Genomic DNA, 144,179 nt, shown 5'->3' on the forward strand with positions numbered 1-144,179 from the left:
GAGGCTGAGGCAGGAGAATTGCTTGAACCTGGAAGGCAGAGGTTGCAGTGAGCTGAGATCGCACCATTGCACTCCAGCCTGGGTGACAGAGCGAGACGTGGTCTCAGAAAAAATAATAATAATTGTTCCGAAACAATTGGATATCCATAGGCAAAAAGCAGAATCTTGACTCAAAACTCACAACTTATAAAAAAACAAAAATACCCTCAAAATAGATCAAAGCCTTAGATGTAGAACATAAAACTATAGAACTTTTAGGGAAAATTGAAAAATCTTCAGAATCTAGGGCTAGGCCAAGTTCTTAGACCAGACACCAAAAGCATAATCCCAAAAAGGCAAAGCTGATGAACTGGATGGTGCTCTCTTAACTATGGTCTTCAAAATTCAGCCTTCTGGGCAACAGATAGGACCTTCTCTAGGGAAATAGACCAGTCCGAGAGAAAAGACCTTAAGGGAATCATATGGCAGCACAAAAGGTGCCTCCTGTACTGTGTGCGGTGTCAAATCCTCACTCATTCCAGACCAAGTGACGTCAGCCAACTCTGCCCAGGCTTCTACCAGCTTCCTGAAGGACCCTCTCCTTTCCTCCTCCAGGGCTTGTATGCGATGCCTGCCAGGAACATTGCATTCCACAGGTGCAATTCAGGAGCATGGGAAAGTTAGCATCCAAAAGCAGGTTGTGAGACGCTTTTCATGGGCTCCTTGGAAGGTCCTGCGGGATTTCAGTGGTTCGGCTGACTTAATGATGCCTCCCCATGCAGGCTCTCCCTTCTTACTCCTTTGTCCTTCATTTCTCCTCCCCGAGATCACATTCACAAATAAACTAACTGCACGTAAGCTTTGTCTCAGGCTCAGCTCTCTGAAGATCCCACGTGAAAAGAGAAGTCCTTCTAAAAATGGCCCACCTGAGAAGTTAAAAAAAAAAAAAAAGCTCCAAAGCCCCACCCCACCACATGTGCACACTCTTGCAACTCCCAATCACCTGTTTAATGGCTGACTCACATACAAACAGACAGCTAGAGGGTCCTCTTAAAAATCACACAGGAGGCAGAGGTTGCAGTGAGCTGAGATGGCACCACTGCACTCCAGCCTGGGCGACAGAGACTCCATCTCAAAAAAAATAAAAATAAAAATAAAATAAAATCACAGCAGGGCTGTTCCTGCTTTATCTTCCATAGGAGAAGCCATCAAACTCATTTCTTAGAGAGTTTCTGACATGATTTTCAAAGCCAGTCTTATTTTTATTAAAGCCCAATTAGTTACATATACAATAGCATATTAATTTTACTGCAGCATAATCTTAACATGGATAAAATGACCTCTCTTGTCCTTTTCTATCAGCTTCTGGTATAGAATAAAAATCACCAGAGACCATCCAGCATTGCTGTTGCTTTGCTAAGACATGTGAAGCTTTCACCTAGTCAGTGAGGCCATACTTTCACTGACGTTGCCTCAGCCATCTAGCCAGAGACTGAAAAAGTAAACCTGGTTGAAAAATCCCATGTGAATGTGGGCTACTAAAATGGAAATGTAATTTTAGTAGAATTACCTCTACTCAGATTTTGTCTGCCACGTGGCTTTCAGTAAGGAAGATAGCATCATCAAAGACAAAGCTTGATCACAGTTCTGGGGGTGATAGAGAAAGCTATCTGTGGAAGAACGGTCAAATAGAGGGAGATGGAAAGTATTTGACCCCTCTTGTGACTTTAAAAAATGTAAGATTAAATACAATTTCTAATAGCTTCTGATGGGGCGATAGAAAAAGCCATCATTTGGTGTCTTAAAAAATCTGTAGATTTTTGAAACAGAAAAACTATTCTTTTCAAAATAGGACATTGGCAAAACGGGGCAGGGTGGGGGTGGGGAGCTGTTTCAGTTGCACTCGACTGAGTAAAGGTGACAGGATGTGTTTGCTCACTAGTTTCTCTCCATGTCTTCATTCCCAGGGTATTGACAATTCAGAGATGAATGTATACTGAACGCACCCTGTACCAGTCTAATTTCTTTTGACAGCCTGCATTACAAATTATAAAAAATTTTTAAATTAAGTATCTTTGAAAATGGAAAACTGAACTAACGTTCCAATTTGGAGGAAGGGGGACTCAATGTAGAAATTAAAATCATGGTAAACTAATTTGCCAAGGGTGGGGGAGTGTTAGAAATGGTCTTCTGACTTTAACCATAACAACAACAAGGACTATCAATTAGGCAAAGAGTGCTCTGAGCCTATGTGCTGGCTCCACTACAATTTTTTTTTTTTTTTACTGTCTGGCAGCATGTTTTACAAACTAAACCCAGCGAGACTACAATTCTACCAGAAGGTGCCTCAGATGGTTTTGCTAATAATTTTGATAAGCTAAAATGGAGAAAAACATCATTTCAATTATTCACTTTTCAAAAACCATCAATTTTAAGTTACAGTATTAAATGTCTCTTTCTTCCTCTCTTCATCGCCATCAACCAAATGAAACCAAACCCTGGAAAAACCCTCACCAAAAGTTAAAGGGGGTAGGTAGTGACATTTATGAATATGTTAGCATGCTAAAAATCCTGTCATTAATTTCTTGCCATTCAGAACTTGTGTCCAGTTTACGTGTAACTTTGTTCGAGGAGAGTAAGTTCCTTTAGAGAACTCAGGGGAAGCCAGCATTGCTACTGCCGCGAAGATGTAAGTGCAAACCACCATATATCGGCTTTTGTTTTAATAGCCTTTTAACCAACTTTGTTAATGGACTGAATGTAATTTAGATATGGAACTTGGCTAAAACGTAGCTTCAATTGGCTATTAAAATTTAAGAGCCAACTAAGACAGCTAATTACAAAAAAGCTCCAGTGATAATGCTAAGCAGAATTAGTAATAGCAAATGACAGTCTGTCTAGTCTTATTCCCATAGGGAAAGAAACTCTTAACTGAGAAGTCAACCAATGTGCAGCAAACCTAATTGCATTCCTGGTATTATGGCATACGAATCTGGCAGCTCCCTGGGACAAAACAGGGAATAAAATCTGCCGAACTCGAGGCAGAAAGCGACTGACCCTCTTTTACATGCCAGTTAGAGAAGATTCCAGGAAATGTTATTTCTATTCAGAGTTGATGAGTAAATGCTTTTACTAAGGAACATTTCTGTAAAACCCTAGTGAGGACTGAGCAGTAAGGAAACAGACCTTCCAAAAAACACAGTTTCAAAGAAATAGATCCGTCACCTATGCAGAATTAGACTTTTCCTTTAGATATTTAGGTCTTTAAAAACGCAACAATAAATATGCGACTGCTAAAAAGTTGAGTTTAGAGGAGAAAAATGTTCTGCTTTTTGCTTCATTACAGCTACCTTCATTATGGCATCAGCTGAAGTGCAGACTGGCTCTCCTGTGAAGATTTATCATGTGTGGTGGCCACTTTGAATTGGAGGTACTGTAGTCTTTAACATTCCCTAGTCAAGTGTCTCCCTGCTGTGCCTGTAAATGTCAGTCCAGTTTTTTCACGGCTGTGCGCACAGATTAGAAACAGCAGGAGAGCTTGGGAGTATGACTACAATACCAGTAAGGACACTTGTCTTCGTGGTACTGCTCAAGTGATTCTTGGAATGCAGGACCCTGCTGTTTTCTAATATTTACACACAACTGGAGTCATCAAGAGCAGTAAATGCAGTCTAAAGGAAGCTTGCTTCTTTGTGTTAGGGACTTTACATTCAAATAGGGATATCAACAACATCAAAAAAAATTTTTTTTTAACTTTCATATTTCCCCTCAATTTTGTTGCTACAAGACCAACCAGGTATTATCATGACTGTTCACTTAGCTTGACCCTCCCTTCCAAACACTTTCTGTGTGCATCACACAGTTCATTGGGAACAGCAGGTGTTTTAGATTCTTGACCTCAAATTGTGTTTTTGCAGGCTGTGGTTTCTCTGACCTCTACAGGAACAGACAGGGCCTTGGAAACCATTCTGATGTCATTTCAACCACCTTTGCTTTCTGAACACTTTGCAGGACATACCAAAGACTTATTTTGGAGCTGCAGCACCTGGAATACAGACGGCTTCTCTTTCAAAAGTCTAGTTAGAAACAAAAAAGGAAAAAACCCCATTGCAACTGTATGCATATCTTAAGAAATGTCTAAATAACCCTACTTAAAATTATGAATGCTAGGACACACTGTATTAAAAAAAAAATGGCAAAAACTGCAACTACTTTTGCACCAACCTAATACTTTGCCATAACTGTTTAATTATCTGTCAAGGATTTCTGGACTAGAAACTTGGGGTGGGGAGGTACACAGGGACTAAATCATACACTTCTGCAATTACAATGTCAAGCAGATTGGAATGTACCTATTACTTCTTCAGTTAAACTGACTCACATGTTTGCACCAAAATGTTCTATAATAGTTAATTAAATAAATGAAGACGTGAGAACAAAGTTAGGATGTCTGTGTTGGGGCGGGGGAAGGAGTAGGGAAGAACTAAAATATCCACATCAAAGGTCTTCCTAAGAAACTTGAAGGCACATTTCTCAACCTAGATAAGTTCAAGAAATGTGCTCTTTTCTCTCTTCACCAGGCAATCTAATAGAATCACTTCCCAATTGTAACTTTCCCTGCAATATACTGTCTAGAACTTTCCAGTCTTCAGGTTTAGCAGACCCTTCGGTGGCTCTACTTTAACTTTTAAGTACTAACATATATTGGTCTCTTATGGGGAAAGTCTACAAAAATGTGTAGGGACCCTTCTCACATCTGAGAATTTTACCAAGGACCACCACCATGAACTTCTGAACTATGATTTTTGTGTCAAGGCCAGAGAGAATATTGAATACAGCAATTTTTCCATTTTTAAAGACACTGTTGTCCAGGTATTATACCGTGTTCATTTTAAATAACTGTGATGGGTTTTCACTGGTTTCTATAGGATATCAGAAGCAGAAAACCAACACACAGGAAAGTGGAAACAGCATTCAGACGACTGTTCCATCCTCTCCCCAAACTCTGGATTCACTCCTCCCTGCTGCATCCCAGGCACAAAGATTACATTATCATCTCCACTCACATGGCTGCCATCTCAGAACAACATTCTAACATTGGACTTCACTTAGTGTAAGAACACGGTTTTTTGAAGATCATCTGCAGTGGTTTACAAACGAAACTGAATTTTCTCAATGCAGACGTTTTGCAGAGAACTTCATGACAAGCCAAACTACAAAAATCCAAGAATGCTATTCGTAAGTTGCAAAATGCTATGCCATCATAAACTCACCATTGCATGTACAAACGCATCCTCAATACAGTGGAAATGGTAAGCATTTTATTTGTGTAAGACACAAGTGATAAAGAGTCGTCTAAGGCCGGGCGCAGTGGCTCAAGCCTGTAATCCCAGCACTTTGGGAGGCCGAGATGGGTGGATCACGAGGTCAGGAGATCGAGACCATCCTGGCTAACACGGTGAAACCCCATCTCTACTAAAAAATACAAAAAACTAGCCGGGCGAGGTGGCGGGCGCCTGTAGTCCCAGCTACTGGGGAGTCTGAGGCAGGAGAATGGCGTAAACCCGGGAGGTGGAGCTTGCAGTGAGCTGAGATCCGCCCACTGCACTCCAGCCTGGGGGACAGAGCGAGACTCTGTCTCAAAAAAAACAAAAAAAGAGTTGTCTAAACTATCTGGTCAGCAGTAGACTGCATACAATTACTAATATAGTGTATAAGGCTATCTGCATGTCAAGACCCTTTTATAATATTAATCCTTTAATGTGACTTGTACTTTATCCGTAGAACTTAATAAGTTAGAAAATTACAGAATAACCTGTGGAACTTTTTTAAAAAACTAAAAAATTTTATCCATGCAACTGTTATAACTAAAAAATTAAGCAGGCAAGAAATAGAACTAAGAATAACACAGCCAAAGGATAAGAGTTAGATTTCTGTAGTGGTGGTGGGATCATAAGTGAATTTTGATTTCTGTTAACGTGGTTTGGGCACTAAATTAGAATTAATAAGTAAAATGGCATTAATTAAGTCAGTGTGGTGCTGGCATAAGAACAGACAGATCAATGAAATCGAACATAGTCTAGAAACAAGAGCATGTAATCAAGCAAGCATCCCAAACCAGGGTGGAGGAAAGGTGGGGGAGATCATTTATTTAATAAATGGTACTGAAGTTACTGGCTAGTTGCTTAGGAAAAAAATCTTTGTGATCCTCACCTCATGGCATACATTTACCAAAATAAATCCCATATGGATTGAAAATTTAGAAGCATTAAAACAAAAAAGCCTAGAAAAAGTCATGGTAAATATTTCTAATTGCTGGATGAAAAACACTTTAAAACAGTGACAGAAATTACAATGAAAGATCAATAGATTAAAGCGATAAAAGCTAAACTTCATAAAAATTCAAAACATATCATACACAAAAAATAAACAGGAAAACGTCAGCAACAAAAACGGCAAAGAGTTAAGGTCATTACTGTGTAAACAGTACTTACCAACACACCAAAAAGAAAAGAGTGATTAGTTTACAAATAAAGGTTTGGGTGCACTAACGATTAAAAAAAAAAAAAACCTAATCAAATTATAAAATAAAATTTAATGTGTTAGTCTGGGTGGCTTAAATAGCAAACATTTATTTCCCACAGTTCTGGAGGCTGGTTTGCAGATGGTCACATCACAGAGACAGACATCATCTCTCCCCTGTCTCTTACAAAGGCATTAATCCCATTCATGAAGGCTTCACCCTCATGACCTAATCACCTCCCAAAGGTCCACCTCCAAGGACCATCATCTTAGGGGTTAAACACAGGAACAATGCGGGCCACACCAACTTTCAGTCTATAACCCTCAAGGATGACAAAAATGCAGGTTGGGCACTCACATCTACTGGGCAAAGTGTTAACTGATAGATTTTTGCAAAGCAATTTGATAAGTATCCACAACTTTTCATTTCATAGTCTTTGACCCAGTGGCTCCCTTTTGAAAATCTAAAAATATTCACATGTCAACGAAGATTACTGCCCAATTTTGTTCAAGAACATTGTTTATAATATCCCAATACTGAAAACAACTTAATGCCCAATAATACAAAAATGGTCATGAAAGTATCATAAATTCATTTTAAAAAGTTAAGAAAACATGTTATATTCATGAAGTAGTTATAATAATGTAAAAAGTATTTAATATTAGCTTTAAAAAGAAGAATGTAAAGCTGTATATGAAGTGTAACTGTTTAAAAATAAGCATAGAAATGACTGAAGAAAATGTGTCAAAACATTAATAGTGGTTGCCTGTGGGTAGTAGTATTATGGCTGGTTTGTCTGTTGACACTTTTCTGTATGTTCTAAATTATATAAAATGGCCATGTATTATTAATACACCCTTATAATCCAAAGAATATAGAGCATATTAAAACAGAATTTTAAAGAATTAACAAAAATATAATGTTCAACTGTGGACATATATATCTCCCCAAACAAATACAAATACATAGTTTATATTTCCACCACTACTTTATTGCTATGCAACTTGGGTCTTTATATGCATACTTAATGTAGTAATTCAAAGCAATAATCAGGGTTTTATAACTGGCTTATTAGTGTTTGATTTGTCTTAGATCCCTATTGAAGAACACCTAGAAGCTATTTAACTTCAGGGCTTAGTTACCAAAGACTTATCAGTTGCTTTCTAGAAAATGTAGAGCGCATATACATTTCTAGAAAATGTAGAGCACATTCATTCTCTTGTGTGAAGGACAAGAGCCTGGCAGTGGTGTTTATCCTCAACAGATTAGAAAACCTCAGCTCAATGAGGACCTAAGGAAAATGGCAGAGAAGGCAAGAGAAAATGGAATCAAGAACATGTTAAAATATGGAAGCTGGATTGTGAAAGGAGAACCAAAAATGGCAAATCCACTCCATTCAGGGATTGGAAAGAAAATAAAAACAATGCAAGATAAAAATACTAAATATAGAACTGAAAAGGACAAGAAAAAAAATTACTCTGAATGATGAGGTTGCTTAATCATTTCTTAAAAGGGGAGTAAAAAAAAACAGTACGAGATAGGGAATAAAACAGAACGAGGGATGCAGCAAACGAATCAAACTGGATTCTATGGCCAGTAGTTTTTCATTAATTTCTGTAGCCTTGCCAATACAGTAACATTCAAGAAAATGCCAGTACTTACTTAAAACAATATGGGAGGAAATATCTGTTTTCTTAATATTTAACCAAGTTTTCCATGTTTTTATATTGTGAAAAATAAGGAGGCTAAGGCATACACAGAAAAACGCATCACACACAGTTTACTCTATTTTATGCACTAATGTGTTTAAAACAGAACTTGAGAGTTGATTTAGGTGTTACAAATAAACTTGGGGGCATTAACTAAATAAGTACTAAAACCTAACATTCTACAGAAAGCAGGAGGAGCCTCTGCCCAAAGTCAAATTTTCTAATCTGTAAAGGTATGTTGCTCTAGAACTTCAGGAGGCATTAAAAGGTTAATCTTCAAAGGAAAGTCTGTAGATGTTTTGCATTTTTCAGTATCTAACCATTGCAGTGATAAATGCTTCACATGATCACTAAATATCCACATAAAAAAGCCAAAAGTTATAGTCTTTGTACCGGTTCATAGGTTCTCAAACTTGGTATAACCTTGACAATTTCTGGTATGTCCATATCCCACCTGTACATTTACTTCTTTCCTCAAATTGACTTGCTTTTAAAAATTGAAATACCTACTTTAGGTTTGTCCTAAGTAGTAGACAAATCACCAGTTTAATGTGATAACTGTATTTTGAATACATATTAAAATACTTAAATATTTAAGTGAAACTATGTCCATATACCTTCTAAACACACTGTGCATGTTATTAAATGGTAAGGCACACCATCCATCAGAAAATAGAGTCCAATCCCGATTTCTCTGACCAAGAAAACTTTGAGGAATGAATCACGAAATTGTTCATAAATGTGTTAAAATTACAAGCTTTTGTTCCCAAGGCAACTAAAAAAATTCCAGATCTTAAACTTTCTGATTACTGAAACTGAAGTGCTTGGTTTACTGTATAAATATCACATACTATGAAAGTGAAACTTTTAAGAAAAATAAACTGAATGAATAGGCTCTATCTATTAATATCTAGTTCATAGGTCTTCCGTAGACAAAGCTAGTCTTTACACAATCTTTAATTACACCACCACTTCATCATTTGTCACTTGTTTTCTTGTCATACAGCTTGCACAGACATAATTCTTATGTAATCTTTCATTTATGTAGATTTTCTCTCTCATGGATACACTTCCTCCACTTTTTATTTCATATTCCTTTTCCATCTTTGTACCTCCTGTCTCATACAGCAGGTGCTTAATAAAAGATTTTGGAACAGAACAAAATCAATACAAACCAAACCAAACCTTACAGCCACAACATACTGTGCGTTTGTATCAAACAAAAGAGATTTTTATTTTAAGCTTTGCATTTCCTAAAAAGTGAGGACTCTGTCAAACATTTTTATCCACTCTGAGAAATGTACAGTGATTAGAAAAGTGCATGTCATAATAATTTTCATATATATGTACTCCAAAATATCACAAACACATGGCTTTGGAATAACTTAAGGAGTATAATCTGAAGATTTTGAAATTTCATAAATTAGCCTTTAATGAAATTGTACAAAATATTTATTTTTATAAAAAAAGTTTGTTTTCTGAACACATGGGTATTTAATTATTACTTCCACCTCGCAAGACTCTCATGAAAATAAAACACTTCAAATAGAAAAGGAGAAAAAAGTCAAAAGAAAACAAAGAGAAGGAAAGCTGGTTCACAGCATCTGAATTACTTCTGGACTCTCTTTCTGGTTCTTGAACCTTGAATATAAAAAGAAACTGAAATCATTAATCAATAATTGACAAAAGCAAAAGAAAAGAAATATAAATATCTCTAAAGATAGTACATTTTAAAATCGAATTGACTCTGGTGATTTGCAAAGATAAAATTGACATACAAAGGTATGACTGCTAAAACTCTGAAAATCTTAGAAAATTGGGTCATTTTTTAATATGTCAAAAAATATGCTGACAAAACCTACCTTCTAATCCTAAGCCATATAAAAATGCTTTGACTGATAAAACGTATCTAATTTTTACTAATACTGAAATATTTCTCTCCAAAATTAAATTTATTGTAAAATTTAAAACATTATCTCCAAATATAAACCTTAGCAATATAGATAAGCATTCATTCCTTAGGGGGAAGCGATGAGGTCATGCATGTCATGAAAAGCAAAGGAATGAGTTGCTTTTTAAAGCCTATTACCTACAGCCTTTAGGCAGGAGAGCACTGGGATATACTGAAATGGAAAGTATTTCCTGCTAGGAATTATACAGGTCCCAAATGAGTAGCCTCCTAGAAAATGATCATATGTGATACTGGTCTTAGTCCCTTATGACAGCTCCTGTCTAACTATTCTTGGTTTGGAATAAATCAGTGACTCTCTGCTGGGGGCATGGGAATTCTGCCTCACCAACGAGACATTTCACCCCACCTACTACTCCTACTTCACCTCTGGGCGCAGCAGTCAGCCTGATTATGGCTGCCTAGGGCTGGCAAAAGAAGCAGGGCCATTTCTTTCCCACTGCCGCATGCTATGCTTTGCCAGGAAAGAGCAAGGGCACCAGAGTGAGGGACAGCATGGCGCTCATAATTAATCAATGACTGCACCAAGAAAACACAAAAGATCAATACTTCTTTTCTGAAAAGTACAAAATATTCTTTGAATGTGAAACAAAATTCTACCATACGTATCTAAAGGTTTTCTCATCATGGGTTTATTTAGGTACTTAACATGAAGGTCAGTTTCAAAACTAGCATTTTTAATGTTTCCAAGTTATAGTTTCTGTTCAATCACGATACAGTTCAATGAAAGCAAGCTCACATGAATATCCTTTTTTCTGCCACTCATAATACATACCCTATATACTGTACTGTGACTGATTGTAAAATTTGAGTTTTTTCTTAAATTTCTGTAACATGGCCATCTATTAAAAATATCCCACAGTAGATTTTTAGATTTTTATTTCAAGAAATTTTATTTTTATTATTTTTTGAGAGGGAGTCTCGCTTTGTTGCCAGGCTAGAGTGCAGTGACACGATCTTGGCTCACTGCAACCTCTGCCTCCTGGGTTCGAGTGATTCTCCTGCCTCAGCCTCCAGAGTAGATGAGATTACAGCCGGCTAATTTTTGTATTTTGTTGGTCAGGCTGGTGTCGAACTCCTGACCTCAAATGATGCACCTGCCTCGGCCTCCCAAACTGCTAGGATTACAGGCATGAGTCACTGCGCCTGGCCTATTTCAAGAAATTTGAAATTAATTCTGCACAGAAAACTGAAAATGTTGTGATAGTGAGATTGGCATAAAGGGTATTATAAAATCAAGGTCAATAATCAATACTGTATCTCCCTTTCAATACATTTTAAATCTTTAACCACACTACAAAGAACACTAAACTAACAACTATAAAGCTATATTCAAATAGCATTCTTCTCATTAATGTCTTAATTTGCCATTTTACTCTGAAATTAAATATCATTGCTGCTTATCTCCTTCAATCCAAAGCTTCTCACTGCAACTAAAAGGGCTACTACTGCCTGGAATTTATTATATAATCAGTCCTACGCACCTTATTGACTTTGCTGCATAAATCAATTCAATATTTTCCCTATAATCAATTCTAATTGTTACAAAAAAAAAATCTATCTTCTTATCTCTTTAATTTAAAATATAACCATTTTCATAATATACACTACTGGCAAAGGGTCCAATCATAAGACTAATGTATGTAATTTGATATTTGGAAAATAGCATACGAGTTTGGGATGCTTTTCTATGATTTTATAACGTAGTAGGAAAAAAGTAGGACATTTCTTTGTAGGGTTCCCTTAAAAATATCTACTTTTTGACTAGTCATGCTTTCTCCAAAGATTCCTCAGGAATGGTCCAAAATCCAATGTTCTTAAAAATCATACCAACAAAAGTAGCCTCCATTTTATGAAAAGGAGGGGGGAAGTACACCAGCCATAAATATCATGACTATATTAGCTAATTTTTAGCACAATTCTGAAATACTGGCATAATTTTGAAATGCCAGAATATGCATGATTTTTAAAGGCTTATTTTGTGAGGGGAAAAATTACTTGCATCAAATAATCAAATTTTCTCAACTGGTAAAAATTATGCCTTGCATAAAAGTAAAAGGATTAGAGGCCTCTGTTCTTCTTGAAAACCATCCCATCACCTCCTCTCTTTATTTGAGAAAACCTACACAATACACATTTTGAAAGCTTTCAGAATGTGTTCTTACACAATAGACCCCCAACTATTCAAAATGAGTTTAGGTGTATCAAGAAAATTATACACGTTTTTAAAATGGTCTAAATAGATATTAAAGGAGAGTTGCTCCCATTTTGCTAGGCACAGCATTCTGAAAGATCACACAGTGAGAAAAATCTCTTACCATATTGTAAATCATAAATTGTGTTTGAAAATAAAATTGTTAATGAAGAAACTGACATTTCTAAAGCTGCTGTTAGAGGTAACCATTCTTGAAACGTTTATGACACAAAATCTTAAAGCCCTAAAACACAGTATTCACTGAATTGCACTATGTATCTTAAAAATCAAAAAAACAAATGTAATAATGTGTCTTTTCCTTCAAGTTACTTTTACACTGATAAATTTAAAAATATACATTTACACAAACTCTCGGCTTTTTCTTTTTGCTGGAAGAAAAAGCTTTTTCTTTTTGCTGGAAGCAATAACATTTTACCATCAGATAATATTTCTCTCACTTATGATTATTTTGATAGTAAAATACCTTAACTTGCCTTGTACTTCAGGGGGAAAAAGTGAACTGTAATGGGGGAAATAAACAGCATTTTAAGAAAAGCAATTCTGAGTTTATATGAATATGGGTGAATCTGATTATTCTTTATCTTCTTAAAAAGTTATGTCAAAAAAACTGAATTGTTCTCCTTAAATTATTTATGACTTTACTATACTCTTTTGTCATTAATAAAATAACAAAAATACTAATATATTTTCTCATGGGAAAAACCATCAGTAGAAGACCTTACACTAAAAATTTAGGTTAAAAAAATTTCATAATTATACTAGAATTTAAAGACATGTATCTATCAAAACAAAAACCCTTGATGCTCATTAAGCAAAGTTCAGGTAACAAATGATGTCCAGGCAGTCAAGAGAGGGATGAGTCTTCCCGATGCACAGCTGAGACTCTGCCTTAGACTTAATGAGTGTCAATCTCACTAGAACAATGCGGGATCTTTCTGAAACTAAAATTGCCAGTTTTAAAATTTAAGGGATTGTTTTTTAAGAATACTGCTGTATCTTTATAAATACTCCTTAATTTTGTTCCCACTCACTGTCATAGCTGCTGCTGCTAGCCTCTGGCTGAGACATGCTTCGATGTATTGCTCCTTGGGACTCCTCACTTCCTAGTAACAAAATGAACAAGACAGGGGAAAAGCGAAAAAAGACAGTAGCGAATGCAAGACAGCAGCGGAAAAAAGAGAGGGACTACTTCAAAACCTTTCACCTTCAGTGTGAAGTTATATAGTCCCTCTTCAGGTATCTCAAGTATTCTTTGGGTTAAAGCAGATTAAACCAAAGGATGTTCTAACCATAATATGTAATGAAGAACATAGTAATAAAATCAGGACAAAAATGATTCTCTTTCAAAGTTGAATACTTTGCTTTCCACAAACATGCACTGATGCCACTAGCAAAAGGAAGGTAAAATAAATTGGTGGCATTACTCAATATGGTACCTATGCTTTAAAAAATTTTTTTTAACCAAAAATAAGCCTTTTTTGTTAGAAACCAAGGAATATTTCAGGACAAACAAAATAATTAAAATTTTTTTTTTAAAAAGGCAGAGAGGAAAAATCTTTTTAAAAAAATGTATTGGGGGCCATACTGAATAGCTCTCTTTATTGAGTCAAGCACATCATCATATCACATGAATCCTGGAACATACTGGCTGGCAGTTTATTAAACATATCAGACCAAAGTCCAACCTAGTTCTGCCATTTGCAGATGCTGCCTTTGCTCATGTCATTTCTGGAACTATTGGAAGTGCCTTCAGTGCCAGTTTATAAGCCATCTCAGAAATGACTTCGTATCTTTTTTTTTTTTTTTTGCTTCAAGAACTGTGAAAAGTGAACAGCCATAAAGTTTTAATTCTTTTCCTTTTAACTTGTTCAGAAAAAAAGAAGAGGTTGACAAACTTTGTAAGAAACAATTAGGCAGCTCAGTTACAACAGACCCACGTCTGACCCCTGACACTCACTATCATACCCAGAGTTATGTGGGATCGGTGTGAGGAAGTGGAAAGATATTGGCCTGACAGTTAAGAGTTCCAGTCTCTATCACCCTTTCACAACAGCTCAGTCATTTATTTTATTTATTTTAGAGATGGGGTTTCTATGTTGCCCAGACTGGACTCAAACTCCTGGGCTCAAGTGATCCTCCTGCCTCAGCCTCCTGAGTAGCTGAGACTACAGGCACACGTCAGTCACCACGCCTGTCAGCTCTGCCATTTAATCATTCAGTGTCTCGGGCTCCAAATCTGCAAAATGAAGGCAGCTTCCCAGTCTCAACTTTGTAATTATTGTGGAGAGAAAATAATCTAACGTATGTACAAAAGACACTGCAATACATACTATACAAAAATCTTGTGGCATTTTATTATAAAATCAAAAGGTCATGACCCAAATAGTTGACCCCTCATCTAATGGGAGGAAATGAAATTTGTGTTTACGTATGGAAGCAGCTAGGCAAAACTGTTCAACTTACGGGTCTGTATGGCCTCTTCTGTCTGTGTGTTCGACCATTCCATATCTTCAACACCAGATTGCTTGCTTTCTTCAATTTCTTTCTTTCGCTTCTTACATATAAAAATTAAAGAGAGAGAGAGAGAGAGAAATATGTCCGACAGTCAAGTAAACTACAAACTCATCACGTATTTGTGTGTGTGTGTCTGTGTGTAACTGTATATAGGTGTGGGTGTGTCAAAACACACAGGAAAAATATTCTCAACTTCAGGATAGTGGTTACCTAAAGGAATGGATGAAGGATGGAAGAAAGGGGGAGTACAAGAACTTTCAACTAGACAGTTAACCCAGACGGTAGGTATATTTGTTATATCCACCTCTAACTTTTCATGCTTTATATATTTCATTATTGAAAGCTACGGTTTAACCATCAGGATTGATCATACAGAAACTCTTTTAAAACAAAATGTTTTACAAACTCACGATCACCACTCAGGCCAATGATACTCTCCACATAGTACAATGCGGGTGGGATGGAGAGAGGATAATCTATTTGATACATGGAAAAAATGTATGTCTTGTCCCATATATTACATCAGTGTTTGTACCATATAACACTGGTGGTAAAATTCTATTTATGAATCAATAATGGAAAACTTGTAATAAATGTTTCTCTTTCAGCATACTTTTTATTAAAAGTTTAAGAGGGCCATAAACCTTACTGTAAATGAATACTCTTAAAAGTACAAAGCTCTCCTAAAATCTCAAAAACCATCTGGATTTCCCACATTCTCTTGGGCCTGTCCTATTTTTCTAGTGAAGTGTTATTTAGGAGTCAGTGCTTATATTCTGTCACTATCCATTCTTCCCAAATGTTCCTTCAATTTAATTTTATTACTTTCTACCACTACAACATTTTTTAACAGGTCCAGTCCTGCGTTAAGTTTCTAAATTCTCTAACATCTCTATACATAGGTAAAATTATAGAGGGACATTAGTAATAAATATGAAACTTTGAATTTTGTATTTAACTTTATCTTGTGTACTTTCAAATTTAAACTGGTTAAAATCCAAATTTTAATCCAAAGCTTCTTTTGGTTGCCTAAAATAAGTCTGTATCATTTAGAAAACCATCTGATATGCCCCAAATCTCACAGGTTCACAATGCAACAGAATGTCCTCATTTATATTTTCTAACAATTAACAATAAGTTAAACTTCATCTGAGAATGTTCCTTGCTGCAGGCCATTTTGTGTACAGCTAGAAAAGAGGATATTGCCTGCTGACAGCACATTGTTCCTTTTCCTAATGGCAACCATGGGTTCTGTTCCAAAGAGAACTACATGGGAAAGCTGAACTCTATTCAAGCCACATTATCTTAAAACCTCCAAATGGTCAGAACTGTTATTATCTATGTATTACAATTAATCCCACTGTTTCAAAACATTCTTAAGGTGGCTGCGGAAAATTAGAACTCAGAGATACCCACCATGTTCCTAAAGAAAATGCTTCACATATACAAAAGTAACAACTTGACTGAACCTTGAGAAACTTTCAAAGGCATTCATTTAGCAGATTTGTATATGGAGGTACTGCCTCTCAAAAATAGCTGTAAGAGTGGCTGTAACTTCATATAACTGATGAGAAAAGGGGAGAATACCTTACATCTTTCTTTTCCAAAGTGTTGCTTCATGATTACCATCTAAACCCTGCTGGGCTGAACAGATTGGTTCGATAATTACATACAATAACTGCAGTGGGCAGGTAACCCTCAGCTGGCACAGGGCAGCTCCCCTGTGAGAACTTCCATATGCAAACTGCACTGATGGAGTGCATTAGGTACATCTTTCCTGCCTGTGCACAGGCCTGATTAACGCCAGCCAAGACTCCAAGGTTAGCATGTCAGCAGATTTGTGATGCATTAGGCAGGAATAAACACAGACACTTTTGTTCGTTCAGACCAAAATTAAGGAGGAATATTTCAGTACTATATTGCTTTCCATACAGCAGAGAATACATTTTCCAGTTTTTGGAGAGCAGATTTTTAAATGCTCATTATAAAGGGAGCTAGCTATCCAATACATTTTACCCAAGAACCTAAGTGCATTCATCTAGTTTTCAAGCTTATTTAATAAAAGGGGGCTTTCTTAATCTCCATGAAGGTAAATTACATAGGAAGGAAAATCAGACAGTATTCAACCAACAAAAACAACACCTGTGCTTTAAGCAGTATGCATTAGGTAAAGCACTCTACTGCATTAATCCACACTTCAGCCAGGTAACTCCTGCCCAACTTTTCTAACAACGTACATAGTCTGGATACAAAGGGCCAGTGGTCTACAGATGAATTTAAAAACAAAAATAAAACCCTTCAAGTTTAGTAGTATCTAAGTATGTTATCAATTTTATAAGGCAATGAGTAAAATTCTAAGCAATCTGCTGCCAGCTTCTTCCTTCTGAATATTTCCAAATGCTTCATTTTGTTATTTGTCAACATCCTTAAGGCTTCAGATAGTGCATATTTTGGTTCCTTTTGAAGAGAAAAATGGCTTCACAAAGTGACTATGCTAATCTCTGATTTTTGTCACATTCTGTATGAGGTCTCACAGGTGCCTCTGTGTTTAATATGAAACCAAAATATTGTATGATATACTAACTTATAAAATAAACTTGAGTATTCTTTTAATTCAGCACAGCTAAAATATCTTCAGAAATTAGATTTCAAAGGGCACTAGAATATATATTACATATTATATTTTTGAAGTGTTTAGATATGCTAAAGTTTAGTTAATTAGCAGCTTCTCACTTCCAATTTACAAACAGGAAGACAAATAGGCTAGATGCATTTGAACCGATACTTTACTAATAGTCTAAACACCGACTGGAGACCTGCTATTGACTTAAAGTTGTTTTAATAGAAAAGAGAAAAAAAATCTTCAGAAGCAAAAACCAAAGACCTATTCTTTGCTTCCCAAGTCAAGCATCAAAAGGTCACCTCTAGATGCTTTCAACCGCTTCTAAGAAAAGCCAATCAGATTCATGGCTATCTCCAAGAGATGAGTACTCAGGCAGTGTTATTTGGGTTTTGCCCATCCCTTATGACAGAAGTCTACATGTTTACTTTAGAAACTTAAAATATACAGCCTAAAAGTTTTAAAATGCTTCATACAGCACATATGTCATAGAACAAAGAACTTTAAACACTGCATGAATCAGTCCATGTGACTGCACTAGTCAGTTAATCTTATTTTATTTATTTGATTAAATTATTACATTCCCTAACTTAAGTGGCTGAAAACAGAATATTAGTAGTAACTAAAAAGATATACACATCTTCTATGAAGGTAAAGCAAACATGTTACTATACCACAATATTTATGAAACTAATAGAGTTAGTTAAAATCTACTACATAAACAGAAAAAACTGACGCTAGGGATGGAAAACAGCCAGAGAATGTGCTCGGTATTTCTCAGCTGATGGTGATGAAAAGACTAGAACTCAGAGTTCTTTATTCTTATTGCCATTTCCTTTCCACAGCACTAAGCTGTCTCCCTATGTGAGCTTTCAGTAGGAAGCAGCAGTTTCTAGTTGCTGTGTTCTTAATGTATTTTTTCTAGAGTTATATTATAGTACACAAATTTGTGTATTTCATGTAAACTATTTCCATAACCTCCTCTATTTCTCTCCTACTATGTATGCTCCCTGAGGGCAGGGACTATGGTTTTCCTCATTTTTCTAACCCTTAATGAGCTTGGCATAGTGTTTTGCACATATACAGATGTGCACCTGTAGAGGAACTATTAAACTATTCTTGTAATAAAGAGATAATTTCATATCTTCCTCTAAGTCTCTCAAAAACTGTAATATTTGAATGGACATTAATTACAGATATGTTTCAAGAAAATGCAGAAAAAGGTCAAACATAATTACAGGGAGAAGAAATAAAAAGACGGAGAGTTAGGAAATGAACAAATGACTTGAAAAGAGACAGACAAATTTGAGGGATAATCTAAAAATATCCTGCTAGAGGCCTGGCGCAGTAGCTCATGCCTACAATCCCAGCACTTTGGGAGGCCTAGGTGGGCAGATCACTTGAGGTCAGGAGTTTGAGACCAGGTTGGCCATATGGTGAAACCCCATCTCTACTAAAAATACAAAAATTAGCCAGGTGTGGTGGCAGGCACCAGTCCCAGCTGAGGCAGAAGAATTGCTTGAACCCAGGAGGTGGAGGTTGCAGTGAGCCAAGATCACACCAATGCACTCCAGCCTGGGTGACAGAGCGAGACTCCATCTCAAAAAAATAAAATAAAATAAAAATAAAAATTTGCTAGAATTTATTAAAGTGATTTACTATTTTCAATGAGTTTCAGAGATGAAGACTGTAATAAAAATAATGACTATTGCAATTTCCTTCCACAACAGCATTGACCTCCATCTGAAAAGAGGTGAAGATCACCACCACATACTTACTAAGCATCTACTGTGTGCCTGGCACTGTCATTTTCAAGCTGAAAAATAGACACTATAAAATAGTTAAAGCAAAAGAGAACCACCATCTTTTATAAAAACATTAAATACACACATGTTTAATTTCTGCAACTATTTGTTTTGATGTAAACACTGTAAGAAATCCTTTTAGGGTTCCATAAATGAGTGTTCTTACGTAAGTGTCCAGTGTAATCCCACTAACATGGAAATTCATTCTATGAAGTATCAATCCATATGTAAATGTAACACACACATTACCTCACAGTCCACCCTGGATTTTGTTGTTGTTGTCTATTTGTTTAAATTTAGATCTCTTCTGTCAACATTTTTAGTCATCTACTCTGGAGATAGGAAGTACAACTCAAGCAATTTTGCTAATTATTATTAACAGGTCTGAAGGAACGAGGTTAGCAAAATAGTATGATTAAATATATGGCACACGAAGTTTGGAATATCTATGTTCTTCACTAGTTCAAGCTATCCCACCCTTACTTACAAAACCATGAAAAATTAAGGATTTACTGTAACTATCCAAATATAGTTACAAAAATTGCAGGTAATTTATATGAATGTGCCAGAAAATACTGATACAATGGTAGACTTCGTCAGAATAAATGGGGGAAAAAACTATCTGGTTGGCTATCAGGGCTCCAGGCGCAACACATTTTTTTCAGCAAAAGCACTGCTTTCATCAAGTCAGCATAATGTGTCTATTCACTTATTTTAGAGCACATGGATGTCCCTTCAGCTTGGCTTACTACGGAACTAGGGAAAGCTGCCTTCAAGCTCTACTGTCATCCTTTCTCCTAGAAAAAACACTCAGCTAATGCGCAGACAAGCTGTGGAACAAGCTAACCCTTGATTACATGATCTACAGGAGTACTACATGCTTCAGAACTTTCATCAAAATGTCGCACAATAACAGCAAGCACAACCTAGAAAAATCTCCCAATGACGCTTTTGAAAACAGTAAATTCAACTTCCAACTTGTTGGCAGCAATGGCTTTTAATTGGCAGAATGGATTCTAACATCATTCATATTACAAGGAGATCATGAAACTTTAATATGATCAAATATATAGTCACTTAACAAGATGAAAGCTGTTTCCAGAGATTCAATGAACTACGGTCTAGAAGACTAGTATGTCAGTGTATTCTATTCTGGATTAAAGTCAACGTGACACCACTTCACTCATGTTTTCCTTTGACGGTTCCATGACATGCACCATTAAGGTCGAAAACTTTTGGCAAAGTTAAGATGTTTCAAAAGTACAATTTATGGGTAAAGGCAAATAAGTGGCCAGGTCATGCTTTGTCTTTAACATTTTATGCCTAAAATCACTAGGATGCCTTGAACTTTCTGTATAAATGCATAATAATAATGATTTTGTGGCCCTGAACAAGTCACCTAGCCTCTTCTGAGTTTTAGTTCCATCATTTATGAACAAATGAATTTCACAGGCATGCTGCAAAAGTTATAAAAAATAATTTAAAGGTCCTGAAAGAATATAGAAACTACATAAATGCTCAGTGATAACCTAAAGTTTAAAGGGTCAATATCCTATTACCTGTACTGAGCACAATCAAGTCTTCTGAGGAATTCTCAATAATTAAAAACGTAAGATTTTAAAAACCATTTAATATAATACTATAAACTAAGGAGGCTAATCTTTATAAATACGTCAATGAAAACCAAAACCTATATATATATACTGGTGGGGAGTTAACTAATCTCAAGGCAACACACGAACAAGTGTATTACAGAACAAACTGGGCTACATTAGAGTTACTATTAAAAACATACTACCTGATCTTCCCTCAATAAACTTATGTCCCAAAACACCTAATTCCTAAACACACAGGCAGAAAATAGCAGACACAGAATTCTCTGGTGGTCAGGAATCCTCTGCTTTATGTCAACTACCTATTATCCTTTAGTATCAATTATTTAGCTTAAGAAAAAAAAAAGGTTAACTACAAACTGATTAATTTGACTTATATGTTCTTAATAAAAGTTATAGAGCTACATTTTACTTATTTTAAAAATTTGTTTATATTCTGCCTTAACAAGATGGAGTTACATTTTAGTCTTCATTTCACAGTAATTAACATCTTGTCTTTCACTGCAAAATCAACTTTTACCAATTCATAATCATTTACTATTCCAAACAATCTATTTTAACACACATACTCAGTAAGTGAAATATAACCGAGTCTTCATTCACATGTGCCTAATAACCTGTTTTAATAAACTGAACTTTTAAAGATATAAGATCTTAGTTTATTAGAAGGTTCAAATGAAAACAGATTCAAATGAAAATGTTCCATGTTATTTTCTTATCATCAATAAACTAGAAAGATGGGAAAAGTTAAATAGTGGATGAAATAACAGCATTAACAATAATATTGCAGTTAACATTTACTGGTCACTTGCTATGTGCCTGCCACTGTTCTAAGCACTTTATATCTTTTAATTCTCACAACAATCTTATAAGCAAGGCAGATAACATTCTTATTTCAACAGAAAGAACTTTTTAAAAAACTTCATCCATTATTAAAAAGAAATGCACAGAGGCCGGGCATGGTGGTTCATGCCTGTAATCCCAGCACTTAGGGAGGCTGAGGCAGACGGATCACCTGAGGTCAGGAGTTTGAGATCAGTCTGACCAACACGGAGAAACCCTGTCTCTACTAAAAATACAAAATTAGCCAGGGGTTGTGGTGCATGCCTGTAATCCCAGCTACTTGGGAGGCTGAGGCTGGAGAATCGCTTGAACCCGGAGGTTGCAGTGAGTCAAGATCGTCCCATTGCACTCCAGCCTGGGCAACAAGAGCAAAACTCTGTCTCTCAAAAACAAACAAACAAAACAAAACAAAACAAAAAAACATGCACAGAAATGTTTAACATTTCCAAAGAACTGGTCATTATATCAGAAAAATAAATCTAATAGTATCCTTTGAGATCTCAATTTTGAGTACTTCTTATAAGCATGTCCTTTCATTACTTCAAGAAATTCTTCTGGGCACCATTCAAGACATTTATATGATACCAAATTTCCTTCTGTATCACTTATAGTAAGGTACTTACATATACAGAGATCAAAAAATAGTAAGTGTGCATCACTGCCCACATGCAAAAGTTGGTCATGGGGTTGACAGATGCTACAATGCAAAGTCTAAAATGCCCGATATTTGCTATGCCTATTTGCAAAAGGGCTGTTTTCTGCATAGAGGCTATTCAGACACGCAAATTTTAATATGCAGTGGTTCTTAACTATGTCTGCAAAATGAAATCACGTAAGAAATTTTTTAAAAATCCTGACGGTCCCACCCTTATAGCTTTTGATTTACTTGGTCTAGGGTACAGCCCAGATAGTGGGATACTTAAAAGCTCCCAGGTGAATCTATTATAATATGCAACTAAGGATGCCACCCACAGCCTCACAAGCACCTCCATTAAAATGATCTGAGGTACTTGTGTGTTAACGGACCCTCCCAGACCAGAAAAAGAAACTGGAGAAGCAGGGAGTCCTGGCACCCAAAAAACAAGCTATCTGGTCACAAATTTCACTCATTTCTGAAATCACTGGAAGTAGATGTCTGTAATGAAAATTCTATTAAACTAACAGGAAAACAGGTATTACAACTTGGACTGAGGTATACACTATTAAAATCAGTCAAACAACAACAACAAAAATGACTGGATAATAAACATTGAAAAAAATCTAAGCGATATCACAGAACCAAAACAGAAAGAAATTAAACTCAAAAAGAACAATCCCTCTGCCAAAACAGTTGATATAAAAAAGTCTCATAATTACTATTCTCAAAGGATTTAAGAGGCTATCTTACCGATAAAACAAGAATATGCTGGCATATTAAAAAAAGAACTAGTACCCTTAAAATATGACCAAAAAACAAAACAGATGTAACAAATGAGCAACCAGAAGCCCACAGATCTATACAGAACAGTGTTAAGGACAGAAAATGAACATGTATTGAAGAGTTAGGAGACATGGAGAAAAGAAGCCAGGTTCCAGAGTTCCCAGATTCATGTGGTAGGAGTTCCGGAGGGACAGAAAAGGAAATCCTCACGTACACAGAAAATAAATTTTTCAAGTGTTTAATACAGGCATTAAGCCTTTAGATGAAAAAGGTCCACCAAATACCAAGAAAGAAAACTAAACAAAGTATAAAGAACAAACCAGAACACACACACACTTGTGCACAGATACCTGCAGAATGCCAGGACAAAGAGAAAGGCAAGAAGCTTCAAAGCAAGAGTGGAAAAAATAGAAATCTAGTAAAAAACAAACATCAGGAAAATCAGATGTTAGAAGGCAAAAAAGCAATGTCTTCGATTAAAAACTATATAGCCACATTAGTTTTCAACTAGGGAAAGACAGATATTTTTGGACTTCTCAAGGTTTACAAGTTTATCATTCAGAAGCTTTCTTTAAAAAAAAATTTAGCATATACTCTGAAACAAAGCCAAGAGAAAGGACATGGATAACAAACAAACAAAAAACACAAAATATGTTAGACTCATGATGAACTCTAAATAACAACACATACTATATAAATGACACAAAAAACTAGAACTAAAAATTCCAGATGATTGTAGTGTGAGAGATGGTTTGTGGAGGGCTCAGAGGGTAAAACTAAAAACAAGCTCTGTTTACTCTTGTGAGAAAAGGATATAAATTCTAATTAACTCTAAATGTTCACACACATAAACAAAATGTGTTAAAAAATGAGTGGAGACATTTTGGAGGTTAAGATTTCACAACTTCCCTCCACCTAAAATCTGAAGTAATGAACCCAAAATAACAATTAAGAAGTATTTCAGCAGCAAACAGAAGTAGCATAGCTTCGCAGCATAGCCTTTGAAAAGTGACGACCGTGAAGTCTGTCAGACACTTCAAGAATGTGAGCAAACATCATTCCGAAATTTTTCACCAGTAGTCCTCAATTTAGAAGATGTAAGTCAGGCAGCTTGGGGGAGAAAAGACTTCAGCCCGTTGAAAAGAGGAAACCCTCCCTACTCCCACAGTGACTCCCCAAAAGCAGGACCTGTAATTTTGTTTCTTCCCTGGCTGGGAAGAAACCAGGAGAAAGAGGGCAGAATAATAAAAATCACTAATTATCTTCAACAGTAAACAGGGAACTACCACAACCAGTGAGAAAAGAGAACATAAATAAGAAACATAAAGACCTAAAGCTATGGAGAAGAGATCGCCAACATAGTCTTTCTTTCACTGTGGATTCACTAAGAACATCCCAAATTAATAAACTCACATTTCTGCTTCTTCTGGGTAGGCAGAGAATGGAAGCAAATACTGGAAAATGACTGATAAATTTGGCCTATGGCTCACCAGACCCCACCCCCAAATATGTATTCATAGGCGAAGACAATGAATTGACAATATATCAAGCCCTAAAATCCAAACTATAAAGAGTAACATTCTCAAAGATGGGAAAGTCAAAGATTCACAAATACAATAATCTAGTAAATTCAAATAAAGCTATCCTTATCCAATATGAATAAGACAGAATAAGCATGCCAACAAAGAGTATCAGGAGACAAGAAAAGAAACTGAAAAAGAAGCTCATAACATGCAAAAGACAGCTGAAGACTCCACCTCTGAAAAAAAACAGTCCTCCCCCAAGGAAGAAAATTTTATAAAAAGGCATCAGAGGCTTAAAAAAAGGCTTAAAAAATAGATTAAAAAATACTTACTTTTTTAAAAAAGTAGAGGAAATGATTTTTTAAAAGACAAAAAGATAGCAAGGAAACCGCACAGCTAAACAAAACAATCATTATAGAACGTATATATATTAGGAATAGTAAAAAACAGAGCAGACATTGCTGACAACCAGATGACATAAAGGAAGGACTTTGTATAATCACAGATAATCCAATAAAAAAAACAGAGTAAGAATTAAGCAGTTAGAAGAAAATAGACATGGATGTTGTGTATTATCTCTACAGACACAGAAAACTACAAACACGACTGAGATAAATGGAAGAACATCTAAGTAACTATAGGGGCCTACTATGTCTATGGAAGAGAAGATGTCAGTTCCTTCCGAATTGCTCTATAGAGTAAACGCAATTTTAGTCAAAATCCTGGAAGTATTTTTAAGGAAACTAATAAGCCAATTCTAAAATTTATATGTAAATTCAAGGAGCCATGAATAGCAAAGACAATGCTAAAGAAATAGAAGTTGGAGAATATATGCTATCAGATAGCATTATGAAGCCAATAGTTCAAACAGTGTGGCATTGGCACAAAGATGGACAAGCAGGCCAATGGTACAGAATAGGGCCTCTAGAAAAAAACTCAAAACACCTATGGTTACCACTGCAATGCTGTAAGGACAGGATCATCTTTCCAACAAATGGTTTACATCAACTAGACATCCAAAAGAAGGAAAACAAATACTGACTCACACCATGCACAAAATCAATTTCTGTTAAACTGCAGACTTAAATGTGATGGATAAGATAAAATTTCTTGAAAATAATGTATCTTCATGATCCTAAGTAGACAAAATATTCCTTAATAGAATATAAAAAGCACTAACCAAAAACAAAAAGACTGATAAACTGAGCTTCATTAAAATGAAGAGATTCCATTCATCAAAAGATACCATATTAAGAGTAAAAAGATTAAACCACCAACTGGAAGATAATATGTGTAACACATACATTGCACACATACAAAGTATTCAACTCTGGCAAATCAAAAGAAAGCTGACAACGTCAACTTTTTTTTTTTTTCTTTTTTTTAAATAGGCAAAAGATTTGAAATGTACTTCACCAAAAACAGGATTATCAAGGCTGGCAGGCATACAAAAATGTTTCAAATCAGTATATTTCAAAGAGATTAAGTTAAAACCATAAACAAATCAGTGCACATCCACCAAAATAGGTGAAATTAAATATGATGCAACAGCTAGTATCAGTGAGCAACTGGAACTCCCCTATGCTACTGATAGGAATTAAACTGAGAGAGCAGCTTTGGAAAACCGACTGGCCCTATCTATAAACCCTCAACGTAAGTAAGCCTTATGCTGCAGCAACCCCAGTATGTACAGACCCAATCTGAAATAAATGTATATATTTCCCCCAAAAATTAAAATAACATTCTTAACAGCATTATCACAACTGCCATAAACTGGAACAATCTGAATGTCCGTCAATAAATTATGGTATAGTCATATGGGATACTACATAGCAAAGAAAAACAACAAATTTTTGTTACATGCAACAGCATGGAAATTCAGAGATACAACTAAATGAAATAAATAAAAGAGTATGTAATATATGATACCATTACTATAATTTCCCCAAATATGGCAAAACTAATTCTGGCAATGATCCATATCTTGATCTGGGTGATGTTTAAGTGAATATTGTGTAAAAGTGTACTTATTCATGCACTTTCTATACATATATAACAGCTTCACTTAACAATTTAGGGCGAAAAAGTCCACTTGACAAAATTCAGCCAAATGAGAAGTTGAAAATAAAGAACTCAGTAACAGATCTAAAGAAAAAAACTGTTAGCAAATGCTGACTCTACTTAACTACAGTACTATGATCAAACCATTAGAAAACAGGAATGTACCAACTTCAACAATCTAAATTTATATAATTACAATACCGTTTATCTTTATTACTGTATCAGGCTAAAACAGCTAGATAGATTTTCACCAAATTTAGAGAGTACGTTCAGGGCAACCTGACTGAAACTACAGACTACATGATATAAAGGCTGTATGAGGTCAATCCCCTCGGAAAGAAAGGAAGAAAGCTGTCCACCAGAGCAGCTGCAGGCTACTGATTTGCAATGGAAGGGCTTTGCTCTTATTCAACTCTTTGTACCCTGTTCCAGGCTAAGTGCCAGCAAGGGTTTATTTAACAATGGTTAAATAAGAGAAACTCTAGAAAGACCAATTAGCATAATGCAGCCAGAAAAATAAAAATTAAAAATTAAAAAATTAGGAGGTAAAATAGAGAAGGAAGAAAGGTATGTGAGTATCATTCATAGGGAGCAACAATATAGGCTGTCTGAAAATGAAAAAATAAAATACAAATTGCAAGGCCATGATCTAGACCTTACTCATCGACTTTCCAGGGATGAGATTCCAGTCAACAACCCTTTTTGCTGACTTAGGCAGGCAACTTAAAACTCTAAAATAGTTAATGGAGGTGTTAATGTTCTTTTAACGTGCTGAGCTCTTTCCAGTAAATTAAGCTGTTCTTAACCCAGATGGAACAGGAAGGAATTCTTTAAGGATGGGATGACATGTCATTGATCTTCGTAGCCCTAGAGACCTAGCCTAGATCAGGTACATAAATTAGACCTTTTACATAATTGTTGAATGTTAATTTATGAGTATACACTAAATCCAGTAACTGTTGCACTGTACTGCCAGATTCTAAAAACTGAAAATGTTTAGTTCTAATCAACAATAAAAATATTTGACTTTGTACTTTTTAAGGGCAGATATATACTTAATCTCTCTGTTCTCCTTCAGGATTATGTCATCTCAAAATTCTACGCTTTAAATAAAGCTCCTTGATTATTAAGCAGAAAACATTTCCAAGTGGGTAAATTCATGTTTCACTCTAGTTTTCAAATATACTGCACCATAATCAAGCATGGCTGCAAAAAAAAAAAGACAAGAAACCTTGCTTCATTCCACTGCTCATCAATTCCTGTAGGTTTTTACCAAAAAGAGTATCTCTTAGGAACCTAAAGACAAACATATATTAAATTAATTAAATCTACCCCTTTCCAAAAGAGAACTGAGTCTGATACCTACACAGAAAATCCACTTTCATCATAGAATCTGAAATTATATACATGTATCTACATACACTTTTTTTTCTTTGATAAGTTTTGTCTTAATTGCATCTGCTCCAGTTTTGTGGTCAACAAGTATGCTGAACGCTGTATCCATATTTGAAATGAAGAGGGTAAAATGGAAGCCTGAGTGGAATTTTTTAGTAAGGTATTGTAGTAAACTTACTTTTTGCATACATGCATAAACAAGCAGAGTGTTTCTTATTGCTCAGGATAGATTTCTCTGCGTTAATATTTATAGCGAGCTTGTATAGTGTTTTTCTCTAAAATTTTGTTTTGTTGATTGAGAAGTAAAGATCTCTGCTGTTAAAAATTATGACAAAGGAAAAGAGAGGAAACAAATGTACTAATTATAAAAATTAACAAAGTAGTAGAATTAGGCATTATGTTTAGTTTTGAGCCTCCTGACATCCAGAGCAAAAAAAGACATCTGGGTTATAGATCTTGCTGCAAAACAGAGGCAGCAAGCTAGTATCTCAAAGAAGAAAGCTTTTCATTGTAGGGAGCCCCCAACTTCTCATCCAGCAGAGCTCTGCTTTTATCTGTTTTCAATGAGAGCATTTACAATTTATATGAAGAAAATGTTCTGCAGTTTAAAAGAAAAGCAAAGCTTGAAAAAAACTGGTCTGGTCCAATCCTTTCACTTTACAAAAAAAAAAAAGAGCCAACAAAATTAATAACTCACTTCAGTTAAAACATGGCTATCGAGCAGCTCATGATCTTACCTAACTTTATCTTAACTTTTATTAATTTCCTTTTATACAAACAATAATCCTGTGTCAGCAAGGAGTGTACAAAAAGCAGTAAACTAATGAAGTAAACCTCCTAATACTTCAACTTGTTCAACTTAGTATTCATTTTTTTCCCCTAAATGAAGCTTTATACATGTCAGGGATGATCCAACAGGAAATTTCCAGCCTTCTGAACTATCCAAGGACACCACAGAATTATAAGGTCACAGATGTTAGCTCTGCAGCAGACTGACCTACTCAGCTGTAAAGTCAGCCAACCTGCAGAAACTAAATTTTCTCCAGCATGTAGGTCCAAACAACAGGGATTTGCAAAGGAAGTGAGGGGCGGGGGCAAGGGGACAGGGGTTGGGAGGGGGGAGGTGGTTGCTCTGGACAAGTTCTCACATAACAGCAGAGATCTTTACTTCTCAATCAACAAAACAAAATTTTAGAGAAAAACACTATACAAGCTCGCTATAAATATTAACGCAGAGAAATCTATCCTGAGCAATAAGAAACACTCTGCTTGTTTATGCATGTATGCAAAAAGTAAGTTTACTACAATACCTTACTAAAAAATTCCACTCAGGCTTCCATCTTACCCTCTTCATTTCAAACATGGATATAGCGTTCAGCATACTTGTTGACCACAAAACTGGAGCAGATGCAATTAAGACAAAACTTATCAAAGAAAAAAAAGTGTATGTAGATGCATGTATATAATTTCAGATTCTATGATGAAATTACAGAGACCTGCTATTTGGCACAGAAAGTCAAATTTTTGGTACAATTTCAAAATTCCTATCTCCTTTGTTAATTGAAAAGATAAAAACTTTTAAACATGCTGCTTCTGATTTTAAAGAGAGAAAATTCTGTTTTAACCCTTTTTCTCAGTTTGGAATATGAGATTTCCAAAGAAATCTATTAGAATTTGTAAAGTTAATGACAGTAAAAATGGTTAATAATGTAAAAAAAAATTTTCTTCTAAAAGTTTTCCTTCCTCATATAAAAATAGCTAACACATTGTATTAAATAATTTCAGATTATAAGGGAAATCAGTAAGTTTATCAATAAGTTAATTATCAAAAATAACCAATAGCAAATCAGCAAGTTAATGCATACCTGTAAAATCTAAAGTGATGCCAGAAGTTCTTTACATGCTTGTATAATACTTCTATCATAAAGTTCATTATTTAACATTTCTCTCCAATTAATGCCCTTATATGCTGATATAAGCTTTATATAATGATATTTCTTCACAGAGCAAAATAATGTTCAAATGGTAAAATGCACCACACCAACAAACAAGGAAATTTTCAAATGGTAATTTTTCAAATACCCGTTTTCAACTGGTAAAACTATGACCATATCCACAAATAAGAAACAACCGAGACAATATGAACCCTAAGGGGTGACTTGGGAAAAAAGAACATATAAATTATGAATTCAGTGCACCATCAAAATTTCTCTGTCAGGTATCAGTATTCCAAGTTAAAATCATTTCAGAAATTTAGTAACTTGCTACCAAACATAATATATAAATAACTATTTTTCTACAGCCCTCTACACATTGTTCTGTATTATAAAAAGTTTGTCTTAATTGCCATGCAATCTGTTCTTTTTCTTCATTGAACTACTGCTATACTTTCTTATAGTATTTGTTGCAATTATAAACACAAGACCAAAGAATAATTTGATAACAAAATTCACCTTTGTTACTGTTTTTGCTTTCAAACCTCCATTCTCCACAACACTGAGGTCCAATTTTCCATCATCCTTACTTCCTATAGCTTTTAGTCCTTGCAAAAGAATATCACGTAAATTTTGATAAAGAGGTTTTTCAGTGTAGTCTAGTAATTTCACTGTTTCCATGTATTTGGCAATTTCACCTAAAAGAATAACACAATCATTTTATAACTTTCAATCACAAATCTAATATATTTCTCTCTTACCTCTAAAAAAACAATTCATGGTTATAGTAAAGTTAGAATGCAAACACACATCTTGTTAAGATACCTATTTTTTTCAATCACTTCAATAAAAAGTATGCTTTTGAACTCAGGAATTGTCACATAACTGAAATTAAAAAAGTATTTTGAGATATAATATAAAACACACTTTTGTAATTTTAAGAAACAAGACAGAACTTAAAATTTAAATATTCATAAAAATAACTATTTTAGTATTAAAGTTATAAAAAAAACAAAGGGATCTAAAGATTATGAAAGTAAAATGTCCTTAAATACAATGAATATCATAGCCAATTTGTTTTTGCCATCAAAGCCATTAGCTCTATAGCAGATAGAGAAATAAAACACACCAAAAAGAGGTCAAAGAAAGAAAAAAGAAATAAGGTCTGGCTTTCCTATAAAAGAGAAAAATCAGCTTCCAAATGATAAAGGTTTACCGTACACTTAGACAGAACCACACCATAAAAAAGAAATCCTACTAGTCAAGATCAACACTTCTCAACATCAAAAATCCATTTTTGAGCTAATGACACACACAGACCTTTCCCCCGACCTCCAGACTTGTATATCTACCATTCATATATTAGTCCTTGGATGTGTAAATATCACCATTAATTCCAACAAACTCACATCTAAACTCTTGACCTATCCCTAAAACTTGAGGTTTTCTCTGTCTCAGTTACTGAGAATTTCATCCTTCTAGCTCCTCAAGCCAAAATCTGAGTTAGTCATCCTTGAATCATTTCCTCTCACACCAGTCCTTCAAGACATCTTATCAGTTCTACACACACACACACACACACACACACACGCACGCACGTGCACACACACATTCATTAACTCAAATATTTATTAAGCACTTCCTATGTGCCAGGCACTATTCCTAAATACTTGGAATATACTGAGAAAAAAACAGACAACAGTACCTAACTTCCAATTTCTTCATCTGATAAAGGAGATGTACAAAAAAAACTAAAACAATTATCACTATGATAAAACATTGAAAATGCTCCCCCTGGGAGAGAACAATGTCCATTTTTGCCATGTCCCTTCAGTATAATAGAATAGTTATGTGTACTTTTAGCTAGTACAATAAGAAAATAAATAGAAGGCATAAAGAGTGGAACAGAAGATGTAAACCAGACTTTAGTCACAAACAACATAATACTACATGCGGAAAATCCTACAGAATCTACAAATAACTACTAGAACTAGTAGATAAATGTAGCAAGGTCATAAGATGCAAGGCAAATATATAAAAATCTATCCTATTTCTATATACTAGCAAAAAGCAATTGGAATATAAACTATTTAGAAAATACTTAAAATAGCATCAAATACTTTGCAACAAGTACAATGAAAGATGAGCAAGATTTTCCTAAAGAAGACTATAAAACACAGTTGAGAGAAATTGAGACAGACCAAATTTAATAAAAGATATACCATACAAGTGGACTGGAAGACTCAACAGTATAAAGATGTCCGTGCTCCCCAAATTGGTCTACAGAGTCAAATTCAATCCCAAGGTTCCAGCAAACTTGGGGGTGGGTGAGTGTGTGTGTAACTGACAAGGTGATTCTAAAATTGACATAGAAATGCAAAGGGCAAAGAATAGCAAAGTAGCAAAGTCTAGTTAAAGAAAAGCAATGCTAAAGAATTTCAACTACCAGACACCAAGCTTAAAATACAGCTACAGTAACTAAGACAGCATGGTCCAAGAATAGGCAAAAAGAACAATTGAAAAAAGAGTCCAGAAACAGATGCACAGATCCACAAATCCACACTTGATTGATGACAAACATGACAACAAAGGAAAAGAATGGTCTTTTCAAGGAAGGCTGCTGGGTCGACTAGATATAAATATGGGGATAGGAAAGATACATGACCCCTCCTGAAATAATACCCAAAAACCAACTGCACGTAGACTATACATCTGTATGTATAATTGGCAAGCTGCAACTGCCAAAAACTAGAGATGAACTAAGAGCAGAATAAAAAATGGTATGTAACTACAGTAGAATACCTTATAGAAATGATAATGAAGAAACTACTGTTAAACATACAATACTAGGGCCAAGGGCAGTGGCTCATGCCTACAATTCCAATACTGGGAGGCTGAGGTAGGAGGACTGCTTGAGCCCAGGAATTCAAGACTAGCCTGGGCAACATAGTGAGATCACATCTCTACAAAAAAAATTTTTGTAATTAGCCAGGTGTGGTGGCGTGTGCCTGTAGTCCCAGCTACTTCAGAGACTGAGGTGGGAAGCTCTATTAAGCTCAGGAGGTCAAGGCTGCAGTGAGCTGTGACTGTGCCACTGCGCTCTAGCCTGGGCAACAGAGTGAGACCCCATCTCAAAAAAACAAAACAACAAAAATAACAAAAAAACCATGCGACAGGCCGGGCGCGGTGGCTCAAGCCTGTAATCCCAGCACTTTGGGAGGCCGAGACGGGCGGATCACGAGGTCAGGGTATCGAGACCATCCTGGCTAACACGGTGAAACCCTGTCTCTACTAAAAAATACAAAAAACTAGCTGGGCGAGGTGGCGGGCGCCTGTAGTCCCAGCTACTCAGGAGGCTGAGGCAGGAGAATGGCGTAAACCCGGGAGGCGGAGCTTGCAGTGAGCTGAGATCCGGCCACTGTACTCCAGCCTGGGCGACAGAGCGAGACTCCGTCTCAAAAAAAAAAAAAAATACATGCGATAATGGGGATGAATTTCACAAATACATTACTGAATGAAAGAAAAGGACACTAACAGAAGTAAACAATAATTTCATGAGGACAGGGATTTTTACCTATTTCATTCACTGTATTATTCCATTTCTATAAATTTTAAACACAAATATTTGGTACTGGAAATTAAGGTAAGTGACTCATTCAGCCACGAGGGAGAGGCTACTGATCGCTATGAGGTCCAAGGCATAATTCTGAGAAATCCACACTGTATTTATTGATATGGGGAGTAGGTTGCAATTTTAAATAGCATAAGGTCAGGGTAGATAGACCTTCCTGAAAAGGAGACAACTGAGCAAAGGCTTAGAAAGACTTCTGAATATATGCAAACTGGCCAATTCTCACTCTTTGGCTGCTACTTCTCTTGCATGGGTTATTGTAGTGGTCTCTTAACCTGCTTTCTGCCTAGGCCCATCCTTGCCCCTTCGGCAGTCCATCCCTACGCCAGAAGCAGGAGACCTTTCTCCTCAGGATAAACAGTTCATATCACTCTTCTAATCCAAACCTCACACTCTTCCTTGAAGTAAAAGCCAAAGCCCTCATGATTACCTATAAAGACACAGTCCTCGCATCTCCTGGGCACTAGTGTCCCTTCTGCCTAGAACTCTCTTCCCCAGACTTCTACACAGCTCACTCCCTCCCTCATCTCCTTCCTACAACTGCTCAAATACCACCTCCTAAGTGAGGCTGTCCCTGGACAGCCTACTTAAAATTAGTCCTCCTCACTACTTTACTACCCACCCCATCTCCACCCCCTAATTCTGTACCCTGTTTTCTTCTAGTTCCACAGTACTAACCAGGGGAACATACAAATTTTGCTCATATGTTTACTATCTAACTCCTTCAACTAGAATGTTAGCTTCATGAGGGCAGGGATATTTGTTTTGTTCACTGATGTACCTCCAGTCCCTGGCGCACAATAAAGCCTCAATACTTACTAGCTTAATGGATGAATGAAATTTGCTTTCTTTGCTAAAAGCACTGAATAATAATTGAATAAGGCTCAAGTATTCATTTAACAAACCATCTAATATCCTTTTTTTTTTTTTTTGAGACAGAGTCTCGCTCTGTCACCCAGGCTGGAGTGCAACGGTGCGATCTCAGTTCACTGCAACCTCTGCCTCCTGGGTTCAAGCGATTCTCCTGCCTCAGCCTCCTGAGCAGCTGGGACTACAGGTGCATGCCACCACGCCTGGCTAATTTTTGTATTTTTAGCAGAGATGAGGTTTCATCTGTTAGCCAGGATGGTCTCGATCTCCTGGCCTCATGATCCACCCGCCTAAGCATCCCAAAGTGCTGGGATTACAGGAGTGAGCCACCATGCCTGGCCACCACCTAACATCTTACATTAAGGGCTATTCCATGGATACCATGCCTTTTTATCCCCAGAAAACAAAATCCCTATTAACACTGAAGAAATGTTTTCCTACCTGGTTTGTTTTTCTCAGGAAAACATTTGTCCATCAAACTTGCAATATTTTCTCTATATCTGTTAAAAATTAAAGGATGAGTCACTGTTTGAAGCTTGATGTCATGTTATTAACATGAAATAAAAATACATAGCACATTAAGCAATATGTGCTACATCCTAAATATGCTTACAGACATTTTTCTAAATTAAACAAAAGACCAAGGAACCTTACTAGTTAACAAGTACTTTCTTATTTCTATATCAGTATCAGTTGAAACTATAGTTCCTGTCAAGAAACTGTGACTAAAAACGTTTGGCTTATTATGATTTTGCTAGAAATAACTTAAGTTTTCCTTTACCTAATTTTGGAATCTCTAACATATTTAGGATCTTTCAAATTATCCTCCCAAGGAAGATGGCCAGTAAGCCATTGGATCATGCAATAACCAAGTATTTCCAAATCACCACGTCTTGATGGGGCTACAAATGCAAGAGAAGAACATTAGGTAGACTGAAATAATTTTTAATATATAATTTAAAGTATATATAAAGTAATAAGGTAAAACAAGTCAACTCCACAGTGTTTTTCACCATAACATTCTGACTGCATTTCACCTAGGTATTGGACAGTATAAAAGAAATAGCTTACCTCCCAATTTACTTTCAATTAATAATTTCCACTTTAAAACCCAAACTGGTAAATGTTAGGGTTTCAAGCGGAGACTGTTACTCTAGAAATAAAACAATGATAGACTCAATACTGCCTTTGGAAAACTTGAAGATATTCTTAAAATTTTTATATGCTATTAAGAGGCCCAGAGAACTGGGTGTTTGAGTTCTTCCACAGCTTTGAGCACAGAAGAAATGACTGCTGAGGAAATAAACTAACTTAACAGGTAGTAAAATAAAAGTGAGCTGTTATAAAGTTGTAGATACATAAGAAACTTGAGAAAAAATACAAAAACAAACAAACATTCCAATTAAACTAAATAAAACCAAAAAGAAATCCTCATTGCAGTTGAATGAACCACTACCACCTTCTTGGTTATCTTTGAAGGCTGCAAGGAAAAGGCAGGAGAGAACACAAATGGCCCTGGAATACCACTGCAGGAGTCTCGCTCTGCCTTCTTTCCTCATGCCCCTGTGCCTCTTCAATTCTTATTTATGTATCTATTTATTTATTTATGCAGAATTAAGAACTATGTAGGAATCTGGGTGAAAACATTAGCAGTCTATTTCTCACTCAAGTACTACTGACATACCCACGCCATTGTGTGCATCAATGCTCGTGAATTCAATAGTGCCATCATGACATCTTTTGGGGTCTTCTTTGTATTCTTTATGAACTCCTTCTGGGCAGTACCGATAAGCAAGGCCATAATCTACCAAGTACACCTATAAATTTCCAAGGACCGATACAGACTAAAGTCAAAATCACTGCACATATACCCCTTTAAAGCATAGAAACAAAATACTGTCATCTGAAGGTGGGTTCATCTACAAGGTCATTCCATAACACTCCAAACAATTTAGATCCAAAATGCAAACAACAGCAAATACTTAATTCTGAAAGGCTTTTTATTTTTAATAAAAATGTTAAATGACCACACAGCTATAATCACTTGACTTTATATACTTTTTTAAGATAAGTATATGTTATACTTGTAATTAATCTCGCCTCTTCAATTTGAACGATAATTATACATTTTATACTTTATCTTACAGACTCTAAAATTGAGCACAGAGCAAACCATCAATACTTGTTGCGATACAACTGCTACTTCCCACACAGAAAAGCACACCCAGTAGAAGACTGCTAATGATGTTGACACAGGATATGTTAGTTACCTTCTATTCCTCTGTTTCTTCACTTGTAAAATAATCAAATCTCAACTTACTTTATAAAAATATTTCATACATCATAATAATGATCTAAAGAACTGTTAGATCGGGCTCTTATCTATATTTAAATACTATATTCTAAAGCCAAGTCTTCATGATTAAAAGTAAATTTTAATATTATATACATACTTATTCATGGGCATATACATGTGGGTCTGATTAGCATACAAAGCTAATAAACTTGGCTTTCTTCTATTCCATAGCCACACATTACATCTCTAATTCTGAGTAAATGTCACAAATGCATGCATCTGGGCACAAGAGGAAACTGAAGCAAAAATATGTAGCTAGATCTAGCACATACATCTAACACTGGAAAAATAATCCCATCCAAAGCATATGTCTGAAGGATAACAGAGCTGCAAAAATATTTCCATATAAACAAAGGCAGCATGTTTTAGTCACCTGCAAAGTGATATAAGTTGTATTTTATTATACTGTACAAGTCCAGCCTATTTCAATTAATGGAACCCTTATTGTTCAGGTTGTTAGCTGCGTTTTCTTTGTTCTTCGCCTAGAAACATCTAAAAAGAAATGGCTAGAAACAGCAGAGATGAATTTGATGACTGTCTTTTTAAGATTTCTCCATTAGCACACGGTACTAATAGTATAGTAACTTTCTTCTTTTATACTTATATAGATTCCCTTATATCCACCATAACTGACATTGGAGGAAGGGAAGCAAACATGAGACGACAGAAAAAGCAAAGGGACCCAAAGGAAAAAGGAAAAACTAAGCAAAGGTAGTTAAAGGTATATTTGAGAGAAAGAATGAAGTACAGAGTACTGACAAATAATTATAATAATCAAAGCACCCAAACACACTTAAAATGTTTAAATCTTCCTTTTTATTTAAGATCAAGAAAGAAGTGAGAACATACATTTAAGTATGAATGTCAACTAAACCTTACTTTCACCGAAATCAAAGAAACAGCTATACAGGAAAATAGTATAGATCCCTCTACTTCAACTAAACTCACCTAAATAAAGGTATAATAACATTAGTTTTTCTCCTTTCATTAGAAAGTAAAAATTACAAGGGAATGTAATAAGCTAAAAAAAAATGCACATTTGAATTCCAAACACTAAGGGTATACAAATTTAGACAGCTAAGATATTTCTGTAAACCAATTGATTTGAATAATCAACATGTTAAAGACCAAATTTTCCAAGTAATAGAACACTTACATTTGATGGATTTCTTGAACAAAGGAATAAAAAAAGTGACAAAGCAGACAGGCAAATATAATTCATTGGTGTACTATATAATTTTAAGCTTCCACCCCCAAATAGCTATTTGAAATTCATTTTGTATCACAAGCACTTCTTCTGAATCTTATTTAGGGCAAAATAGCCAACTTGATAAAGTGCCAACAAATCACATCAAAAACGTAGAATGTTAACTAGATCAAAGTGTCAAGAAGAAATATTATTACCAAATCTACTTCAAAAAGTAAAACTTCTACATAGGTTCAAAAGTTCAAAGCAACCATATTTATTTTCAAACAACACGTTTTAAATAGTAGAAATTAAAGTTATAAAACTACCTGGTCAGGATTCTTGTAGTTCAGAAGAAGATTTGAGGCCTTGATATCTCCATGCACATACTCATGCTCGTGAATATATTCCAGAATATCCAGCTATGAAAGTACATACAGAATAAGTTAATGCAGTACCTAACACCAGCCAGCAGAGGACCAAGCTTCAACATAAACTAGCCTTTACTGTACTAAAAACAATTTTTTAAAAACAAGAAGAATATAGCTCACATACAATTCTTAAGCTTAGCTGCAAGACAGTTTTCCGAGAAAACCTTTTGGCATTTGCTTCATATATTTTCTGAAGGTCACTCCCAAAGCGATCCATTATCATAAACCTATAACTGAAGACAAATACGAAAAGCCAATGAACAAAATACAATTCAAGAAAACCAACTTTGCAATGAGTACTCTCAAAGTAATCTTTTCAAGACAATGTTTAGTAAATACTTTTTTTAAAAAAAGAAATACAAACATTTGCAACAATTTCTCCCAACTAGAAATCTCAAGAGTTCAGAGTGCTTTCAGGTCCTGCTTTTTACCTGGAGGGCCTCTTCCCGGTCTCAGCTAGTTTTAGGAGATTATTCAATTTAAGATAATGCTCACAGAGAGAACCCAACAGGTTTATTCACAGTAAAAATAAAACAAGCTAAATAAAATTGACAGCATTGATTTTTCTCATAGTTAAAATTAATTAATGTTTCTGGATATCAGCTTCCTTCCTGTGACTGTTTCTCTGTATTTTTAAGGTATATTCAGCAGTAATAACATTCTGCTAAAATCAAGATTCTCGTCAGATGCTTTAACACGAGCCAGATTCAATACCACTGTTTAAACGGCACAGAAGGATTGTACATTAAACACTCAATGGCCAAGATTTGGGGAAAAACAAATATCCTGGAAAAACGTGAAGATAATTAGTTTTGCCATAAAGCAGCGATGTCACCTTGGCTGAGTCACATTACTTCCTTGGGCCTCAATTTCCACAGAAGTAAAACGACAGAGTAGGGACTCACCCTTTCTAAGGTCACTTTCAGCACCCAAAGCTCAGATTCAATAATCATGTTGTATTTCAGTATGTACAGAAAAGCATCACCTATTTGCAATAACATTGCTCAGCTTCTGCTCTGAGGACCACTTTTACCTTCAACAGTTTTCCAGATTCTAATTTGTCTGGTGAAATCATTCAGTAAATCAATAAAAACCAAAACCACACTCAGAATGTATCAGGACATCTCCAACGAGGAAGATTATGAATCATCAACACCCTAGCATCTAGCATTTACTGAACACCTGGTATAAGCACAGCACTACTGTAAGTACCTAAAATGTTATTAATGCCTTTAAACTTCACATCACTCTACAAGGTAGGTAATTCCTACTATCCCCATTTTACAGCAGAAGAAAACTGATAATTTGTCCTCTAGTATGTGGCAAAATCATGCTTTTAACCACTGCACTACATATACTGAAATAAATGTCAGTAGGATACAAAAACCCCATTTATATGTTGTAGGCTTCTATGATAACAATATGACAAGTTCAATAGGGAAGGAAGAGTTGACTAACACTAAAAGACAAGATGTTGAACAAGTAACTCAGAATTCTATTCATTTTTGAACTGGAAGAAAATTAGAAAACCATCTTGTCTGAACAACTTTTAATAAATAAAATAACTAAGGTCTTCAGAGGTAAAGTGATTTGTCCAAGATTATAAAATTAGTCAGTGGTGGTCGGGCGCAGTAGTTCACGCCTGTATTCCTAGCACTCTGGGAGGCCAAGGCTGGTGGATCACCTGAGGTCAGCAATTCAAGACCAGCCTGGCCAACATGGTGAAACCCCGTCTCTACTAAAAATACAAAAAGTAGCCGGGCACGGTGGCAGGTGCCTGTAATCCCAGCAACTCAGGAGGCTAAGGCAAGAGAATTGCTTGAACCTGGGAGGCAGAGATTGCAGTGAGCCAAGACTGAGCCACTGTACTCCAGCTGGGCAACAAGAGTGAAACTCCACCTTGGGAAAAAAAAAAAGTGACAAAATGTATTCATTCATGTAGGATTTCCTAGCACCTTGGCTTGTAAGATAATAAAGTGAAAATGGTAACTTTGACTTCCTGGTTTCCTTTGTATAACAGGTTTTGAAAGGTTGAGAGATGAAACCAGAACACATATACATGTTGGCTTTTACTAAATAGGTGATGTGTGTAATGATTATAATATAGGATGAGCATCTCAAATCTGAAAATCTGCAATCAGAACTGCTCCAAAATTAGAAAGTTTTTTTTAGTGCCAACATGATGCTCAAAGGAAATGCTCATTGGAGCATTTTGGATTTCCCATTTTCGGATTTGGGATGCTCAACCAGTAGGTATTAATGCAAATATTCCAAAATCCTTAAGAAATCCCAAATCTAAAATACTTCTGGTGCCAACATTTCAGATAAGGGATACTTAAGGCCTGTAATACACAGGTAACAAAAATACAACCTCTGTAACAGCCTGAAAGATGACTAAAACACAACTGCTTAATTCAACATGGGGTCTGTTAATAAATTCTATTACATCAAGCCGGTAATCCCAGCACTTTGGGAGGCCGAGACGGGCGGATCACGAGGTCAGGACATTGAGACCATCCTGGCTAACACGGTGAAACCCCGTATCTACTAAAAAAATACAAAAAACTAGCCAGGCGAGGTGGCGGGCGCCTGTAGTCCCAGCTACTCGGGAGGCTGAGGCAGGAGAATGGCGTAAACCCGAGAGGAGGAGCTTGCAGTGAGCTGAGATCCGGCCACTGCACTCCAGCCTGGGTGACAGAGCAAGACTCCATCTCAAAAAAAAAAAAAAAATTCTATTACATAGGTCTTTGTTTTTATTCACAAATTACCCTACCATCATTCTTATTAAGCCCTTAATCTTGTCACCATACTGAAATCATAAACATCAACTGAAACATGATTCCACAAATTTCATAGAAACCATTACCACATTCTTCTGGAAAGACAGCGCTACCATTGAGTAGTAAAATGGAAGTTATTTCTAAGTAACTCCTCTAAAGTAAAACCTTTGATGTATACTTTTCTGGAGACTTGGATAAAAATGTGCAAGTAAAAGAAAAATATGTATCAGTATAAATAATTTAATAATGGTAGCAGCTAACATTGTTCTAAGCCCTACATACATATTAATTCAAAGGAGTTACAAGAAAAACTAAGGATGTCTGGTACGGGAGGGGGCTGGAAGAATAATCTACTTTCTATTTCTTTACTTTCTAAGACTTATGATGATTCTTTTTAAGAGCTTCAACCTAAAAAGCAAATCAATGCCTGATATATGACTGATGCCACCTTTTAAAGGAGACATTTCTAGCAACCTCATTTTATAGAAGAAACAGGCTAGGAGGTAAAGTCATCACTAATAAATGGTGAGTTAAGACTTAGACTGTGTTCTCATTTGTCACCACATTCTAAGGCACTTCTGATCCACACCAGAGAAGTTCTTTCCAGCAGTACCCTCGTCAGTCAGCTTACAGTGTCAACCTTGGACCCAATTAGCCCCCGGTCACCTCACAGGAGTTATACAAACAAAAGCCCTGTGTAACTGTTTCCAAACTTTATCATAAAATGGGTGATAAGAATGTATATGGTAAAATGTGATACGACAGTGTGGGTTACTTTTAAAAAGACCATCATTCTTAAGCAAAATATCACCACTGACAAACAAAAATCATAGACAAACAAATGAAACCAATTATGATAATCACGGTGATGATGACTGCAAGAAATATTTCCTGGGCACTTACTATGTGCCCCTTACAATTTACATGTTTTCATTTCATCTTCACAGTAATTCATAAAGTACTATTATCCTCATCTCACAGACAGGGAAACGAGAGAGACAGAAAGTTAACTAGCGCACGACCACACCGGATGCAGTCAAGTACAATCAATCTAGTGCTAGATAGATTTGTTTGGTGTTTAGGTTTTGCTGCAATATACTGTACTTGGTTTTTTTTTTCAGACGTTTATATTGAAATTACGGAAAGAGGAAAAGGCTGTTATTCCAAGCGTAAAAATGCTCTAGCCCCAGGCACACTTTTCTTCCAATCATCTCTATGAAATGTAGTTTCCATAATGTACTGTTCCTTAGGAATATAACTATTGTATACTGGAGCACAAGTCAAACAGATTTGCTTCCCAGCAAGTCATCACTAAGGGTTTTTCTTGTCTTACTCCCCTTTAGACAGCCTTTAATTCACCATGTAAACCATTTCCCAAATGCCACCTTCACTACCGTGTTACCTCATCCCTTGCTCAAGAGCAAGTGATAGCTTCTGACTACCTACTAGACATTGGTTCCAAACTGTCTCTTCCTCTATGGGTCTTCATTATCTGCCACCGACTTTTTCTCCAAGTTTACTTCCTTCTCTCTTACATGCATGCCCTCTTCCTCTGCTAGAGGAAGACAGCCATTGAGTTACAGTAGAACAGAAGTCTATCCTTGTGCTCACATTAATCTCCCGCTTAAGATGCTATTCCGCCTCCTCAATGATTTTCTAAACCAGTAGGTTTTAACATTTAAGCAATTAAAGACCCCTTTGAGAGCAAAAGCTAACATCTATGTTCTACATATACTCTTGTAGCATTATACTTAATCATCATTAAGTGGTTAGCTGTTACTCCATTTCACAGATGAGGAAATTAAAGCAAAAAATTGCCCAAAGTCACACACATTTTAAAGGGCAAAACAAGGTTTTAAAACTAGGCAGTCTAGCTCTAGAATCCTTGCTCTTAACTAATCCTTGCTCTATAGTATTTCTCAAGAAAATATTATAAAAACTGTAACATATTTTGCTATCCCAGAAAAACCATATAAAATAAAACGTTCAGCGTGACTTCAGGAATCCCACACTCCCTAAGAGAGGCATGGTTCCCAAGTAAACAACACTGGCTGCCTACCCAACTACTACCCCTCCTCTCAATCCTTTCTAACAGAGCACCAATTTGGTTCCGGCATTCCATCCTTTTCCACATGCATCACTGTGATCACTTGGTCCTTGCCAGTGAATGGTTTAAGAATAAGTATTGATAAAATTCTGACCAAGAAAACATGAGAGGACGTCTGCCACAGGGCTCCTGGGAAAGCTTTCTTTGCCAGGAAAGTGAAACTCACAACACACGATAGATACCATTTTCTGCCCTTGGGTACTGTGCCTGCATGTGAAGCCTAGAAATGGAGCAGCCACCTGGCGACCACACAATGGAGAACTAACAGAGAACAAAACTAAGATGAGGAGGGCAAAGGTGCAAGATAAGGAACCTGGGCCCTTGATGACTGCCTGAGTCAAAGTTTTCCTTTACTTGCAGCTGAAATCATCCTAAGCAATGTATCCCCAGTTCCAAACTAAATCTACCCTTCACGTCTCAGCTACCAAAGCCTTACTGCATGAAGTTCCATTGATTCATTCAAATACGTATCAAGTGCTGCTTATGCACCAAAGTATTAGAGGTTTTCTCCAAATAAACTATCCCAAAGAATTTGTTCTCTCCATTCTCTGAACTCCTAAGACACACACGTCAGTATCATACAATTCTGCACTTAATTGTTCTCTAATTGTTTCATACATATTTGCTTTCACTCACCAGCTACACTAAATCCCTCATAAAGGGTGAGTCTGATCTGGTATGGGCAGATTACGTATCCAACACGAAATACCAAATGGAATCCTGAAGGGGTTCCCTTTTGCATAAAGAACATAGTTTGTTTATTTTTAAGGGCAAAGGAAAAAAATGCAGGGTCTGTTTGGCTTTGTTCCTCCTTGTCAGTTGGGTTCCAGTCAGTTGATACTGCTCTGTAGAAGTCCCCTTACTAGAGAGGCACCCCTATTTTAATAGGGCATTATAGCCTGCTGCTATGGAAAGCAGAGGACAGAGATACCATCTTATTCCTCTCTGTCACATACACTCCACATAGTCCAGAGGGAGGCCTAGCAGTATTGTAAGTGATCAGCAAACAATTACTGACTAAACCAACTAAATAGCGAATGTTGCAAAAGGGAAGGAGAAAGACAAATCACACATATTTTTACCTTTTTCCATTTTTGTCATGTAGACCAGACCCCCAATACTTAGGAACACCCAGGTACTTCAGCTTATGGGTACGAATCCATTTCTGAACTACAAATTCAAACAGATCTTTGTGATTTCAATTGTTACACATAAATAATAATTTTTAAAAAAACCATTAAGAGCAAAATGTATTTAAACATGCAATAAGAATTCACCTGTATTCATAAAAAGAAAATGAAAAATACAGTAATGAAAAGCATTTTACAATGAAAACATTTTTATTAACCTACAAAACTGTTATCCTGCCCTTAAAATTGTCTTTAAAATGAAAAATCTACAAAAAGCATTTTTTTTTAAATCACAACTACAGTACAGTCATTCCTTTGTTCTAGGGGCTTGGTTCCAGGAACCGCCACCCCTCAAGATACCAAAATCCAGATGCTCAAGTCCCTCATATAAAATGGTGTAATAGCTGCATATAACCTCCACACGTCTTCCTATACACTTTATCTCATCTCTAGGTTACTTATAATACGTAATACAACAAAAATGCTGTATCAATAGTTGTTATACTGTACTAGTTTTTTATTTGTATTATTTTTTACTATTGTTATTTTTTATTGTAGTGTTTTGTTTTGGTTTTTTCTCGAATATTTCTGATCCCTGGTTGGTTGAGTCTGAGGATGTGGAATCTGAGAATACAGGGGTGGACTATCCTGAAGTTGCAGTTTATCTCTCTAATTACATAATGTTTACTTGCTTCTATAGGAAGACCTATTTTTCATACCAATCTAAGAGGTTTTTCTTCCTCAATATAAAAGTCCTCAACCAGGAAATCAAGATCTAGGAGAGATGGAAAAAGGACAGAAGGGACTAAAGTAACTAGGAGAGGTTCTGGCTCTCTACCTTGATATCCTGTTCTAGTTCATCAATAATTCTCAATGTTTAACAACATTTCCTAAACCATAGGCCATTTATTATTAACTTTATTCTATATATCAATACAGATAAAATCTTGCTGCAACAAACCCATTAAAAGACCAGAATTCTTTCATACAAATCTCATGTAAGTGGAATTTGTAAAGCAAAAAAATAACAAAGAGTCATAAAAAATAAGAGATAATGCTCTAGGTCTTGGCTTAAAAAAAAAACTGGTCATTTTAAAAGTGTAAACGTATGTGTACTGTATTTCTTACTTTGCTCCGGTTTTGCAGCTCGTTGGTAGAACTTTAATTCAGTAAAAAGAGGTCCATTGTCACTGGGTTCCTTAAAATATAAGAGTTAATTAGTACTAGCAGTAGTTAAAATTACTGAGATATTTTCAATGAACCTTCAAAGAAGACCAACAAATCTATTTTTCTGTCCAATGTAATTTTGATACTTAAGTTTATAACTATGTTAAGTCAAACTCCTTAGAAATATTCAGAGAAATATTCGTCTGTATTTCTTATATTGCTCAAGTTCCATTTCTATAAGTGATAAATTATACAAAATCAGATATAGAGCTCAGCCTGCAGAAGTTTAAGAAAAATGTTAGAAAACCCCATCGTCTCAGCCCAAAATCTCCTTAAGCTGATAAGCAACTTCAGCAAAGTCTCAGGATACAAAATTAATGTGCAAAAATCACAAGCATTCTTATACACCAGTAACAGACAAGCAGAGAGCCAAATCAGGAATGAACTTCCATTCACAATTGCTTCAAAGAGAATAAAATACCTAGGAATCCAGCTTACAAGGGATGTAAAGGACCTCTTCAAGGAGAACTACAAACCACTGCTCAGTGAAATCAAAGAGGACACAAACAAATGGAAGAACATACCATGCTCATGGATAGGAAGAATCAATATCGTGAAAATGGCCATACTGCCCAAGGTGATTTATAGATTCAATGCCATCCCCATCAAGCTACCAATGACTTTCTTCACAGAATTGGAAAAAACTGCTTTAAAGTTCATATGGAACCAAAAAAGAGCCCGCATTGCCAAGACAATCCTAAGTCAAAAGGACAAAGCTGGAGGCGTCACGCTACCTGACTTCAAACTATACTACAAGGCTACAGTAACCAAAACAGCATGGTACTGGTACCACAACAGAGATATAGACCAATGGAACAGAACAGAGTCCTCAGAAATAATACCACACATCTACAGCCATCTGATCTTTGACAAACCTGAGAGAAACAAGAAATGGGGAAAGGATTCCCTATTTAATAAATGGTGCTGGGAAAATTGGCTAGCCATAAGTAGAAAGCTGAAACTGGATCCTTTCCTTACCCCTTATACGAAAATTAATTCAAGATGGATTAGAGACTTAAATGTTAGACCTAATACCATAAGAACCCTAGAAGAAAATCTAGGTAGTACCATTCAGGACATAGGCATGGGCAAGGACTTCATGTCTAAAACACCAAAAGCAACGGCAGCAAAAGCAAAAATTGACACATGGGATCTAATTAAACTAAAGAGCTTTTGCACAGCTAAAGAAACTACCATCAGAGTGAACAGGCAACCTACAGAATGGGAAAACATTTTTGCAACCTACTCATCTGACAAAGGGCTAATATCCAGAATCTACAAAGAACTCAAACAAATATACAAGAAAAAAACAAACAACCCCATCAAAAAGTGGGCAAAGGATATGAACAGACATTTCTCAAAAGAAGACATCCATACAGCCAACAGACACATGAAAAAATGCTCATCATCACTCGCCATCAGAGAAATGCAAATCAAAACTACAATGAGATACCATCTCACACCAGTTAGAATGGCAATCATTAAGAAGTCAGGAAACAACAGGTGTTGGAGAGGATGTGGAGAAATAGGAACACTTTTACACTGTTGGTGGGATTGTAAACTAGTTCAACCATTATGGAAAACAGTATGGCGATTCCTCAAGGATCTAGAACTAGATGTACCATATGACCCAGCCATCCCACTTCTGGGTATATACCCAAAGGATTACAAATTACTCTACTACAAAGACACATGCACACGTATGTTTATTGCGGCACTATTCACAATAGCAAAGACTTGGAATCAACCCAAATGTCCATCCGTGACAGACTGGATTAAGAAAATGTGGCACATATACACCATGGAATACTATGCAGCCATAAAAAAGGATGAGTTTGCATCCTTTGTAGGGACATGGATGCAGCTGGAAACCATCATTCTTAGCAAACTATCACAAGAAGAGAAAACCAAACACCGCATGTTCTCACTCATAGGTGGGAACTGAACAATGAGATCACTTGGACTCGGGAAGGGGAACATCACACACTGGGGCCTATCATGGGGAGGGGGGAGGAGGGAGGGATTGCATTGGGGAGTTATACATGATATAAACGTCATGCACATGTACCCTAGAACTTAAAGTATAATAAAAAATAAAAAATAAAAATAAATAAAAAAAAAATTAAAAAAGAGAGAAAAAAAATAAAAAAAAAAAATAAAAAAAAAAAAAAAAAAAAAAGAAAAATGTTTAAACTAATTTTCATCTTTATTAAGCTTTCCCTTAAGCAAAGATGAGCAACCATCTTAACTGTATCACCAAGGGGCTACAAGATATTTCTCAGATTTAATAAAACTTCAATACCTGATTTAACCAATTAATGCCAAAATCCCATTCCTTTCCTGTTTTCACTTTATCTACTTTATATCTACTTTATCAGGACTGGCAAAAACAGACCTTACCACAAAGAAGAGTGCATATTCTGCATCTCCTTAACAAGCATGCACTGTCCACTAACCTGCATCCTTCCTTTCTGGCACGGATTTCTACGTTTGTCAAACCAAAGAGCCATTATTCAACTTATTTCCCACATGATTTAAAGTCAAGAAAAACATGGGGCTCATTAACAATTGTTTTCTACCAACATTATGGACTACATTCATTTTATAGTTTTAGAGATATTAACAATTAAAATTATTACTAAAGAAACATACATTCACAAAAAGGTATTTGCACAAACAAGAAATGACAGCCTGTTAGCAGTTTTGTCTTGTTAAGTAAATATATAAGAATGGAAAAGATCTTATAATTCTGTGGACTTTTTAAATAGTGAATTTCATCTGATTAAAATTAGTATTTATTTAATGTTTGGTATTTTGTGTTAGTCATTATTTATTGGGAATCAGAAAAAAGTATTTAAAGCAGTGAAAACTTCAAATGAGGAAACTAACATTTTAAAACTAATTTTGGGGTTGCTTTTCTTTTTAGGAGGTATGAGAAAAAAATTATTTTGGGCAGAATATCTTGCGTAGCTGGAGTTCAAAGTTAAATAGAGCATTGGGGGAAGTGAGTAATGAGGCCTACTATCTTAAATGAGAGATAATTTATAGTTTTGGGTTACTAGAGATGACTTTTGCAAGCACTTAAAATATGTTCACCTTTTCTTCACTGAAGACATCCTCAACTGTAGAAAACCACTCCATACTCTCTGCTTTAATTATCTCAGATTTCTTATAATTCAGAAAATAGGAATCCCCAGTTAAAGTACTTAGAGGAAGGCTGGGCGTGGCGGCTCATGCCTGTCATCCCAGCAGTTTGGGAGGCCAAGGCGGGTGAATTACTTGAGGTCAGGAGTTCAAGACAAGCCTCGCCAACATGCTGAAATCCCATCTCTACTAAAAATACAAAAATTAGCTGGCTGTGGTGGCAGGCACCTGTAATCCCAGCTACTTAGGAGGCTGAGGGAGGAGAATCACTTGAACCCAATAGGTGGAGGTTGCAGTAAGCTGAGATTGTGCCACTGCACTCCACCCTAGGAGACAACACAAGACTTCGTCTCAAAAAGAAAGTACTTAGAGGAAAACTGATTTAACAGCATTTAACAGCAAATGGGCAACACACGTTAACACTTGGATCACAACCTGAAAATAAGCTTGCCTTATTTGTTACAGGTAAGTATACTTTTCACCCTAACCTTGGAAGACAGTAGTATCATGGCTTGGCACGCATCAACTCCTTAAGAAGTAGGAACTAACCAACATACTGAAAGTATGAGTGCTGATTCCTTAATTTATGGACTCAGCACCCAAGTTTCTCTATAACCTGTGGCTCCTTTCCTAGCAGCAACAATAGCTTGACACTTGCAAGCATCTGCAAGAGAAACTTGCAATGTTTCCAGCCAATGGCTAAGAATAGGTCTTCGGTAGGAATCACAGAATCAGTGTAAGAAACAGAAATTCAAAAAGAGGAATTCTGGTAAAGTTCCTCTCCAAAGCTTACCTTTGGAATAGCTCATTTATATAATTCAGGTTTGAAAGAGGTTTTCCTAAGACAAATCAGTATAAAATTCTGATTTATTCAGTTTCAGCCTATGTCATATCAACTTTAACTTTCAAGTTTTCCTTCAGGCAATAATTTATTAAACTTATAATAATGAGAATCAACCATATAAATCAGGCTATTATAATGAAAGCCCACTACAAGAAGGCTCTCCGGGCTCATTTCATACTTCTTCTAATCCAATAAACTTCCATTATCACAAAATAAAGGAGCTACTTCCTTGGCATTGCACTCTAGCCAAAGCTAGCTATTCCTGTTGAAGAAAATACCTTAACTCATAACTAAAATTTTATTAACATATTTCAAATCTAAAATACTCTGCCAACTCTATAATAGCCAAGATTTAGAAAAGAAATTGGGACTGACATTTTAACTAGAATATCACTAAACGTTTCTTTAAGACTTCTAAGTGTCAAAATGAAGATGACAACAGAAAAAAAATTAAAATGTGATACATTTCAATGGCACCAGCTAAAAGCAACTGGCTGCCATTTAAAAATGAAGCTGTACAAAATTTCTCCTTCCTACCAAAAAATTATGATATATGAATTAAAAATTCAGGTCACTTCTCATAACATCAGTGAGGAAAATGAAACATCAGTCTGCAAACTTCTTTCCAAGCACCTGTGAAATATAGATTCGGATCAGTTCACATCAGAAAAGGACCACAATACAATGACCTGTTAGGATACCATCCAAAAGCCTGACCTCTGCCTTTAGTTCTGCTACTGAAATGACTAACGGTAAGTGCAATTCAAAGAACTACTAATTTCATATTAAGCCTGTCAGCAAGAGAACACAAAAGAAAATTTCTTTCTCCTTGCATTATCCAACTTATTATCAATTTAACTTTTCTCTCTGCACAGTTACTTTCAGAAATAAAATACAGTGTTTCTCCTGTAGGTCAAGAATTAAGGCCCCCAAACAAAACCAGAGACCATCATTTGGTACATGGGAGAACATTTTTAATATGTGCCTAACATCTACCTTGAATGGGTGTGTCTTAACTTCACTCCAATGCCAAATAAGAAATTTGTGGGTTAACTATCTGGAGCTGTTTCATAAGGCAGATACATGTATTATCAGCAATAACCAATTTCTTGACAAAGTGTCCACATTAAGTTAGAAACCCTTACCAGCAGCACAGGGTACCTGCAAACCCCTACTGAAAACAAGGATAAAAATGTGCCTGCACACATGATTCCATTTAAAATAATTAAGGTGCTCTGTGTGCCAGATTCTACCAGTGGCTCTCAACCTTGATGCACAAAAGAATCACCTGGGAAGCTTTACTAAAAATACCAATAACCAGGCCCTGCACCCAGATTCTGATTATACTCTACAACCAGGATTGAGAATCACTGTTTGATATGCTAGTCCATTATTAAGTAAAATTTCACATTAGAAAATCAATTTGCCTTTATTTCTTAAGTAACATTTGCAAGTTTTTTTTCTAATGATAAAATACATGCTCATTTTAGAAAATATGGAAATTCTGATATATTTTCTTCATAAAATAGCCATTTTATAAAACAACCTTCATACTACATATAGAACTTTGTATCCTGCTTTTTTAGAAATAACTATAAAACTTCCCCAAACAGTAGTACATGTTCTTTGAAAACATGATCTTTAATAGCCCATAATGTTTTAAATGACAAATGTTCATAAACAGTTCTGATTTTAATACCAGGAAGAACTGATACTCATTTTACATGCTTGTTATTTGGTGAAACATTTCAACTATTAATATTATAAAGTTGTGAGAAGGCAAATTATGAGTGGGCCTACTCTCTATGGCAAAGATAAGACAGGAAAGTGAATGACATCAGGAAGTTGAGAGTAAATGAAGAGAGTAGTAAAAAGGCAATGGGCAATTAATGGCTAAAAAGTATTCAAAAGAATAAATAAAACAAGCATCTAAAGACTGCACAGGGAAAACAAACTTCATTGATAGGGTCCTTATCAGATAATTTAAAATTTAGTTAGAGAGACAGAATAAACACATTCAAAAAAACTAAAAACAATTAGTGGCATAAGAAGAATAAAATTCTAAAATAAATGTTAATACAATGAGTGCTGTAGGTGTTTATTCAGGAGAGAGTGCTAGGGGAAAAGAAGCAAATAGAAGTTACAAATTTCCCCCTTCAAAGGAAAGGAGAAAGTCAATATTATTTTTTGTTTTATTTTTGGGTTTTTTTTTTTTTTTTTTGAGATAAGAGTCTCACTCTGTTGCCCAGGCTAGAGTGCAGCGGCGCCATCTCAGCTCACTGCAACCTCCACCTCCCAGTTTCCAGTGATTCTCCTGCCTCAGCCTCCCGAGTAGTTGGGATTACAGGCATGCACCACCACGTCCGGCTAATTTTTGTTATTTTTAGTAGAGATGGGGTTTCACCGTGTTGGCCAGGCTGGTCTTGAACTCCGGACCTCAAGTGATTCACCCGCCTCAGCCTCTCAAAGTGTTGGGTTTATAAGCGTGAGCCACTGCGCCTGGTCAGTAATATTGTTTTGTGTATTACATTCTTCTAGGATAACTACAATATCGAAAAAGTTACTCAAATATTAAATGCAAAAGAAAAATCAGGCCGGGCGCGGTGGCTCAAGCCTGTAATCCCAGCACTTTGGGAGGCCGAGGCGGGCGGATCACGAGGTCAGGAGATCGAGACCCTCCTGGCTAACACGGTGAAACCCCGTCTCTACTAAAAAATACAAAAAACTAGCCGGGCGCAGTGGCGGGCGCCTGTAGTCCCAGCTACTCGGAGGCTGAGGCGGGAGAATGGCGGGAACCCGGGAGGCGGAGCTTGCAGTGAGCCCAGATCGCGCCACTGCACTCCAGCCTGGGCGACACAGCGAGACTCCGTCTCAAAAAAAAAAAAAAGAAAAATCAACTGAGTATTTATCACTGTCCTAATTACAAAGAGAAGAAATAATAAAGGATAATGGAAATAGAATTAAATTAGGAGACAGGAGATACACAGTCCTAAGCTAGGTACTTGGTCTTAAACTTAAAAATATAATTTATTACCTTAAGTATACAGAAAATACCTGTTCCTGGCCATGTTTTTTCTTAACCGTGTAAGTTAAAAAGGCAGTAAAAGTCAAGTTACACTGACTAACAACAGAAATACTTCTAATTACTCACAATAAAGAACAACAGAAATATTTCTAAGTACAATAAGAAAGCACATCATTCTAAGATAAAATACAACTTAAGTTCAGAGGCCATGTGCCATAGCTCACGCCTGTAACCCCAGCACTTTAGGAGGCTGAGAGGGAAGGATCACTTGAGCTTGAGTTTGACACCAGCCTGGGCAACAAAGCAAGACCTCATCTCCACTAACAAATCAAAAAGATTAGCCAGGCATGGTGGTGAATGCTGGTAGTCCCAGCTACTAGACAGGCTGAGGCAAGAGGATCACTTGAAACCAGGAGACCAAGGCTGCAATGAGCTATAATTGCACCAATGCACTTCAGCGCAGGCAACAGGGTGAGACCCTTTTTCAAAAAACAAAAAAAAAAAAGGTTCAGGCTATACAGAACAAAAAAGACATGATTATACACCATTCCACCTACAAGATATGACACTGGCACACTTTCCTTCCAAGACACAGAAACGACTATGCCAACTAACTGCAAGGGGTCAGAGGGAACCACATCATTTGAACCTCAACATTATGAGACGTCATAAGGAGACTTGCTTTCTTCTCACAACAGAACTCTTAATGAACCTAAGAAGAAACTCATCTTACCCATAGATTTTAATATTTTAATTTGTATTATCAAAAACAAATGCACACAATATTCTGCAATTAAATACAAATCACCCAATTTAACAGTAAGAACTTAGTTCCTCTGATTTAGCAGCAGGCTGAATATTCCAAAAAGAATGTTATTTCATAAATGAAAAAGAAGAAAAATCCACAATGAAAGGCCATCATGAAAAGGGGCAGGAGAAATAAAGCACTGACACAACTTGAAAGGCATCACTTTGCTTCCGCTTCCCTGCACGAGGGAATAACTGGGACCCACTCCTTCCGCTGCAAACAAAGATAAAAACGGACTTAAAAAAAAGAAAATTTCTGTTTTCAGAAATTAGATAATGGGCAGGACAGGAGGACTGTGACCCCTAAAAAACAGAAAACAAAGTGAGTCCACGGCAGCTCTGGTTTCTTCCCCTAGAGGCCCTAGGAGTAAAAAGGAGGAGACTTAAGAGACCTACAGGGCAAAAAGAGGAAGACCAAACAGAGTGCCAGGTAGGGAACTCTGCTACCAAAATCAACAATGAGATTGGAAACTTCAAATTAAGAAACAGTGGGGAAAAAAATGAAAGACCAATATCCTTCATGAACAAAGACAGAAGAATCCTTAACGAAGTATTCATAAATCAGTTCTAGTAGTATGTAAAAAGTGTAATACACCATGACTAAGTGGGGTGTATGTTAAGAATACAAAGTTTGGTTAATACTCACATATCAATCAATGTAATTGCCACATTAACAGAATAAAGGAGAAAAATCCTGTGATTCATCTCAGATGTAGAAAAAGCATTCAAAAAATGAATAGGCAAACTACAGTAGAAAATGTTTAAAACACCTATCTGAAAAAGGAACTGCATCCAGAAAAAAACTCTCTTACTACTCAATTATAAAAAGCGAAACAACCCAGTTATTTTTAAAAGATAAAAATCAGAGGAAAGGGGCAAAAACGATGGAAAAGGCACTCCACAAAGGAAAATACATGAATGGCCAATAAGCACAACAAAAAACTGCCCAAAATCATTAGACATCAAGTAAATGCAAACTGAAACTATAACTCACATCTACACGCCAACTGTAATGGCTAAAAAACAAATACATACACCTGACAATGCCAAATGTTGAAGAGGCAACAAACAGAACTGTCATATATTATTGGCCAATGTGTAAAAGAGCACAACCATTTTGGAAATCTGCCTAGTACTTTCTTATAAGTTTAAATAGACATCGTCCCTATTAACCAGCAACTCTAAGTATTTATCCAAGAAAAATAAAAACATGTGTCCATAAAAACACTTGTACAAGAATGTTTATAGAAGCTTTACTCATAATACCAAAAACTGGAAACAACCCCAATGTCTATCAAGACAGTAATAAAATGAAACAAATGATTGATACACCAGCAATATGGATGAACCATTAAAACATTATGCTGAGCATAACAAGTTACAAAACAATATATACTGTTTAATACCATTTACATACTCTTCTGGAACAGGAATAACTCATTCACGGCAAAAAAAGAAAAAAAAAAGAAAAACTCAAGACAAGTGGTTGCCTCCAACGGTGCAAGGGAGTAGGGTTTTGACTGATAAAGAACATAAGGAATCTTTTTAGTGTGATGGAAATGTTCTACATTTTAAGAGGTGAGGGATACACAGGTATATGTGCTTGTCAAAAGTCTTCAAATTGTTCATTTTATATCTACGTACTTCCCTGTAAAAATTATGCCTCAATTTTTTAAAAAAAGTTTAAAAATCTCTAAAAAGGTCCAAAAAAGCTGACTCCTAACTCCTAAGAGATAAAATATAAAAGTGAGTAAAATGAAACAAAATGAAAACCTTCAGAGTAATCCTAATTCCTGAGTTCTGGCTGATACGGTTTGGCTGTGTCCCCACCTAAATCTCATCTTGGACTGTAGCTCCCATAATCTCCATGAGGTTGTGGGAGGGACCTGGTGGGAGGTAATTAAATCGTGGGGGTGTCCCCTTCATATGTACATCTATCCCATTAGTTCTGTCCCCCTAGAGAACCCTAATACATGTATCCTGTAGGAGAAAAAGTAAGGGAAGAGTTATATGTTAATTTGCCCAGATAATACATCCTATTGGTTCTTCTATTTAACCGAAACGTATTCTTCATATGTATCAAATAACTTTGAAGAAGGGGAGTAACAAATGTCGGTAAGCAAAAAGGTACATAACTGACTTAAAAAATAGTTAAAAATGTCTTCTAGTTTGCCAACACATAAATTGATCTGGCTGTTAGAAGTATGCTTATGTCAGACAGGATGTCGCCAATCTTTACTCATTACAAACTAATTTCAACATTATTATAGCAAAAAAGGCCCAACAATCACAATTAAATAAATAATTTAATTTACAAAAATGGAAGGAGAAGAAAACTGGGAATAAACAGAAAAAACTGACCAAGTGGAAGTCCAGAAGCAAATGTAAACTAAAATACAATAAAATTATATTAAATTAGTATAGTCTTATAGGATATAAATATAAAAAGTATCTGTAAAAGTAGCTGAAATTTCTTAAATGAGCTGAATATTTTTATTCCACATCTGCATGCCTCTATGCTTTCATTCATTTACCCCCAAATACCAGAACCACTTTATTTCAAGAGAGGAAATTTTCACACTCAAGTGATTTAAAACTATAAAGCTACTTTTGTGTCTTATTACATATTTTTAAAATTATTAAAAATTTGGTATCTTATGGTTTAATTCTAGTTCATCAAAAAAGGCATTTTACAAAACAAATACGACACCAAATCAACAGAAAAGAAACAAATTAGCTAAAATATTTCTTACCACTTTTACAACACAAGGTGCATCACTGCCAACTGACCCTGAAGAATTCATATCAGCTGTTTAAAAAAGTAAAATATTTAACATTAGAACAAGTAATGTTATAAATATATTAATATTTAGGTTTGTGTATCTGTAACCCTTGATAGAATACACTTCAGTTCCCATATATGTTTCTCAGAATATTACAGTACATTTCATATATTTTAAGACTTTTTTTCATGTTTTAACATATCTGAATTTAGAATACATCTTACAATTTCTGGTTTCTTCCACATGATTATCAATTACGTATGGGAAACTGAGTTAAATAAAGATTGCTTTAATTCAAAAGTACTAATGGCCTTTGATATGCTAACGATATTGTGAATTCCTCAGAGGATAAGTGATAGATTTCTTAAATTTAATAAACTATGAAATTCTTTTAAGAGGAGCATCTGAAGAGTAAAAAATGAGGAAGCTAAAGTTCTAAAAAGCACTAGTTTAGGAAAAACTTATCTGGACCAATAGTTCAGGATGTTGGCACTAGAACTTTCAACTGCCATCAGAATAATTTTAATGTGGCTGTCATTTTATTTCAAGCAAATAAAGAAGTACAGTTGCCCCAGAATACTGAGTTAGAAAAATAAGGTTGCCCATATTCACAAACAAATATTTACCAAGTACATACTAAATGTCAGTTTCTAGGAAATAGAGATTTAGCAATGAACAGGAAAAAAATCCTCACTTACAAAAAAAAAAGAAAATCCTTACTCTTACAAAGCCATCATTTCAGTGGTAGGATGCAGACCAGAAATAAAATATGAAGTACATCTGACAGTGTGAAGTGCTGTAGAGGATAAATTAAGCAGGAAAGAAAGGTAAGCAGTGTGGCCACAAGTAACACTGACCTGGTGTTACCTGAGCAGTGGCCTGAGAGCAGGGAGGGAATAAGCCATGTACGTATCTGAGTGAAGAGCACCCCAGGGAAAGCAGCACCAAGACCCTGATGTGGGCCGGGCATAGTGGCTCACACCTGTAATCCCAGCACTTTGGGAGGCCAAGGTAGGTGGATTACCAAGGGTAAAGGGTTCAAGAGCAGCCTGGCCAACATGGCAAAACCCTGTCTCTACTAAAAATACAAAAATTAGCTGGGCATGGTGGTGGCACGCACCTGTAATCCCAGCTACTTGGGAGGGTAAGGTGGGAGAATCACTTGAACCTGAAAGGCAGAGGTTACAGTGAGCCAAGATCATGCCACTGCACTCCAGTCTGGGCAAAAGAGTGAGACTCCATCTCTAAATAAACAAATAAATAAATAAGACCCTGATACAGGAGTATGTTTGACATGTTTGGAAAACAAGCAGACCAAAGTAGCTGGGGAAAACTAAGTGAGGCAGAAGAAGAGAGATCAGAAAGCAAAAGCAGCAGGGAACAAACACGATGGGTTTAACAGGTAACATATAGGTTTTGGCTGTCACTATGAATGGGATGGGGAGCCACTGGTAGAGCATCAGCAAAATCAGACTGTGGTCACAAAGACTTCTTTGGGCTGCTTTGTGGAGAATGGAGTATAGGGGCAAGGGGCAGAAGCAGGTAGATCAGTGAAGAGGCTAAACCAATAGTCCAAGTACATGGATTATACCTCAGGAAGGCTACTAAAAATTTTTCAAAGGTTTGATACAAAAACAATGTAAAATAAAATATATTTTAAAAATTTTAACGCATCATATATAAAGATCAAGAGTCAAAGGGCAGTAAGACGGCTGAAGCACAGACTTTGAGGAGATAAAAGGGATGAAGACAAATGTTGCATATGAATGAAGGGTCTTGTAGGTCACTCTTTAAAAGTCTGGCACCTTATTTGAAGGGCACTGGGGAGCCATCAGAGAGGTTTAAACAGGATGATCATATTATCTGATCAGTGTACTTGGTCATAAAAGCCATACGGATAACAATGGTGTGCAAGGCAGCAAGACTGGGACAGAGAACATTCGGCGCTACAGTCACAGTCCAGACAAGACATGCTAATGACCTGACCAGGACGGTGGCTGCAAAGGTGGAGAGAAATGAATGGATCTGAGAAGTCACCCAGGTAAAGCAATAAGACTAGAAAAGGCACTAGGATATTAGTGAAGGAATGCTCAAGAATGCCTTCCCAGTTTCTGGCTTCAAGGCTGTCATCATTCATTGAGAAAATCCTCGTGACAGGATCAGGAGATAAAAGATGGTGATACAAGTTTTAGAAATGCCTGCGGAACATCTAAGTAGAGATTCCTCACAGGCCAGTGGCTACGGACCTGGACTCAGGAAATCATGTCCTAGGCTACAGAAAAAACATAGGGAAATCAACAGTAAAGAGACAGGAGGAGAAGCTTGACATCACTCACACAGAATATATAGAATAAAAACTGAACAGAAGAAGAAAAGCTGGAACACACAGAAGTGCCTATAAAGATGACGAAGCACAGCCAGAAAAGCAGAAAGAAAACTAGGGGAAAGGTATGTTATCATGAACGATAATGGAAGCAACTGTTAATGAGAAACAAAGATAAACAGTATCAAATGCTATAGAAAAAAATGCAAAGAAAATTCAAAAGCAATCTTTTTAATTCATTAACAGAAACTGCTGATGATCTTGAATCTGGCTGTTTCAGTGTATCACAGAGAGACAGACTGGAGGCGACAATACTCAAGCACGTGTCTCTTTTTACAGATTAGTCATCCCAACCTTATAAAAGTTAAGTTTTATTACAGAGGTCAAATCATTACCTATTAAAAATACTATTAGATGGCATCTTTTGATGATAAATACAGATAAAACAGAGACACACACAAGGCAAGTTTTAAATTTGCAAAAGGTTACAAAAGTAAATTAATATAAAATGAAGAATCTATTTTTTTAGAGACAGGTTTCTATTATTACATGATGGCATAAGTCCACATATCCTGTAGCAAAGACAGCTTATAAAATCTACCATCTCCCCTAAATCACAAGATCAAAAATAAATACCTGGCTAATATAGCCACTAATCTTTCATGATTTATAAGGATTTTTGCCATAAATCAGAGATACAGCCTAGTTCACTGGAATGGGTTTGGCTCTCAACAAAACCAGAGAATCAACACATATTTCACAAAAAGGGTGCCACTGACCGACAGGAATCATATGTATAAAATATGATAAAGCACTACATTTCAAGCTATGTTTCATAAAGATAGCTACAGAAACTGCAACTGACCCACGGCAGCCCACTGGTCCTGGAGCAGGTGAAGTGTTTACTCCTCTTGAGTAAGGGCAGTGGTCTTTCACCTACGTCAGTGGTTCTCACACTTGAGCATGCATCAGAATCACCCTGATCAAACACTGCTGGGCCCTCCCCCTGCAGTTTCTGATTGGTAGTCTGAGGTAAGACTCAAAAATCTGCAGGTCTAACAAGTTTCCAGGTGACACTAATCTGTCATATTATTAGTATTCTGAGTAAGATATTGCTAAAAATAAAATTTTATAAACCTCCATGGCAGAAATTAATTAATCTGAGATTAGAAGTAGAGTGAGAATATAGAATGGAAAAATTAGAAAAATCAGAAGCAAATATGAATTGCATTGTATCGCTACTAACATTTATTGGTGAAACGGCTTTAGAAGCAATCAGGTAAAATATTTTTTAAGTCCATAATTTAGTTAATATAACAGAATTTCAGGATTCCACAAGGGGTCCCCAAAAATTTCAGAATAAGTATGTTAGTTATCTGCACATTTAATCAGGCCTAATATGCAGTTTCTAGGTAATTCTCCTAGTTCCAGTATGATGGCTAAGAGGGTTGCACAGAAAGAAACAAGAAACCCACACTTGCAAAAGATCTGCAAACCTCCAAATTAGACAAACACAGAGGGAACAAATCCCACATAGGTGGAGGTGGGAGGGGAAAGATATGTACATGGGTTTCTTTGGGTCTCAAAAGAGATTAAGATTACATAAAGTATCTTAAAAATCTAAAGTCCTAGTGCTCACTAACGATAGTATTACAGCTATTTTACCCTCTTTTTCTGTTGTGACTGCATTAGCAATTTCCACTCCTAGTTCAGAGATGCATTTTTGCTTAATCAGAAACTATTAAGTTGACTGCAGATTATTAGGAACATCCTGTAATAGCTCATAATTGAGAAACCATTTTCATAAGAAAGCATATACATCTTTGGATTGACCATTAGAAGCAGTCTCACACACTTACCAAGATATATACAGCCAAAGCCTCCTTGGCCAATGGGTAATCCTACTTTCCATTCCTTTTTTGCCATGTCAGTTATTATCTCCCCAACTGCAAATTGTTCTGCAAGATGTCTCTTTGCAGGGCCCTGTCTTCCAGCTTGAGCTGCTTTTACACGAGGCATTTTCACTATAACATAAAACAAGGACACGATCAGAATTATAATCTTAGAAGTGTTCAAAACATTTTTCCCTAAGGAAAACTTCTATATGGAGATGCTGTTCAAATTCCTACTTACTCCAAAACTTAAAGAATATCTGTTAATTCTGACTTATAATGGCTCAAATCCTATTTGATTATCTCTTAACTTTGGAGAAGAGACAATAAAATCATACATGCAATTATTTTCAAGGAAATAATTAGGTTTAAGTTCCAATAGCATAATGATCAACTACAACTAAAAATGCTATTTAACAACAAAGAATTGCTCTATGAAGTTGAGAGGGAAAGGTGCATCCAACATTTTATAGGAACAAAATGAAGAGTTTATTAAGGTCAATACCGATATGACAGAACACAGTACAGAGATTGAAAACATAAGGCAACTGAGCACAAGGGGAAAGGGCAAAGGTTCCTGAAACATGCTAGTTCCCATCCATCCTCATGACTCTGTGAAGATTACATCATCATCCCCATTTCGAGGAAATTAAGGCTCAGCAAGCTGGTAAGTGGTGGAATAACAGAAATTTGCACTGATGACTACCTGGCTCCAAGACCTCACCAACATGCTCCATAATTATGGAAGTCACTGTAACAAAGGAGCACAACTTTCAAGACTGACAGGAGAAACTGTGGCTTAGTCATCTGGGCAAAGCTGGTGACACCCAGCATTCCTAAGTTTCCTTTCTCATTAACTGTTCTTTAGGAGATGGATCTTGACTCACTTTGCTCAGTAACACGTAAGTTTATCATAACATTCAGAGAAAGCAGTGTTTTATTGTGAAAAGAGCACTGACTGAAATCAAAAGGCCTGGATTGCAGGTAAGACACCGGCTGGTTGGGTAATCTTGATCAAGTCACTTCACGCTGGGCTTCAAGTGCCCTCAGGTGTAACTCACTTCGTTGATTGAAGGAACTCAATTTGTACTAGTATGCATGTGTACCTGTGCGTGTTGTGTGATTTCAAACTCTCGGTTCTACAAATATTAATCAAAAAAGATTTAAGACAAGTATTTGTTAGGTTCCATAGTTCCTAAAAACATACTGGAGATACAGAAAAGAAAGAAGGTTAATAAGAATCATTAAGACAGTATGCAATACTTGAAATGGCTATTCACATGAAAGAAGTCTGTAGCTCAGTTTTGAGCCTAGATATGCTACATACATACACACTACATTCAACTGGAATTTTTCAGCAACTCACCCAGTATCTCTTCAAATATACAAACTCCTTATCTGCAAATGTTCCTTATTAATTTACTGGGGATTTTTAAATTGAATTTTTCCTATAGAATACTAATGCATCTTTGCTGTCTAAATCTTCTCTAAGTTAACAAAAACATCTTCAAAATAAATAAATGTATCTCTGTTATTTCTTCGTATCAATTAGTTCTCTCAATGAATGTTTTCAGTCATGGTAAAATCTTGCAAAATGGAATTTCAGTGCCAACCAAGCTAGCCTAGACTCAAACACAAAAAAAGGTTATTTTTACACCTATGGTAGTAAACCAAATAAGAGAAACAACTAAAACACATAGTACTTCCAAATATTAAAACAGATGCCCTTCTGAATTTTAACCAACTTTATCAAATCATCAGAGTAATCTCTTATTTGACTGGTTCCTTATAGCAATCAAAATAGTTTAAAATGAGTGGACATGTTTTTTATCTTTATATATCTCAAAATAGTGACTGCACAATCTTTTGTGTTTTTCTGAAATTCCTTTCCAGAAGTGACAAAAATATCATATTTTAAATGAAATATTCTGGCTCAGCATCTACTCAATGTAAATTGTGGTCAATAAAAAGTGATTTTCCTCCAAATAAAGCTGTTTGCTTTTATTTTTAGTTTTATTTCTGTGGCCAACTAATTGAAACTAATTGTAATAATTAATTAAGGCTTGGAATGACTTTCTTTCCTAAAAATAGTCCCACAGAACAGCGTCATCACTGTCAGTCTCTTCAATACGCTTCTAAATCACAGCTCCTGAAGGTTAATGCTGCACATGGTGGAGGCAGCAGCACAGCTGTTTCATCTCCCTGAATTCCCCCATAAACCTGGACAGGACAACTGGAGAGCGAAACTCAAAACCCATGGATAACCTCTCCAACCAACCAGAGGAACAGCATCCCCTTATCTCTACAAATCCCAAAATTTGAGCAGGTGAAGACAGACCATGACAAACAGCAACAAGTTGTGTGTGGTATCAGCAACTGTAAAGAAGGAAGCAGAAGAAAGTGTGGTGCCTCTGATAAATCTGAGAATCCCAAAATTATCTATCAGGAGCCACTTGTTTTGGAAGCACACAAGACCCTGTGAGAAAAGCAACTGAAACAAGAAGGGCTCTGCCACTCCCACAGCCAGGAAGTGCAAGTGGTCCTTGGTGAGGTCTCAAGAGGCTGAAGCCTGTTGCCTCTACAAACTCTCAAAACTAACCAGTCAAGGCCCCTTCTAGGTCAAAGCCTCAGGCTAAGGAGAAACTGCTAGGGATGAAGCCAAAGTGAGCATCACAAGGATAATACAAAGAAAGGAAAAAGAAAGCTCAAATGAAAGTGGATCTATAAGTTAGCCTCAGTATTTTGGAATACTACACAAAAACAAGTGAAGAGTGGGATCTAGAGAATGACATACACTCTCCCTGAACCATACCATCTAAAACTAATTGCAAATAAGGGAAAACTGGCTGCATACAAAACTGAGCAACAAAAAGGGATCAAAGCCTAGTCCCACACTAAGTTCGTAATTTTAAAGAGAAAAAAAATCCCTTTAGAAAAGTACATAAGAAAACATGCCTCCCAAAAGGTGGATAGCTATAAATTAGTATTTCAAAACAAGCTAAAAAACGCTTGAATACAGACTAACATCAATCAGAATTAGAAAAATTCAGAAATCAGATGACAGAACAACTGAAAATGAAAGAGAAAAATCAGTTCAGAAATAAAAACTAAATTAGAAGGAACATAAGAGTAAATAAAACTTTTTAACGACAAGAGAAATAGTGAAAAGGAAAGAAACAAAAAATCAAAAAGGACAAAAATAATTTAAGAAAACATACACAAAAAACCAACATACATACAACAAAGAAAATCAAAGCAAGGGAACAGAATATTAAAAATCCTTTAATTCAAGAAAACTTTCCTGAATTTAATTTAAAAAAAATAAAACTACACTTTGAAAGGTCATATCACATACATTTGAAAAATCGACCCAGAATTACCATCACCAAGATACAATTTAGTTAACAGTAAATGAAAATATTTTTTGAGCATCCGCAGATACTTTATAAGGAAAATAAAATCAAATTGTCATCACTTTAACAGCAACATTTTATGCCAGGGGGGAAAAAAATAACATATTTAAGACTCAAGGAAAGAAAACATGAACCAAAGATTTTATACCCAGCTAAATTTCGAGTATAAAGACTGCTAAGTGTTATCAATATAGAAAACAGCAATAAGAATCTACTAGAGAAGAAGTCCAGTAGAAGGGGTCGCCACTCCCACAGCAATATCCAAAATGACTAAAGAAATGTCAATAACAGTGAGCAGAAAATATATACTTGTAGAACTGAAACTCAACAAGGGTTATAAAAGAGAGAAGAGTATATAATGGGCAAATGTACTGACACTGTAGATATAGTACAACTATCAAAAAATGGGATAACATATGCAAAAAAGGCAACTTTCCAGAACTCACATTGTGATACTTGGTTTTGTTAACTAAGACTGTTGTGTGCATACATGTGGAATGATGCAAATGAGTAAGTATGTGATATCATTATTCTATCATTCCCTTGTGTCCCTAAAAATCAGGATTCAGATATGGAAGAAAAGGAGACAAAAGACAGGAGAGGTAAAGTTCAAAATGCTGTACTTGGAAATATTTTTAGTTCAGAAAGTATCTTTAAAATAATCACATACACAGAAACACATCTTTGTATTTCCTAGCCCCATTCACTAAAAAGCTTAGAAACAATAATCAACCCAGCAGCAAAGAGCATCCCTAGCACACAAATTGTATTCTTGAAATACCACTTCCCATGAAAAGAAACCAGGTCCCTTAACAAAATGATTATTGCTCCTATAATTAATAATCAACAAGGGATCAAAACTGGAAATTTTCTCATACTCAATGAGCCTGCCCAGTGCATTCCCACCTCCCTCTCAAAAAATATTAAAAGAAAACACTCCTAAGTAAAATCTGTATTTCATTTCCTGTAAACTATTAGTAACCTCTGCCCATTTTTCTTTCCAATTATTAGTCTTGCTTTTTATTTCCAGGCACATCTTATATGTTGCATATTAAATAGAGTACCTCTGTGTCTTGCAAAGAGTCTTCCCAATATATATATTAGTAACTATTTATTTTGGGGCACTGTTTATTTTTTGCTTTGGATTTCATGTTACCCTTAGAAAGGCCTCCTCCAGTCAAATTATATTTTTTTAATATCCCATGTTTTCTTTGGGTTATTTTATGGTTCATATTTTGCTGGTTAACATTTTGATTTGTTTACACCTATTTTGGTATAAGATATGAGGGAGAAGTCCAGCTTTTTCCAAATGGGATATCCAGCTTTGTTTTCTCTTTCTTTTCCTCAGTCAATATACACTAAAGAAATCCAGTGTTTAAAGAACTTAAATATAACACATCATACCAACCCAACTAAACCAAGTACAAAAAAATTCATATAAAGTTGTTCACACGTACATTCTAGATTACCAGTTTCTTTGCAAAAAAGAAAAATAGAAAAAAAATCAGATTTATGAACTAGCATTTGAAACTAACTTTGTGCTTAGGTTAAAACTTCCCTCACATCTAAATCTCCGCATAAACGTTAAGAAGTCACTGAAATATATTCAGTTGCTCCGCACGAGGCCACTATGACAGAAATACTTCTTCAAAATGTATCTAAATGAAACTCCCTCCTGTGGCTTCTAATGGAAAAAGATGTGAAGGATTCCCTCTTGCTCTTGCTGGCCCCTATAATCTCAGGTGGCCTCAGGCAACCAATGGCCCTGTCAGTCCTTGGGGGCTGCTTCAGTCAGGTATAAGCAGGGCCAATGGTAGTGTATTAATAAATATTTGTTCAATACTTAATCTTTTAACATCTTGAGAAACACAAAAGACTTAAATACAGCTGGTATACCACATACTCATATAGAGCTATTTAACACAACCTTCCTAGAAAAAAAAAATTGTACTTGGTGGCAGTTATAATTTTTTTAGTGTGCTGCTGAATTCTATTGATATTTTATTTAGGAACGACTGATATTCAGATGAGATTGGGCGCATTCAGGGTGGTATAGCTGTAGACAAGACTGATCTTCGTAAGACTGGTCTGTAGTTTACTTTTTCTGCTATATTTATCTGTTTTAGTATCAATAATTATGCTCACTTCATATCAAGATTTTGGAAGCTTTTCTTCCTTTACCACAATCTAAGGAGTTTAACCAGCATTTGATCTATTCCTTAAGGTTTTGAAGACTTCAACTGCGAAAGTCTGACACTACAGTGTTGGTAAGGAGGTGGAATAAGCAGAATTCTACACTGTATACTGTTTCAATCATTTTGAAAATTCGTTTGGCAGTACCTGCTAACTGACCCAGCAATTCAACTTCTATGTATGTACATGTCCACCCAAAGACAGGTACAAGAATGACAGTAACAGCTTTATTCACAACAGCCACAAACTGGAAACCTGTATGTCCATCAACAGAAAATGAATATAGTAAGACGGATGAACATACCAAACACTGTGTTAAGAAAAAGCAGCACCAGACAGAAGAGTACATACTATATTCCATTTATATGAATTTCAATAATAAAACAAATCAATAGTGATACAAGTCAAACAGCAGATATCACTTTGGGGACTAAGAGTAGGAAGAAATGGCTAGAGGTGGAAGGTTCCTAGGGATCTGGTAGCATTCTATATCCCAATCTTGTTGTTTTAAACAAGTGGTTCATGTTATAGAAAGTAATAAAGAAGTATACTTATTATTTCATCCTGTTTATTTATGTAAAATTAACACAGTAAGTAAGGTACACAAATCACAAGTGTGTTATAATAGTGTCCATTCAGGAGCTAGAAAACACACAATCAATTAAAACAAGAAAATGTAACATAAAAAATTATTAATCTGTAAAAAGTTGTCAAGTGCTAACAGATGTAAAAGAAAACTTGAAGGAATATGGAACTAGCAAATGCAGGGAGCAGTTACTGTCTCCAAGGTTAAGGGAGAGTGCCCAAGAAAGGGAAACTTCACGGGACACACCGTGGCAGTGACCCACTGGGTAGTAGGGTAGTTCTCTGCAGGGCCAGTGGGCTAGAGCTGATCCACAGGAATCTGCTGCCCACGAGATACTGGTAGGAGCAACAAGCTGCCTACCAGGGTGCTAATGAAGCTTACAGGAGAGTAAGCAGAGCTGACAGCCACACCTTAAGAGAGTAAGAAAAACAAACAAATGAACAAAAAAACAAGCACACAGCAACGAGAAGCCCTTCCTCTGCTAAGTGTTGCAACATCCCTTCCTCACCTTCTACTGACAAAATTTAACTGTCCAGGAAAAGAAAAAATATTTATAAGATCTAGCTCAAGTATATAAACAGAGAAAAAAAGGGGTGAATTTGGAGGTGAGAGGCAATAAATTACTAACTTGCACAAGTGTAAAATGATAAAATTTTACAAATGTACATACACTTATGCGACCACCAGACAGAGAACATTTTCATCACACCATAAAGTTCCCTAGTGCCCCTGCCTGCCAACACCTATTCCTGTTCTCCTAGACAAAGGCTTATTAACGTGCCTCTCAGGGTGTGCCACTTTCTTTCGAGAATACAATTCTGCCAGCTTTTCTGACATCTGTGTCTCAGGTCCCCTTTCAGCATCCTCCCATACCCTATTTGACCTTCACTGCATTTGGCAGCTCCTTATTTTCTGGTTCAGGGCTACAGAAGCTTCTCAGTTTCTGAGAATATGAAATCACTGTGTTTCAATCTCCTTGTTGCTTTCGGGCAATTTCTTAAAAGAAGAGGAATTACTTAAAACCGGAAGTCCCTGCTCAAAGAAATAACATAATCACAAGTATTTGCTTCAGTAAGTAAGTGAGTTTTCTGAAGAACTTAAAATACTAATTCGAATTAATCAATTGCTTTAGTACATTATAGGTTTCTTCTAATAATGAAATCAATGCTTGCATTAAGGTTTCTATTAATGAATACACTGAAAGGCACAAACTTTAACAAAATTAAATCTTTCCACATAATTTCAGCCCCTCTGACTCTATGCAAATCTACTTTTATAGTAGCCAATGCGACAGAGAGGTTTCAAACGAAAAAAAAAAGTTTAGCATTACATAATCTGACCACTTCTTTTCCTCTGATATTAAATGAAATGCAGATGCAACTGAAAAGCACATCAAGATGCAAATCAATACTGCCCTTTGCTGAAATCACTCATTGGTATATTCCATATTAGCATATTCACCAAAATTTAATTGTAAACAGAGTAATTATGGTACTAAAGTTATTAAATACACAAAGCAAGCTTGGAACTATACATATTCAAATAGAATTTCAGTGGCAGATCAACTTTTATATCTGCAACAATACCCTAATTAATAGTCAGCTCTGATGATAAAATGGTCCTCTGTTTTTCAGATAACATTCCAAAAAAAGTTCTGCTATGAATATTAAAACAAAGTTTTGTGAATAGATTTTTTAAAATTTCAATAGCTATATTTATCACAATATGGTACTGTATTTAGACAACTGGCATTCTTCAAGTCTGGATTCAAATTTGGAATTTTTTTTTTAACCTTCTGCTGAAGAGAGGAAAAAGGCTTGAATGAATCACAACAATGACACTTACACTTAATGAGCTCTATGAATTTATCATACCCAAACTGGAAAATTACAATGCTGAATAAAGCTCGTTATACACTGAATGACTACTCATAAATTTTCCCTAAAATAGTTATGCATGTAAACTCCTTTAAGGGGTCATATGTTTTTATGAAATTTTCTTTAAAGTCATAAACTTCTTTGATATGTTTTATATTGTATAGAGACACTCTGATTCAAGGGTAATTCTGGACAAACTGGACCCCACCATTCCATTAATATGGAACCAACATATTTTTATCTCCATTCTTCCCAGCACAAAGCCTTTTCTCTCATATAACCTCTCCTTACACATTGATTGACATTTTCCCCATACCTAAAGACCTATCTCTTCTGAAGTCAAATATGACCTCTGAAGTTTCAGTACTGTTTGTACCTCTTATTGAATGTGATAAATAACTGTTCCCTATAAGCTTATAAGCTCCTGGTATACGAGAAATGTCTTAGTCACAATACACTGTAGTTAGTAGGAATTCACTAAATTCATAAAATTAAACAGCAAAAAAGTTAAGTTAGTATTTTTTCCCCTACTACCGGATGTCTAACTTTATGCTTAATATATATCACCCAACTGCAAAGGACAATGTCATTCCTCAAAAGTCCAGCAACCACCCTCTACAATGACTATATCGAACTCTATTCTTCCTCAAAACTCTAATTCCCCTTCCTCAGCCATAATTATCAACAGATGACCTACTCCAGTTTAGACAGAAAACAGAAACTTCCGATGGGAATTCCCTATCTTTCTAAGAGTCACTCCTACAAACCACCTGCACCCACTTCAAGCCAATCCTAGCTTCCTTATCTCCTATCACATTGAAAGAAATTATCCTCCTCCCATCAAACATCAAGTCCTTCACCTTTGCTTTGGATCCCATCCCCTAAAATCTTGTCAAGACTTACGCTATTCATTAATCCTTCTCTCATATATTTAATGTCTCCGTCAACTAGATCCTTCCCATCAGCTTTTAAAAATGCTTATGGCTCTGTCATTTTAAAAAATTAATGTTTTTAATCCCCCTCTGCTATCATCCTTTCTTTTCCCTTTCAATGCCAAATGTTTCAATAATCGTCTGTATGTGCCAATACCTCCCTTCTCCCACTCATCCAACTCACTCCATCTGAGATCCGCCTTCATGATTCCTCTCTGACCCTTGCTAAGGTCACCAGTGACCTCCACGTTATGAAATCTAGCTGACACTGAATCATCTCATTTGCCTGCCCAGAAGTACTTAACACTGTTCATTCTTTCTTTCTTGAAACATTCTCTTCCCTTTGCTTTCAAAATACAGTAGTATCCTGGATTCCAGCCTACCATTTAGGCTACTCACAGTCCTAGGCAATTTGAGGAATACATTAAATTCTTCTTTCAAGATGAAATGAGCTTTTTTGTTCAGGCAGCTTGTTCCACTTTATCATACACAGTTTTCCAGGGTTTTATCATGTTAAAAAAGCAGACCACCTACATTTCCACGGCTTACACCAAAATACAAATTTTATTATGTGAAAATAAATTATATATTTAAAAATGTGCTACTAAATAAAATTAAGATCTCTGGAAATTCAGGACATTTATTTGAAAAAATAATTGACGTTTATTCCTTCAAGTTAACAGATCTCTAGGAAAATGTCTGTAGTCTCAAAGAGGTATCTGTACACCCATGTGCACAGCAGCACTATTCACAATAATAGCAAGAGGTGGAAGCAACCTGAGTGTCCATTAACAGATGAAGGAATTAATGTGGCATGTATATACAATGGAACATTATTCAGCCTTGAAAAACATAAGTAAATTCTGACACACACTACACCACAGATGAATCTTGAGGACAGTTATGCTAAGTGAAATAAGCCAGTCACAAAAAGAGAAATACTGTATGATTCCATTTATACGAGGTAGCTAAAGTAGTGCAATTCATAAAAACAGAAGGTAGAATGGGTGCCAGAGGCTGGAGGGAGGGAGAAATGAGAGTTGTTGTTTAGTGGTATATAGAGTTTCAAATTTGCAAAATTAAGTTCTGGAGATCTGCTTCACAACAATATGAATACACTTAACACTACTGAACTGTATAAACTTACTTGAAAATGGTTAAGATGGGAAATCTTCTGTTTCTTATCACAATTTTTTAAAGAACAGTTTCTAGATGCAGCAGATAAAAAAGGCAGAAATTAAGTTGAATCAAGATAATACCAACATGTTCCTGGTGACCACAGACACACACAATTGGAAAAGCATTACAATTGGTATTTTTTCCAGAGGTTATTCTTATAGATGCTAATTACATAAATCTACTAGTTATCACAGCAATAAATGTTAACTGTGGATCATGTAAATTCATGAAGAAGGGTAATGACATAGTCTGTTCATTCACTCACTCTACAAATAGTCACTGATAATCTACAATGTGCCAATACCTCACTTGCTATACCTCAAGGAACAAAACAAAAGTCCTCCTCTTTTGACACATTATTTCAGGAAGAGACAGATAAAAAGAACAAATAATGCATGTTACCTAATATTTCAGAAAATGCAGTCATGTTTTAAAAACATAAAGCAGGTAAAGGGAGATAGAGGATAGCGAGTAGAAGGTGGAAGGGGAAAGCTTGCAGTGTTAGAGTGGTCATGTTCAGCCTCCTCTGAAAGGACTTTGCTCATCGGAACAAGGACTTGAGTTAAGGGAGAGGACCATGTGAGTATCTGGGCAGAGAGTATAAGCAGAGGGATAAGTTGTGCAAAGACCCTAAGGTAGGAGCATACCTGGCAACCAAAGAGTAAGAATGCCAGTGTGGCTGGTGTGGCGTAAGCAAGGGGGAAGCAGGAGATCAAGTCCCAAAGATTAGTACAGGAGCAAGAGATCAAGTAGGGTCCTGAAGGCCACTATCAGGACTCTGAATTTCACCACAGGGTAAATGTATTTCTCCAACGTTTGGAACTTGCTGTATATTTGCATTGTAATTCACAACACTTCAATCAAATTAAAAATCATACGCTGAACACCTGAGTCAAGAAAAATTCTCCTGCTGACTTAATTTTCACCAAAGATTTTACATTTTTTATATTTTTTGCTAATATACTTTTGCTAAGTCCATTCTTAAAATACATTCCATCTATAAACTATATAAGTTTGATACAAGCCCAAAATGTTAAATGCTTCTATAGTGCCTCTGTCACAAGTCACCTCAAGATAGGAATGGTTTTGCAATGAATCAAATTCTGTTTCTAAAAAGTAGAGAATAGGACTAGACTCTACTCTCCCTTTAATGTAAATATCAGTAATTGAGTAGTGCTATTAGAGTGAATGGTTTGCAACTTTTTGACAAGAAATATAAAAACTTTTACCATGCTACATCCTTCTTAAAGTTTAAAATAAAAACAATACTGAGTCCCATTGGAATTCTACATTATTACAACATATACTGCCTGCTTAATTTGTTTACTCAACAAATATTTATTGACAGCATACTCTGTGCAGGAACTGTTCTACAAGACAAGAATAAAGAGTGAACAAAGCAGACAAAAACCCCTGCCTTCATGGAGCTTATATTTTATTCAGTAGAGAAAAATGATTTTTAAAAAATTAAAACATGTCATATGTCCAATGGTATAAGGGCTAAGGACAAAAAAAAAAAGCAGGGACAGGGAGTTGGGGGTGGAAGGGAATGAAATTTAAAAAGATGGTCTGGTAAAGCCTCACAAGAAAGTGACATTTAAGCAAAAACTTGTTAAAAAAAAAAAAAAAAGTGAGAGAATCTAGCCACACACATGCTCTAGAGGAAGAGCATCCCACATGGAGGGAGGAGCGACTACAAAGGTGTTAAGGCAAGAACATGCCCAGCTTGTTCTAGAAACAGCAAGGGGACTGGTGCAGCTAAGGAAGAATTAGCCAGGGGAGAGCAATGGCTGGGGTCAGATGTAAAGGAGCACAGAGGTAAAGAACATGTCCAACACTCAGGCTACTGTAAGGACTTCGACTTTAACTCTGAGTGGGGAAATCTTGGAAGGTCTTGAGCAGAGGAGTCACATATTCTGACTTGCACTTTGAATGGATCACTCCGGTTGATGTATCAAGAATAGATGGTAAGGGGGCAAGGCAGAAACAGCTACCAGTTACTACAATTGTATTGCTATTGGAAAAAGCAATAATTGCATTTATCTTTACTGAATAATAAGAATGTCAATGTGTTTTAGAAGACAGCAATGACTTTTTAGCCACTAAACAGAGGGGTACAGAATAACCTAAGGGTTCTGGTACTTTGTTTTGTTTTTTTTTTTAACTTTACACAAGCTGCCCTCCCCCTCAAAAAAACACGTCTGCAGTGCCAAGTAGAAACAATTGGTATTAGTGACAGATGGTCTAGGAAGCATGCTAATCATCTCTTACTCTAGACTTTCTAAGCTTTCTCTTTATAGCAATTTAGTTCGCTACGAAATTAAACACTTGAACTCCTTTTTTCCAAAGACATTTGTAAAATACTTCCAAAATATGTGCCAGGAACTGTGCTAGGGGCTGGAAATTCAAAGATGAATGAAACGCAACCTTCAGTCTCAAAAAGCTGCATTCACCTATATGCAGAAACAGCATCACACAGTCATGATGTATCAGCTTCAAACAAGGATCAATAAAAAACTTCCCAGAGAAAGAATGTTTCTGAAGCCTTTAATAAAAGTATTTATTAAAGATAGTGAACAGTTGTAGACATCTACAAAATCAAACCCTCTCAGGTTCATGGTAGGGAAAAAAGTCTCTTCCAACGATGCAAGTGTTTAAGATATCAAGAGCTATGAAACTCCCGTTACCTCTTTTGCAATGAATGCCAGGAAGTTCAGAACAAAATTATAAAGCCAAATGCATAACGATCCATCATCTAAGGCAGTAACATCTATCTGAACTATACATTAAAATTATTAGGTTAGTGCAAAAAATAATTGTGGTTTTTGCATTGTTGGAATTTGCTGTTTGATATTGGAATACATTCTTAAACAAACATGGTTATGTTATATATCCTTTTAATGGGCATTTCTCGCTTTATGTTTTTTGGCTAATGACTTATTGCTTGCTGTTTGTTTTGTTTATTTTAGACTATGGAAATGATGTTAGACAAAAAGCAAATTTAAGCGATTTTCTTATTCGAGTCCAAAATGGGTTGTAAAGCAGCTGAGACAACTCACAACACCAACACCGCATTTGGCCCAGGAACTGGTAACGAACATACAGTGCAGTGTGGTTCAAGAAGTTTTTCAAAGGAAATGAGAGGCATGAAGATGAGGAGTGTAGTGGCTGGCCATTGGCAGTTGACAATGATCAACTGAGAGCAATCATCGATGCTGATCCTCTTATAACTACATGACAAGTTGCCGAAGAACTCAACGTTGACCATTCCACAGTCATTCAGCATTTGAAGCAAATTGGAAAGGTGAAAAAGCTCCAAAAGTGGATGCCTCATGAGCTGAGCAAAAATCAAAAAAAAAAAATCATCATTTTGAAGTGTCATCCTGTCTTATTCTACAAACAATGAACCATTTCTTGATCAGAGAGTGATGAAGAGTGAATTTTATACAACAATCAGTGACAACAAGCTTAGTGGATGGACTGAGAAGACGCTCCAAAGCACTTCCCAAAGCCAAACTTGCACCAAAAAAAGGTCATGGTCACTGTTTGATGGTCTGCTGCCAGTCTAATCTGGTACAGTTTTGTGAATGCTGGTGAAACCATTACATCGGAGAAGTATGCTCAGCAAATCAATGAGATGCACCAAACACTGCAACACCTGCAGCCAGCATTTGTCAATAGAAAGGGCCCAATTCTTCTCCAGGACAACACCTGACTGCACGTCACACAACCAACACTCCAAAAGTTGAATGAATTGGGCTACAAAGTTTTGTCTCATCCGCTATATTCACCTGACCTCTCACCAGCCAACTACCACTTCTTCAAGCATATCAACAACTTTTTGCAGGGAAAACACTTGCACAACCAGCAGGATGCAGAAAATGCTTTCCAAGAGTTCATCAAATCCCAAAACACGGATTTTTACACTACAGGAATAAACTAACTTATTTCTCACTGGCAAAATGTGTTGATTGTAATGGTTCCTATTTTTGATAAATAAAGATGTGTTTCAGCCTAGTTATAATGATTTAAAATTCATAGTCCAAAACTGCAATTATTTCTGCACCAACCTAATTATCAGTGGAACTTTGGAACCATAAAGGCCCTACTCCGCAACAGCCCCAGCATCTTTATATTTTCATGCTACACGGGGTACTGTGATGCACAGACTGACCCACTGACCTAGATATTCTGCTGCATCTTACCTTCTTCATTAAGTCATTCATTTTCACTTTAATTGCTCTATTACATACAAGTCTATTATATTTGAGGATTTTCATAGAAGACCTTTCCAGTTCATTTTAGAAGTTGGGTAAAAAATAAATTCATGAGTGACTCAGGAGGAGCCAAAAACACCGCTTTTTCCCCATCCCATCATATCCCTAAGACAAAATGACTCATTTATATTTCAAACTTATTTGGAATTAAGAAGTAATTATATATTTTGGTATAACTGGCCTCCTGCCAAACTACAGTAAGTCAGAGTAAAATCAAACGAAAGATAATCGGTCAACAAAGAACTCCATCACCTCCTTTGCTAAATTACATCAGGAACAATTTGAAAGCAATACATCTAAAGACAATCCTCTTATAAATGAGCCAGCTAATCAGAAGTTGATTAATGCATTTGATTAGTGCTAAGAAATCATGTGAAAAATAAAATACAGAATCTTGAGTTTATAAAGCCGCTTCCCAGTGACACAGAGGGTCCTCACACATTTTCTTCATTTTGATCCCACAAATCCTATGATTGAGACAGAACTGTAAGGATATTCATTAGATATTAAAATTCACTTATGACCAAAACCACTAAACATAAAAAACCTAAGGAAACTGTCCCTGGGTTCCTGTTAGGAACACCCAATCAGTCCCCAGGTTTCACTCAGAGGAGAATTATGCATATCAATAAAAGTATAAAAAAAATTCATGGCTATATGTTGCCTTTATAACATTAAAAAAAATAAGTGTCAAAATATGACACAACAAACCATGAGAATATAGAAGTGAACCTCCAGAGATAATGATCCCATAAATTCATAGATTTATCCCTGAAAAACGTTAAGCTAAACTCAAACTGTGATACAATCTTTAGCAGCAATTGTCACACTAGTCATGTTTTCACACCGAAGCTGGAAAGAACTAGGTGAAGACTCACGTTTCTAACTCTGAAAAAGAAAGTGGCTATCTTCAGAGAAGAAAAAATTTCTTCCTAGTCAGAAATTTTTTTACTTGTATTAGAAAAGTGATTAATGTTAGGTTATAAAACGTTTTGGTATAGTGAGTAAAATGTTTAAAATACAGTATCAAATGCACTTTCTCAACTTTTATTCCTTAAAGAAAGAAAAACACTAACTGCAGAGTTAGTTTTCAACTGAGAATGCACAGTGTGGTTCACTTGCAAACACAAGCCCAAGATACCTCACTGCTACCACTTTCCCCTACCAGGGAAGGATTCCATGAAGCCTTAGCTGTATTTCTGTTTCTGACTTTTGAGACAGTAGGTAGAAGGATCCATTCCTGGGTCTCAACAGGTCTCCCAGAACCAAAAGTGATGAAGACACTACAGTAACATCCATTCCTACAGAGATTAGAAAACAGAATCACTGTTCTGCCTATCCAACAGCCAGACCTAGGAGAGGAGCAAGCCAAAAGATGTCAACTTCAAAGAGGGGTGACACCTGGCTTCTTGACCCTATGGCCTATGAGAAGAGCTCAAAGGAATGCTTCTTTATATAAAGCAAACACTGAAACTTTTCTAAAATTAGAAACTGTGAACTATATAGCTAATACTTTTACATAACACTTAGCATATTTTCAAAATTTGGTAAATAGATTTCTCATTCATTCTATTTAGGGAACAAAATTAATGAGCAAACTTTTACAATTAATTCTCTGGATGTTCACTATATAAATAATCTATCAATAGATCTGATAGAACAGCTACTGAACAACATTTTTCCCTATATAGTCTTGGGGCAGGGCTCTATGGAAGAATATTTCCAAATACTCTAAGAGGAAATTAAGGTGACTAAATAAAGTATAACAGAAATGTACTGTGGTCATTTAAAAAATTCATGAAAACATGAAAGAACTTTTCAGAAACTCAGAGGCAAGAAGATTTTTCTAAACAACACACAAAACACTCAAGCCATAAAAAAAAACCGATCAATTTAACAAAATAAAAATAGAAATACTCCATAGGCTAAAAAAATACCAAACACAAGTTCAAAAGACAAATTAAAATTATATGCAAAACATATGATTAAAGGCAAATCTTCTTAGTCTTTAAAGAACCCTTTTAATTATAAGACTGAAGCCCAACAGAAAAATGGAAGAAAAGGAAGAGGCACACTCACAGAAAAAGAAATAAATATGACTTTAAAGAAAAAAACTTCTCCTTAGAAGAATTTTCAAATACATACAAAGTAGAGAAGCGATATAATGAGTACCCACCGAAACATCAGCAATTTTCAACAACTATCAACAACGCATGGCCAATTTGTTTGTTTCTACTAACCCCTTTCAAGATTATTTTAAAGCAAGCCTCAGACAACACATCATTTCATATGTAAATACTTTTAACAGGTACTTTTTAAAAATAAAGCCACCATACATTATTGCTACACCTAACAAAATTAACAGTAATTCCTTAATGTCATCTAATAAGAAGTGTTCAAATTTATCCAGCAGTCTCAAAGGATGTCTTCTTACAGGTGACTTTGACTCAGGACCCAAATGCTAATCAATGCATCTGGCTGATGTGTCTTTGAGTCTCTTTGAGTGCCACTGTCCTCTTTTTTGTCCTTCCTCTTGTCATCTGTCCTGTAAAATTTCCCATTTTGAATTTTGCTGATTGTGACCCTATACTGTCACTTAATCTGTTCCCTTGTATTTTTTGTTACTGATATTGTTGCTCAAATTACTCTAACTATTATCAATGCCCTTCAGCCAAGACCACCAGGAATATACCTATAATTAAACAAGACAGGCGTATTACTCATTGCAGTGAGTGAGAACACACACCACAGGGCACCATGGGGCATCTCAGTTAGAAGATGTTAAAATCTATTACACACTTTGGCCCTCAGTTTGGTAATTTGGGGGAGAGTCTTCCCCCAAATTCCCCTCTACATCCAATGTAGAGAAAGGAGGGGTTTCTCTACATTGGATGCTGTGAGGAAGTAGGGTAATTCTGTGGTTATGTATCTCAATAAATCTTACCTAAGGGAGGGGAGCTGAGAATGAAGATAAAACTGTAATGGGTAAAGAAGCAGCAGTCATTCATTTTGGCTAAGTATTTTACAGGTGGCACAGTGGCCTTGGTTTTTGTCTATGCTTTGCCTCATTTTACCATGATCTCGGAGAAACTTTGTTGAAAGTATTCTGTGAGACTGCTCATGTTTAGTAGGACAACATGGCCTAGCCGTGAGGCTCCTGAACGTCAGGGGCTGCTCATTTTTTTCTTTCCCACTGGACAATGGGCGCCCCTTCAATTTGGCCACTGTTTGTTTCCTGATACAACCCTACTAGTCGTGGAGCTTTTCCTTGCTTTCCTAGTACAAAATGTTCCAGGTTCCTTCTGTACATTTTCCTGTCCCAAGCCTACAATCAGCCACTTCTACAAGGGGCCCTATTATTCCCTTTTAGTTGAAAATGGTATTCAGAGACCAAAATCTGGGCTCTAAGATATTATTTCTAGGTTTTTTGAGTGGACAGAACAACAAGATTTTTTTTTCTTTCTTTTCAGACAGGGTCTCACTCTGTCACCCAGGCTGAATGCAATAGCAGAATCTCACTGCAGCCTCGGCCCTAAGTGATCCTCCCACCTCAACCTTCCAAGCAGCTGGGACTACAGACCAGTGCCACCATGCCCACTAACTTATTTTATTCTGTTCTTTTTTTTAGTACAGCGAGGTCTGGCTATGTTGCCCAGGTTGGTCTCAAACTCCTGAGCTCAAGTGATCCTCCCACCTCAGCCTCCCAAAGTGTTGGGATTATAGGCACGAACCACGGCACCCGGCTTTTTTTCTCACTTGTTAAAAACCTTAGTTCCTAACAATGTCAACCTAAATATTTAACTGATATATTTTCCTCTTTTTTTTAAATGTATGAAACATTTACATTTCCAAAGCCCAAACAATATAAGGTATTTTCAGAGAATCCTAGATTCTATCCCTCCCTCTTTATTATTTTTCCCCTCAAATAACTGGTTTCATTCGTTTTGGGGTTATCCTTCCTGTTTTCTCCTTTTAAATAACAAATAAAATATATTTATCTGCATCCCTCATTTCTTAGATGAGAGACAGAATATTATACAGCTTGTTCTTCACCATGATTTCTTTCACTAACAATATATCCTGGAAATCAATAACAAATAGACTCAGCTTCATTAATAAAATGCAAATTAAAATTACAATGAGACTTAATCTACAATTAAAATGACATTTTTTAGTTATCACATTAGCCAAATTCAAAAAATAAGAAAATGCACTGGGTTGGTAAGAGTATGAGGAAAAAGGCATAACAATTTGGCATTATCAAAATTTTAAATGCATACTCCCTTTTGCTCACAAAGTGCACTTTCAGTAATTTATCATGTAGGTATACTCACATACTGTCAAATACACATGGACAGTTACTGCAGCTTTATATACAATAAAAGACTAGAAAGATCCTTAATTACCATTAAGAGGGGACTTTTAGGTTGGACCGCAATTACTTTTGCACCAACATAATATTAAATGAAGCATGGCATATCCACAGAATAGAATATTATGCAGTTTTAAAAATAAGGTAGATCTACATACACTGGCATGGAATATTCACCAAGACATATCATTAAGTGAGAAATACAAGGAAAGAACCTTGTATTAGAACATTCCTATTTATATAAAAGGACCATTATATATATGCTGCATATATGCTTGAATATGTATGACCACACCCCTGGGAGCTGTGCAACAATGTATCCCCAAGCGTGTACATACAGCACATTACTAGGAGGCTATATAATCAATTAGCAGCAGGGGATGCCTTAAGGGTGTGAAGCTTAATTTTCATTCTTGGCTCTTTTATACTGTTTAAATGTATTGTTGTGTGCACGTATTAATTTTTCAATTGAGGTATTTTTTAAGAATTCTTCATGAATAACAAAAAGAACTTTAGTAAATAAAATGCCAATTAATTCTTTCCAATATTAGTCTGGAATTTACCAGTGCTTCTAAAGCATCAGAATCAACACGGTCAGCCCTATCAACTGCCACAAGTTAAAACACTGCAATTGACTACATAGAAAAATAACTCTCAATACCTCAATCTGCAGACAGGATCATACCTTCATGTTTTAAAGATAAAGATGAGGTCAGTCTTTAAACAGCAATAGTCTCTAGTCTTTAACGTACTACAGTCTCTAAAAGACAAGTAACTGAAAATGAATATTGACATCAAGTTCTTACATTAATATGATCACTTATTTTTGCTCAATTAATCCTAAATGAGTAATCCATACCACGAAGAATCAATTAACCATTAACTAGAATTTATAGCTCTTATGTATAAATGAACTAATATATTACAATTAATGCCATCAATATTCAAGCATCTATGTGGCAAGCTATATGCTGGGTAATTTAAACACATCATCTCTAATTCTTACGATAACCATAAAACAAAGGTGTAATGATACTGACTGTATCATTATATAAGGAAACCAAGGATAAGGGAAATTAAATAATTTGTCCATGGCCTTACAACCAGAAAGTTGCAAGGAAAGTGTAATTTTTGTAAAAATGCCTTTTGCTAATTAAAAGAGAGCACATACTGCAGAATAAATCATGTGCAAAACAAGAAGCCTTAAGGTGGAAAAACATTTGCTTTAGTGACTAATAACATAGCCATAAATATAAATGCCATAAAAATAGTATAAAAGATCAAACCGAAACATACTTACATCTTACTATAAATACATATCCCATGGCCTAACTCTGTCAAGTGAAAAGAAATATGACTTCCAAAAATCCAAAGGACAAAAGTAATGAAATAAATCACTGATGTAAATAAAACATCTTCAGAAAAGTTTTTAGTTTTTTTAATACACTAACACAAATTCAGCTGAAAAAAACTTGATGTATAAGCCACTGAAGAACATATGAAAAAAGCTAAAAAAAAATACATATATAATAATGGTGCACTTAATGAGACTATCTTCTAGATTCTAGTCCAAAACCTTGAAGATTCTAAAGTCTGTTTCTTCTGTAATCTCAGGGTTTGAATGATGGCATTTGTGTTATCATTTCTTACTAATTGACCCAAACAAAATCAACTACTCAAGAATCTAATTCTGCCTATATGCAAAAGAAAGTAAGGCAAAAATCCCATCAGCACCGAGCAGTGTTAAGAGCACTGGACTGACTATACATCCTTGTACACAACTCACAGCAATTGTGATACTGTATAACCATTAGTTGTGTATATGTCAATCTCTTGTGACACAGTTTGTGAGGATCTCCAAATCAGGGACCCTGTCTTACCATGGTATCCCTTCATTCTGACGTATCTGCCACATGATGTGAAACCAACTGATAGTTCTTAAGAATGGGCTGAATTAAAGTCATGGTCCAGGTCTACCTGTTGGGAACTTAAGACCTTGAGACCCAACTTCTCCAGGTTTTTTTTTTCATTACCTGTAAAATGAAAGGCTTGGATTAAAGTCAAAGCCAGGCATTTTACCCCCTTGTTTGTAGGGAAAGGAGCAGAGTTCAGTTTATTAATATAACCAGTATGAACCACAAACGATCTATTCCAATAACCAGTAGATGTACATTTTTCAGTCTAAGGTAATCCACATGTATGTATGCTGCTAATGGAACCTGTTGCCAAGAAAATGTAAAAGGGCTTGAAAACCCTCTTAACCATCCTGCTTAATACAGAAGGAAGAGTTTCTGAACAAAATGGAAGAAAAAGAAAAAACATTTTGAGTTAAAAATAAATCAGAGTGAACATTAAAAGGTTAATGAACTCAAAAAGACAACTAAGCCAATTTAAAAATGGGTAAAGGATTTGGTCAGACATTTCTCCAAAACAGATAAACAAATGGCCAACAAGCAAACAAAAAGATGTGCAACACCATTAGCTGTTAGGGAAATGAAAGTCAAGACCACAACGAGATACCACTTCCTACCCACTAGGATGTATATAAACAAAAAGACAGTAACAAGTTTTGGTAGGATCTAGAGAGATCTGAATCCTTACATATTGTTAGTAAGAACATAAAACAGTATAGCCACTTTGGGGAAGTTTGGTAGTCCCTAAAAAACTTAAAAGAACTACCTAGGCAAACTCAAGAGAAATGAAAACACATATCCACACAACTTGTACATAAATGTCCATAGCAGCACTATTCATAACAGTCAAAGAGTAAAAGCAACCCCAAAGTCTTTCAACTGATGAATGGATAAATCAAATATGGTACATCTACACAATGGAATATTATTCAGCAATAAAAAGAAATAAAGTATTAACACATGTACAACAGGGATGAACCCTGAATATATGTTAAGAAACCAGTCACAAAAGACTATATATTGTATGATTCCAGTTGTGTAAAATTTCCAGAATTGATAAATTTACAGACAAAACGATTTGTGGTTTCTTAGGGATCGGATAGGGAATGGAGAATGACTGTTAATGAGTAGGGGGTTTCTTTTAGCACTGATGAAAGCATTCTAAAATTAGATTATGGTGATGGTTACAGTCCTGTGCATACACTAAAAACTACTGAATTATACCTTTTAATGAATGAATTGTATGGTACATAAATTATATCTCACTAAAGCTGTTTGATTTTAAAAAGGGGGGTTAATGAGAGGAACAATGTGATAATAAGGATAACAAAGAATAGCTACAATTGATTATAGCATTCTGTGGAAACCAAACTAGATCTTTTCAAAGAAGGGTTAAAAGCACCTCAAAGCAGGCCACTAAGAACACAAAGAAACCAGCAAATGATAGATTTTCTGTTCTGTCATGCAGGGTTGTTCCTGACTCACTCTTCTTAGAGACACAAACATATTACATAAACCTGATATAGTAATTTGGAATGTATGCCACTTTCCAAGATGGAAGACAGAATTTGCCGAGACTACAACTCACTGATCTTGAATGACTTCTGCTAATTCATGAAACTCTATGCTGTGTATGTGATTATTAAAAGTTCAAGTACGAAACTGAAGGGACAAGTAAGATGAATAGTATGTGCAGATGACTTTCAAAAATGGAATTTGCTCCTTTCTGTAGGAGATAGCTAATTTTTTTTTAAATGGAATTGGTGTCCTGTACCATGACTTACTAAAGAAAGCATGATGAGCTCCTGGCAAGGGACAGAGTATACTATACTAGTAAGATCAGAGGCTGGACGCGGTGGCTTACGCCTGTAATCTCAGCACTTTGGGAGGCCAAGGTGGGTGGATCACTTGAGGTCAGGAGTTCAAGACCAGCCTGGCCAACATGGTGAGACCCCGTCTCTACTAAAAATACAAAAAATTAGCTGGGCTTGGTGGCATGCGCCTGTAATCCCAGCTACTTGGGAGGCTGAGGTGGGAGAACGGCTTGAACCCAGGAGGCAGAGGTTGCAGTGAGCTGAGATAACGCCACTGCACTCCAGCCCAGGCAACAGAGTGAGACTCCATCTCAAAAAAAATTAAAAAAAATAAAAATCAGAAGAACAGGTGATCTTGGACTTGCCTACGTGATCAACAAAACTATCTTTCATCAGCAGCTAAGTTCTAGATGGCATATTCGAACTGGGGACAACATAAAGCTGGGAGATGTTATGAATATTTTAGATAACAGAATCCAGATATAAAAAGATTCTAACAAGCCTCAATACAACTACAAAAGCAGGTAGAGATCTAGCAAACCACAGTCAGAATGAAAATCAGAAAACATTCCATTTAAATCCTTCATTTCACAAATGAAGCTGAGTCAAGAGGGATTTAAGAATATGCCCAAGTGCAGAAGGCTCATTAAAGATAACCTAAGGTGGAGAATACTGGAATCCTAACTCCCAGGCTTGTGCCCACCAGACCCAATGCCACCTGCTACTACTTGTATAGATTACCATATGAAAAAAGAAAAAGAAGCCTTGATCCCTACCTCACAACACACAAACAAATTCCTGGGGACTTTGACCTAAATCTGAAAGGCAAAATACTAAAGCTTCCAGAAGATAACATAAGAAAACAGCTTCATCGCCCTGGAGTAGCAAAAACTTCTTAAACACAAAAAAACACTACCCATAAAGGAAAAGATGGATACATTGGAATTGATTAAAATTCAGAATTCCAGTTCATCAAAAACACATTACGAGTGAAATGACAAGCCGTAAGACAGGAAGATATTTTTATAATTCACATATTCGACAAAGGATTCAAATCCAGATACCTTATAAACTCCACATTTCAATAAGAAAAAAGACAATCCAATCTGTTTAAAATGGACAAAAGACTTGAAGAGGAACTTTATAACAGAGGGTATCCAAATGGCCAACAAGCATATAAAGAAGTACTCAAATTATCAGTCATTAGAGAAATGCCCATGAAAACCACACTGAGATCTTCTATACAGCCACTAGTGATTAATTTTTTGTAGTATTTAACTGACAATATCAAGGGAAGCAAGGCTGCAGAGTAACTCGAACTTTCATATGTTGGTAAAAGTATAAATAGGTACAACAAGGATGAAAAACAGTTTGGCAGTGTCTATTAAAATCAGACACGTGGCCAGCTGCAGTGGTTTACACCTGTAACCCCAGCACTTAGGGAGGCCAAAGTAAGTGGATCACTTGAGGTCAGGAGTTGGAGACCAGTCTGGGCAACATGGAGAAACCCCATCTCTACTAAAAGTACAAAAATGAGCCAGGCCTGGTGGCAGGCACCTGTAATCCCAGCTATTCATGAGACAGAGGCAGGAGAATCACTTGAACCTGGGAGGCAGAGGCTGCAGTGAGCCAAGATCACACCACTGCACTCCAGCCTGGGTGACAACGTGAGACTTCGTTTCAGAAAAAGAAAAAGAAATATAGCTAGATGCATATACATTTTGACCAGGAATTCTACTCCTACATATATACCCAACCAAAATGAATATATAAGTATGCCAAAGGATACATACATATACATATGTATATGATTATAGCAACGTTGTTCATAATTGCCTCAAAACAGAAACTATTCAAATACCTAAAATAGAATGAATAAATGAATTTTGCTATGTAATTTGTGGTAGTTTTAAAAAATGACCACAAATTCTTTGACACACCTCTCATAAAGATATGAGGTCTATGTCCCCTCCTCTTCAACCCAGGCAGGCTGTGTCTTTGTCAAGCAAGAGAATATGGTGGAGGTGAGATTATATGACTTCTGAAGATAAGCCACTCTCAGGAAGCTTCCTCTGGACACGCAGCCAACATGCTGTGAAAATCCAAAACCTCCTGACCCCACATGTAGGTTTGGTCAATAGTGTCAGATGATCCTAGCCTTCTAGACTTTCCAGTCAAGGTACCATACACGTGAGTGGAGAAGCCTCTAAATGATTCTAGACCCCAACCATTGTAGGGCAGTGATAAGCCATAACCACCAAATTCCCAATCCACAGAATCCATGAGCATAATAAAATGGCTGTTAAAATACCACTAAGTTTGGAGTGGTGTGTTATGCAATAACCAATCATCAAAACTAGTGTATTATGTAGGGATAGATAACCACAACTATAGAGCTATTTTTAAATATAACAAACTACATGCAACAACATGAATGAATCTCAGATACAACATTGAGTAAAAGAAGTCAGGCAAAAAAAAAAAAAAAAAAAAGTCCAGAGGGCATTATTCCATTTACACATGAGTTCAAAACCAGGTAAAACTATAGTTACGTAAGTCAGAATCGTGGTTACCTTGGGTGGGAGTAACTACTGTCTGCAAGATATCCTCACATAATCTGGGCTTCTGGGGTGCTAGAAAATGAATACCTTGATCTGGGTAGTGGTGATTACAGGGTGTTCACTTTGTAAAACTTTAAAAATAATTGAGCTTGGCCGGGCGCGGTGGCTCAAGCCTGTAATCCCAGCACTTTGGGAGGCCGAGACGGGCGGATCACGAGGTCAGGAGATCGAGACCATCCTGGCTAACACGGTGAAACCCCATCTCTACTAAAAACTACAAAAAACTAGCCGGGTGACGTGGCGGCGCCTGTAGTCCCAGCTACCCGGGAGGCTGAGGCAGGAGAATGGCGTGAACCCGGGAGATGGAGCTTGCAGTGAGCTGAGATCCGGCCACAGCACTCCAGCCTGGGTGACAGAGCGAGACTGTCTCAAAAATAATAATAATAATAATAATAATTGAGCTTGATGCTTGTGCACCTTTTTGTTACACTTCAAAAAATTTATTTTAATCAGTGGAACTTGGTAACCCAAAGAGGCAAGGGTATGAGGGAGAAATAAAGGATGACTTCCAAGTCTCGAGGAATGACTGACCAGGCAGTTACACAAACTGAACAATTAAACAAAAATGGGGCAGAAAGCAGGGACCATGTCTTATTCATTTTTTATTCAAGTATCTACCACAGTATCTAACACAGAGTCACTCCAGCATTACAAGACACTCCTATTATTTTCAGCCTAACTTTTTGACCACCATTTCTTGGTCTCCTTTCTTACTTCCTTTCTGCCCAGCTGCCTCTTAATATTGGTATTACCCAGGCTTCCATACTCAATCTCTTTTCAATCACACACACACACACACAGAGAGAGAGAGGAGAGAGAGAGATGGATGGAGGGGGAGAGAGAGGGCGGGGGGGAGAGAGAGGGCGGGAGGGAGGGAAAGGGGGGGGAAGGAGGGGGGGAGAGAGAGAGAGAGAGAGAGAATGACTTCTTCCTCTTGTATTTCCAGTCTCGGTGCATAGCATCATCACATACATGTTCTTTTAGGCTAGAAGCTTCCAATTAAACCAAGAATTAGGATTGCAAAATATCTTTAAAAGTTGCAGTTAGCTAAATTCAATAAAAAGAAAATTAACGAGACAAACACACGCTCCCATGGTTGGACCCCAAAACTAATGCATACAAACAGGATGAAAAGACATAGCTTAGATAGATGCAGGGATTTTATTCAACTTTATGTTCTATGTATGATGTGGTCACAAAATGATATAGCCAATACTAATAATATAGTATGTAGAAGAAGGAAGGTGATATCTTCCCTTAACTCACAGAAGAAAAGTGTTATATCTAGAACAAGAGATACAACTCTATTTCTCACGTATCAAGCCATGTCTGGAGCACAGAATTCAATTCAAAGCACTACAGTTTAAAATGAAATTTCTTTAAAAAGAGGAAAGCCACCAATGTGGTAAACTGACATGAAACCATGCCATGTAAGGAATAGCTAATGAACTGGAGATGTTTCAAACCAAAAAGACTGAGAATACTTGATGACTATTTTCACATATTTGAAAGGATGTTACGTGGAAGAGGGATTCAGCCTGTTCTACATTTCTCCAAAAGGCAGAAGTGAGTAGAAGAAACAAGTAGACTTCCACTCAGTGTAAGAAAGAACCCTCTAACGGTCAAAACTTTAATAAAAATAGGATATGCTGTCTCTAGAGCAATGGTTCTCAACCAGAGATGATTTTGTCTCTGTAGCCAGATGCTACTAAACATCCCACAGTGCAGAGCACAAACAACGACCCATGTAAAATGTCAACAGTCCCACGGTTGAGAAATTCTGCCCTAGAGGTAGTGAGTTCTCTGTCATTGGAGGCATTTCATTATAGACCAGACCATGTGATGATGTCACAAGAATGGTGGGCCAGGAATGGTGGCTTGTCATTCTAGCTACTCAGGAGGAGGATCATTTGCGCCCAGGAAAACAAGGTGGCAGTGAGCTATGATCACACCACTGCACTTCAGCCTGGTTGACAGAGCGAGAAGGAAAGAAGGAAGGAAGGAAGGAAGGAAGGAAGGAAGGGAGGGAGAGAGGGAGGGAGGGAGGGAGGGAAGGAGAATGATGGGAAGTGAGAGTGAATTGAAAAAGTTTTGTTTCAGATACCTCTCCAGAGAAAAATATCTTCAGATATATCAAAGTGAAAATGATGATGATGACAAACATTTATTGAACACTTACTGTGGGCCAGACATTACACCAAATTGCTCATGTATACATTTTGCAGTTAATTCTCTCAACAACTCTAAGATAGGTATTACTTTACCTTGATTTGATGCTAAATTGAATTGCTCTAATGTCACACAGCAGTCAATATTTGAACTAGATCTACCTGATCCAATTTTATATGTCACTGTCCAAAGCATAAACATCAAATGACTTTCAAAGCTTTCAAACCTGGAAAAGAAATGAGCAAGCACATATTCCACAAGTATCAGGACAATGTCTGAACAGGTTTGTACTCACTGTAAACCTAGCTGGCTAGGAGAAAGAGGAAAGGATTATTTGAAGTAGTCCTGTGATGAAGAAGAGAACAATTATCCTGATTGTCCCCAATTGCCTACTTCTGTAAGAGCCAAGAAGCTCTTATATACCCATGGAAGCTGGGATTAATGATGACATCCCTTTATCCATAGGCGTGAAAGCTCAGGATGGACAGACGTTTGAACATCCCCGACTGGGAATCCTGCCCTTAACAAATACACTAGATGCAGATACATGGTTTCTTGGCTGCCTATACTCACGCCCATCTGTCAGGATGGCAGTTTGCCTGCTCACATGTTGGTCAAACTGTCACTAGGGCATAGGTGCCAAGCAATGATAGTTTTAAATGGGCAGCTTGCACAGCACTATAAGAGCTTGCTCTTCTGCAGAAAAAAAAAAATCTCTGTGATAATACTGAAGGGCTGCAATCACAAGTGAAATATTCTTGGTCAATCTCAACATTTCAGTGGAAAAAAGATCTAGACAAGTAGAAAAGAATCAGACTAAGGAAGTTAAATCAAACAGAAAAGGTACTTTAAAAACATTTGAGTTGTTGCATGAAAGCTTTTAACACTGCCCTTCGTTCATTAACACGTGTCAATGGTAACCTCTTACACTGTAAAATCCTTGGCCCAACAAGTCAGCAATGATTTTTTTCTTAATGGGATGATACATTTTTCCATGTTCTAAATAGGAACAGAAATGCATTGATTTCTAGTAGTTCGACACTATACAGGTTCTATTTGTTGACTGATTATTTTTAAAATGACTTAAGTCCAATCTACAGCCATGATAATCTTTTAAATGCACAAAAGAAAGCAGAAACCAAATGAGATCCCCACAGATAAATAGTGGGGGAGGGGAAGGGTATAATTTGCCGGGAGAAAGAAACCAAGAACTGAAGCAGGCACTAACAAAATGGAAAGTGAGTACTTTCACTCATGAATTTAACAGGACTCAAGGGCAAACACACAGATCTGTTATCTTTCACATCCCCCCGACTATAAGCAAAATGCTCCTATACTACATCTAGGTTTCTAGTGTATCCTTTGATATCTCACATGAAATACATAATGTCCTTACTATCTGGAAATTCTTCCCTAAGACCAAAACCTTAAAGCTGCAATTTGAGCCATTTGTTCTTATACAGTCCTCAGGATTTTGAAGAACAGCTGGTCATCATCATTTTCTGTATAGTTCTTCACATACAAGTATCAGGACATACTGATCTAATAACTCCTGAGTCTCCTCTTTGCCATGATAAATAAATCTGATCCCATTAACTTTTCCTCATTGGACCGATTTATGAACTCTTTATGTTTTTATCATTTCAGTTGCTCAACTCTTGGACTCTTTTCAGGCCTGGTAAGAAATGTCACCCACATCAACAATAAGCCAATGGAAACTACTCTTTTTCCCACATGTATAACTTAATAACAGTAGCATAAATATGAAACAGTTTGGAAGTCCTGCAGACTTCTCCATATCCATCACTGAGGACAGTAGCAAACTTTGAAATCTACCACTGCCTTCTAGAAAATACTAGGAATTTATAACATTCTGAAATAACACTTTTTTAGCTTTCTGGCAGATATTTGTAATACAAAGTAGTAAGTCAAGGGTCATGATTATATTCCATTCTTCCTAACAACTTACCACTGCCAAAAATCGTCCTAAAACAACTTCTCTTTAATACCATTTCTATCATACCATTTTCCTGCTTAAGAATATACAGCACCCTCCTAATGGCCAATGAAACTGACTACAAATGCTTCAATCTAGCCAGAAGTTTATATACTCTTTCTTTTTCATGAACCAATGATTCTTCCTTTACTTCTCTACTTCCCTTCACTTGCATAACTCCCCAAAACGGCCAGTTCTTACTTATTTTCTCTAGAATAGATCTTTGCCCATGTTATTCTCTAAAATGTTCGCCCACTTTTTCCAGACTCCAGCCATGTTATACCTTCAATAAACCTGTATTTATTCATACTTAATTGCTCATTCATTTCTTCCAGTCTTTGTTTTGATATCTAATTTACAGTATATGGCCAAGTGATTTTTGATTTTTAAAACTTATTCAATGGAGAAAGGGTAGGCTTTTCAACAAATGGTTTTGGAACAACTGGACATCCATAGACAAAAGGAAAAGAAAAATGTACCAAGATCTAAATCTCACATCCTGTGCAAAAATGAAACCAAAAAGGATCTAAATGTAAGACATATACGGGTAAAACACTTAGGAGAAAAAATGAGAACATCCTCCTGACCTAGAGTTAGGCAGAGAGTTCTAAGAAAGGCACTAAAAACACGATCCATATATTGAGAAGTTGGACTTTATCAAAATTTAAAACTTTTTAGATGCTAAAGACACTAGAAGAGAATGAAAAGACAAGCCAGAGACCAAGAGAATATATTTACAAATCATATATTTGGCAAAGGATTTGTACACACAACATATAAAGAATGCTCTAAAATCAATAAGAAAACAAACCAATCACAAAACAGGTGAAAGGTTTGAACAGACAAATCACCAAAAAAAAAAAAAAAAAACATAAATGGTAAATAAGCACATGAAATCATCAGCCATTAGGATGAAAATTAAAGCCATGAGGAGATACCAGTACACACAAAAAATATCACCGATACCAAATGGTAGTAAGGATGTGGAGAAACTCTCTCTCAAATACAGTAGCCCCCGCTTCATCTGTGAGGGACACATTCCAAAGCCCTCAGTGGATACCTTAAACGATGGAGAGTATGGAGAGTATCAAACCCTACATAAATATGCCTTTTCCTATATATACATTAGATATACATACGATAAAGCTTAATTTATAAATTAGAGGCAGTTAAGAGATTGACAACAATACTTAAAGTAATTATAACAATAGGCCAGCAGCCGGGCACGGTGGCTCACTCCTGCAATCCTAGCACTTTGGGAGGCCGAGGCAGGCAGATCACCTGAGGTCAGGAGTTCGAGACTAGCCTGGCCAACATGGTGAAACCCTGTCTCTCCTAAAAACACAAAAATTAGCCAGACATGGCGGCAGGCGCCTGTGATCCCAGTTACTAGGAAGGCTGAGGCAAGAGAATCGCTTGAGCCTGGGGGGCGGAGGTTGCAGTGAGCTGAGATCACACCATTGCACTCCAGCCTGGGGGACAAGATCGAGACTTGTCTCCAAAAAAAAAAAAAATGCCAGCATCACTAGTCTTGCACTTCGGGTCATTACTAAGTAAAATAAGGGATTCTTGAACACAAGCACCAAGATACCAGACAGTCAATCTGATAACCAAGAGTGACTAACTAGCTGGTGGGTGGTATATACAGTGTGGATACGGTGGACAAAGGGATGATTCACATCCCACCTGGGACAGAGTAAGAGGGCTCAAGATTTCATCATTATATGACCCAACAGTTGCACTTCTCGGCATTTATTCTAGAACAATTAAAACTTACAGTCACACACCAACCTGTACATTAATGTTCATAGCAGCTTTATCTGCAATCACCAAAAACCAGAAACAACCCACATGGCCTTCCATGGGTAAATGGTCAAATGCGATACAGTCAAAAAATGGACAAGCACTGTACAATTATTAAAAGCAGGAAAGTGACACTAATACAATATTCATCATTGAACTACTTATTGAAATGTCAGCTTTTACATTCTTTTGTGTGTCTAATTCTAGGACATTGTGTCATGTGTACAGATTCATGGAACCATCACCACAAACAAGACACTGAACTGTTGTATCATCTCAAAGAAAGTCAGCCCTAACCCCAGCAAAACCGGTCTGTTCTCCATTTCTATAATTCTGTCATTTTGAGCATGCTATATACACGGAATCATACAACCTGAGACTGGCTTTTTTCACTCAATACAATGCCCTTAAACTCCATCCAGGTTGTTGCATGTACCAAGTTTGTTTCTTTTTTTGATGGTAGTGTTCTACTGCAAGACTATCACACTTTACTTAACCATTCACCCATTGAAGGACATGTGAGTTGTTTCTGATTTTTAGCTACTATAAACAAGGCTGCTACGAGCATTCATGTACAGGTTTTTTTGTGAACGTAAGTTTTCATTTCTCTAGGATAAAGGCTCAGGAGTGCAACTGCTGGATTGTGTGTCAAGTGTATGTTTAACTTTTCGAGAAATTGCCAAACTAATTTCCAGCAATCATTTTAGATTCCTACCAGCAACGTATGAAAGATAAATTTTACAATCAGCATTTCTAAAGTATTTTCTGCAAGTCTGGAAAAACAAGATTAAACTTCTTAAATGTTATAATCTGAACTTATTAAAAAATGAATCTTAGAACTTTTTTCCTGATTCCCAAATAACAGATTTGCTTTATTACCTCTAAGAAAAAAATGTATACAGCTGACCCTTGAACATGAGTGTGAACAGTGCAGGTCCACTTATACACAGATTTTCTCCTGCCTCTGCCACTCCAAGACAGCAAAACCAACCTCTCCTCTTGTTCTTCCTCCTGAACCTACTCAACACCAAGACAATGACGATGAAGACCTTTAAGATGGCCCACTTCTGCTTCATGAACAAGAAATACATTTTCTCTTTCTTAGGGTTTTCTTAATAACATTGTATTTTCTCTAGCTTATTGTATTGTAAGAATATAGCATATAGTACATATAACATACAAATATGCGTTAATCAATTGTTTATGCTATTGGTAGGGCTTCTGGTCAACAGGCTGAGTGGTTATGCTTTTGAGGAGTCAAAGCTTATACATGGATTTTTCAACTGCATGGGGGTCAGCACTCCCAACCCCTGAGTTGTTCCAGGGTACACTGTAATTACATATAATCTCTATGTTGATAGCTGTTGCCAAATTATATAGTAAACTGCAATAAAGTGTGAAAAAAGCAACTCTAAAGACTACAGTAGAAACGGTAAACGTTTCTTTCCCTATGTTTTCCAGATACAATCTATAAAGACTTAAGGTCTAACAGTTCTAACACTTAATACTGTGAAATGCAATCACAATGCATTAATACTTAGTGTCATCAAATGATGACTTTTCTTTAGCTGTTACTTGATAAACAGTTTAAGAAAAGCAATTAACCTGAAATAAAGCTATGGTTATCTTAGCTATGTCTAAAGTCATGGTTTAATTTTAGATATAAATGACAATTAGATAATGCAATCTCTTTTGGATTCTTAAAGCAAGTATCTAAGTCTAGAGCAGACATATCTGCCGACATACAAACACCCAGACAGACGGTCCTCAAAAAGAAAAGAAAATACACAGAAAGAAATTATAAGGTCCTCAAAACAGTAGAATGGGGCTGCTGGTGTTCCTAATGACTTTCAGTTCTCATGTTTAGTCCCCTAGAGGACCAACTATATTGTTCCTGATCTGAGCTCCACAAGACACGTGTCCTTTCATTATCAGTATAATATTTGCTTTAAAAGTGTATGACAGAACACTCCCAAATCTCAAATTACCTTGCAATTTAATTATTACTTCATCTAGTGTATCTTCCCATTTAATGAATAAGACTTACCAATAAACATTTTAGTATACACGTTTAATATTCATCTTCAATATTTGCCAGTGTGAACAGTATCTACCTTAATTTTCAAATCCTAGAGCACTGGTTCCCATCCTATGGGCAAGAGACCCATAGAGAGATAGGAGTAACTGCAAAGAATCATCAAAATCCATGTACTTACCTAAAGACTAAATAAATATGATTCACAAACATATATTTTTCCAAGCTGACAAAGATGCTGTGGCTAATAAAATTCTTAATAAATTTCCTGAAGAATGTTGGTAAAAGTAGAGCAGTTTCTTCTCATTAGTATTTATTGATGAATACTAAAAATCTAACTCCTAATATGGGAGAAGGGCCATCACTCATACCTCTCTAGATTTTCTAGAGAGCTTTTCTTTTTCAAAGTGTTGCCCATATGTCATTCAGAACAAGAGTAGTAGGATGTGCTTGAATTTGAGTGCAAAGATTTAAGACAACATTGGGAGAGATGGAGCAGGAGTAATTGGGAAAGTGCATGAAATTACTTCAAAATAGCAACTTCAGAATGCTGGGTGCTTAAATATCATTCAAGCACCAAAGGGAAAAAAACTGAAAGGACACAGCTCTCTGCATCTTTACAATGGCAATGAGAAATAGATTCACAGGAATTTTGATCAAAGGAGCCAAACTTATCCTAGGGTAAAATTACATCTTGGTTACAACACCTACCTAAATGTTTTATTAGGGTTCTATCACCCTTTTAAATTAATCTTGCACCTTTATTAAACATTTTCTACATTTTAACATTAATAGTACAGTTTTTCAAATGTGCCCTACACATTTATTGGATTATTCTGTGCTGGATGCTAGATAAAGTTTAAAAAAAAAACAAAACAGACGCATATTAATTTAAAACAAAGAAAACTTGCTTCAGCAAAACACTACAATAGCAAGAATAGACTTTGCACCTAGCACAATTCCTTGCAAATAGGGGGCACATGATCTCTGGTGAATAAATGAGTCCATTTCTTCTCCGAAAAATAACCCTGGCAAGCATGTAAAATATCCTACCAGTATGAAAAATATTCTCCAGTCCTATTCAGTTACCAATCCATTCTCAGAACCCATCAAGAGCAATTTTCATGAAAGCCTCACTCACACGCACAAAGAGGCAGCATTTAATTCCCATTAGGCTCACTGCCTGATCTATGGAGATATAAGCATTTGCACATTTGCATAAATTCAGGAGACATCCTTCATTTGATATAAGGTAAATCTTAAAGCTTCGCTTCATTTCCAAGTAAGTTTTATTTTTCAAATCAAAAATATTTTTAAAGTTTTTTTTTCAAATCACAATCCTAATCATAGTACATTATATCTTATTAGGGATGCTTTTAAGAAAAAAACTATAGCTGTCAAAATTAAAATCTTGTTTTTTCATTTCTAGACATCTGGGACATTTCACTTATATATTTATTATTATTTCACATTAGCTCTCAAAGTTAAAAAAAAAAAAAGCTGGCCTATTTCCTTTAAGAAATTTAATTTTAGGGTCTGTCAACATTTTGAATGCATTACTGTTATTTTTAAAATATACACTTGCATACTGGAATAAAACTTAGCATAAGCTTTCCACATAACCATTTCCTGGGCACTTACTAACTTACTATATGCCAGGCTCTATGCTTAACACATTACTCCATTATCTCATTTGTTTAACAAATATCCTCTCATAATTTTTGCAGCACTGAGCATAACAAGAAGCCACTGCACTATAAAGCTGGTATTTGTACTAGATACCAGAACTAAATTGACAGTAACGCCTAACACAAGTTTATTGTTATTAAATTCAAGTTGTGTTACTGTATTAACACAGAATCTGATCAGCAATGTTGAGATGTAGAGAATACCATCTGTGGTAGCATCAACAGAGAAAGCTATTATTAAGTGACTAAGTTACATTCCCTTCTATAGGTAACAGATGAACATAATAATATCCACCCAGAAATTTAATTCCAATCACTACATGCCATTTTGAAGAACATAAACGTAACCTACATAAAATGACTATATAAAGAAACCTTGCTTCCTTCTGAAAACGCTTCAAAATTCTAGATTAAATTCTCCCCCAAAGTATCATGCTCAGCATGTCATAAAGAAAGGTGCCTTTATTGCGAACTCTTGAAAATAAATGCTGCCCTACATTTTTTTTACTCTTTTGAATTTCAGATTCAACAGATGGGCAATTCCAGTTTTTTTTAAAAAAAAAAAGAAAAGAAAAGAAAAACACACACACAATAATTAATGAGGTTCTTCAACAGTTCCCTAAAACATCCTCCCAGTAGCAAAACTGGTGTTTCCAAGTTGTTCCAAGAAAGGGACACAGAAGAGGGAAGGCAAGAGCCTATACAAAGGAAAACAAAAATGGGTGACTTGAAAGAAAGGACATCAGAAAAATGGGTGGCCTCAACAGGAACCTATAGTGTCTGACTCTGCTGCTGTCTGTCGAATTTTAATTCAATCACCTAAGAGTTTTGACACGAGAACCAAAATACTATTTCGGTGGTAGGAAAATCTATGCGTTGCCCTTGAATGGAGCTGCATCAGTAAAGGATGCCACCCTGCCAGGTAGGGACAGACCAGAGGAGGAACTGTCAAACGGGATACGAAAGTCCTTTGCAAAACCCACAAGCGGCTCTAACTGCCTTGCACCAGACAGACCCTCAAGTACAAGACCACGGGGCCTCTCCGCGACGTGACAGGGAAATAACGGGCGGCCTCGCGGTCCCCAGGCCTGGCTGCTATCCTCAGGGGTCAGCCTCCCTCTTCCCTCTCAGGTCTCAAGTCAAAGGTCACATCCTCTGAGATGCCCTCCCGGATCACCTAACCTAAAGAGCCTCGCGCCCATTCCTCTAGCCCGCAATTGCCTGTCCCGTTTCTAAGAAAGCATGTCCATATCCGCAAAGCATCGCAGCTGCGTGTGTTGTTTCCCTTCCAGACAGAGCTCCGCGGGGCAGGGGCCTCGCCTGCGGTGTTCACCCGGAGCCCCGCCTGACAGACCCGGCTTCCCGGCGAGGCCCGAGGCGGCGTTTGCGAGCTCGGCCGCGACACCATGCGCGTCCAGAACGTGGAGCTCAGATGGGGGCCGGCCTGGCCAGTCCAGGCATCCCCGCGATCGCTGGCAGGGCCTGAGCGAGACAAGCAAAGAGTGAACGCCCGCGCAGGCGGAAACCACGCGGCGGAGCGCGGTCCGGCTGGGCGGCCGGGGCTGACGGCGCCTTCCGCACCCCGGCGGACCCACAGACCGCCCGGAAGACCCAGTGCCGGCCCAGCCCCCGGCCGCCCTCCTCCGCGCCCCCAGCTCGGCGCGCGAGTCCTCGAGCAGTGTCGCCTGCGGCCTCCCTACCCTAAGCCGCAGACCCGTCACCTTCTGCCCAGTACGAACTTCCCGCCGCTTTCGCCGACTCGCAACTCGGCAGCGGCGCCAGCCCCTTCGCACCCTGCAGTATGGAGCCTTCCCATTGGCTCGGAGGCGACGGGGAGGGGCGGGACGGGCGGGACGAGCGGGAACGCGGCGGGGCGGGACGGAGGCTACGCTAGCCCCGCGCCTCCCCGGGAATGCCGGGAGCTGTGGTCCAGCGCTCCCAAGGCATCCTGGGAGTTGGAGTCTCTTAGCAGCAAAGGGCGATCCCCGTCCTTCTACTCCCTAGCCTTCTAGGAAATATGGTTTACAGCCTTGTTCTTAGTAGCTTGATTTATTGTGTTGGCAGAGAGTTGGATGTAAAATAAGTTTCCTGTTTCTGTTAGGATTAAATGAAATAATCTATAGACAGTACTTTAAATTTAGTTGGTGCTCAATAAATAGCAGATAGTATTAGTATTATTCTGCCCAATCATTGACATGTGTCTAAATCCTGCTGTTTGTCGAAGCCTATTTCAAAGCCTATCTCAATGTCTACCTAATCGCCTGCAGTGTTTCATCTGTAATCAACGTATGCCACAGTTTGCGTTGTGTTTATTATAATCAGCTAAGTCTCCATCACCCTTGAGACTGAAAGCTTATTGGCCACTGGGTCACTGTTCTAGGTCAAAATCACTGAAGTCACAGGCAGAGGGAGATTAACAATGAAGCCAGTGAAGCATAAGCTTCAGGACCTCACTTGCGCATGTCCCTCAATGAGTTTACATAGCTTTTTGGTTTTTTATTTGTCAACTTTTCTTTTTTTTTTTTTTTTTTTTAAGATAGAATCTCACTTCATCACCCAGGCTGCAGTGCTTTGGCGCAATCTCAGTTCACTGCAGCCTCGACCCCCTGGGCTCAAGCAATCCTCCCACCTCAACCCCCCAAGTAGCTGGGATTACAGGTATAGGCCATCACTCCTGGCTAATTTTTGTATTTTTTGTAGACACAGGGTTTGACCATGTTGCCCAGGCTGGTCTTGCCCTCCTGAGCTCAAGCAATCCACCCCGCCTCGGCCTCCCAAAGTGCTAGAATTACAGGCATGAGCCGCCACACCCAGCTGATTTTTCTTAAAGTAGATCCTCCAAAATTATGTGAACTTCAGTCCCTACAAAACCTGGAATCACTCTGTCCATTAGACAGTTCAGTATAGTGCCTGATGTCTTACATTTTCCCCTCCAGATACCCTCGTCTGTGTATGCTCCAAATACTTCTCCTGCCTGCCCTCTGCCCCAGGAGGCTGACCTCTACAAATTGTTTCGCGCTCCCTGGGCTCCCTGGCTTTAGGGTATGCTCAGTGGAGAACCCCACAGAAGATTGGAGGAAAAAGAAAGGTCGGTTAGAGTAGGTTAGGCCCCTGGATCCTTACTGGCAAGGTCACCTCCAGTTGGCAGGTCCCTCAGCTGAAGGTCACTGCTCCCTGGCCCTCCCTCCAGTTTGCGGTAATAGCCCTTCCTTTGTGCCTCAGGTCTGGAAGTGATAACATCACGGCTGCTGCTGACCCACAAGTTACTGCTCCCTCTGTCGTGGTTCCTACCCCCAACACCATTGTAAATAGTCTCATTGCAAATAACCTTCCTCAAATTATCCTATTTTGAATTATGTCATCTGCTTCCTGTTGAGACCCTAACAGAAACACATGGGCAAGGTGAACACTTGATAAAATTTGTCGGCAAAAAAGTCTCAAGATTTGCACATCTCATGGGTGTGGAATCCCCCAGCAAGACTCTGTGGCCAGGATCCACTGAGAGAAAGACACACACACCCACACACACACACATACAAACACACACATGCTAAGAAAACTTGGAACAGGACTTATTTGTCACAGTGTGACCGTATTCCCCTAACCTCACAATAGACATGTGAAGAAATGCCCCTGCTTCCACGCTGGGTTGACAATTGGCTGGCCTTAAAGCACAGTTAAATCAGCAACAGTGTAAGGAGAGAATGGAATGTATTTATTCTGGAGCTCTTGGCCCTGGCACCCTTCATCTGATGGCTCACTGTTAAACACTCCTTACGTGCAACCATGTTCCAAGGCAGTTGCCAGCACCTACAACATCATCCACACATGTTGAGATGTCTTCCCAGTGCAGAGCATGGCAGGACACCAGTCCAAGCTGCTGTCACAGAAACAACACGTCTGAAATGCTGTAGATGGGGATACAACTCTCGAAGCTAGGAGACCCTTGATACGTTTTTATGAGTTGATAGCTTGGTATCAAGATCAGGGTCATACATAAGATTGACCAGTGAGGACTTGCCGTTGGTGGGCTTTAGAAATTAAGAATTGATGGCTCATGCCTGTAATCCCAGCACCTGGGGAGGCCGAGGCTGGCAGATCATGAGGTCAGGAGTTTGAGACCAACCTGGCCAACATAGTGAAACCCTGTCTCTACTAAAGATACAAAAAATTAGCTGGGCGTGGTGGCACCTGTAATCCCAGCTACTCAGGAGGCTGAGGCAGGAGAATCGCTTGAACCCAGAAGGCAGAGGTTGCAGTGAACCGCGATCGTGCCACTGCACTCCAGCCTGCTGACAGAGTGAGACTCTGTCTCAAATAAAAAAAAAAAAAAATTAAGAATTAAACTAGGCAGAAAATGCTCATAAAAATAACCCTGCCATATATTCAAAATACCTATACAGTCCAAGCAAATGTTTACAGAGCACTTACTGTGAGCCAGGGATTGAACCAAATTCCAGGGATTCTGGTTTAACTAATGTTTAAGGAGTCCCTACTATTTGTCAGGCACTGTGATTTTCAACACACATTACTTCCCCAATTCTTAGAGGGGAAAAAATCTCAAAGAATTTAGATGATGATTCTTGGTCCCCTGAATCTACTTCCAAATGTTCTTTTTACTGCCCCTTTATGCCCAGCATCAATACATGAGGACAATTCTTATAAAGAAATAATTTTAGCACAGTGGTGGAGACTTGTACAGAATGCTGTCATAGGCTAGTACTGAGATTCCTGGTTAAGGGGTCATCATGGATGAAGCAGGGTGACTTCATTAATAAAAATTTTCCAGCTTCCCGGTAAAGGCAAACCAACTAAAAATTTATACATGGGATCTGTATTGATTTGCTGCATAGTCAGACCCCAGAGTTCCTTTTTTTTTTTTTTTTTTCATCTATGGGAGCCCTAACACAAAGGAATAGAGAAATAAAAGTAATCCAGGCACTTTGGGAAAGTGTGAGAAGGTTGGTCTTGGCTCCACCGTGGCAGAAACTCAATCTATAAACTTCAAACAAACACCATAGTCATTAGGAAGCAACACTGTCCTGGCGGCTGCCCAGCAGGCACTGATTCAACTTGTGAGTCAGTTTATGCATGCTTGTCCTTGTTGTTTTCACCTGTAGAATGGGAACAATCATTCTGGGCCAACCAGCTCTCTGCCACCCCAGGCTGATGGGAGGCAGATGAGGTAATGTTTGAAAAGGGCTTTGATCTATCCAGAACAAAGTCACTGGGGTGTCCTTACTCAGTGTAAATGGCCTAGGAAAAGCCCAAGGAAATATCACTTCCTGGGAGAAAGGGAAGGAGAGAGGAGTGAGGGGCAGAATGTGATCAGGGTCTGCTGAGTACCCTGACCCTGGTTCGTACTCCCCGACCCGCTCTTGATGCTTTATCTCATCCCAAGTGCCCAGAACCCTTATTTCCCTTTTAGCAAGGAGTTTTGAGGATCTACCATGTGTCAGGCAGAGTGTCTGATATGGATTGGCTATGTCCCCACCCAAATCTCATCTTGAATTATAGTTCCCATAATCCCCACGTGTCATGGGGAGGAGTGAGTTCTCACGAGATCTGATGGTTTTATAAGGGGCTTTTCCCCCTCTCACTCATACTTCTCCTTGTTGCCGCCCTGTGAAGAAGGACATGTTTGCTTCCCCTTCAGCCATGACTGTAAGTTTCCTGAGGCCTCCCCAGCCATTCTGAATTGTGAGTCAATTAAACCTCCTTCCTTTATAAATTACCCAGTCTCAGGTACGTCTTTATTAGCAGCGTAAGAGCAGACTAATATAGTCCTTAACATATTTATAATACAGTGGGAGAACCAGACATGTCCATGAATTCTAGTAACTATGATGCTTATGCGAACCTATTACATGCTGGGAAAACCATCTCATGTAACCTTGTGAGGTGGGTAATATGACCCCAGTGTCCAGATGAAGAGACAAAGCCCCAGTGAAATTAACTGATTTGCTCAAGGTCACACTGCTGATGGCCAATAAAGCTGCCTGACCTTGAATCCATCCTGATATCAATCATAGCTGTTGACACAGGAAAGGGTAATGAGGAAAGAGCTAACTGGAGGTACACAGACTCCACACAGTGAGAATGCAGGAAGAAGAGCAAAGTGTTCTCCTAGGCCTCACAGAGAAGCCTGAGAAGGTAGAGAAGGCAGCATGAACCTAGTTACTCTGCTGAATTAATATGATTCCTCCCACAATGGTACAGATAGGTTCTTTTAGATATTATGACACAATAATAGATTATTGTAATTATTCTGAGGTCAGAAGTGGGAAAGAAGTTTTAAAAGCCTACAAAATGTTTCCTTCTTCTTTTCTTCCTCCTGATAATGACATCAGTGCTGGTGATGATGGTAAGGATGATGATGACACTGACGATGGCAGCTTCCATTTATTGAGTTTGAAGCATTTGCTAGGAACTGCACTAATACTTTATAAACACTATTTCCAGAAATCTTCACAATATTTTAGGAGGTTGGTAACTTTACCCCCAGTGTAGAGATAAGGATATCAGAGCTCAGAGAAGGTAAGTCACTTGCTGAAGTTCACACAGTTAGTAAATGATGCAGTTGGGCTTTAAGCCAAAGTTTCTACTGACTCAGAAGACCAAATGCTTAACCATTCTACCGTGGGGTTCACCAAACACTCACCATTTGATATGCTTATATCTTCTGAGATGGTTTTCAAAATGCCATGGCTATTTTATCTTCCTGAAATCTTGAGCAATTAATAATAGAGGGAAATATAATGTGTGGGCCTCCAAGAATGACTGAATTGTTTCACAGTACCCTGGTGAAATTCTCTGAGCTGAGGATGATGTAAGCTGCCTGCAGGTGGGTTGGTTTCTGCGACCTTGTTGGGAGGTGTGCTCGATATGATCTGTCAACACTCAGCATCCATTTCTACTGCCTTCTTCTGTACCTTCCTACTGCACAGGCTGCAAAACTAAAATTGCACTTCCCAGAAACCCTAGTACTTAGGGCTCTGGATGCAAAAAGTTCCACCAGTTAAAGTCCTCAAAGATTTGGAGGGCAGGGTGAGGTAGCAACATGGTCATGGTGTTGTCTTGGGATTTTTCCACAGCCGTGTTCCACTGCCTTGTCCCTAATGTAATGACTCAGAAGACGCTCATATGTTAGGTTGGAAGCAGTATCTGCTTCCCGATATAGTTGTGAGTTTATGTAGTAAAGCTATGGACCTTGCCCAAAGAGAGGTCTGGCCTTCATTCTCCGCAATTGAAAGCCCTTGGAATATCATGCTTGATAGAAGTGTCTTTGTTTGCCTGGGGGCCTTGGGTCATCAGATAGTCTGAATATAATTTAGGGTGGGGGCTGGTCACACCAGATGGTCTTAGGATGCTGGTTGCTCATGCCAGAAACACCAGCAAGGCAATTTAGGGTGAGTGCTTTGGGTCACACTGTGTCAGTGTGGTCCACAGGGACCAGAGACTGAGATCAGTCATACGGACAACCATACCTTCGTGACAGAGCTCCAGTAAAAACTCTGGACACCAAGACTTGGATGTGCCTCCCTGGTCCACAGCACTCCATGTGTATTTTCACAAAGTGATACTGGGAAGAAACGCCATCCTAACTCCATGAAAAGAAGACCACACAACTGTGAATTTGGAACCCTCTCTAGCCTCTGCTGCTTCTCTTGGCTGATTTTAACCTGTAACCTTTCCCTGTAATAAACCATACCCATGAGCATAACAGCTTTTAATGAGTTCTAGGAATCTTTCTAGCAAATTTTCCAAACTGAAGAAGGTTTAGGGAGCCCCTCAAATTTTGCAATTAATTTCAGAAGTGAGGCAAGTCTTATGGGTTATATTCTCTCCAACAGTACAGTTGGTTAAAACTCCTGCAGAGTTCTTAAACTCTCTAGCGCCAGTGGCAGCCTCCTCATTCTTCCCCTTTAGATTGTTGCAGAGCTGGTGGCTCCCCTGACAAGGCAGTTCTGCAGTGCTTGAGCTAGTGCCTACCAGCCTGGCCCTTCAATATTTTAATCCCTATATTAAATCCCTTTGTGCTTTAAACATCTAGCAGGTTAACAGGTTAACAGGATACAGTTAACTATGTCCCATGTTAAACATCGACTAATACAGGAGAGAAAAGAGACACCAATAAGTGCAATCTATCATCAGTTCTATGATGAATGCTTTTCCTATTTGAATATCTCTGAAATCTGGATGTATGTTTCAATCAATACCAATTATAATTGGCAGTTTCTTTATTAATAATACATAAAATAATGGGGTATCTAACACCTGACAGAGTCTTAGATTTGTTGAAATTCTAGGATACTTGGTGTTTGCTTCATTAGAAAGTCTCTCCAGATCATTTCTCCTCTTCATTTTACTTCTCACATTGCACACTGGATCCAATGCCCCCAAACCCAAGGGTGAGGGTTTCCTGCTTTCTTTCATTTCACACTCTTTGAAAGTGAAGACAAATACCATTGGAGAAAGAGAGAAGCAATGTGTTAATGCAATAGGACGTGGGTTTCGTGATTGAGAGAGGCCTGAATCTGAAACTTTCCTCTACCACTTAATTGCTGTGTGACCTTGTATAAATTATTAATCTTGCTGAGCCTCCTTTTCATCTATGAATGACGGTGGCTGTTGGGATTAAATGAGATAGCCTCTATACAATTCTTGGCCCTAGTAGGCACTCAGTAAGGGCTTTCCCTCCTCCTTCTGCTCATCCTTCTCTTATTGCTCTCCTTCTGAACATCATGAGTTCTGCCTCTCCTATCACTCCATGTGCCAGAGCCAAGCTGCAAGCAGCTGTTATCATTTATTGTCCGTGGCTAGACATAGACTCAAGTCAAATATACATACATGTTCATATGCAGTCGCCAACTTGCAAACTGGGAAAGGAAGGAGAGTTTTGTCAAAAACAAAAGCAAATTGTTGCTTTTATTTTTGCAACCATCCAACTCCTGTCGTGTTTTGATTTCAGGGCTGCTCCAAGATTCTGGGACAAAAGGCACTATATGTAGGCATTATTATGAGACTCAAAGGGGGCTCTGAGCAAAACAAAATCCTTTTATTATAGAGAATTGGAAAGACTTGTTGCCAAATATAGTTACTGCATGGAAAATGCATTTTTCCCCTTTTCCCCCACATCATCACCATTGCCACCACTGTGCTGTAGCTAAACCCACACCCTATCAATTAATCTATCTACAAATATTTTAAATAATAATGACTAACATATTTTGGCAGTTACCATGTGCCAACCATGGTCCTAAGTATTTTATATCTCATATCTCATTCAGTCTTCTCAGCAGCTCTTCCGAGATAGGTAGCATTATTAGCACATTTGACAGGTGAGGAAATTAAGCCTTGGAGAACTTAGGCAACTTGCTCAAAGTCATATAGCTAAAAAGAGGTAGAGTCAGGATTTGAATGCAGCTGTATGATGTCAATGATTATGTTCCTCCTCTATGTCAAAGGGAATATGGGATTGCACAGCAAATATGGGTACATGTCCCTGATCCTCAGAAATCTGTAATCTGATTATCAAGATAAATGTCAAGTGACTGGCACACTAGCAGCTGTCCCAGCAGTTGAGGTGTCACAGAAATCTTAGTGAGCCAGGGTTCTTCGAGAAGACAAAATTCAGAGGCTATAGTCTATTTATATGAATTGCCATGTCCCCTTCTCTGCTCCCTGACCAATTTCTCTGACCTCATGGTTTCCTCCTTGCTCAGGCAACAAGGGCTTTCCAGCCCCGTGCCTCAAGGAATGCCACAAGAAAGGGAACAAAGATGATGGCAATTCTTGGCTTCCAAATTTTAAAATACAATCTTGAAACTCATGGTAGAAGCAATGTATTTCAGAGAAGATTTTCAGAGTTTCAGAAATGTGTGCTTTGGCGTATCAAATGTCAAGGCCTTGGAGGAAAGGCCAGAGCATAGCAGAAGTTTCAGAAAACCTTTTTCCAGTGCAACAGTGGATATGTTTCCTAAAATGAGGAACAGAGGCTGGGCGCGGTGGCTCAAGCCTGTAATCCCAGCACTTTGGGAGGTCGAGGCGGGTGGATCACGAGGTCAGGAGATCAAGACCATCCTGGCTAACATGGTGAAACCCCGTCTCTACTAAAAATACAAAAAAAAAAACTAGCCGGGCGTGGTGGCGGGCACCTGTAGTCCCAGCTACTCGGAGGCTGAGGCGGGAGAATGGCGTGAACCCGGGAGGCGGAGCTTGCAGTGAGCCGAGATCGCGCCACTGCACTCCAGCCTGGGCGACACAGCAAGACTCCATCTCAAAAAAAAAAAAAAAAAAAAAATGAGGAACAGAGAGAAGAAGGAAGGGAGAAAGGGTGTCATTGTCAAGGTGTCTTTGAGAAGGGCCCTCTCTGTAGCTTGCCCCAAGACCAAATCCCAGACAGTGGAGCAGATAGAATCTCACATGGGATGCATTTGATGGGTCTCAGAGCATCAGGTCTCACCTGTGTCCTGGACTGTCTCCCTCAAGCACTGGTTTGGTGGTGTTACAGGCTAAACTCCATCCCCTCTCATTCCTGTGCTGAAGTCCTAGCCCCTAAAACGTCAGAATGTGACTGCATTTGGAGACAGGGCCTATAAAGAGGTGATCACTTAAAAATGAGGTCATTGGGGTGGGCCTTCATCCAGTCTCACTGGTGTCCTTATACAAAGAGGAAATTCAGATCCAGAGACATGCAGAGGGGAGACTCTGAAGATGCAAGGAGAAGACGGCCATCCACACTCTGTGAGAGGCCTCAGGAGAAACCAATTCTACTAACACCTTGATGTTGGACTGTGAGAACAGGAGTAAACTGTGAGAAAATAAGCTTCTCTTGTTCAAGTCACTCATTGCCTGGTATTTTGCTATGACTGCCCTAGTATACTAACACATGACCATAGAGCTGCAGAGCTGCGTGGCTCTGATCTGGGCCAATCCCCACACCCCAGAGGTTGGCTCCCCCTGCCCCTCCTGAAGTCTGGGCTGTGGCTCCGGGCTCAGTGCTCCATTTCCATCTTGCACCAGCATCTTGCAACCACCTATGTGTGAGCCCCATCAGGAGTCCTTTCTTCTTCTGTCACTCAGATTAGAAGGAAACTTCTAAGAGGCCAGACTGTGAACCGAGAGAGAGAGAGAGAGAGAGAGAGAAAGAGAGAGAGAGAGAGAGAGAGAGAGAGAGAAAGAGAGAGAGAGAGAGAGATGTTGATGCAACTGCTTTTAAATGTTAAATAGATTGACAGAATTCCTAGGAAAATAGCAGAATGGGACAGGAATGAAACTATGTTCCACACTGAATTCCTAAAAGGAAAAAAATATTAAATAATAAAGAAAAAATTCCACATTGAATTTCTAATAAGAAAATAATAATAATAATAAAGGAATTGTGTTACACTCCTATTATGGGAGGCCTGTGGACAATGCTGATTGTTTAACCTTCATTATCGACTCTGAAAGACAGGTATGATTACCGCGACCTAACAGGAGAAACAGGATCTTTAGTTGTGCTTATGGCTAGTTAGTGACAGTGGGGTTTTATAGCCGAGGCTGTCTGACTCCAAAGCCATGATAACTCCACACTGCCTACTAAAATGAGGTAAGTGGGCATTTTCCTCTCTCCCTTTCTGCACAAATGTCTCTAGCTAATACATCAAGAGAGAGAATAAACAATCAGCAAGTTGATACATTATACTCACTTCAAGCAAACAAGCCAATTGTTGGTTGTTGGCTTGATTGCTGACCATTAGTGACCATTAATAAAAGAAACCAGGCTACCACACACAAGTATGTTTCAATTTCCCGGGACTTGCATTTCACACCAGGGAGCTGAGCTCAGCCAATCTTTTCATAAGCTAACACCTGCAAAAGAGACAGAAAGCATGATCTAACTGAAGTACCATTTATCTTTGGGAATTAAAATATAAACCAAAGGATAATTTGTGAACTTGATCATTCTTTCCGCTCACTGTCCCTGGTCTCAGCTTAACACAGAGATAAGCCTCAGGTGTTTGGCAAATCTGTGAAGCAGCTTTAAGAGGAGTCAGGACATATTGCAGGGCCTTTGGGTGCCTCCGTTGGTTTAATCTGACATTTATTCATTTACCATTGAACAAATAAAGACTGAGCACCTAGTGTGTCTCAGACACTGTGCTAGGCTCTCAGGCTAGGAATGAGCAAGAAAAGATTGCTGTCCTCAGGTGGCCACACTCTATGGGGGCAGACGGACACAAACTTACGGTGATAGGGCAAGGGGACGGTGGCATTATGAGGGGGATTTCTGCTCCCACTGGCCAGTTTTCATGAGGAAAGTTCAATTCCACACCCCAGGAGATGTACTCTTGGGAAGAAATTGTAGCCTCTCTCCCACTCACTCCTCCCAAGCAAAGAGAAGTGACTTGCCAGATTAGTAAGACTTGGAGAAAGAATCCAACATGAGGCTGAGTTCCTCTGACCCACCCACTCTCTCATTGTCTCTCTTTATCTGCTTGCCTGCCCCTCCCTGCCTCCAAGGTGTAAGAAAGCTTGGGCCAGGCGCGGTGGCTCACGCCTGTAATCCCAGCACTTTGGGAGGCCGAGGCGGGCGGATCACGAAGTCAGGAGATGGAGACTATCCTGGCTAACACAGTGAAACCCCGTCTCTACTAAAAATACAAAAAATTAGCCGGGCGTGGTGGCGAGCGCCTGTAGTCCCAGCTACTTGGGAGGCTGAGGCAGGAGAATGGCACGAACCCGGGAGGCGAAGCTTGCAGTGAGCCGAGATTGCGCCACTGCACTCCAGCCTGGGCGACAGAGCGAGACTCCGTCTCAAAAAAAAAAAAAAGAAAGAAAGAAAGAAAGCTTGGGTCAGGCCCAAGACCTGCCTTCCTAACTCAGATCTGGAAGGACAAATCGCTCTCTGGAGGCTCACAGGTGTGGGGCAGGGACTCCTTGCATTTGGCTGTGAATGGCTGGCCTCAGCAGAGTTGCCCCAAACTTTAGATCTGGAGCCAAAGTCTAAGGAAGCTCAATCGGCCACAGGTCAACCCATATTCTCCAATCAAGCTTTACCTATAATAAGGCTAACAGTTTGATATCATCTGTGTGGTTCTATGCCTATACTTCCATTTATTTCAAAACTCATAGGGAAAGAAAGAATGTTATTTAATCACCAGTAGTTATGACAGTGGTGAGAGGGAGGAAATGAATGAGCAAAGAGGAGAAATAGCCAACCCAGTGGAGGGAAGGGGCTGGTGGATAAGGCTGGACCCTCAAGTGAGGTTCTGAAAAAGGAGTAGATATGACTCAAGCAAATAGGGACGGGAAGGGCATTCCTGGCAGGGAGAAGAGCATATGCAAAGGCATGGAAGTATGAAAGAGGCTCAGTGCATTTGAGAAATTGCTACCCTCATCTCTTGACTCTCCAGAGATAGCACCTCCTTAGCTCCGGCTCCTCTCTTTGGATGGATCTCTGTCTTCACTTCCTCATCTCCAGCCATACGTTAACCCTCTCTAATGCAGCATCTACCTCCTTCATACCACCAAAAGCATTCTTGCTAAGGCCACCCATGACAACGTGGTACTAATTACAATGACCATTTTTCAGTTTTTATCTCACCAGGGCTCTTTCGACATTCACCACAATTGACCATTCTCTTTTTCTTCAAGTACTTTCTTCTCTTGCCTTCTATAACACTGCTTTGTCCTGATTTCTGTTTTTCTCTACGAAAGCTCCTTATGCTAACATTTCTTCTTTGGCTCCAATTTCTAAGTCTTCAAGGCCTTTTTCTCTATATATAAATTATAATTTTTTTAAAGAGATGGAATCTTGTTCTATTGCCCAGGCTAGTCTTGAGCTCCTAGGCTCAAGTGATCCTTCTGCCTCTGCCTCCCAAATAACTGAGATGATAGGTGTCAGTCACTGCACCCAGCTTATGTTTGGATCTTTATGTTCAAATCTAATGGATATCAAGGAGTGGAGATGAAACCTTGGGAATTATTAACATCTGTTTGCATGCTGCAGATGGGAGTGGATCACCCTAAGAAGTGAGTGTAGATTTAAAAAAAAGTCAGAGTCAGTGGTAAAGGTGAAGTAGCTTCCATCATACTAACCTCCCACTGGACAGCAGCCAAAAGCAGGCAGAAACCAAAGGGGATTTGACCCTTGAAAGAAGGAGCCACACTGGGGGATAGCCTTGTTTATTTGACTTTTCTACTGAGGACACTTCCCACTCTGCATGCCACAGCGTGGCTAGAACTCAAGAAGAAAACTAGCCGGGTGTGGTGGCTCACACCTGTAATCCCAGCACTTTGGGAGGCTGAGGCAGGCAGACCATGAGGTCAGGAATTCGAGACTAGCCTGGCCAAAGTGGTGAAACCCCGTCTCTACTAAAGATACAAAAAATTGGCCAAGCGTGGTGGCACGAGCCTGTAATCCCAGCTACTTGGGAGGCCGAGGCAGCAGAATAGCTTGAACCCAGGAGGCAGAGGTTGCAATGAGCTGAGATCATGCCATTGCACTCCAGCCTGGGCAACAGGGCGAGACTCTGTCTCAAAAAAAAAAAAAAGAGGAAAACCACAGTTTTATTACCCTGAGGAGTCAGGGGATGGGTTTCTGAACTGCTAGAACAATTGGAAACGAGGGAAGGCAGCTGTCCCAGAATGGGGGTAGCCACAAGGGGCAGCCTTAAAACCCCCATATATACACCGCTGAAATCACTGGCTGATTAGTGAATTGCACATGCATGAGCAAGATTTCAAGGAGCCCAAGGGGGCAACAATAATTGGAAGGCTAAAAGAACAATGCACAGATTTCAACAACTGCCCACTGTGGGGAAGACCAAGTTTGGGGTTTTGAGTCCCGCCGAGTTAGAGGAGCTTAATAAACATTTCAGGGCCGGGCACGGTGGCTCAAGCCTGTAATTCCAGCACTTTGGGAGGCCAAGACGGGTGGATCACGAGGTCAGGAGATCGAGACCATCCTGGCTAACACTGTAAAACCCCATATCTACTAAAAAATACAAAAAACTAGCCGGTGGCGGGCTCCTGTAGTCCCAGCTACTCCGGAGGCTGAGGCAGGAGAATGGCATAAACCCGGGAGGCGGAGCTTGCAGTGAGCTGAGATCCGGTCACTGCACTCCAGCCCGGGTGACAGAGCGAGACTCCGTCTCAAAAAAAAAATAAAAATAAAAATAAAATAAATAAAATAAACATTTCAGGCTGTCCATTGAAAACCCACAAAAAGACCATGACTGAAGATGAAAGGCTATGTCCAAGTTCTAAGGAACTAAGAAACAGAGATGCAATGATGTCAAGTAGTTGTTTTAGGCACACAGTCATTGAGTTTAAGGCTGGGATTCAAATCCCCCTGGTCTGCCTTGTCAAAGTTGTCAGAATCAAAATGAAGTCACAGATATTAAGGAAATCTTAACAAAGACAGCTGGGGAAGGCCATAAAGAGAAGTTCCTCATGCTTGTATGTCTCTGACTAAAAACTCTCATGAAAGACTGCAAAAACCACAATCTTGCACAAAGGCCATTGCGGAAAAAAATCCTTCTGCAAGGACATCTTCCCAGCAACTGCCTGTCTAACCTCAGACTGGCATCACCCTTGTTATTGATCTTTGTAGCCAAGGATAATTATTTCCAAACAATTGTGTAATCCTCCTCATTTTTCTTCTTTAAAAACCTTTGTCTTCCTTTACCTTCCCGAGTATGCACGTAGTTTACCAGAGCATGCATTTCCCCATCCCAATGCTCTGTTCCCAAATAAACTGCTTTTCTTTTAGCAAGCCTCCCTCTGGTTGTGATTTAGGATGATAGGCCCTATAGCCCATGCCCTTGCCACTGCCCTCCACGGCGTCTCTGTCTGTGCCCTGCGTTTTTCCTTTAAAGCACCCATCACCAAACTCAATATCCAAATGTAATTGCATATATGGTGGTTTGTCTTCTGCTCTAGGTGAAGATTCTTGGGTACAGAGCTTACCTAGCCCCTGGCACATGGTCCACACCCACTAAATATTTGTTGAATGAATAAATGAATCATTTGGTATGGCTGATTTATCAATGCCTGAGCACGTATAATGTATTAATATCTCTCCTGGTAGCAAAAATATATCATTGAAAACGCATCCATGCCATATGATTTCACCCCCTTGTGATCCTGGAGTGAATTAAATCACCGATAATCACTCTCGTTTATAGCTGGGTTTATTTGTACATATCTGTTACTGACTATTTTTAAGCATGATCAGGAATTCCTAAGTGTAGTATGAATGGCTCAGTATTTTGATTAATCAGCTCAGTAGGGAAAATTTCTATGGGTAATCAGACTGAACATAAAGATAGGGCACATGCTGAGAATGAATGAAGGGAGGGAAAAGAGGGAGAGAGAAGGACAGAGATAAGAATTCTTTTGTAGCCAGAAAAGCAGTTTGAGTCAGTGCCACTGAATGTGTAAAGTTTCCTTTTCTTTTCTCTCTCTCTTTTTTTTTTTTTTTTTTTTGAGACGGCATTTCACTCTTGTTGCCCAGGCTGTAGGCTGCAGTCCAATGGCATGATCTTGGCTCACTGCAACTGCCAACTCCCAGATTTTCAAGCAATTTTCCTGCCTCAGCCTCCCAAGTAGCTGGGACTACAGGCATGCACCACCATGCCCAGCTGATTGTTTGTATTTTTAGTAGAGACGGCGTTTCACCATGTTGGCCAGGCTGGTCTCGAACTCCTGACCTCAGGTGATCCACCCACCTTGGCTTCCCAAAGTGCTGGGATTACAAGCGTGAGCCACCACGCCGGGCCATTAAAGTTTCTGTTTCATTGTGTGTTAGGCTGGCAGCTATATTAATTTCTTGGGACTGTTGCAACAAATGAGCACCAACATGGAGACCTATAACAGAAATGCACGGTTCTGGAGGCCAAAGTCCTAAAGCAAGGTGCCCTCAGAGCCGTGCTGCCTCCAAAGGCTCTAGGAGAGAATCTTTTGCAGCTGCTGGTGGCTCCTGGCTTTCCTTGGCTACTGCCTGCATCTCTCCAATCCCCGCTCTGTCTGTACATGGCCTTCTCCCCTGTATGTCTCAGATCTCTCTTTCCTTCCTCTTTTAATTAAACCAGTCACTGGATTTAGCGCCTGCTGTAAATCCAGGATGATCTCATCGCCACATCCTTTAACACCTTGTTTCCAAATAAGATCACGTTCACAGGCACCCAGAGTTAGAACTTGGACGTACCCTTTTGGGAGACACAATTCAACCCACTGCAGCCGATGTTGCTGCATAATTCCCTTTAATGGAGGTAAAGAGTGGAGACTGCCTTGACAGTCGACTTTCCCTGCCCCCGGGTGAAGCTGGGCATGTCTCCACGGCTACATGTTCTCTCCAAATTGGAGCCTGCTCTGGCCCAAGCCCAGTGCTGGGTGTCGTTTTATTCTCACAAGTACTCCGGAAGGTTCCCACTTTCCAGAGAAGGAAATACATACCCTAAGAGGTTAAATCAGCTGCTCAGGGTCACCTACATGGAGGTACAAGGTTTGAATTCAGGGGTATCTTCAAAGCCAGAGATATGGCCGTCCCACACTGCCTGAAACACTTCTATTAGAGAGCCACTATATTCTCAAAACTCATTTGTTAAAACACAGACACTTCCTGAGAGAGGTTACCCAAGCCTTCCTAGAAACCCAGATTGTGGAAGACTATATTAGATCATCTTCTTCTAGAACCTGAGAAACCCTAGGGGCATGCACGTAGGGAGAGACACTAAGATGGAGCTTTGGTATGAGGGTAAACTCACACATTGAGAAACGGATGCCCTGAGAGGTTAAGTGACTGGAGCAGGAGTACATAGCAAATCAGAAATCAGACCTGGGAATCCTGATTCCACATCAGAAAACTTGGAAGGCATCGGTCAATTGAGAGATCCTAAACTGGCTGTGTTGAAGGACTGCTATCAATGGAATCAGCTTAAACAGCAAAGTCCCAGACAGATTCCCCACGGTCAGCTCTTTCCGGGAGGCCTCCATAACTGAACACTTCAGATAGGAGAGTTTTAGCATGGAATGAGTGTTAGTGACCTGAGCTTCAGTAGTTTCAGTAGCCATTTCTCCCCTCTGAGCAGCAGTTTCCCCAACTTTCAGCAAAAACGTGGATTTAATCATCTCAAAAGTGCCTCTAGCACTAAATATGTATTATTCCGAAGCTCCTAGAGCTTGGGCAAGCCTCAGGGCCAACTAAAGCTAGTTCAAACCCCAAATAGACATTGGTTGTTTCCATTGCCTGCCACCGTTTCCCCCGTCCTCTATTACCTGCACTTCACCATTCCAGTGGGGAACCATCATCTGTAACTTTTACCTTGCAGTTGAAAAGAGCTGACCACTTCTGCTCTGTAGTGAGCATGTGACTGAGGCCTAACCAATCAGAGCAGTTTGTACCCTGAAGATGGCGATTGGTTCAGGAATAGACATCCATGCAATCTGAGCCAATGAGATTCAGTCCAGAGGCTTTTGTTGCAAATATTGGGAGAAAGAAGTTATCTGTCTGCTGGTATTGCCAAGCAGTGAGAATCCCACTATGTGAGCCAGGGAGGTCAGTGTAAAGGGGAGCTTGAGTATGGTAAACCGAGTCCTGGTAATATTGACATTGCTGGAGTGTCTAGATGCAACCTTGCCTGAGCTCCAACACTCTTGCTCCAAACACTCTTGCCCAAGCTCTAGTTTTAGTTACATGAGCCAGAGTAATTATATTCCTTTTTTTAATTTCTCCTTTTTTTCTTTTTCTTTCTTTCTTTTTTTTTTTCTTTAAACCACTTTATCACTTGCAACTAAGTTTCCTGATTGATACCAAAAAAAAAAAAAAACCCTCATTTTAAGGATGAGAAAATGGAAACCCAGAATGAAAAAGTAGCTTTTCCACAAAATCTGACAGCAGAAAGCATCTTGAAGCCCATCAAGTCCAATTCCCACTATTTACACATAAAGAAACTGGTGTCCAGAGATGAGAAGTGGCTTGTTATGTGTATACAACACACACACACACACACACACACGTTGCAATGTGAGTTGTCTTATTACAATACTGAGAAACTCTGTTTATCATCAAACATTTCATACCTCCTATTACACGTGAGAGAATTATTATCTAGCCTGGTGCCGTGAAATGCTTTTTCCCATAATGGAATTTTACTCTGGAAGTGTATTTCGGTATTAAAAGGTTCCACTTTATAATGTCGATGGTTCAATCTGTGATCTAAAAGGCACTTAAATGCTTTGAACAAGGAGCATAAAAAGCTTTTATTGCAAAAGCCTTGCTAGATCTACCAATTTTGCCATTGATCCTTTTCCCCTGAAGACTGCTCTTGGAAGCAGCCATTGCAGAAGCAAATCCCATGGCAGGGTTGGGTCTCCTGTGGGTTAGTAAGACACATTTCAGAGGGCTGAGCTTTTCTGCAGGCCCATATGCAGATACCAAAGCATTCTGGATGGACTTCAACAAAATGCTTTAAGTACATCACTCCAAGCAAAGACATCTGAGCCATCCAGAAAGGCCATGAAGCCTGAGTTTAACTCCCCTCATTAATCTCAGTGTGTTTCCTCCATTAGGTCACTTCATTGTAAAATAGGTTCAATAATACCAGTATCCAGCCGGACGTGGTGGCTCATGCTTGTAATCCCAGCACTGTGGGAGGCTGAGGGAGGGGCAGATCACTTGAGGCCAGGAGTTCAAGACCAGCCAAGCCAATATGGCGAAACCCCATCTCGACTAAAAAGAAAATACAAAAATCAGCTGGGTGCAGTGGCATATGCCTGTGGTCCCAGCTACTTGGGAGGCTGAGGCATGTGAATGGCTTGAGCTTGGGAGACAAAGTTGCACTCCAGCCTGCGTGACAGAGCAAGATTCTGTCTCAAAAATTATTATTAATAATAATAAAACCAGTATCCAATGTTCTTATAGGGATCAGTCAGTTACAGTTTCTAAGAAACCTGATACATATTGGTGCTTGGTGAATGCAGGTTCCCTGTTCCTGGTTGGTGTGCTTCCTTCATAACTGAGGGATTCAGGTCCCACAGAGAACAGTGATGTGGTGGAAAAAAACCCACACTTAGCACAGGGAGACCCCTGACATCCTAGCTTTACCCTGGTCAGTTCATTCACTTCTCTAAGCCCCCATTTCCTCATTGTAAAGGGGCATTTTAATATATCACAGAACTGTCATTGTCACTCACGTTGTGTACGGGCCAATATGGCTGCCTCCAACCTCAATTCCTCATGGCCTTTCAGCTCAGTTGCCTGCCATGGAAAAGGGAATATGATCGGCACCTCCTAGTCATTGATTCACCCTTTACCAATACCTGGGGACCAGGGAAATTGGGTCCACTGCCAAGTTAGCTGGGGCTATAGGCAGGAGTATCCCATGAAGGGGCTGTGGGCAGACAGGCAATGAAAAGCTGGAGTAATAGAGCATTTCCCAGAGAGTGCACCATGGACCAGTGGCCCTATCGGAGTTCCAAAGTGAAATAAGTATAGGAAATATTGCATCCAGCACTTTCTGCAAGATTTCCAATGCCCATCATTGTGTTTAATTTCTACGGTCAGAGGGGGAAAATAATTTTGTTCAATCTTAGACTTCTCAAACATATTTCACCATGGAACACCTTTTCCCAAGCACCATTTCACAGCACTGATGGAGGGCAGAGCACACTTGAGGGAGCAGGGCTCCAAGATTCCAGAAGCTCAAGTGTAATTTTTGAGATATTTCCTACATTGGATATTCCTACTGACACTTTCAATGCTTGCGCTTGGGTATTCCAATGCCCAGCTATTCTTTGGCCACACCAATGACTGTTCTCAAAGCATTCATTGATCTGCGCACGTAGTCACATTGACAAAATGCACTCCACTTCCCATGTACTCTCCTAGGCAAAGAGAACACCTGCAAAAATATGACTCCTGGCTAAAGGGAAGGTAGACACCAGCAAACAAGAGTGAAAAGGCTCATAAGATAAATGTGTGCCTGGTGGAGGTGCAGAGGGTTTGGGGAGAAGCCTTGTTTGAAGGATGAGTTGCTGCCCCTAGGAAATAGTCAAGGAAGGCAGGATGCAGCACAGGTTATGCATGCAAAGGCCCAGAAGGAAGATGGCAGAGGGGATTTCTGGAATTACAAGGAATTAAATTGGGATAGAGAGCCAGGGATAAGAGGAGAGGAGTGGAAAGGTAAGTAGGGGTCAGGCCATGAAGAATGTACTGAGCCGTGCATACCAAGGGTATCCTTAAGTATCCTCCAGAGGCAATGGAATAGTCAAATACTTTTTAGTGTGGAGGTAAGGTGAAATGGTTAGATTTGTGGCTAACAACAGTCCTAAAACTCTATGGAGGTGGGCTTGGAGAAACCACCCAGAAGATTTGATAATGGCTGATAGGCAAGATGTGCTTAGAAGGTTAAAGATGGCTGCAAATTCCTTGTCCATCTCCTGATTGAAAGATGAAGTTGATTTCCCCTCCCCTTTCCTCTGGACTGGACTTAGTGGCTTGCTTGGCCAATAGAATGTGGGAGAAGGGACTTCCAAGCCTAGTCATAAGAATCCTTGCAGTTTCTACCTAGGCTTCTTAGAATACTCACTCTAGAGCAGTAGAGTCCAACCCTTTGAATGCGAGGACATTTCATAGTGTGTCCTAATTTCCTCTTGTATTAAGCATATCGGTTATGATGTATTAGGGGCCCACCTAATGATGGTTTTTTAGACTGGTTTTTTTCCACCACATCACTGTTCTCTGGGGGACCTGAATCCCTCTGTCATGAAGGAAGCACACCAACCAGGAACAGAGAACCTGCATTCACCAAGCACCAATATGTATCAGGTTTCTTAAAAACTGGAACTGACTGATCCCTACAAGAACACTGGATACTGGTTTTATTATTATTAATTATTCACAGATTTTTTTTTTTTAGCGAAAAAATCTGTGATCAGCTATCATTAGTGTTAGTGTAGTTCACGTGTGGCTCAAGACAATTCTTCCAGCGTGGTCCAGGGAAGCCAAAAGTTTGGACACCCATGCCCTGGAGAGAGTCAACTGTCCAATCCCCCTAGGAAAGACCACACTGCTCTAAGGTTAGCCTGAGCTAGCCACATGGAAAGGTGCGTATTCAAAGAGACCCACTGTGCTAGCCATCCCAGTCAAATCATCAGACATGTCAGTGCAAATGCCATCTTGGGTAATCCAGCCCTAGAAAACACAACATGGAGACAAATTAAATTCAGCCAGCAGCCAGAATCAAGACCCCAATAACACAGCTCCAGCAAGGTCCCTCAGACGTCTCTTATTGTTCAGGTCATCCTAGCTGAGGTGGAGCCATTGTGAATCAAAGATCAGCTATCTTGCATGCCCTGCCACAATTCCTAACCTACAAAATTGTGCATATAATACAATGGGGCTATTGTTTTATGCCACTCACTTTTGGGGTGGTTTGTGACACAGCAAGGGATAAACATGATACTGGACAAATTCAAGTTGAAGTTCATCTGGTGAAACCGTCCTGTGAACAGAAGTTACTGTTTGATAGCTACAGAGTTTCCCTTTGGAAAATGAAGAATTCTGAAGACGGATGGCACGGACGGTTTCACAACAGTGGGAATATGCTTAATGCCACTGAACTGTGTGCATTTAAAAATGGTTAGGATGGGAAATTTTGTGTTATGTGTATTTTACACAATGAAAATTTTCTCTGTCTTGTGAAAAGATTGGGAGTAGTGCCTAGGCATGCACGCACACACACACGCACGTGTGTGCACACACACTTCTCAGACACATTTCCTATTTCACAGCACAATCTTACCATGTCCTCTTCCCTAGCGTATGTCACTTCATAGCCACAATTCTGAAGCACTGGGGGCAGGGTCCCTTGAGAAGGAACATGGCCCTAAATACGGAGAACCTCATTAGTAGGTGGGCTTCATTAATTAATGAGATCTAATACAATTCCAGGAGTCAGGCAATACCACCACGTTAGTCGTTTTGTTCCCATGGCAAGACCATCTCTGCAGCGATTTCTTATGTTCCTGGGTCAAATCCAAGACCTCACTGCGAAGCCAGCCAAAGCTTCCCTTCAAGGAAGGCACTTTTGGGTACTTCAAGACATTCGTCTTCTCCCAAGGTTCAAAGTCTGCCTAGGCATTGCTGAAGATGAAGCACAGCCTCCCACTGCCTTTCGTATTGGAAGTGCAGGGGAGGTGCTGAGGGGCCTTGGGGAGGGGAAGCCATTCTGCAGGAAAGAGAAAGGGTTTGGGGAGGGTCCTAGAGTGAGCATCCTCACCAAGACGCTGCCAGAGAGGAGCCGAGCACAGGTCTCTGATCATATTTCACTCATGTTTCAGAGTGTTTTGTTATGTGTCACTCACATTTCAGAGTGAAATACAATCAGAGACCTGTGCTCAGCTCCCGGTTCGGAACCTAACAGTCTCTGTGACATTATGAGGGTTTCGCTGTGTCATGATGAGGGCTTCTCTGTCTCAGTGGCAGGCATCACAGGGTCACGCTGAGGTATTAAACTTGCAAACTCTCTATCAGGTCTGGGAGAAAGAGCCTTACCATGAGCCTAAAGGATTGTTGTGGTTGAATTTTGTCTCCCCAAAATTCATATGTTGAAGTCCTAACCCCCAGTACCTAAAATCGGAGCTTACCAATTGTAATATAATTTGTTAAGATGAAGCCATACTGGAGTAGGGTGGGCCCCTAATACATCACAACTGATATGCTTAGTACAAGAGGAAATTAGGACACAGATACATACCCAGGGAGCATACTGTATGAACATCAGAGTCTGTGGTCACAAACCAAGGAGCTACCAGAAGCTCCAAAAGAGGCCTGGAACAGAGCCTCCCCCAGCACCTTCAGAGGGAACATGGCCCTTCCCACACTTTGATCTTGGGCTTCTAGCCTCCGGAATTGTGAGACAATACATTTTTGTTGTTCTAAGCCAAGAAGTTTGTGGTACTTTGTTACAGCAGCCCTGGGAAACTAATACAAGGTTGATTTGTTTCGCAAACATGTCTTCCCGGAACTCCTCCCATGTCCTGGACCCCATGTACTGAGATGGGTAGGACACATGTCTCTTTGTGCTCAAGTGTCCCCTTGAGAGAAAAACTCGTCACAAAGTGTTATGAGCAAGTTGTGTCCCCCCTAGATTCAATATATTGAAGTCCTAACCCTCAGACTGTGACGGTTGATTTGGAAATAGGCCTTAGGTTAAAATGAGTCCTTGGGGTGAGCCCCGATCCAGTAGGACGGGTGTCCTTATAAGAAGGGGCAATTAGGACGCAGATACACACAGAAGGAAGACAACTTGAATACACAGCAAGATGTCAACCATCTGGCTGGGCGCAATGGCTCATGCCTGTAATCCCAACACTTTGGGAGCCCGAGGCAGGTGGATCACAAGGTCAGAAGATCGAGACCAGCCTGGCTAACACGGTGAAACCCTGTCTCTACTGAAAATACAAAAAATTAGCTGGGCGTGGTGGCATGCACCTGTAGTCCCAGCTACTTGGGAAGCTGAGGCAGGAGAATGGCTTGAACCCAGGAGGCGGAGGTTGCTGAGCCAAGACTGCGCCACTGCACTCCAGCCTAGGTGACAGAGTGAGGCTCTGTATCAAAAAAATAACAAAAACAAAAAAAGATGTCAACCATCTATAAGCTGAGGAGAGAGGTCTCAGGAGAAACCAGTCCTGCTGACACCCTAATCTTGGAATTCTAGCCTCCAGGGCCCTGAGAAAATAAGTTTCTGTTGTGTAATTCCCCAATCTGTGGTACTTTGTTATGGCAGCCCGACCAAACCAATGTGAAAAGCAACATGTTAAGTTCAAAATGAACACAATGCAGAGAAGAGGCTCCCAACCTGACCCAGGGAATCTGGAAGGGTTTATGAGAATAAGTGACATCTAAAATTTGGATAACCCCCAGGACTGTGAGGGACAAGTTCTCCATTCCAGAAGCATCCCTGTTCTGTTTCACTTTGGGGATTCTGGCACTGGGCTTACTCTCTCCTATCTGAAGACAAAACCCAGAATGTCTGGATGTGACCAAGACAAGAATCTCCTTCCCACAGAAGGGTTTTCGTTAGTAGAAGAGCAGCCAGGTTGCTGGGGAGGGTCAGCCAGGCCTCTTATGATTCCACAATTCCATATGAACTCCACTGGGCAGGGAGGGATCTCATTTCCCTGACTCTACCCCCATCAGGATCCATATTACCTAGCAGGTTCTCTGAAATTGTTCATTGAACAGAAGTGAGAGAAGAGCTGGACTCCAGCCCAGCCTATTCCTGGGGTCCAGTTGCCACAGTGGCCTTGAAGTATTTGCACAGCTTCTGCAGACAACTGGGACACCTACTCCTTCACATTGGGGCATGGACCTACTCATCAAGTCAGCCCAACTGTGACCAATGCAATGGGTCACGAGACAGGAAGTTACACCGTGCAAGATGGCAGTACACTGGGCATCTCATGCAAGCTGAGCCAATCGGCCCCTTCTTTGAGGATTCTGAATTGAAGGGATGGGGAAAAAAGATGGTGAAAGTGAGACAGACACAAACAGAACCTGGGACAAAGTGACACACACACATGCGTGCGCACGCACACACACACACACACATACAATCCACACAGCCTTTGTCCCTGGTTTGAGTCCCTTCCTCCCTTCCAGAGGCTGACAAAGCTCACTTCGCAGTGATGGGAGTTGAAGATTCCTATTATCCCTGCCTCCAACCCCATTGGTTCTTCCCAGGAAGAATATTTAAATATGCCTACCACCAGGTGCCTTGGAGGGTTATTTCACAACAACACAATGAAAAAATAAGAGAAATCTTGGCAAACTTTAAAGAAAATACAGTTAATTGCCACTGACATTCTCTCTTAGGTTGCATAAGCAAGCCCTGGGCTTAATCACATGCATTATTGCAATCAGCCTGCCAATCACATTTTGAAATATTTCATTTTTGACATAATTACAGTAGAATACCCACAACCCATCAATAATATGGATAAGGCAAGATTGATATTGTGTTTCCAAGAGGGGCCTGACAAAGGCGTCGTAGCTTTTGTTCAGGGAAGAAAGACAGGAGGGAGAGCATCTCCCTCTCCCTTTACGACTGGCTTAGCCAGACTGTCTAGAACGTCACTCACAAGAGGCTGGAAAACCCCGCTCGCCGGAACCGTAATTGGGAATTTTCAATTATTCAAGCCTCATGTAGGTTATTCTTGTGGAGTAACAAATTCAAAATGAATGCTATAACCTGGGGCCTTTGTGCTTACATGTTATTGTGAAATGGAAGCCTATTGTGAATTGCTCTTTTATGTTAATTTACCTCATTTTACTTATTAGATCCTTGCTGTAGATCAGTTGATTCATGTGTACGATTCTCAAAAGTAAAATGTGCAGAGAGAAATTGTAACATTCAGACTTCCAACATACCCAGTAGCTTGGCCATGGCCCCACCACCCCTCCCGCCTTTTGTCTTTTCATCAAGGCAGGGCTTTGCCTTTATTCCCAACAGCGGGGATTAGAAACCTCAGACAAACCCTCAGACAAAGTTGTTCAAAGGATGACTTTTTTTTTTTTTTGCATACAGAGTTCAGTTCTTTCAGGAGAACCCGTTATATACTTAGTTGAAGTGCAGAAGTTGAGAGAAGGAGAAGGAAGCTCAGATCTAAGGAGAGCATTTCCCTACTCAAACCTTTGTTCTAGAAGCTTTGCTTATGATGGACAAACCACTGGGCGTGTTTGACCAACAACAGGGGGCATGAAACCTCTCACAAGCACAGCCCGGGGGTCTGGCATGGAGATGGGGGTAGAGTCCTGTGGGTCTGCAGCATGGCTTTGAAGCTATTGCGCCCATCCTGGGCTCTCCCTTTTCAGAAAGGCCCTGGCACCTGCCAACTGGTCCTGCCCACAGAGTCGACTTCCCCACCAGGCAGCGCAGGCCCAGAGCCAGGTCCCTCATACTTTCCAGGGCCTACAAACACGTCTGACTTTCTTTCACAATTAGATGGGGGGAAAAAAAGAAGTTTTAGATCACAGAAAACGTTTTAATATGCAATGTTAATATATTTGTCTTTATACTCATGCATTCATAAAATATAGTTTAACACATTTACATTTTTATTGTGATAAAATATACATAAAATTTACCATCTTAACAATTTTTAGTGTACAGTTCAGTTGTGTTAAATTCATTTACATTGATGTGCAACCGATCTCCAGAACTCTTTTCACTTGCCAAACTGAAGTTCTATACCCGTTATACAATTCTCTATTCTCCTCTCCCCCAGTCCCTGGCAACTACCATTCTCTTCTCTGTCTCTATGAATTTGACTAGTATTGATACTTTATATAAGTGGAATCATACAGTATTTTTTGTTTGTTTGTTTTAAAGAGACAGGGTCTCAATCTGTAGCCCAGGCTGGTGTGCAGCGGCATGATCGTTGTTCACTGCAGTCAGGAACTCTTGGGCTCAATCAATCCTCCTGCCTTAGCCTCCCAAGAAACTGAGACTATAGGCATGCACTCCTACACCTAGCTAATTTTTAAATTTTTTGTAGAGAGAGGAATCTCGTTGTATTGATCAGGCTTGTCTTGAACTCCTGGCCCCGGTAGTATTTGTATTTTTGTGTTGGGCTTATTTCACTTGGCATAATGAACTCCAGGTCCATGCATGTTGCAGCATGTGTCAGAATCATCTTCCTCTTTAAGGCTGGATAATATCCCATTGTATGGATGGACCACATTTGCTTTCCAGTCATCTACTGGTGGACACTTGGGTTGCTGCCACCTTTTGATTATTGTCAATAATGCTGCTGTGAACGTAGGCGTATAAATATCTGTGAGTCCTTACTTGAAACTCTTTTGAGTATATACCCAGAAGTGGAATTGCTGGGGATCATATGAGAATTATATTTTTAATTTTTTGAGGAACCACCATATTGTTTTCCCCATCAGTTGCAGCATTTTACATTCCTACCAATAGTAGACAAAGATTCCAACTTCTCCACATCCTTATCAACACTGTCAATTTCTGTTTTTGGTTTGATTTGGTTTTTTGATAGTGGCCATCCCAATGGGTGAGAGGTAGTATATTTAATATTTTTTCTTAGAGGAAGAGACCCACAAAGGCAATAGTGTCTCAGACTCATGACATTCAGAGTATGGCCCTGCTGGCCTCCATCAGCCTCTTGGGGGTCTCCTGGCCTCTTGGTGCCGCAGCCAGAGTGGCCTTTCCCATTCCTGCCTGGAGATTTCACTCCTCTGCTTCCTATTCTTTTATAGTGTTCTGCATCCAGAATGATCCAATCCCCTACTTCTGTGCCTATCATGCTGCCTGAAAGCACCAGGAGACAGGGGCTGACTCGTGAACAGTACTTGGAAAATACGGACTGAAGAACAGATAGCATTGCCCTGTCATGCATTCAAGAATGCACAGTAGCCCCCACTGAGCTTGTCTGCAACCCACAGCAACCGTTCACGGGTGGGCCCTCAGCACTCCACGGAGGTTGCCTCGATTAGTTCTGTGTTGATTCCTGTGGCTGTTATAACAAATCACAGCACACTGGGTGCCTTTAAGCAACAGAAGGGGAACCTCTCACAGTTCCAGTGGCCAGATCTCTGAAGTCAGCGTCACTGTGCTGAAATTAAAGCTCTAGAGGAGAATCTGTTATGGCTCCTGGCAGCTCGTCCATGTGGCTGCCCACATCCCTTGGGCTATGGCCGCATCACTCTAATCTCCGCCTCCATGGTCACATTGCCTTCTCCTTTGTGTGTGTGTCACATCTCCTCCTGACTCTCTCTTACAAGAATATAGGTGATAGCATTTAGGGCCTGCCAGATAATCTGGGATGATCTCCCCATTTTAAGAAAGTAACTCTATCACATCTGCAAAGATGCTTTTCTAAATCAGGTAATGTTTACAAGTTCCAGGGACTGGGTCCTGATATATTTGGGGGGCATTATTCGGGCTACCACAGTTCCCCACACAACCCCATGAGGCATGCACTGTCCCCTGCATTTTGGAAGTAAGAAGCTGTGACTTGGGAGGGTAGGTGCTTAATGAGTGACAGGCTGAGGTCACACATCCCCTTTGAGTGAGATGGTTAATGCGCCAGATTCCAGAGGCTTAGCTCTTCATGGGGCTTCTTAGAAACAAACCCCAGCTTCTAGGACTCCAGCTCTGCCTCACACAACCCCTACAGTCCTGCCCCTGGACCTCAGGATGGTAGAGACCCCCCGCAACCCAAGAGAGTAGGTACCTGTCTTATTGAGTGCCAAGACGCTTTTTGCTGTGCTGTAGAGGGAGATGTAACTATTTGTTTTAGGAAGATTTTCTGAAATAAAAACTACTGTAAGAATGGTTTCCACATTACCCAGTATTCAAGGCAGAATTGTGCTCCCCTAAATTCCTATTTTGAAGTCCTAACTCCAAGCACCTCAGAATATGACATTCTTTGAAAATAGGGTCATAGCAGATGTAATGGTTGAGGGGAGGTCATACTGGAGCAGAGTGAGCCCTACCTAAATATGTACTTAGAAAAGGGGAGACGTGGACACAGACACACACACAGGGAGAATACAGTTTGAAGGGAGCTCTGCTGCCACAAGCCAAGGAGTTATCAGAAGCTCAGAGACAGACCTGGAACAGATCCCTCCCGAGAGCCTTCAGAGGGTGCACGGCCCTGCCCACACCTTGATCTTGGACTTCTGGCCTCCAACACTAGGAAAGCATGAACGCCTGTTGTTTAAGTCACCCAGTTTGTGGTGCTTTGTGACGGCAGCCTTAGCACATGAATACACCTGGTAAGGCAGATCACTGAACTAACCAGAAACTTCATTCCCTTCTGCCTCACTGTGCCTGGGTAGGCAAGGCTGACCTGCTTTTAGTCTGGGGGGTGCTGTTTTGTACCACTCAATGCAGGCACCAAAGTGTGCTTTCTATGGCCTTCCTCACCAGCTGCGACCATTATCATCACAACATGAGGTGTGGCATGGTGTCTTGTATAATATGACCTGGGAAAAAGAAAGAAGAAAGGGAGGGAGGGAGGGACAGAGCAAGGAAGGAAGGAAGGAAGGAAGGAAGGAAGGAAGGAGGGAGGGAGGGAGGGAGGGAGGGAGGGAGGGAGGGAGGGAGGGAGGAAGGAAAGAAGGAAGGAAGGAGGAACAAAGGGAAGAAGGAAAGAAGGAGGGAGAGAGGGAGGGAGGGGATAGAGGAAGGAAGGAAGGAAAGAAACAAGGAAGAAAAGAAAGAAGGAGGGAAGGAAGGAAGAAAAGAAGGAAGAAGAGAGGGAAGAAGGAAGGAAGGAAGGAATATAGGAAGGAAGGGAGAGAGGAAGGAAAGAAGGAAGGGAGGGAGGGAGGAAGGAAGGAAGTAGGGAGGGAGGGAGGGAGGAAGGAAGGGAAGAAGGAAAGAAGTAAGGAAGAAAGGAAGGAAGGAAGGATGGAAGGAAGGAAGGAAGGAAAGGATGAAGGATGGAAGGGAGGCAGGAAGGGGAGGAAGGAAGGAAGGGAAGGAGGAAGGATGGAACAGAGGGAGGAAGGGGAGGAAGGAAGAAAGGAAGGAAAGGAGGAAGGATGGAAGGGAGGGAGGAAGGGGAGGAAGGAAGGAAGGGAGGGAGGGAGGAAGGAAGGAAGGAAGAAGGGAGGGAGGAAGGATGAAAGAGAGGAAGGAAGGTAGGGAGGGAGAGAGAGGAGGGATATAGGGAGGAAGGGAGGGAGGGAGGAATGGAAGAAAGGATGGATGGAAGGGAGGGAAGCAAGGCTGGGAAGGAAGGAAAGAAGGAGGGAGGAAGGGAGGGAGGAGGAAGGGAAGGAGAGCAAGGGGAGAGGGGCTTATCTACACTCATAGGCAGACTTGTGCAGTCTCTGCCCTTTATCTCCTTTCAGCTGACCTCACTTCCTCTGTTTTCCCCTTCATTCTTGCAACTGTAGTGTGTCTTCCTGGTTGTGCCCTCCATGGGCATTTCTCCAGGAGTGCCTCCTTAATATCATGTATAAATGTGGGTCCCCAAGGTCCATTCACTGCTTTACCACCTTGCTTTCCATCTGTTTCAGCTTCTTTCATTGACTTGAGACCTTCATGACGTCCTCTTCAATTTTCAATCTAAACAGAAGAGCTGCTTCTTGTCCGATTTTTTGCCCCAAATCCCCCACTATATTAGGGTCTATTTCTTTTTTAATTAGATCCTTTATTAGCTTTCTTTTTCTGAAAATAAAATGGTAGTTTAAACTACATGAAACTTCCATTTGCATAAATCAAAATTGGTCAAATACCAGCATTTCAAATGGATCAACCTAATGACAAAACATAAAAATAAAAATAATACATGTAATATTATCTCTACATGAAATAGAGGAAATTTGAAGAATTCAAAACGTATAATGGTAAAAATAAAAATCACTCATTTCATGGCTGGTCACGGCGGCTCATGCCTGTAATCCCAGCACTTTGGGAGGCCAAGGCGGTCAGATCACCTGAGGTCAGGAGTTCGAGATCAGCCTGGCCAACATGGTGAAACCCAGTCTCTACTAAAACTACAAAAATTAGCTGGGATGGTGGCAGGTGCCTATAATCCTAGTCACTGAGGAGGGTGAGGTAGGAGAATCACTTGAACCTGGGAGGCAGAGGTTGTAGTCAGCCGAGATTGTGCCACTGCACTCCAGCCTGGGCAACAGAGCAAGACTCTGTTAAAAAAAAAAAAAAAAATCACTCATTTCAGAGAGGATCAAAGTGAACAATTTGGCGTTTTGCCTTCCAATTATTTTCTATTTTTATCTTAATACATATTATTAGAGCATTAGTAATGCATGTCTTTCAAACATATTTAAGGTGTAATTGCAACCACTACTACTAATACTAGCAAGCACGTACATTAATAACTATGCACAGATACTGTGCTATGCACTCCACAAGTATGAACTCATTTAGTCATCATAGCAACCCTACGAGGTAAGTACTACCGTCAATCCCATTTTACATAGGAATATTATACATATGGGTACAATTTTGTGCCCACTTTTCTAACTTCATTTGTGGTTCTCACACACTGTTAAAAATTCCTTGAGATCATATTCTTCAATGTTAGCAGAGTTCTTCATAAGTTTGTGCTATGGGAACAGGAAACTTTTCTTCTGAAGGGTCAGATTGTAAATATTTTAAGCTATGTGGGCCAGACAGTCTCTGCTGTAAGTACACAAGTCCGCTGCTGTATTGAGAGTTACAGCCAACAGGCAAAGAAATGGGCATGACTGTGTCCCAGTGAAAACCTATTAACAAAACAGGTTGACAGCTCCCAGGCTGCAGTATGTCACACTCTGCACTATTATTAGTTCACTGTTTTCTATTGTTGGACATTTAGCCTTCTTATAATTTTTAACATGAAAATGAGAATTTCAATCTAGTTCAATCTATTCATATTTTTCTTCGGCTTTGTTTTTGTTACTTTACAACTCAGAGAGCTTTTTCCATTTGTATTGAAGTCCTTATCTGTAGGATCTCTGTTGATGCCTTTAAAACAACATTGAATGTTTTCAGTCATTGTGGATTTCTTTTGTTGTTCAGCAAAAGAGGAACTTCCATTCTCAGGAAAATTTCAACTTTTAATAAATTGCATAAAGTTGGAGCGAGGTGGAGTAATAAGCCCATATGCACATTTATTCTGCCACCAAAATCCCTAGAAATTATAGGGAAAAATGTTAATAATGAAAAAAAAAACTACATAAAACTCTGAATACAAGAAAGAGAACACTGCCACTTGCTATGGTCTAAATGTTTGTGTCTCTTCAAAATTCTTATGTTGGAACTCTAATCCCCAAGATTACAGTGTTAGGAGGTGGGGCTTTGGGAATGGCATCAGTGCCCTTTTCAAGGAAACCCAGAAAGCTACCTTGCCCCTTCCACCATATGAGGACACAAAAGAAAGCCTTACTTATAAACCAGAAAGTGGGCCCTCACAAGACACTAAATCTGCCAGTGCCTTATCTTGGACTAACCCAAATGGAATGCTATAACACCAGCGTAAACACATACATAAAAACCCTCATACACTGTACAGTATGTTTTCTATGGTGCATTAGCTTTCTATTGTTGCATAATGCCCTAAAATCAGGGGTCCTCCAACCCCCAGGTAATGGACTACCAGTCCATGGCCTGTTAGGAATGGTCCACACAGCAGGAGGTGAGTGGCAGGCAAGGGAGCAAAGACTCATCTGTATTTAGAGCCTCTCTCCATTGCTTGCATTACCACCTGAGCTCCGCCTCCTGTCAGTTCAGAGGCTGTATTAGATTATTACAGGAGCATGAACCCAATTGTAAACTGTGCATGGGAGGGATCTAGGTTGCATGCTCCTTACGAGAATCTAATGCATGATGATCTGTCACTGTCTCCCATTACCCCTAGATGGGATTGTCTAGAACAAGCTCAGGGCTCCCACTGATTCTACGTGATGGTGAGTTGTATACTTATTTCATTATATATTACATTGTAATAATAATATTAGGTTGGTGCAAAACTAATTGTGAGTTTTGCCATTGAAAGAAAAGAAATAGCACGAAGTGGACCTAATAGACATCTACAGAACTCTCCATCCCAAATCAACAGAATATACATTCTTCTCAGCACCACATTGCACTTATTCCAAAACTGACCACATAGTTGGAAGTAAAGCACTCCTCAGCAAATGTAAAATAACAGAAATTATAACAAACTGTCTCTCAGACCACAGTGCAATTAAACTAGAACTCAGGACTAAGAAACTCAATCAAAACCGCTCAACTACATGGCAACTGAACAACCTGCTCCTGAATGACTACTGGGTACATAACGAAACGAAGGCAGAAACAAAGATGTTCTTTGAAACCAATGAGAACAAAGATACAACATACCAGAATCTCTGGGAAACATTTAAAGCAGTGTGTAGAGGGAAATTTACAGCACCAAATGCCCACAAGAGAAAGCAGGAAAGATCTAAAATTGACACCCTAACATCACAATTAAAAGAACTAGAGAAGCAAGAGCAAACACATTCAAAAGCTAGCAGAAGGCAAGAAATAACTAAGATCAGAGCAGAACTGAAGGAGATAGAGACACAAAAAACCCTCCAAAAAATCAATGAATCCAGGAGCTGGTTTTTTGAAAAGATCAACAAAATTGATAGACCGCTAGCAAGACTAATAAAGAAGAAAAGAGAGAAGACTCAAACAGACACAATAAAAAATGATAAAGAGGGGCCAGGTGCGGTGGCTCAAGCCTGTAATCCCAGCACTTTGGGAGGCCGAGACGGGCGGATCACAAGGTCAGGAGATCGAGACCATCCTGGCTAACCTGGTAAAACCCCGTCTCTACTAAAAAATACAAAAAACTAGCCGGGCGAGGTGGCAGGCGCCTGTAGTCCCAGTTACTTGGGAGGCTGAGGCAGGAGAATGGCATGAACCCGAAAGGTGGAGCTTGCAGTGAGCTGAGATCCGGCCACTGCACTCCAGTTTGGGCAACAGAGTGAGACTCCATCTCAAAAAAAAAAAAAAAAAAATGATAAAGAGGATATCACCACCGACCCCACAGAAATACAAACTAGCATCAGAGAATACTATAAACACCTCTACACAAATAAACTAAAAAACCTAGAAGAAATGGATAATTTCCTGGACACTTACACTCTCCCAAGACTAAACCAGGAATAAGTTGAATCCCTGAATAGACCAATAGCAGGCTCTGAAATTGAGGCAATAATTAATAGCCTACCAACAAAAAAAAGTCCAGGACCAGACTGATTCACAGCCGAATTCGACCAGAGGTACAAGGAGGAGTTGGTACCATTCCTTCGGAAACTATTCCAATCAACAGAAAAAGAGGGAATCCTCCCTATCTCATTTTATGAGGCCAACATCATCCTGATACCAAAGCCTGACAGAGACACAACAAAAAAAGAGAATTTTAGACCAATATCCCTGATGAACATTGATGCAAAAATCCTCAATAAAATACTGACAAACTGAATCCAGCAGCACATCAAAAAGCTTATCCACCATGATCAAGTGGGCTTCATCCCTGGGGTGCAAGGCTGGTTCAACATATGCAAATCAATAAACGTAATCCAGCATATAAACAGAACCAAAGACAAAAACCACATGATTATCTCAATAGATGCAGAAAATGCCTTTGACAAAATTCAACAGCCCTTCATGCTAAAAACTCTCAATAAATTTGGTATTGATGGAACTTATCTCAAAATAATAAGAGCTATTTACGACAAACCCACAGCCAATTTCATACTGAATGGGCAAAAACTGGAAGCATTACCTTTGAAAAGTGGCACAAGACAGGGATGCCCTCTCTCACCACTACTATTCAACATAGTGTTGGAAGTTCTGGCCAGGGCAATCAGGCAAGAGAAAGAAATCAAGGGTATTCAGTTAGGAAAAGAAGAAGTCATATTGTCCCTGTTTGCAGATGACATGATTGTATATTTAGAAAACCCCCATTGTCTCAGCCCAAAATCTCCTTAAGCTGATAAGCAACTTCAGCAAAGTCTCAGGATACAAAATCAATGTGCAAAAATCACAAGCATTCTTATACACCAGTAACAGACAAACAGAGAGCCAAATCATGAATGAACTCCCATTCACAATAGCTTCAAAGAGAATAAAATACCTAGGAATCCACTTACAAGGGATGTAAAGGACCTCTTCAAGGAGAACTACAAACCACTGCTCAGTGAAATAAAAGAGGACACAAACAAATGGAAGAACATACCATGCTCATGGATAGGAAGAATCAATATTGTGAAAATGGCCATACTGCCCAAGGTAATTTATAGATGCAATGCCATCCCCATTAAACTACCAATGACTTTCTTCACAGAATTGGAAGAAACTGCTTTAAAGTTCATATGGAACCAAAAAAGACCCCGCATTGCCAAGACAATCCTAAGCCAAAAGAACAAAGCTGGAGGCATCACGCTACCTGACTCTAAACTCTACTATAAGGCTACAGTAACCAAAACAGCATGGTACTGGTACCAAAACAGAGATATAGACCAATGGAACAGAACAGAGCCCTCAGAAATAATACCACACATCTACAGCCATCTGATCTTTGACAAACCTGACAAAAACAAGAAATGGGATAAGGATTCCCTATTTAATAAATGGTGCTGGGAAAATTGGCTAGCCATAAGTAGAAAGCTGAAACTGGATCCTTTCCTTACTTCTTATATGAAAATTAATTCAAGATGGATTAGAGACTTAAATGTTAGACCTAAAACCATAAAAACCCTAGAAGAAAACCTAGGCAATACCATTCAGGACATAGGCATGGGCAAGGACTTCATGTCTAAAACACCAAAAGCAACAGCAACAAAAGCCAAAATTGACAAATGGGATCTTATTAAACTAAAGAGCTTCTGCACAGCAAAAGAAACTACCATCAGAGCGAACAGGCAACCTACAGAATGGGAGAAAATTTTTGCAATCTACTCATCTGACAAAGGGCTAATATCCAGAACCTGTAAAGAACTCAAATTTACAAGAAAAAAACAAACAACTCCATTAAAAAGTGGGCAAAACATATAAACACAAACTTCTCAAAAGAAGACATTCATGCAGCCAACAGACACATGAAAAAATGCTCATCATCACTTGCCATCAGAGAAATGCAAATCAAAACCACAATGAGGTACCATCTCACACCAGTTAGAATGACAATCATTAAAAATTCAGGAAACAACAGGTGCTGGAGAGGATGTGGAGAAATAGGAACACTTTTACACTGTTGGTGGGACTGTAAACTAGTTCAACCATTGTGGAAAACAGTGTGGCGATTCCTCAAGGATCTAGAACTAGAAATACCATTTGACCCAGCCATCCCATTACTGGGGATATACCCAAAGGATTGTAAGTCATGCTGCTATAAAGACACATGCACATGTATGCTTATTGCGGCACTATTCACAATAGCAAAGACTTGGAATCAACCCAAATGTCCACCAGTGACAGACTGGATTAAGAAAATATGGCACATATACACCATGGAATACTATGCAGCCATAAAAAAGGATGAGTTCGTGTCCTTTGTAGGGACATGGATGCAGCTGGAAACCATCATTCTCAGTAAACTATCGCAAGAACAGAAAACCAAATACCGCATGTTCTCACTCATAGTTGGGAATTGAACAGTGAGATCACTTGGACACAGGAAGGGGAGCATCACACACCGGGTCCTATTGTGGGGAGGGAGTGGGGGCAGGGATAGCATTAGGAGATATACCTAATGTAAATGATGAGTTAATGGGTACAGCACACCAACATGGCACATGTATACATATGTAACAAACCTGCACATTGTGCACATGTACCCTAGAACTTAAAGTATAATTAAAAAAAAAAAAAGAAAGTAATTAAATAAAGTGCACAATAAATGTAAAGGGCTTGAATGATCCCAAAATCATCCCCCACTAACCCCTGGTTCATGAAAAAAGAATTGTCTTCCATAAAACTGGTCCCTGGTGCCAAAAAAGTTGGGGACTGCTACCTAAAACAACATCCATTTATTGTATTAGTTCAGAAGGTCAGGTGTCATGATGACATTGCGGGACTCTGCTCAGGACCTCGCAAGGCTACACTGAGGGTGTTGGCTGGCTGCTTTCTCATCTGCAGCTTGGTGTCCTCTTTCAAGTAATTCCTGTTATTGGCAGAATTCGGTTCCTTGGGACTGTAAGTTCTTCTTGGCAATCACCTGGGGGTCCCCTCAGCTCCTTGTGGTTGTCGTCTAGTGCTTGTCTGTGGCTCCCTCCACAGGGATCCCTCGCATGCACAGTTCTCAATAGGGTCCACGCTCCTATGAGAATCTGATGCAGCCACCTATCTGACAGGAGGCAGAGCTCAGGTGGTAACGTGAGCAATGGGGAGCGGTTGTAAATATAGATGATGCTTCACTTGCTTGACTGCCACTCCTTCCTCCTTCTGTCTCCTTCCACCACAGGGGTTGGGGACCCTTGGCTTATATGAATTAAATGTAGGCTTAGTGGTTATAGCAAAAACCCAAAATAAGTGGCTCAAAGAAAAGAGAAACTTCCACTCACTTAACTGTCTAAGAGCTGGCATGGCAGCTTCATGGCACTAAGAACCCAGGCTCCTTTTGCCTTCTGGATCTGCCACCCTCACTTGCTACCTGACCCACCTCTCAGTCCCCTTTCAAGGCAGAAAATTGAGGAAAGAAGGGGAACATTTCCACATTTAAAGGCATGTGCCAGAAGTGGCACACAAACATCACTTGTCTTCACAACTGAAAATCTGAAACTTTTCACAGCCTGGGCTTTGAAATTTGGCCACCTCCAGCCACAGAGAAGCTGGGAAAGTGTCTCCTTCTAGGCATTTCACTCAGCTACAAGTCAAGGGTTCTCTTATCTGAGAAAAAGGAGAGAACCAAGGTTGTGGACAATTAGCAATCTCTGCCACAGTAGTCAAAGATCTATCTCTTTTAAAAAAATCACCATGCCAGATCGTTTTAAGAACAAATTCCCTCAAATCTTTAAAAAATAGTTTTAGATCTATTGACTTTTAGAAAGCATAGGAAGCTTCCCAGCCCATACTTTCAGGTTGGCATCACCCTGATATTAAAAACACAGATAACGCACAGATAAAGAGAACTACAGGTCAGTATCACCTATAAACATAGAAGCAAATCCTAAATAAAATATGATCAACAGTCTGTTATGGAAATCACACAAATTAATCAAGTAGAGTCTAATCCCAGAAATGCAAATATGGTTCAACATTAGGAAATTCACTTTATTAACAGATCACAATATAAAATAATATAGTCACCTCAAAATATGTTGAAAAATAATCTGGTAAAATAAAATACCTAATCCCAGATTTAAATTTTAAAAAAACTTTTTATTACCTGGAAATAGAAGGAAATTTCCTTATGTTGATAAAGAACATTGTGGCATTGATTGCTCTAGTCCCACATCATCCATTCTCACTTCCTCCCTTTTGTAATGGTCCCTGAACCCTAGCTTTAGGTGGGTATGTGGTCCCTAAGTTACAGACTACATTTCCCAGCCTCCTTTGCCATTGAGCGTGGTCAGGTGATTAATTTCAGCCAATGGGGTGTGAATAGAAGGCACACCTACAATTGCCTTGTTACTGCTTTAAAGAGGAAGCTCAACATCCCTTTCCCATCTCCTGCTAGCTGGAAAACAGCAATGACTGATCATGTTTGGAAGCTACCTGAGGAGAATAGCAGAACCAGCCCTGTGCTGCCTACCCTGGACTATCACTGTGAACTCTTATGTAAGAGATCTCAGTTAGCTTCTATTTTATTTATGCCATAGTATTTTGGAGTCTTTTTCTTGCATTATTTAGCCTATGCCCTAAATCCCCACAAACATAATTTCCAATGATGAATCATTACAAGCATCCCTATTAAAGTCAGGAACATGAAAAGGATACTTGCTATCATCTTTATTATACAACATTTTGCTGGAGGTACTAGTCAAAGCAATTAGGTGAGAAGAGGGATAAAATAATAAATATAAGAAAGCAAGAAATTTAAATTCCCATTTTATGCAGGCAATATGATAATTTTCTTTCTAACTGAAGAAGTACTAGAAAGAATAAGAGATTTCCATAAGTTTCTGGAATATATAAAACAGGTTTTCTTTTTTATTACTTTTTTTTTTAATTTTAAGTTCTGAAATACATATGCAGGATGTGCGGGTTTGTTACATAGGTAAACTTGTGCCATAGTGGTTTGCTGCACCTATCAACATATCACCTAGGTATTAAGCCTCACATGCATTAGCTTTTTATCCTGATAATAGTTTTCCATACACAATGACCAATTAGAAAATATAATAGGAAAAAAATCCTGTTCACAAAAACCAAAGAACAATAACATACTGACAAATATGTAGGAAGAAACTTGACAAAAAATGTGCACATTCTATTTTTTAAAAACACTATAAGCTTTTCTTGATGATATAAGAAAGCTTTAAAAAATCAAGAGCAGACCATTTTTAGATGGTGTCCGCCTCTTTAAAGATGTCAGTATTCCTCAAATTCACTTTTAAATGTTATGTATTCCCAATAAAAACTTTATAGAACTTGATAAAGTGATTTTCAAGTCCATCTGTTTGAATCCAAGAAGAATAAAAACATCAAACATCTTACATGTTCTAGTAGCCTAAGTACTAGAAACAGACACAGAAACAGACAAATAGATCAATGAAATAAGAGAGAATACAAAAAACAACCATTGGATAAATGACAGTTTTGTTGGTGGTAAAGACGGCATCTTACGTTGGTGGAGAGCACAGACTATTCGAGAAATAACCTTGAGATACTTGGCCCTCCATTTAGAAACAATTTTAGAACTTTACCTCACACCATATACAATAATAGATTCTAGTTAAATCAAATAGCTAAGAATAAAATTTTAAACTATAAAAGTGTGTGAATAAAAGATAGGGGAACATTCTCCAGAATGCCAAGTGAGCAAGACCTCCCTCAGCAAGATGCAAACGAAGCCATAAAGTGGCAGATCTCAAATCTTTCCCTCTGTTCTAGCCACAATCCTAGCAGTTCCTGGACATTGCAGGCATGCTCAGCTCTTGCTGTTCCCTAGGCCTGGCTGTCCTTCCCCCAGGCCTCTGTTTCAATGTTATTTTGTTAATGAGGCCTTTCCTGACCCTTTTCGAAAAATAGGCTTGGCTGGGTACCATGGCTCATGCCTGTAATCCCAGTGCTTTGGGAGGCTGAGACAGGAGGATTGCTTGAGGCCAGGAGTTAAAGATCAGCCCAGGCAACACTGTGAGACCCCTACTCTACAAAAATAAAATAAAATAAAATTAGCCAGGCTTGGTGGTGCATACCTGTAGTCTTAGCTACTCAGGAGGCTGAAGTGGGAGGATCTTGAGCCCAGGAGTTCAAGGATCCAGTGAGCTATGATTGTGCCACTGCACTCCAGCCTGAGCAGAAGAGCAAGACCCTGTCTTCAAAAAACAAAAAACAAACAAACAAAAAATGGGCTTTAAAAGTAAAGTAAGCCTCTACTGCAATTCTGTGCTGAAATATAGCTCTACAGGAACATGGTGGAATCAGGGGCTTTCTTGTTGGAAACATTTAATAGATTAGTTTGTCTCACAACATATTTAGGTCCTAAAGTCTCTCTACAACCTGTGCTTAAATGCTTCCGGTGTCAGGGAAAGCATTATCCTCCAGGAGGATCTGTTCTGTCAATCTATCCACGAACCCATCCGTCATCCACCCATCCATCCATCCATCCATTCATCTATCCAGCCATCTGTCCAACAGCTCACCCATCCTTCCTTCCATCAATTCCTTCCTTCGCTACCTCCTCATCCTTCCATCCATCTTTCCATTTATCCATCCATCTACCCACTCATTCATCCACAGCAGCATTACACAAACATTTACAGAGAGTGTATTATGCACCAGGCATGGTGGTAGGCACTGGAGTTTTTGAATTGAATATATCATGGTCAGGCTGTCAAGGACTTCAGAGTCTTGTGCATATAAACAAATAAGAGTAACACATTATGACAAGAGCTGTAATAGAGTTCTTTTTCAATTGCTGTGGAAGAATGAAAGTAATAACTTCTGGGGTGTCAGAGAAGGTTCCCAGCAGGGATAGCACATTAACCAGGAGCTGAAGAATGTCTAAGAGATATCCTCCAAGCGGAGAAGGGAAGAAAGGCATGATAGATGGCGGGAAAAGAAACAGGATGCAAACATGTATACACATAAGAGCTTCATAAAATTGCAAATAGGAGGGCAGGACAGGGAATGCATGAGATGGGGGAGAGTGAGGCAGGAAGAGAGGCATCAGGCAGTGTGCCTGGAAAGGCGACAAGAGATGGATTCTGAAAATCTTTGCAAATCTTGCTTAGGTTAAAGTTTTGGTGAGTAGAACGTTCTCTAGAAATCTCCGTTAAAAAAATATGCAAAGAATCCCCATGATGTTCTTACATTAATCTGTGCTGCTGGCTTGGGCTTAGATGCAGCTTTGCAGAATATATTTTTTAAAGTTTCATTATGCCACTGTACATCAAAATAGGCCAATATAAATTATAATACGGTCATGCCAATAGGACTTGCAAACACAATATTTTAAGTTTATATTGCATTCCAAGACCCATAAAAATTATTCCGAATGGCTGTTTGCTTTTTGAAGCCAAATGAAAAGGTATTTGCAATTTGATTATTAACAAATCAAATCACTGATATGATATTGAATTCGGTACATCTCAAACTGACTGAGAGTGAAAAATCCTCAGTGGTCAATTATGTAGCATGGCTGGTTTATAGCTTCCTGTGTGTCATTAAGAATAAGCACCACAGCCAACTCAGATTTTATTTTGATTTATTTTAACCATTTCTCTACTCTGAGAATTTCTCTCCTAGCCTCTAGCAGGCATAGCAGCTTTGCCCTAACTGACATTGGTGTGGGAATGACCTGTTGGATAGTTGACTAAGTGAACAGATTAAGGAGTGGATGCCTAGGTGAATGAATGAATAAATCGAACGAAGCATTATCACATGGATGAGGGAATTCGTACCACTTACACTGTACTCCAGATTGGAATAACTGGAATCTCAAGAACCGAGTTGCTTTCATAGTGGAAAGAGTGCTGGTTTTCTGACCCGCAGCATGTGGTCGCCCTTATTTTTGATATTGCTTTGTGGTTTTGCCCTGTGTCCTTGACTAATATAAAAGTTCCCTTTTTTAGATATGTTTAAAGCCTTTGGAGAATAATAAATAAAGAAAAAATAATATGTCTTCCAGTAAAATTGATCATTCTAGATTGAGCCTCTTGTGCAGTGTCTCTGATCCCTCTGCAGGTTCAGGGGAAACGTCCTCCTTCCAGCAAAGATATCTCTGTCCTGCCTCAGTAGGATGTGCTTTTGTTTTTAAGAGAGTCTCTTCTCACTCCAATGTAAGACCTTCATTCCTGAGAATTCTCGGATGACCTAAACTCTGCTAATGTGCAGAAATGCATGACTCCAGAAAACACAGGATACACGTCTCCTGTTGAGAGGTCACTCCGTTTTGCCTTCTGATCAGAAGGGGTTTAGTTCCCTTCCTCTCTATGAAAAGGATTTGGGTTTGGCGCAGTCACACCTTGTCCTGCTCAGTTTTGAGCCATCTCCAGATGGCTACTGGTGCAAACAGTCCCCCACTCCCAGGTAGACACTGCTTCTGTGACAGCTTTCACAAGCTTCTTGCTATGCTGTTTTCAAACCTGAGCCTTACAATGAGTTGGGCAGGACAAACTTTAGGAAAGTTATGTGTCTTACACAGGGTCATAGAAACGGACATCTACTTTTGTCTATCCAGGGTCCACTTCCCCTCAGAATAGATATTTCCCTTAGATATATTTTTTTTTTTGATGGAATCTCTCTCTGTTGCCAGGCTGGAGTGCTATGGCACAATCTCAGCTCACTGCCACCTCCGCCTCCCAGGTTCAAGCGATTGTCCTGCCTCAGCCTCCTGAGTAGCTGGGACTACAGGTGCCCGCCACCACGCCCAGCTAATTTTTGTATTTTTAGTAGAGATGGGGTTTCACCATGTTGGCCAGGGTGGTCTCAATCTCTTGACCTCATGATCTGCCCTCCTTGGCCTCCCAAAGTGCTGGGATGACAGGCGTGAGCCACCGCATCTGGCCTACAGATCTTCCTTCCCCCACACTCAGGACTTGATTTGGGCAGAGCTCATGCCCATTCCATCTTGGAGGGGTAGAGAATGTGCCTTCCATACCCCTCCCTTCTGGCCACATCAGGAACGTTTCAAAAAAAAGCCTGTTACCAGCCAATGAGGTGTCTTTCCAGGACTTTTGTTGAAAGCAGTGAGCAAGAGTAGGTTTGTTCACTGGCATTGCTGGAAGCAGGGGTGAAACCAGTCTGGGAGTTCTGGGGGACAGCCAGTGGAGAGAGGTGGTTTAGAAAAGAAGCCAGCACAAGACAGCAAAACATGAGACAGGGAAAAAACAACACCCAGAGATAGTCTTTGAGCTCCTGGATCCAGCAATGCCTGAAACTAAATCTCCCTGGACTGTTACATTATATATGTATTCTGATTTGTCAAATGATCCATCTCAAAATACAGTGGTGTAAAACAGTCATTCATTATTATCTGCATGGTTCTGTGGGTTGATGAGCTCAACTAGGTGGTCTTGCTCAGGGTTGTTGACGCTATTGTGTTCAGATGCCAATCAAGCTGGATGAGCTGGGGACTGGCCAGGCATCACTCTCCATGTGGCCTCCCACATGTGGACTTCCTCATAGCACAGAGGTCTCAGGAGAGCAGGACTTCCTACTTAGTGTCTGGCTTTCCCTAGAGTGAGTGTTCTGAGGGAACAAGGTGAGAGCTGCAACTTCTGCCTTGGAGGCCAGCAGCGTTATTTCCATGGGTTACCAGCAAGTCTCAGGGCCAACCCAGATCCAAGGGGAGGAAGCTACACAAGTGCATGTATACGGAAGACGTGAGTCATTGAGAAGCTGCTATGGAGACCCACTACCATGATATGCCAGCCAATACATTCACTTCGATGCCCGTAAAGTTAGGTTTCTGCCACTTGCCACCACAAGCAAGTTTGCCACTCACAGCCATAACCACAGCCTAAGTTAGGATGCAGCCCTGATCTCCTGTCTCCCTCTCCAGCCCAATTCAGATGTCACTTCTTCGTGTACCCTCCTCCGTTCTCTTCCCCATACCAGAATTCATCTCTTCCTTCTTGAAATCCAAAGCTCTGTTGGAAATCAGTAGAAAGAACTGAACAAACCTGAGTCATCAATGAGGCTCAACACTCTACTGAGGAAACTTAAGCTGGGGAAACTGAGACCCAGAGAGGCAACACCAAAGTCACTCAACAAGTTTCTGGATTCAGGGAAGCACACAGAGCCCTTATGCCATTCTCTCTCATAGAATGGATATTATGTACATAACTGATTCTCTGCACTGGACTGTAAACTCCTGATAAGCAGGGATTGTGCTACTTCCTCTCTGTATCCCCCACCACACCTTGGATGGGGTTTCAACAGGGGACAGCTGCAGAACTTGTTTGCTGAAGGAACTTTTACCTCAGGACCTTCCCAAGTCTGCTCTGCCTAAAGCTATCATCCAGTTTCTGGGGAACCATCTCTCAGCTCCCACTAGAAAGTAAGGGCAGGAAGGACAAAAGGCAGCATGATGCAGCAAAAAAGCAGCACACAGGCTTGGCATCAGACAGGCCCGCATTCTATTTTTTATTTTATTTTATTTATTTTTTTGGAGACGGAGTCTCACTTTGTTGCCGAGGCTGGAGTGCAGTGGCGCTATCTTGGCTCACTGCAACCTCCACCTCCCAGGTTCAAGCGATTCTCCTGCCTCAGCCTCCTGAGTAGCTGGGGTTATAGGTGCACGCCACCATGCCCAGCTAATTTTTGTATTTTTAGTAGAGATGGGGGTTTCACCATGTTGACCAGGCTGGTCTCGAACTCCTGAACTCAGGCGATCTGCTTGCCTCAGCCTCCCAGAGTGCTGGGATGACAAGTGTGAGCCACAGCACCCGGCCGGGCCTGCATTCTAATACAGGCTCTACCAATTGCCAGGTGAACCTCCATTTTCTTATCTGTAAAATGGGACGTAATAATTATGCCTGCCTCCTGGCCATGTGTCTGTGCAATGCAACAATGTATGCAAAAGGGCTTTGAGATTCTAATAAGCTACACGCACGCAGGGGGTTGGCATCATTAATAAAATCGGATGCACAGAAGCCCGTGTGCTGACTGGGCTGGGGAGGGGATGGAGGGGCACCACAGCCCAGATCCCCAGAAGAGCTGTCCCCTCTGCCTTCCCTTCTTGCCCACCCCACAGCTTTTTCCAGGCCCAGGGAAAAGCAATGGCACCAAGAGCTGCCCCTCACAGCCCAAGGCCAAGAAGAGCCTGAGTCCCCCTCAGATTTCTGCTCCCCCTGCAGATTTTCACCCATTATTAGCCCCAAGTGGGGAAAGAGACATGACTAATCGTGCCCACAGTTGCCTCCTGGCATGGACAATTAGCCACCTGCATCTAATTCTGAGGCACCCAGAGGCTAATTGTATCTGCCAGACCCCACTGGCGTGTGTGTGTGTGTGTGTGTGTGTGTGTGTGTGTGGATTCTTAAGCTACCAGTGGGCACCAAAACAGAGGCTGTTAAGATGAGTGGGTATTATCGCATTTAACACTCACCAAGAGCCTGCTGGCCCCTGAACACAAAGGAACCAGGGCATGACATTGTCCTTCCCTATGGAGGAGGGACAAAGGAGGCTTTCATCGGTGAATGAGCAGAACACATCCCCTAGCTGGTGAGCCTGCTCTGACTCACTGTCCGGGTGGAGGGGCTGACTTCAGGGTGGCCACTGCCATCAGAACTACGTGCCCCAGGGTTCCGGAAAGAGGCCATCCTGGACCCTCCTCTAAACCCCTCTCCTCCCTTCAGAGCTCTGAGCATGCTCTACTTCGATGCAGATACGTTGGCCTATATGCCTTCCCCTCTCTCTGGGTCAGGGTTGGGCACACAGTAGGTGTTGAGAAAATGTGTGTGGATGAATAAATGAGTGAGTCAATGAATGAATGACACCTGCTGCCTCCATCAGGGCATCCTGGTTTCAGCCCGTTTTGTTAGGGCACCCTGGCATATGCCTTCTCATTTCATGCCCATCCTCACCAAGCAGCATGCAGAGACTTCCGGGGGGTTTGGCTCTATGGGGGAACACTGACATCTCCCCCGATTCCAGCCTGCATCTGCGTTGATCTGGACGCAGGCCGAGTGCCTGACCTTCACCTCCAACCCCTGCTTTCACTCCCACTCCTGCAGCAGCTGCTCCCCCTGGCTGCTGAGGACTCTGGGCCCCGTCTGGAGACTTCCAGCTGGAATTCCCAACCCTTGGCTCCACATCCATCTCCTTTGCATCTGCTTAGGAGGCGGGCCTGCCCTGGCTGGTCCCATGGGACTTAATCTTCTCAGGCCACCTCCCCTGACCCCCTGTGGGGCAGATGGAGACTACCCCCTCTGAGCCACTTGAGCCTATCCCTGCCCAGGCCTCCATCTGGCCCCATTCCACTCCCCCACAGAGCCCTTTGCCTCATGTGGCTCAGTTGTTTGCAGAGGATTCTCAGGGCTGGCAGCAGGAAAGTGGTTGTTAAGGTCCAAGCAGACCACTGCTGTGACACACTTCCACCTCTCAGAGGCTTCCCACAATAACACACAATGTAGGCCTTTCACAGTGACTCACACCTGTAATTCCGCAACTTAGGAGGCCAGGGTGGGAGGATCGCTTGAGCCCAGACCAGTTTGAACAACATAGTGAGACCCCATCTCTACAGTTTTCTTTTTAATAAGAAATAAATAACACACAGCACAGCCCAACATGGGTAGGTGAGGGTATTCTGCTCCATTCAGTGATCCTGCCAGCCAGGACTCCTCCCTCTGGGGCTCAGGGTCCCGCACTGCCCCATCTGCAGTCAGCAGGCAGATGAAGGACAAGGGAGTATGGAGGATAACGGGGAGGTTTCCATGACCTTGTCTAGAAGGGGCATACCTCATCTCTCCCACATTCCATTGAACTCAGTCATATGGCGGCACCTAACTGCAAGGAAGCCTGGGACTTGTACTTCACTTATGTGCCCAGGAGGAAAAATGAACAACTCACTGGTCTCTGACACGCCCCACCTAGGATCTTGAATATAAAGCAAAGAAAATGAGCGATTAGGTATTTCCTCTGTGAAACACCACGACGTGGTATCCAAACTCCCTGCCTCATCCTTGGCCTTCCCTCTCCCCGCTTCCACACCCTGTGTATACTCCAGCCACTTCAAAACCAGTGAGTTAGGACCCCGAAGCTGCCCCCAGGCTATTGGAAAGGTCTGTGGTTTGCTTATTTCATTTCCTCTGCCTCGAGTGTCCTCTCCATGTCCCCCACACCCTACTCCACCTTCAAGACCCCCCTCAAGGGCATGCTTCCCTGCAGAACCATCCCCGGCGTCCTTCCCAGAAGAGGTGGCAGCCTGCTCACTCTCTGCCACCATCGTGCTCTGCACCTGCCCACACACACTTTCTTCTCCATGGTCCACTTGGCAGTCCACCTGCATGTGTTGAATTGTGTCCCCCAAAAAGATATATCCAAATCCTGACCCCTGGTACCAGTGAATATGACCAAGTTTGGAAATAGGGTCTTTGCAGATGTAATTAGGTTGAGCATCTCAAGATGAGATCATCCTGGATCTAGGACTTGTGCCCTTGTAAGAGAAAGGAGAGGGAGAGCTAACACAGAGACCCAGGAAGGCCCAGGGAGAAGGTCATGTGAAGATGGAGGTAAAGGTGGGAGTGACACAGCGCGAGGCAGGAACACTGAGGACTCCTGGCAGCCACTAGGAGCCAGGAGGGAGGCATGGGGCAGATTCTCCCACAGATCCCTTAAAGCAGCAGTCCCCCATATTTTTGGCACCAGGGACTGGTTTCATGGAGGACAATTTTTTCACAGACTGAGTAGGGGGATGGTTTTGGGATGATTCAAGTACATTCCATTTATTGGGCACTTTAGTGCCATTGTAACATACAACAAAATAATTATACAACTCACCATCATGTAGAATCAGTGGGAGCCCTGAACTTGTTCTC

General features: G+C 39.1%; 1 protein-coding gene and 1 long non-coding RNA gene across 9 annotated transcripts; both read right to left on the reverse strand.

Moving 5' to 3' along the window:
* Positions 1–9,411: 9,411 nt before the first annotated feature.
* On the reverse strand, positions 9,412–97,366 carry VRK1 (VRK serine/threonine kinase 1). Of its 7 annotated transcripts, none has more exons than XM_033191405.1 (13): positions 97,228–97,366; positions 60,627–60,791; positions 56,415–56,470; positions 45,743–45,812; positions 44,567–44,654; positions 38,722–38,830; positions 38,496–38,588; positions 36,309–36,441; positions 35,406–35,526; positions 35,066–35,124; positions 30,643–30,821; positions 14,859–14,949; positions 9,412–9,852 (listed from the first exon to the last, which is right to left on the reverse strand). In XM_033191405.1, the coding sequence occupies exons 2-13, from the start codon at positions 60,784–60,786 to the stop codon at positions 9,821–9,823; spliced, it is 1,191 nt and encodes a 396-aa protein (XP_033047296.1). In that variant the 5' UTR covers positions 60,787–60,791; positions 97,228–97,366; the 3' UTR covers positions 9,412–9,820. The 7 variants fall into 7 exon arrangements, with proteins under 7 accessions (XP_033047296.1, XP_033047293.1, XP_033047292.1 ...); XM_033191402.1 differs by lacking the exon at positions 97,228–97,366 and adding an exon at positions 96,710–97,002 and having other exon boundaries at positions 14,859–14,946; XM_033191401.1 differs by lacking the exon at positions 97,228–97,366 and adding an exon at positions 96,710–96,997.
* Positions 97,367–103,796: 6,430 nt separating this feature from the next.
* Positions 103,797–114,194, reverse strand: LOC117071175. Of its 2 annotated transcripts, none has more exons than XR_004432177.1 (3): positions 113,795–114,194; positions 107,221–107,383; positions 103,797–103,971 (listed from the first exon to the last, which is right to left on the reverse strand). It is a non-coding gene; the product is annotated as an uncharacterized LOC117071175 (long non-coding RNA). The 2 variants fall into 2 exon arrangements; XR_004432178.1 differs by lacking the exon at positions 113,795–114,194 and adding an exon at positions 109,119–109,148.
* Between the last annotated feature and the right edge of the window lie 29,985 nt (positions 114,195–144,179).

The sequence above is a fragment of the Trachypithecus francoisi genome, unplaced genomic scaffold, assembly GCF_009764315.1.
Source record: "Trachypithecus francoisi isolate TF-2019V2 unplaced genomic scaffold, Tfra_2.0 Lachesis_group3, whole genome shotgun sequence".
NCBI classification, from domain to species: domain Eukaryota; kingdom Metazoa; phylum Chordata; class Mammalia; order Primates; family Cercopithecidae; genus Trachypithecus; species Trachypithecus francoisi.

What these genes read in the sequence shown, in the direction of transcription:
- VRK1 (XM_033191399.1), bottom strand. Translation starts at nt 96,935, where the DNA reads ATGGTGTCGCGGCCGAGCTCGCAAACGCCGCCTCGGGCCTCGCCGGGA. An exon ending in TGCAGCTAAGCTTAAGAATT is followed by an intron (nt 38,589 to 38,721) that starts GTATGTGAGCTA and finishes GTACTTTCATAG; the next exon opens with CTGGATATTCTGGAATATAT. An exon ending in TGATGCACACAATGGCGTGG is followed by an intron (nt 35,527 to 36,308) that starts GTATGTCAGTAG and finishes TTGCATTTGTAG; the next exon opens with CCCCATCAAGACGTGGTGAT.